This window comes from Eleginops maclovinus, chromosome 8 (assembly GCF_036324505.1).
Source record: "Eleginops maclovinus isolate JMC-PN-2008 ecotype Puerto Natales chromosome 8, JC_Emac_rtc_rv5, whole genome shotgun sequence".
Classification (NCBI taxonomy): Eukaryota; Metazoa; Chordata; class Actinopteri; order Perciformes; family Eleginopidae; genus Eleginops; species Eleginops maclovinus.
Window position 1 is genome coordinate 7,134,703 of NC_086356.1, and position 144,179 is coordinate 7,278,881.

The 144,179-nt window shown below is 39.9% G+C and overlaps 6 protein-coding genes across 10 annotated transcripts; 2 read left to right on the top strand and 4 right to left on the bottom strand.

Annotated features, from left to right (window-relative positions):
• Positions 1-37,160: 37,160 nt before the first annotated feature.
• On the bottom strand, positions 37,161-58,049 carry galt (galactose-1-phosphate uridylyltransferase). Of its 4 annotated transcripts, none has more exons than XM_063888882.1 (11): positions 57,886-58,049; positions 56,441-56,610; positions 56,270-56,345; positions 55,847-55,895; positions 53,226-53,355; positions 51,942-51,998; positions 46,790-46,912; positions 43,088-43,220; positions 42,208-42,291; positions 38,260-38,414; positions 37,161-37,792 (listed from the first exon to the last, which is right to left on the bottom strand). In XM_063888882.1, the coding sequence occupies exons 1-11, from the start codon at positions 57,920-57,922 to the stop codon at positions 37,691-37,693; spliced, it is 1,116 nt and encodes a 371-aa protein (XP_063744952.1). In that variant the 5' UTR covers positions 57,923-58,049; the 3' UTR covers positions 37,161-37,690. The 4 variants fall into 4 exon arrangements, with proteins under 4 accessions (XP_063744952.1, XP_063744950.1, XP_063744951.1 ...); XM_063888880.1 differs by having other exon boundaries at positions 43,025-43,220; XM_063888881.1 differs by having other exon boundaries at positions 56,264-56,345.
• Positions 58,050-58,336: 287 nt separating this feature from the next.
• On the top strand, positions 58,337-61,598 carry sigmar1 (sigma non-opioid intracellular receptor 1). The gene is made up of 5 exons (XM_063889995.1): positions 58,337-58,617; positions 58,774-58,825; positions 59,143-59,291; positions 59,584-59,676; positions 59,829-61,598. The coding sequence occupies exons 1-5, from the start codon at positions 58,473-58,475 to the stop codon at positions 60,056-60,058; spliced, it is 669 nt and encodes a 222-aa protein (XP_063746065.1). The 5' UTR covers positions 58,337-58,472; the 3' UTR covers positions 60,059-61,598.
• Positions 61,599-62,747: 1,149 nt separating this feature from the next.
• katnal2 (katanin p60 subunit A-like 2) lies at positions 62,748-69,589 on the top strand. Its single transcript, XM_063888795.1, is given in 17 exon segments — positions 62,748-62,894; positions 63,617-63,687; positions 64,381-64,547; positions 64,652-64,688; positions 64,840-64,942; positions 65,027-65,095; positions 65,097-65,126; positions 65,571-65,624; positions 65,752-65,829; positions 66,382-66,480; positions 67,227-67,290; positions 67,369-67,487; positions 67,598-67,689; positions 68,392-68,502; positions 68,653-68,815; positions 68,939-69,041; positions 69,145-69,589. Coding segments are annotated over 17 exon segments (1,554 nt in total). The 5' UTR covers positions 62,748-62,840; the 3' UTR covers positions 69,285-69,589.
• Positions 69,590-69,709: 120 nt separating this feature from the next.
• On the bottom strand, positions 69,710-76,013 carry hdhd2 (haloacid dehalogenase-like hydrolase domain containing 2). 2 transcript variants are annotated; one of them, XR_010166221.1, is made up of 10 exons: positions 75,939-76,013; positions 72,899-73,008; positions 72,585-72,687; positions 72,156-72,261; positions 71,458-71,542; positions 71,068-71,233; positions 70,896-70,946; positions 70,571-70,634; positions 69,963-70,142; positions 69,710-69,854 (listed from the first exon to the last, which is right to left on the bottom strand). XR_010166221.1 is itself a non-coding variant. In XM_063888796.1 (9 exons), the coding sequence occupies exons 2-9, from the start codon at positions 72,997-72,999 to the stop codon at positions 70,039-70,041; spliced, it is 780 nt and encodes a 259-aa protein (XP_063744866.1). In that variant the 5' UTR covers positions 73,000-73,008; positions 75,939-76,013; the 3' UTR covers positions 69,710-70,038. The 2 variants fall into 2 exon arrangements, 1 of the variants encoding a protein (XP_063744866.1); XM_063888796.1 differs by having other exon boundaries at positions 69,710-70,142.
• A 1,654-nt stretch (positions 76,014-77,667) lies between these two features.
• Positions 77,668-79,727, bottom strand: ier3ip1 (immediate early response 3 interacting protein 1). Its single transcript, XM_063888951.1, has 3 exons — positions 79,568-79,727; positions 78,744-78,845; positions 77,668-78,418 (listed from the first exon to the last, which is right to left on the bottom strand). Exons 1-3 carry the CDS (start codon positions 79,656-79,658, stop codon positions 78,363-78,365), a joined length of 249 nt encoding a protein of 82 aa, XP_063745021.1. The 5' UTR covers positions 79,659-79,727; the 3' UTR covers positions 77,668-78,362.
• A 514-nt stretch (positions 79,728-80,241) lies between these two features.
• On the bottom strand, positions 80,242-92,462 carry skor2 (SKI family transcriptional corepressor 2). Its single transcript, XM_063889820.1, has 9 exons — positions 92,300-92,462; positions 88,485-90,481; positions 87,780-87,843; positions 87,032-87,109; positions 84,761-84,826; positions 84,029-84,127; positions 83,765-83,832; positions 82,144-82,207; positions 80,242-81,773 (listed from the first exon to the last, which is right to left on the bottom strand). The coding sequence occupies exons 2-8, from the start codon at positions 90,450-90,452 to the stop codon at positions 82,151-82,153; spliced, it is 2,400 nt and encodes a 799-aa protein (XP_063745890.1). The 5' UTR covers positions 90,453-90,481; positions 92,300-92,462; the 3' UTR covers positions 80,242-81,773; positions 82,144-82,150.
• Between the last annotated feature and the right edge of the window lie 51,717 nt (positions 92,463-144,179).

Consider the following 144,179-nt stretch of genomic DNA (forward strand, 5'->3'; position numbering starts at 1 on the left):
TTCGTACTTTACTTTAGCTTACTTAGAAGCAGCCAGCTCTTACGTAGGGCTTGGCTTATTAGTGGCGATGGAGATAGAAGTGGCTGGGTGGTAGCATGAATTCATTTGTAAGGACCGGCACGTCTGGAGTCACCTGGGAAATCATGGATTAGATAGAGTTATCTGCCTATTCCTTCTGGAGGGAAGTAACACATTACAGTGTATTAAGAGACAGTATTAACTGGCAGTATGAAGGACTAGGGCACAGAGTGAGTCAGATAGAAATGTAGGGACACAGACAGAGTTAGCATTTTGAAAAGACAATATCAAAGCATGAATGAAGCTACAAGGTAATGCTAGGATGAAAATACTCATGATGGGCTGCTCCAGATTAAAAGTGAGGCTGGGAAACAGACAGTTGAATCATAGGCTAGATGAAGCACATTTTGTCGTAGCCCAAGTTTTTTCTTTTAGCATACATTTAGGTCAGAAGGGTTAGTTTCTCCACGAAAAGAAGATTAACTAGAAATGTTTGTAAAACTAACTAGCTACCTGAATAGAAAACGAGACGCAACCGATGATAGCCTCTGACATGTCTGACATGACATGCACACATTTTAACTACCTTTGTGGTTTCTCCTGTACAAAAAGCTTGGCAAACCTTGCAGCAATTGTTGAGTGACAACTATATGACTGGATGGCACGAATGGTAAAGACTAAGAGAAAATCTCAAGAGTCTTTTTTGGTACACTTACATTTTGGAGCTTGAGAAGAGTTGTTTGTCTTTGCCCCTCAGCTTTGACAGTTCCAGGCTTGGCAAAAGGTTGCCTCTTTTCTACTGAGGTCTGCAGATGGATGGGATGGAGTTGGATTTTCACAGCCAGGTGTGGCAATGATGAAAGGATTAGACTCCAGATGGCAAACATCACCCAGAGATCCTTCAGAGTCTGACAGCATGGTGGGAGCAAGCAGGGGATAATGGGGATGAGACTGACAGCTCAATCAGGAAGCGGTGGTAAAGTCTGCAAAGACATGATTTGTAAGGAAATGGCTAAAAACAAGACTTGGACAAGAACTCAAATGTAGGTTAGGAGTTCGTCCTTCTTTAACCAAGGATGAGCATTATTGGGAAGAGGGTTTGAGGTATTGCCATGGATGGTAATAGAACATGGGGAACCATTTGTACTGCTTGTACTATTTTAAGGATGCATCAATGCCACTGATGGGCAATATGTCAAAAAGATTTATGTTTCTTCAAGCACTTCCATCACACTGGTTGGTGCCAGGTTAATGTAGTCTTTATTAAGCTACGATCCGCAGTAGGATTATAATGCCCTGTGTAAAGAGAGGTCGATGATATTGGGTTTTCTGATGGGCACTTTGTCTGTGTGTAATTAGCTAAACCCAGCCTGCTACAATTGCACTTAAAATCTGTTTCTGCTTCTCTACTTATTGTTCAGTTATTCATCTCTATATTTACAGAAAGAAGACAGTTTGTTCGATTGCATGTCATCGTTATCCTCCAAGACCTAATTCATAATAGTGGTTGTGTATTTCTAAAGTTAAAATGTGGGATTTGAGTTTAGAGCACTTTTCAAAGTGTGCAAGCTGGGCCTTGTTTTACATGAGTTTAGATTGAATTGGTCAATTATAAAGGAGATTTTTCTAGATGGTATATTGTGGCTACATATGCATGTGTTGACCAAACAACTGTGTGTGGCCGAGTACCTCAGAACAGAGTCCAAACAGTTCTTACAGACACCTTCTTCATAGTATAAATTAAAGTGAGACGCATCCGTTTTCTGGCTGTACGTCTTTGCTGTGGCAGGATGAGCCAGGCATTAAACAACCAACCAACCCTACCTTCAGTAGGATTAAGAGCCAACCCCTGCTTCAATGTGCCACAGATATCCAAACAATCCTACAAAAACTTTTGGTGAGAGTGGGAGCGCTGAGGGAACAATGTGACACTGACATAGTGTTGGAAAGTCATGTTGAAACTCTGAGTGTGGAGCCTACTGACAAGGTAAATAAACAAACATTGGAGAAAGGAATAAAGCTACAGAAGCAGTTAAGAAATGTTGAACCTTTTTTTATATTTTGTTTTGGCTGTGAATCATAGCTACATCTGGTGTCACCGATCAAACAAGGGGCCAATAAGTATTCAACACTAAACAGCAGATGGAACTGAGCAGTTAAACAAATTGAGTTTAACCTGAGTAGTGATGGATAAAATAAGGATTTCATTGTCCCTTTTTGGCTCCAATTCACATTCAGTCAGAGTTTTCGTATTCTTACATAAAAGGGGCCCTTTTATGCTTTTTGGGGGTTTCCCCTTTCATGTAGTATTTTAGATTGTGTGCATGTAAATGGTCTGTAACATCCCAAAGTTCCCTCGAGAGGTAGTTAACCCCCCCACCCACACACACACACCTGAAACACCTCCATTGTTGTCCATTGTTTACTTCCGTGACATAGTGGCATCACTGCGTTACGCTTGCGCTTCTATTGGCTAGCGCACCTACTTATTTTACGTGATAGCCTAGTGGGCAGGACATCTCTAAGCTGTTTTATTAAATCACAACAGAGCCGAACAGCCAACCAATCAAAGCAGACTGGGCTCTGGTTTCAGACAGACGGTGAAAATAGGTGCTGCAGCACAGACAGTATGTCCAGCAGTGGCTCAGTAAGTAGGGGCTTGGACTGGGAATCGTAGGGTCGCCGGTTCAAGTCCCCGAACAAATATGGAACTTGAAAAAATATGGAAAATGGACTGCTACTTGGAGAGGTCCCAGTTCACCTCCTATGCCCTGCTGTGGTGCCCCTTGAGCAAGGCACCGGACACCTCCAATCCCCCCTCCCCCTCCCCGGGCGCTGCACAATAGCTGCCCACTGCTCCTAGTACTAGGATGGGTTAAATTTGACTGTGTGTACTCTGCTGTGTGCATGTATGTGATTAATAATCACATCCTCCGATTCTATCTAGTATGACAAAAATGAAGCACTTTTTGAACATTAAAGCATGGAAACATGTCACACTTGTAGCACAAATGTCAAATATTAAACTGGAATTTAGCATATTAGGGCCCCTTTGCTTTCCTGAGGCTGAAGATCACCATTTTATGGAAATACATTTCATTTTCTACAGAAAGGGTTTAAAGTACATCGTGTATAAGGGGGTGAAAATGAATGGCAAACTCATACCATTCATGTTCTTTGTTTAAAATTGGACATTATTTGCCTATTAGGTTTACTAGACTCCTAATATTCTCACTTTGCCAAATGGGTTCCGTGCAAAATGGTTTCATTCCTTAAATTAGTATACTCAGTGCCCGATTGTGACTCATCCCTTCCTTGAATTAGGCAAGAGCTGAACTAGTCTGCATACCTGCACATACAGAATAGATGTTCACTAAAACACACACACACAAACAAACACACACACACACACACACACACACACACACACACACACACAGCGACAACAATTCAATACAGGTCCTTTGATTAATTAAGACCTGATGCTTTGTGACTGCTCATCACTCAGAGAGGATAAGGGCTGGGAGGAGAGGCAAAGGGAGAGAGAGGGAGGAGCAAAAGACACAATAATTGATTCTGGAGTGGAGGGGGGATAAGGAAAAAGATAACAAAGTGAATATGTTTTTTTATCTTGAACCAAACAATCTAATCAGACGACGTTTTGTTTTATGGAATTCTGATCTTGTGAACAACAGAAAATATGTTGTCCCCTTCTCTTGTTTTTAAGTAAATTGCTATGAAAAGAACTTTGGACAAATTAAAATTAACACATACTGTAGACAAAGACACACAAATTATAACATGTAATTGTAGAGACTTCGGTGTCACCGACATCAATCAAATTAGTCACATCAATGGGCCTCCCATAATTATAGCAAAGAGCAGCCTGGTGTACATTATTGCTATTATGGGACATTGTTCTCTCACATTGCTCCATCTCTTCTTTCCTTCTCTCTTTATGTACTGTCCTCAATTTACCCCTCTCAGTGGAATAAATGATAATTACAGATAATTACATCTGTTTTCAACAGTCAGCACTTGGGCTGGATGCTGTACATAAAGGAGAAAGCCATCATTTTTCGCTCTCAGTCTCAAGCCTCGTTATCATTAGTCTTTTACTTGGTCCTCTCCTGATTTACCCTTTTGGTAAATAATCTCTGAAGCTGCACTAATCAATATTGTCATCCTGAAATCAAATCAAATGATTACATTTAATGTGAAAGGTTGTTACTAGTGACATACAGTGGGGCAAAAAAGTATTTAGTCAGCCACCAATTGTGCAAGTTCTCCCATTTAAAAAGATGAGAGGTCTGTAATTTTCATCATAGGTACACTTCAACTATGAGAGACAGAATGGGCGAAACAATCCAGAAAATCACATTGTCTGGTTTTTAATGAATTAATTGGTAAATTCCTCGGTAAAATAAGTATTTGGTCACCTGCAAACAAGCAAGATTTCTGGCTCTCACAGACCCGTAACTTCTTCTTTAAGAGGCTCCTCTGTCCTCCACTCGTTACCTGTATTAATGGCACCTTTTTGAACTCGTTATCAGTATAAAAGACACCTGTCCACAACCTCAAACATTCATACTCCAAACTCCACTATGGCCAAGACCAAAGAGCTGTCAAAGGAGACCAGAGACAAAATTGTAGACCTGCACCAGGCTGGGAAAACTGAATCTGCAATAGGTAAGCAGCTTGGTGTGAAGAAATCAACTGTGGGAGCAATTATTAGAAAATGGAAGACATACAAGACCACTGCTAATCTCCCTCGATCTGGGGCTCCACGCAAGATCTCACCCCGTGGGGTCAAAATGATCAACGGTGAGCAAAAATCCCAGAACCACGCGGGGGGACCTAGTGAATGACCTGCAGAGAGCTGGGACCAAAGTAACAGAGGCTACCATCAGTAACACACTACGCCGCCAGGGACTTAAATCCTGCAGTTCCAGACGTGTCCCCCTGCTTAAGCCAGTACATGTCCAGGCCCGTCTGAAGTTTGCTAGAGGGCATTTGGATGATCCAGAAGAGGATTGGGAGAATGTCATATGGTCAGATGAAACCAAAATAGAACTTTTTGGTAAAAACTCAACTCGTCGTGTTTGGAGGAGAAAGAATGCAGAGTTGCATCCAAAGAACACCATACCTACTGTGAAGCATGGGGGTGGAAACATCATGCTTTGGGGCTGTTTTTCTGCAAAGGGACCAGGACGACTGATCCGTGTAAAGGAAAGAATGAATGGGGCCATGTATCGTGAGATTTTGAGTGAAAACCTCCTTCCACCAGCAAGGGCACTGAAGATGAAGCGTGGCTGGGTCTTTCAGTATGACAATGATCCCAAACACACCGCCAGGGCAACGAAGGAGTGGCTTCGTAAGAAGCATTTCAAGGTCCTGGAGTGGCCTAGCCAGTCTCCAGATCTCAACCCCATAGAAAATCTTTGGAGGGAGTTGAAAGTCCGTGTTGCCCAGCGACAGCCCCAAAACATCACTGCTTTAGAGGAGATCTGCATGGAGGAATGGGCCAAAATACCAGCAACAGTGTGTGGAAACCTTGTGAAGACTTACAGAAAACGTTTGACCTCTGTCATTGCCAACAAAGGGTATATAACAAAGTATTGAGATGAACTTTTGTTATTGACCAAATACTTATTTTCCACAATAATCTGAAAACAAATTCTTTAAAAATCCTACAATGTGATTTCCTGGATTTTTTTTTCTCATTCTGTCTCTCATAGTTGAGGTATACCTATGATAAAAAATTACAGGCCTCTCTCATCTTTTTAAATGGGAGAACTTGCACAATAGGTGGCTGACTAAATACTTTTTTGCCCCACTGTACCCATGGAGAATTATCACCCAACTTTTGGCTTTTATAAACCCACAATATGCTTATAGCTTGGAAACATGGTGGGTATCTCGCTACTATTGGTTTGAGGGGCTGGTTGTGACCAAAAATGAAATGCTATTTTAAAGTAGGCATGGGCATTAAGGTCATACCACAATTTGAAGTTGAGCAATGTAGATCATTTGCAATTATTCAATAATTTATTATCAGTACGGGTCAGGTTGTTGAGGATGGATTACATTTTACAGCAATTATAAAACGTGAAGTTTTGCTAACTTAAATAGACTAAAATTAATCAGTGTTGTGGGTCTTTTCTAAAATCCAAATAATATCGGCTGAATTTATCAAATCCTGACAGTGAAATAAGTATTTCTGGGTACTCTGGTAATTATTGAATGTTTCTTTTAGCAGCAACCGAAGCAATGGCATAGGCTACAGAGTACGATTAAGGCTCTGGCCTTGTAGAGTCCCCACAAGGAAACTCCAAGGTCAGCACAACTGGCGGTAAGTAGTTACAACAATCACTTCCATCACCTCTGCTCCCCCGCCCTCCTCTCCCTAAAATAATGAGTCATAGACAGTGGGGTTTTAGATGATGAATAAATTAATACAGCTTGTGAAGGTACGATGATGAGTGGTGAATGAAGGAACAAGCAAGGGGCACTTTGCCCCCAGCGTTAAGCCAACCTCCTAAAAAATTCAATCTTGAACATTGCCTGCATATTTGAAGATTTGTTCTCAAAATCGTTTCTTGTTAATAGTCATTATAATATGTGAAATATTTTGCTGAATATTCAGAGTACAGAAACAATAAGGAAAAGCAAAGAATCTAGAGGGATGGTGCAAAAGAGGAATAGAAGAAGAAAGGAAGAGAGAAACAGGAGGAGGAAAACACAGACAGACTTGCAGAGAAAAGGGAAAAGAGACAACGACAGGAGAGACTTTGCAGATCAAGCTGAAGCCTTGAATATGTAATGAGTTTATGATGGATGGCTGGCCTACAACCACATCAACTCTGTGTTACTTATGCATGTCATTAACTCCCTCCATGGAGAGGAGTCAAACTGTGGCGCAAAGCATAAACACTTATGATGAATGATAGATGGACAGCCTGGCAGGTAAATAGGCAGGCAGGGAGATAACACATAAATGCTGACACACAGAAAAGCTTCACATATTGAGGCGTATAAGGGATTTCATTTAGACTAATGGTATTTGTCAGAGCCGCACAGATCACCAATTTACAGTGTTTAGGCAGACAAAAGAAAAGCTAGATTAAAAATAGTACCCTCATACAGGGGATAACTGGGCTATTATATCAATTGCAAATGCATATTGCAGTAAGTCTCTTTAAACAGTATGTGTTAAAGCAGTCAAATGCCTATCTCTCCATTGCTTTGAGACCTGCACTTTATCCCCTCATTGGTTGTGCTTTTAAGTCCTGTTTTTTTTTTCTATCTCTTTTGGACCCTCGTTTGTCGTTCATTTGCAAAGTTCTGTTCTGTTTTGCTTTGCCTGGATTTGAACCTTGAATAAAATATTTTTTTTGTGTAGAGTATGTCTTTGGGTTCACCCAGCTCCACTTTAATAACAAAGAATCAAACATGTATTTCAATCAATCAATCAGTAGACTGTTTATATGTATCATATAAGACATGATTCCTTTACTACTAAAACCAAGAAAAAGGATTAATGAAAAGACAAGTATATACCCTAGGCCTACAGTACATGAGGTGAGTCAGATAAATATCGAAGGTTCTTGATATCATAGTTTTACGGTGGTGTATTGCTATCACACTAAAAAAAAAAATAAGGCTCAGTATCAAGTAATTACGTGAAAGTTTCTTGTTATAACAAGATCTTTTTCACGTTTAAACAAGATAAGTATCACGTTATTACATGAAATTATCACGTTATTTCATGATAATTATATTTTCACGTTATAACGTGATAATTATATTTTCACGTTATAACGTGAAAATATCACGTTATTTCAAGATATGATATTTTCACGTTTTTACAACATATGCAACTATCACGTTATTCTGAGATAAGAAATCCACCAAGTCTGACTGGGCTTTCCTCCTGAACAACCCCAAGAACTTCAGTCGCCTCCTTAGCGTTGGCATGCTTATTATAATTCCGTCCATCCTAAGAAATGCCAATATCTCCCAGTGTCTCAGGCCAAGTAGGAAATAAAAGCATATATTATCAGAAACATCCATCTCGGGCAATTCGGTTGCGCGTCGGGCCGTTTTACTTCCTTTATAGGCTATTTCTTTGAAGCCAACGCTGTTTCGTCCATGTCATTATCTTGAAATAACATGATATTTTCACGTTATAACGTGAAATTATCACGTTATAACGTGAAAATATAATTATCACGTTATAACGTGATATTTTCACGTTATAACGTGAAAATATAATTATCATGAAATAACGTGATAATTTCATGTAATAACGTGATACTTATCTTGTTTAAACGTGAAAAAGATCTTGTTATAACAAGAAACTTTCACGTAATTACTTGATACTGAGCCTTATTTTTTTTTTTAGTGTGATAGCAATACACCACCGTATAGTTTGGCACAGTATCATAGTTTAACATGCTACTGTTCAGCAGATACTGTTTCCCATTTTAGTTTCATATGTCAGCATGCTTACATTCGCTAATTAGCACACAAAGTACAACTGAGGCTGATGGGATTGAACACAAGTGAATAAATCAAAGACAATTGATATAACATATGTTAAGTCTTGAAAAAGGTCTTTTGTGCCTACAGTTTATAGGGAAAGATTTGTACATGTTCATTCATATAAACATACTAGATGCAGAGAGAGTAGCTAGTGCAGGGAAGCTCACAGAAAGAAATACAGGCAAACAAGATTACGAGAAATAATGAAGGCCGGTTTAAGAAATAAAAAGGAACTGACGGGTATAACCCTAGTTATCCTCTGCAGAACCACACACCGAGAATAAGAAAAAGACAGCACAGTCACCACTAAGCTGACAGCTTTTTCAGGGTCTTGTGTCACTGTGTGGCTGTGTGTGAGTCAGGGTTTCAGGTCTAGGTTGACATGCTTCATGGGACAAGGCCTGTTTTCACTATGCAGCCTGGCATCTTCCTCACTGAACAGAATCTAGGTCTGTGACCCTTTTCACTTCCAAGCTTTCATCATACCATCATCTGGAGTCTAATGTGGGGTACAAACTCAGGGACCAGACGTTGTTTCAAGGTTGAAAAGCGAAAACTTTTTTTGAAGCTTTGGGAAAGTCTTCACAAAATGTGTGTCACTCTCAAGCATTATCTTTTAATGACAGCGCTGTAGTTGTGAGACATGACTTACAAACTAATTGGTTTATTTCTAATTGGTGTTTTGTTTTAACCCATTTTCTATATTGTTTTCATTTTACTATTAAAACCCTGTTTTTCACTTCCTGTAAATCAGTTAAATCAGATATATTGGAAATTATCATTCGGTTGCCACAAACAATACGATTTGTTATCACATGCATCTTTTTCACAACCAAGCAACTAGCCTTTTTTAACCTAACCAAGTGGTTTTGTTGCCTGCTTTTGTTTCACCTGCTGATACGACAACTGTGGCTGAGAGATTTCTTTTAGATGCTTCCATAGCTTTATTTTACCAGTGGCCAGCGCAGGCCGCTTTAGCATGCTAAGAAAACCTGCCATGAATAGATTCAGTAACTTAGCTATGATTGGACAATCACTGTTTTGAATAAAGCTTACCAAGGGCCATTCAACAGTGTGAAAGAAGTGAGAGTAGGAGAAGCACAAACTGCATAAGTGACATTCTATCGTCTCCCAAATGAATGTTATTGATCTGCTTATTGGCAACCTCCGCACGAGTGTATTGATCAGTCTAATCTATAGAGCCAACTGATTGACACATGGTGATAAGGTGCTAAAACATGCAACAACAAAACAGTGATTGGCCCTAGCAGCCCTAGCTTATCACCGTAGGATACTACTGAATATGGCATGAGTCCTTAACCTTTTCTGCATTGTGGTAGAAGCAAACTTATCGAGTAACCAGCTACATTTTAAGATTGGCGACACAACTTGGGATCAATTTAAATGCAGAAAACGATTCTAACATATCATTGTTCTTCTATTGTTGTGAGATGTCAGACAACTACTTTATTCATGAGGGCCTGGTAGATGAATTTGCACCAAGGTTACTGGTGCTCTCTACCCTGATTTTGAGTGGCATTCCACTGCCTTTTTTCTAGGAGGGTAAAGTTATCTGGAATGCAGCATAAGGGGGATAAAGGATCCAAGGCTTGTTATCTCTGATGACTGTCCCAAAGGTCAGCTGTTTTGTTTAGAACTTCATTAAGAACTGAGGCTTTCATTTTGCACAGTGACCCAATGATGTAGCAGCTATTCATTACCAGTGGAGTGCATTGACATAAAAAGTTAATGAGGGTTTTTGCAAAGCCTAAACAGTGGAGACTTTTAATAAGGTGAAACCGATGGATACGGATGGAGAGATGCAGTAGATGAGTAATTGTGTTGAGGGAGCAGAAGATCACTCAGTCATCCATTTGATTAAAAAATACCTTCCTTTCGGTCCTGCATTTCTTCTCTTTCCATCATGCTTTTTCCTTCCTATACAGCTATGATCAGAGCTGTTTTAGAAGGCATTCAAAGGATAAAATATGGATTTATGCAGAAGCAGCAAGTCTCCAGTGACTGCAAAAGTTATAAACATAATGAATATTTGGATATGTGTCATGAGTGCTGATTAGAGACAGCTGCTTCTTCACTAAATATTATTTTGGTAATGCTTACACACCCTTTTTCTTACACTGAATTATCCCAGTCTGTCTTCATGCAAAGCACTCTGTAGTGATGGACAGTGATTTGCCTCCATCTATGTCTATGCCCCCCAGCAACTGGAGCTCCTCTTTCAACCAGCAGCAAATGTCTTCTGGATAACAAGCGCAATGCCAGAAAGCCTCCTCCTGATCTCACAACAGGTGAGATGTGTGTGTGTGTGTGTGTGTGTGGAGCCAACATTCTTCTGTGGCACCATATTGAGGTGAATCCCGCCCACTTCTTTAGCCATCCAATCTCATGCAGATGATTTCATTTAAATCTCTTTTGAATTGTATGTCATCTTAGCTTGTTTATGACACTCTTTTTAACTGCACACCACTCAAATAGTCAATTGAACTCAGAAGATGTTCTTATGAAGCTAAAGCACAAGGGAAAAAGGATAAGAGGCACTGGGCTAGTACCGAGCCAGGTTGATATATAACAGGATTTTCCTTTCTAATGTTAACACTTGTTCTTGTCAGAAAGAGACTAAATGCTCTCCTTCCCTGAAGCCTCAAACAAATGTGACTTGAAAGATTCACACCTAAGCAGTTTGTCAATGGTCCTAGCTTCTGATTTTCAAACAGACACTACATAAAGCCTGCTAGGGGAACATTTCGGTAACAATCACTTGTTGCTAGATGCAAGCTGGTGTTAGGTAATCGTGCACGGACCACCCCGATAGGCCTCTGCCCATTACTGTCGACACAAAAAGAGAAAAACTTGCAGAGGAAAGTTAACGAAAAGCATCTGTTTTAACTCATGGGTTGAAAACGTTACCTTAGGTAAACATTTTTCATCAAAAGTGGAGGGGAAAGTACTTTTAATTGTAAAACTTTACATTCTAACATTTCCATACAAGATCATGTAACAATACCAAATGCGTGACTTTGACCTCTTCTACAGATTCAAAAACCACACATTGCACATCCTATTTAAACACAAGGCCATTTCCTCTATAACTTTTATAAAAACAGAAATGTTATCAAAGGCTGATAGCAGGGGATCAACACATCCCCTGAAGACAAACACATTGTGCTGTATTGGAGTAGAGAGGAGAGGCATACAAAGAGTTTTGTAGATGACAAGACCTCCCGTTTAGGTATGGAAGGGAGGGTGCCGTGGGAGAGTGGGTGGCGTATAGGGCGACAAACACAGGCACAACTTCACAGAACAACTTGACCTCCTTAGGGAAAGAGGGGCGAGCAGAGAGGGGAGATGGAAATAGAAAAAGAGGCGACAAAAAAGAGAGATTGGAGGAGGACAAACACACACAGCTTTCGGAGTTGACAAGACCTCCTGCTGAGGCCCGCGGGGAGAGGAGATGTTAGGGGAATAGAGGAGAACAAAGAAAGAAGCGGAAACAAATGCACCAAAGCTTGGAGAGAGAACAGAGAACCCAGATGAAAGAGAAAGTGAAAAAGGAGGTCTAGGTCCATGTGTACAACTTTTAACAAACTATTTAGTGGTCTATTCCTGTCCGTTTTGTAATGTCAATCAATTATCAGCCAAAGTTAATGCAACTATCAGGGTCAATAAATATAGAATAATCCATCACCAAATTGGAGTGTGACCCATTTCTCCACAGCTATTTTCACCTCAAAGTTTGCTTTCGACTCCATTTGATGCACAATGTAGTTCACCATCACGTCATATCATAAACCATAAACCTTTGCATGGGTAATCTGCCAAGTGCCAAACTTCTTGTAGCCTTTGAAATCCCCCAAAACAGTAAAGAAATAATAACATGAATACAAATTTGGAACAAAATTAAAGTCAGACCACTTAGAAATGTCTATTGATGGTAGTAAGACCTATTTTCCCATTATATCACAAGTTTTTACTGATGTTATTCAAATGAATAGACTGATATATTATTGATATTAGCAGGCCTGTGTGGACAGAGAGTGTGTATGTGTTTATATTTCTTGAACATAACATTTTAAACCAAGAAACGTCTTCAATACTTCCACATTAAAGCTGTAATTAAAAATTGACCAGCCCTTGTTTCAATGCCAAAGTTGTAAGGTAAAAAGGGAGATTACAGTCTATGTTGATGACAATATTTACTTCACACTGCTGCGAATAAACAAGTGCTTATCTGTCCCATGTCAGACATTATACTACACAGTGTTGGACACATCGTCACTTTGTGGAATCATCTTCAGTGACGCTCCAATGACGTTACACAGTGCCAACATTTCGCATAGTTTCATTCCATCCAAACACTACAGCAGCTGATTACACTGATTAGCACCTTCAGCCAGAGAGGGGATGCAATCACTGAAATCTCCTGCTGCTGTGTTTGGTTGGATGGAATTCAATTCAGCCTGCTCGAGGACTTCCCTGGCATTTGGCTAGAAGCCACTGGGTTTACAGCTCTAGGCACACTTTTTGGAACTTTTTCCTGTGTAACACTGTGGTTGAAACTTCTGAAGCAATGGAGACGAAACTCAGAGAGACACTGGAGAGCACAAACTTGATGGCAAAACACTGTTGGGTTTATTCGGAGTTACGGCTGGAGAATTGACGAGACATGTATTGTAGACACGAGTTGCCACAGCGGTTGCCAAACCAATTCTGAAGATCTCGACAATAGGAAGAGGTTTTAATTAGTTCCAAATGGATAATCAACATTCTTCAAACGCCAGACTAAACAAGCTCAGACAATACGTTTGACTTAAACTGTCATCTAGGTCACAAATAAGGTGTTTACCAGAGCATCTGTCTCCAGATAAACTGGCACTAGCTGTCCCTAAGCAATAAAGCCAATCTTAGGTCAGCATGAGCTTGTACCCACTGTGGGAACAACAAGGCTTCGAAAGCCCAGGCTGCCCCTCCTTAATGAAGATAACAGCACCTGCAAGGCCATAGAGCCAGGTCAGAGGAGGACAGAGAGAAGAGATGCAATTGAGCTCAAGATTTACAAGCTTACACAAAATATTCCCTAACAAACACTACTGTGCCTGGATTCTGGTATTCAGAGTTGTTTCAAGTCCACTTAGAAAACTTAAAACATTCAACTTTTACTAATAAAACGAAACGTTGTGTAGTATTTACAATTAATTTATCGACCTGAATCATTGGGCAAATCAAATGACTCGATCCAATGAGCCAAGTAGATGACTCGATCCTAAAAGATCAATCAAATGGGCCAATAAGATGGCTCGGATCATTGGGCCATTCAAATGACTCGATCCAATAGGCGTATCTATGTTCCAAGGGTCCTATGTGTTTCAGTTAGATTTGCTGTTAAATTACATTAACCCTTTTATAGCGTTTTGTCAGATGGTTTGATGGTTCAATTGTTCAACTTTTATTGTCAAGGTCTCTATAACTCTATAATCTTTTTCAGATTCCAGTTATCAGCTATGTTTAAAGAGGTGTGGAACATAGTAACCCTCGGAATGGGTGTGCTTCACATGGCCAGTGTGGGCCAGATTAAGGGCAGCATAATGGATCTATTGAGCCTGGAGGACTATGTGTGAACCAAGTACCCTCCCCAGGTAGTTGATGCGGCTAACACTAAATGAAATTCTTCAGATATTGTTGTGAGTTACCCTAGACTGATAGATGAGGCCGTGGCTTCCACCAGACGGCTTAAGCCAGGACAACAGCACACTGTGAAGCTGAAAGTCCTATTATTCTCTCTCTGTGAATAATTTCAAAGACAAATGACTGAGCTACATGTTCAGTTTCCCCTATTCCATGGTGGTCCCAATTTGATTCATTATTGTGAATTCCATCCCGTTAATTGAACTTCAGTCCATGCGGCGAGGTGGATCTAATTGTTGGTTTGTCTCAGACGGTGCCACAGCAGGTTCTCAGCAGGAGGAGATTGGCCAAAAGCTGCCCGAAGAGATCCGGCTGGTATCGTCACCGGAGACAAAGCTGCAATTAGCAACAATTAGCAATTAGTCTCTGCCACTAAAGTGAAATTAACAGCTCTTGCAACTTGGCTGCAGGGATAAAGTCCATTGTGTGGATTCCGAGGCGAAGAGCTATATCGATTTAGACTCGTTGCCGGAAGACAAAGCTCACATCATTACATTTTGTGATTCTGGAATTTAACAAATGGGCACAGTTTCACTGAAAACCAATTTTCTTGCTTTCACAACTTGTAAGTTCTGTAATACATCTGTGCACAAAGGGATGTGCGTTTTGTACTAATTTGTTAAAACCTTCCTTAAACCTAGAAATAAACAGTGCCTGTCCAAATCGGTGTTCAGAGCATGCAGTACAAAAATCCCTCATCATTTCCTGTTATTAAAAAGACTCGGCTCTTTTTTTTGATTTCCTTTTGACCTTTGTTACTTGCTCTTGAATATATGTTTTCACTTTTTCTTTGGCATGCTAACGCTTTCACATTGTCCTTACTGACTTAATAACTGTCATGCAGTTTCATATTTTTCTTCTACAACCTTTGCGGATAGTCTATTATTGCACATGCAGCCTCTTTGTAAAAGGATAATGAGAGCTTATTTTTTAAGCACATAAAACAAAAGAAAGTCTTTGTTGCTATCCACTGACACATTTGAATGCCTCCGAGAACTGAGGCCGGAGAAGTAATCACTCCACCCCAGTTGCAATTTTTTCCAACAGTCCAAAACAGGGACTGCAGGATGCAGAAAGTCCGTAATCTGTAAGAAAAACATCCCGTTTAGGTGTAAGTCATGCCAAGTGCCCCGTGTGTGATTGTGGATAAGAAATGCAATGATGCACCTCATGTTTGGGGATATGTACTGGCAGGAAACAAGTGAGAATTCCCAGCCAGAAAAACACCAATGGACACTGCCGAAAAGAATTGGCATAACTTGCAAACAAACCACCATACTAAGACATCTGTGTCATTGTCTATGTTAAGCAGCACTGTTTATCTAATGTGATAGTATATATAAGTCTTTGAGTGGCATATACATTTAGTCAAGGTTGTGCCTATTCTTGGGTTTTCAAAAGGTCTTAATGTAGGCCTCAGAGCCTCTGCCCATATCGATGCCTTCAGCTTACCTGCCATAGTGGAGAACAAGCAGAATATGGATCGCCATATTAAGATGATCAATACATTTTTGAGGATTGTACCAAGTATTGCCCTCATCCTTGATGCTTGTTTGTCCACCCTCCTTACCTCCTTTCATTTATGTGTGCTTCCTTCTTTACTTTCTACTTTTCCTATCTGCTGTACGCTGCCAACCTTTCTCCTCCTCCCTCTGTTGGTCCCACACACCTCCTCCTCCGTATTATTTTCTGTGGTTGACAACTCCTCAGATCAGTTATAACTGGATAGAGGAAGACGTGCACTACATGAGTCCCTAAAATCCTTGGGCTCCAAGTCACTAAAATTAGCAATAATTTCAGTTAAAAAGTCCTTTTCCCTATGTAGTGTTTTACTTTGTTCTTCATCATCATTATTTCTGTTATTCACTACTTCTAATTAAGCCACTGCCGACACGTTTGTGTTTTTGGTGAGAGTGTTTGTATTGTATTCATAAGCTTGTCCATTCTCTGTATGAATGTGCAATTACGCTTCGCCAACGTTGTGGGTGTTTAGTTAAAGGGAGCGCAGACTTTGGTGTCGACAAGCCAGCTAATTAGCTGCTCAGCTAACAAATGCGTCGCTAACAAGGCTGTAGGCATACTTGTGATGGCGCCAGGTTTTGAGCAGCACAACTTTGTACAATTAGAGATGAAAAGAAGCTTGACCATGCTAGAAATGCAAAAGCAAATTAAAGTTGAGTAGATGTAATGAGCTGACCAAAGGTGCAGCCAGGCTCTGTTTTGATCATAAATCCGTCTGTCTAACAATAGAAAGGTTGTGTGTTTCCAGTTCAAGGCATGTAGTAGACCACAGTTCATCATTGCTCACATTTAATCTCTACTGATGTGCACACATGCCAAATTATACACATGACTGCAAAATGCATAGGGTAGAGGTGCAGGTATAAGGCTCTGGTTTGGACTAGGTAGCATAGGCTAGCATGAAGGTGTTGCACGGAGTAACATTGTGCATAAAAAGGAAAAAATGACAACTGCCAGGTGAGAGCAATGCAAGTCTAAATAACACACATTTTAAGAAAAGCTCATTTTAAGAACAAAAACTTACTTTTTGAGAAGAAAATGCTTTCAAATATGGCTTTCCAACTGTGCCACAATTTATTTTACTGGAGACCCAAACATTCGTTAAATGGGTTGGTCTTCAGCCACTATCAGTGCAAGGACACGGCATGCTGAGCAGCTGGGTGAACCTAGAGTTGTCTTGGACTGATAAGTAGCCGTGACACACACGCAGCTAAAGACTCACATACACACACAGGTTGCGGACAACACCTCTTCGTCTTCATAAGAGCTGTCCTGTTTTGGCTGGAGCTCATTCACCTCAGCCTGAGGCTATCAACACCACCACCAGTTCCACAACCCCCCACACAGCGCTCCTCATAAGCTCTCGGTTCACACTTCTTCTCTTTTTCTCATCCAGCCTCTCTCCGTCTGTCTGTCTTTTCCCCTCTGCCCCCCCCTCCGTCCCTCATTCAAACACACTTTTCTGTCCAGCACAAGAGACATCTTGCCATGCTCTTCAGCAGTAATTAAATACATTTTTCTTCCCCAAATCCAATCAGAGAATGCTTTTTTGCCAAAATGGATTATGAATACATTACTTTATTACCAAGTGAGGATGAGGAGAGTAATAGACAGCCATGAAAGCCTTTCTCTCTAACACTTTTGTGTGTCATTGCATTGTTTAGCACACTCACTTAATAGTACAATTTAGTGTGCACCTGACATCCAAAGCACTCAGATGTGATTATAATCTTTCCAATTAATCTGCTAGGCAATTTTTTTCAGTTGTTTTCTCCCAAACATGGCACACACTTTCTGATTTTCTTCTTAAAGCATTAGCTTGAATTCAATGCTGCACCTTTTGCCCTTAATGTTTTCCAGGATGAACACCATGCACAAAATACAATAGCAAAAGTGATTGTCTGTACGATGGAATGTGGACACAACCTTGGTCTAAGAGAACCTAAAGCAGCTACCTTCAGTTTGGGGTTTTTGAAATAAAATAGGGCCAGCAATGATACAGCATTAAAACAGAAACTTTTTCTCTTTGCACATGCCTTCAATTCCTCAGCATGCCAGTGTTTAGCTTTCAGCTCAACTTCTCTTTTTGCTTGCAGGAATTCTGATTGCAGGTCATGCACCCCGCGTAAAACACCACTTCACCTTGGTGCACCATTTACATCATCCTCCATCTTTCACTTCCAAGATTTGCTGCAGAAATGACTCCATTCCCCCTCTGGCATGCCTGGCTGTCAGGGATCAATAAAGTAAATAAGATGTTTCCCTATGTTATCTTGCTTTGGATCGCAGCCCCGTTAGGACATCCTGAAGGTTTGCCATATTGGGGCAGAAAAATATTACAAACTTTGGCAAAAAACATGACTGAGTCTTAAGTCTTGCTGTGGCAACATTTCTTAATAAACCTCAAAATATATCAAGACAACTCTTCGTACTACAGAATGTAGCACGGTAGAAAATAGAGATTGGGGCCAAGATTAAGCCTAAAATAATTTAGTTTCTGTGATGTATGGTCTGCATTTCTAAATCTAACCTGTCTTTACCTAGTTCTACAACACTACAAAGCTCCTCTGCTCTCATTTACCATTGTGTAAAGGGTTCCAGCATATTTCAATGGTATAGCTTAGTTGAAGCAAATATAAAGTACCTGCATGATTCTTGTGGTTTGTATGTGTGTGGTTTACTGTGCTTTGTTGTAGTCACTATGGATAAAAGCATCAGCCAAATAAATGTAATGTCTTACTGGTACTTTGACAGATAGCAGCAGCTTCTCCTGAGAAAAGTAAAAACAGTGAGTTTATTTATATTTGATATTTAATACAAATTGTTTAAGAATTATTGTGTCATTAAGAGGTGGTAAATAAGCCAGCAAGAAACCTTTCTTTATCAGGTCAGTATGACTTACAGATCATTTTAATTAATTCCGTGGCCAATCTTTTGTAAAGGCCAACGGCTCAAAGAAAGAGAGGATGCTCGTGTTTTGACCAGTATAATCACCATCTTTTTCACAATTACCATTTTGACCTTGTTTCTTTTCTGGCTGATCCTTGCCATCACAGCAATAAGTCAAAGAGGCTAATTAACATCCCAAACGCCCGACCACACATCTGCACGCATGAGTCATCCGCTCAGCATGATTGCTGTCTTTTGGGTGCTCATTTTGGGCTGAGCTTCTCTCGGGGTCAGCCAAAGCCTTTGCCTTGCTGTCTTGGTGCAGAGTCAAGCGAGCTAATCTCGCACCTCCAGCCTCCCAAGCAAAGTCAACACTGGCTGCCTCATTCATTTACCTTGTTAGCTAACTGACAGGGGGCTGTCTTGCCTGCAGCTTAAAGACCTTAATGAGCAGGAGGGCCTTGTTAGAGCTGTGTGGATGGCGAGAGACAAATGAGCTTGTTAAGTCCAGGCTATGCATATTCTTAATTAGCCTTTTGTAGTGTGTTTGATCATTCTGAGTGTGAGAGAGTGGATGGGAAAGTGTGTGTGTGCAACAATGAAAGGGCACAAATTATATTCCGCAAGTTGGGGTGCTTTTGTTTACCGTAGGCGTTCCTTTGGGCTAGAAAAATATTTGGAGTGACTGTTTGGGGGTGTGTGTGTGTGTGTGTGTGTGTGTGTGTACAAACTGAATGGTGTTAGGGTTGCATCAGGCGTAGTGGTCACTTAGGTCCAAAAATGCTTTTTCCAATTACTTACATTTGGAATGGAAGTACTCAGTATGGACATATTTTCAACCCTTATTTTAAAACTGTTGGGGTGTTAAAGTTGTAAAATGCGCTTAAAGCGGAATCTAGAGTGCTTTGAGTAAACACTGTGCATGTTTCATTAAGGAGGCAAATGTTTTCTTAAGGCTTAACATTGTAATGTTGTACAGAAAGCAAACATTTACCTGTTTAATGTTATTTTCCCAGATATTTTCAGGTATTGTGAAGTGATTAGAATGAACAGATTTCTTATCAAGTGTTTGTTTGTCCAAAGACTCTAGTGGTTTTAGAGTAGTTGTACTTGCATGTGACCAGGTTGTTAAACAGTAGTTGATTTGAGACAGAAGGGACTATGTGCAGTCATATCAATCTGCAGAAAGAAATGAAATAAAACATAAACTATGAAAAAGTGTCAGGGTTTGGGAAACAGGACCCAAGTGCAGTAAATCAAGGGGAATCAGGTAAGGGTCCAAACAAAAAGCGAGCTTTATTCAAAAGCTGTTGATGACAACAAGAATCAAGGGGAACACAGGACATGAAAAACACTTAGCTTCAGGCATGAAGGGCGACAGGAACAGGCAGGTATCATGGACAAGATCAGTGAAGAAATGACGACGACCGAACAACAGACAAAATGGAAACAGGGACTAAATACACAAGGGTAATCACAAGACGAGAGACAGCTGGAAGGGGGAGGAGAAACACAGGAGCCACAGGTGAACACAATGACGCAATCAGGCACAGGAGGGAACCGCAGACAGGAAGTGAAGCTTAACATGACACAAGAGGGGAAAACATTTCAAAATAAAACACACAACACAAAGAGATGACAGACACGAAACAAGGATCCTGACAAAAAGAAGCTGAACTGAAACCTGTTTACAGTAATGTGCTTGAAAAATAAGAGCCATGTGAACTATTTTAAAAAACAACCTAATGATAAGGGATAAGATCAGTATGATATATCATAGTTTTTTATTGAAAAGTATCGGCCTATGTATTTAGCAATATCTTATATTGGTCTGCATGAAAACTGAACAATATATATATATAACGCTACAACATTAGTCTTAATTTTAGCCTGGGAAAAACTGGCTTGTCCATATTTACACATATTTAAAAAGGTCCCTATGTTTTTCCCACTGTCCCAACAGAAGTGTGTCATTGTTTTTTCTGATGTTTTAATGCTTAATATAGCATTAAAGGGATATCAACAATTTAAAGTTCTGAAGTCTTCACACTGGCTTCCTGTTGGTCAAAGAATTGATTTTAAGATACTGCTGCTGGTTTTTAAAGCATCACATGGGTTAGGCCAAACATTAACGATCTGCAAATATCAACCATCCAGGAGTCTCAGGTCTTCTGGGATGGGTCTGATTTCTATCCCAAGAAGGAAAACTAAAAAAGGAGAAGCAGCGTTTAGCTTTTTTGCACCCACTATCTGGAATAAACTCACAGAATCCTGCAGGTTGGCTAAAACTCTTGCTATTTTTAAAACCAGACCGAAGACGTATCTTTTTACCGCTGCTTTTGATTGAGCTGTTCATATGTCACGCTTAAGTGGGGTTTTTATTCATGTTTTTGAAACCTGTTGTGTTCATCCTACTATCTTTGCTTCTTAATGGCTGCCTTTATATGCCATTTTTATAATGTGTTTCTGCTGCATTTGCTTTACAATGTTGTCTATTTTGTTTTCTAAAGCACTTTGAATTGCCGTGTGCTGAAAGGTGCTATATAAATAAACTTGCTTTGCCTAAAGAACCTACTGAAAGTCCTGAGTTTTAATAGAAATCTCTATAATATTATTTTCAGTCTCCCCCGTTAACTAAGAGTGGATTTTTACTGTGTTGGAGGGTCTTTACTATCACCGATGTTGCAAGGCTAATGGTCTTTATTGGAGCCACACTGGTTTGGGACAGCTGGAGCATAAAAGTTGAGTGTATCCTATATTCATAAAGTGAGCCTGATAAAGCTGTTGTAGACTGTTTCTGCCATGGTTGACGAACACTGGGAACATTTACCAACATGATAACCTCTGAAAGATGCCAAACAAACAATCCACCTGCTGTGTATGTATAAAGCACATTTTATAAAGCATAACACAGATCAAAGTACAGTGGGGAAAAGTGCAAAGCCAAAGGTGCGAGAAAACATTATAAACTTTGTCAGTAAGAACAATAAATATTTGTGTTTAAGGGGAAGTTGGGTTTAACTCCCTTGAGTACATTTCCTGACTTTTGGTCGATGTTCAGAAGTGGATTTTATTTCAGTACGTGACACTGGTGTACGGTCGCGTGTTACATTTATTTTCGTTGTTTATCTAAATTCCTTCACTTTGCATCGTAGCATCCACAGTGTCTAGTCCAGTATTTGCGCTGAGTCATTGTCACATATTTGGTTCAACGATGTCTTTGATTCTAATAAGCTGCATTTACAGTAATGCTGTTTTGGGGGAGGAGATGCACAAAAGCCAACAAACACACACACACACACACACACACACACACACACACACACACACACACACACACACACACACACACACACACACACACACACACACACACACACACTGCTAAATGTGCAGCCCACCTGACCTGCGAACCTGAAAACTGCATCTTATAGATGCATGCAGAGATGTGAAATCATTTTGTGGTACCTTGAGTCCCAAAGCAACACATCTTCTATATCATGTCAGCCGTAAAAAAGGCTAAACACGCACACACCATAAGGTTTTTAACATGTGCTGATCCATTACAATACAACCACCTTGTAAAGATGCATAAAAATGACTGGTATGAGGTCATAACAATTGAACCTGATGTACTGACTGTGAGTCAGAAGACAGACCCACTCCATCAGTCTTTAACAAGCCTGAACAACCCAGCAGCTGTCATTTACTGTCATCTACCAAACAGCCGCTCGAACACACATAGTACACAACGAGCACTTAAACTCAAAAAAACACACACCATTTAACTTTACGAAACACAAGTCACTGCACATTGTGAACACACACACTCGGCACACACACTCTTTTTTTATTTTTGCCTCACACACACACACACACACAGTGAATACACACGCGGTTGGTTGATGGGCTCATCAATTTTTTAATCTGCATTGTTCTTACGACAGCAATTACAATCTTTCCCTCTTGTCACATAGCCTAATAAAAATTGGTCACACAGGGTGAATAGCTTGTTATTGCAGTAATTACATACAGCGGTTATTATCCTCTTCCCACCACTCTTATGCTCACTGTCAGTTTTTCTTTTCCCCTGCCCTACATTCCTATCTATCATATTGTTTTTCTGCAACCCTAATGTATTCCCTATATGGGCTTCTTTTCCAGGGAGCCTTTGTAAGTGGCTGCTTTTTAGAGGGGTTGCTTTCTCTGGGTTTGGGGTTGATTGTTTATAACTGCTTCTTAGCCTTTAAAGAGAATCACCACAGATTTAATATCAAATCAAAGTCTTTGTCTCTTAGGGGGTGTATGCATCTGCCTTTTTTCCAGAGCAGAAATATTTTTATTATTTTACAAGCAGCATTTATAGCATAGCCATCCTTCCAGCCAGGTTTCTTAATTTGAAATAGAAACAAAAAGTCGCAAATTTGAGGGAAATTCGGCCCCTTAGAAAGCCCTTTTACATAAAACACCAATCTTCTCTCTTCCAATTCAGAATCAGAAACAGGTTAACTGCCAAATAGATTAACACCTATGAGGAATGTGTCTTGGTGTACATGGTGCATACACTAACACAGTTAGAGAACCTAAAAAGTAAGAAAAAACGATACCTGTACGTTGAGATGTAGAACATTATTTACATTAAATCTGGATACACCAAAAAACGATGTGCAGTATACTATTGCAAAGTACTTATATGTGCAGTATTGTCATGATAAAAGTTGGAAGTTCTATGTTTCCCATTGTCCCCTAAAGCCCCTCACATGTGTTTTGTTTTTCAGAGCTCCTGTCCAAAAATACTAAAAAGCATGCATTACAATGAAATCGTGTTGATCATGCCTTTTATTGAATTTATAAAATGTACTCTTCAGGCAACTGTAGGTTAACGTCACTCTAAAGTGGATTAGAGTTTATAAATGCCATGATCTAATCTGGTTCCCTCTACAAATTCAGTTTAACCTATTTCATTACCTGCCCGTTGCTTGAAGGATTTGGTGAAGGTCCGATTTCAGACAGTTGTTAATGACGATACTCTCTCTCTGTAAGGACATTAATGGAGAAGAGTAAATGGACTGTCTGCATTTGCAGCTTCCTCTGTGCGTCAGTGCCTGGCTGCACCTAATGCCCCTTTCAGCATTCTGGCAGGGATTGCGTTTTACAGCAGTTATTGGTTGATTAACCTGGACGGCAAGGTGGTAGCATTTCATCTGCAAGCAGCGTTAACAGCTGCTGCGGAGAGTTAGTGGTTTGTGGCTGCCAAATTAATGTCCGGAAACCACACCAGAGATAGGGCGAGGGGATAAACTCAACTTCTCTCAGGTGGAGAAAAAAAACTGAAATAATGGAGAAGTAGATTGTGTTCATGGATGAACAAAGAGAACTTGATACAGCATTGAGGCGGGGCACCTTCCATTCTTATGAAAGTTGCTCAGTGGCACATGAACGAGGATCATCTGGGGCCTTTTGGTTATAGAAAATGTGCACTTGAGTTTTCCTTAAGCCCCGTCTCCAATCTCTCACTCTCGGCTCAGCCAAATGAATGAAGAGGGAAAATAACTATGGATTTGACTTTTAGCACACTTTACAACGTTACGCCCCTACAGTTTTAGAGCTATAAAGGTGTTGGTACTGGGTCGTTTATTAAGCTAATAATTTCCCAATGCAGGTCAATAGATTGGCCACTATGGCCATGCTTCAATGGCTGGCACACTTCCTGGGGGCTTGATAGTGTTGTGTCTAGAGTGTAGCCTACGTGAAGAGCATTTTGTTTTTTCATCATACGTAGTTCCCATTGAAGATAGTGTCTTTAGCCCCCCTGAGGCAGTAAGTCACGAGGAGGGGCATCACATAACAACACGTGCAGTTGTTAGTTATAATAGTGCTGGGATCTTTAATGGCAGTTTTAATGCTGACCTCCAACTGTTGTTATTCACAAGACCCCTACCCATGAAACTACGGTTTGCAATTATTTCATAAAGCCTTTACAGAGTGATTTTCTCTTGTTCCATTTAACGACATCTTTCTTTTCAAGTTAATCTTTTCTCCTATTATGGCTGAAATATGCAATCTTGCTACAGATGTGAAATACAATTCAAACATTGTTAAAATGGCCCACTTTTTCAGAGAGGTCCACATGGCTGTTGTATGATTGCATTGCATTGTCAAGAGATGCAGAAAGATTGAGAGAGCAGCTTCAGTGCTGTGAAAAGGTTTTATTTTCCCATCTTACTTACTTTTTGTCAAGTATGAATATTACGCTGTGAAAGAAAATTGGCAACAAGATTGTAGAGATAGTCTCTCATCTGTAGACATCTTCCATTCTGAACAACTGTCTTGTTATTGTACATTCACAATAAAACATCAGCATGGAACTGGAGGTTAGAGCACTCTCAGCCACAAACGTGTGAAACGATACAGCTACCACTGTTGTTGTTCAGCTGTCAGAAACAATCAAAGACAGCTGGCTGGCTAGGAGGTTGAAGTAAGATTTGTCTAAGCCTTGATTTTGGGGCGTTGGCCTTAGCTATTTCTCTTTTTAGGAACAAGAGGTATTTTCAGAGGAAGGCTACCTCTGAATTACTGTAAGCAAAGCTAAAGTGTTTGGTTTTATATGTAATTCAGGCTTACTGTGACTTTAGCTGGAGTGCTACTTTTGGCCATCAAAAGAAAAACATGAGGGGTAATTTTGTCAAAGACTTTAAAACAGATTTATTTTTACTATGTTGACTTCCGTTTTAGAAATGGAAGAAAAATATGGGGCAACTACATCATTATGTGTCTCCTCAGTCTTCATGAAAGGATAATTCATAAAGCACTTTCAGGATATTTTGGGAAAAATTAAAGGTTGTAAAACATAAAACTTCAACCTGCTGAGGGAATGCATCAAGCCCATTTTCTGTTTCCTTGATTACTTATTGGTTATGCACACTGAAAAAAACCCAATGTGGCACAAGATGATCTATGATTTTAACGGTCAGTATGTTTGTTGCATTATTTGATTATCAAAATGAGCATTTCCATCCAAAACATACTCATTATCCGTAGCAGCTAGTAACATCAGTGTCACAAGATGTCAAAAATGTCATATTTCCCAACAGGTGGCAGTCAATCTGACTATTTCTGAATAGATATCACATCTCTCTATCTAATCCCGGATAAACATACTGAGACTCAAATCACATCAAGGTTGAAATGACTCCCCATTCTTCAACTCAGTCTTCGTCAACACGTCCTTGTGAACCTTCTGTGCTTTGGCTGGCACACCGTAGGCTTCCTGATTAGACAGATTAGATGCCCGATGGCGCCTGGCTGGTTCAGTGACTTTCGGGTGCTAAACTGGCTTTTGGCGAGCGTTTTAATATTTAACAGCTGCCGGATGCGTGGCCGGTTAGCTGTAGTTTGCAGGCTGTGGGATGGGAGGCTGGCTGCTGGTCCAATAAATGTCTTGTTCTCACCTTGACGGACGTAATAGCTAGGTGTAATGAAGTCAGAGTTTCTGATGCTCAAAAAACTACCATAAAAGGTAATTGCTACAAGTGTAAGGCATGCTGTGACAAACCTCTTTTAGCAGAAGACCCCTTATTATCACAAATACATTTTTCCTCGAGATTCACAGAAGTCCAAGTTAAGAGGTGGCTAGTGTGGACAGATGGTTCAAACCACTTATCTGAGACCCTCCTCCGAACTCCCGCTCTTGGCTCATCAATGAACCGAGAGGGAAATAACTCATCTCTTAGCGCATATTACAACTATGAGACCCTAGTGATTTTCTCTCTCTTTCTAATTCAATGGGAAACATCTTTTTGGGACCAATGACGTCACTGACTGCCGCCACTTGTCCTCTATGAACATTTGCATCAACTTCGTGTTTATTTTAAGCTTAACCTTGATTTTTTTTAACAACCTTTTGTTGCGTTTTGTTTGCTTTCAAATTACATATCTAACCAATTATTTTTCACTCAGAACGTAATGAAAATGCAGTTTAGTTGTATGGAAACGTCTATTTTTAGCAGATGGTGTGTCTCATGTTAAAGGGTCGTGCGACTGTAAAAATTGTCCATTAAATAACAGAAATCTGGGGACGTGTTGCCTTTTGTTAAAAAGTAATAACTACAAGTTATCACAGGTGTCGCCGTTTCAACTAGAATTCTTTAAGATTGTATCTGCACGTTGAGTGGAATTTTTTCACTCTGTGTTGTGTTTAGTACAGTAAATGTTTAGTCAAGTAATCTCTGTCAATACGTCCTTGTGTGGTTCTGTCCTCTGAGCTCACATTGATTCAGTAAAGACTGAGTGACCATCACTTATAAAAACACATACTATGCACAAATTGACCTGTGCCTGTTATTGGACCAGTGGGAGAATAAATGAAAACAGAGGCCTGTGCATTCAACCACAAATGGCAGCTTAGATTAGCCTAATTGTAAATCGAATCAACAACAGATGAGGATATCATTTATAAAATAAATTAAATGTTCATGTCAGAAGGTATGTTGGCATAGCTATGGACTGAAGGGATATATATTCTGCAGTAACACAACACCCCTGCCAACATCAGCATTATTTTCTTTGACAAAGATTTCTCCCATGAATTTGAAAAAAAGGTTTGTTTCTCGACTTTATATTAAAAAGCGAAATGCCACTACAAAAATACTTTGCCATGACAGCATTGGTTTATTTAAGTTTTTACCTGTATATTTGTCAGATGAAAAATGGTCAGTCTAGAAAAAAGCAGGTTTTATTGATGCAGAAATATGTCCTGCTGTCAAAATCAAAGGCAGCTTCACTGGAGACGTAATGTCACACAGTTGATTTGCTTTTCATCCCTCGGGATATGAAAATACCACAAATAGACAACTGTGTAAAATAATGTTCAAGGGGTTATAAGGTTATTCCTAACTCATCATTTTATCTAGGTATTGATGAAGGAACGAGGTGGCTGTGTGAATGACGCAAGAAAGAGAAAAGTCAAACTGTGTGTTTGGCACAAAGAGCATGGCTTCCAGACCTGTGCCAAGCATAGAAAGATAAAGCGTTTCCAAAGACTGGCTTTCTATTTATAACTGCAAAGAATGGATAAACACGTTGCCTCTTATTTTACCTCTGCAAACGTATCACTTTGTTATCACAAGACACATCGGGAATTCATTCATCAAAGGGATTTCATACAGGTTTACAACTCATTTTTAAACATTTGATTTGCTGTTTAGGCAGCACAATTTGGCTGCATTAATGTGATTAGTTGCACATCTCTCTGACTGCATATTAAGTCAAATTAAAGCAGATTTTACTTTCACATGATTGGAATAATCCACCAACAGTTCTACCTGTGTTTTGTAGCTTGATTGTTTATATATCGCTACAGGGGGACAGATAAAAAAGGAAGGTTCAACACATTCAAAGACAGACAAAAAACTCAGAGAACTAATTAGTGCTTCCTGATTTTATTATGAACACACAATGAAAAGTGTTGATACACATCATTGTTGATAAAGAATTTTGGAACCAGCTCACAGCCATTTATTCAAGACAAAGCTCAGAGCCTATTTCATCACCAGATAAAGGCAAAAGAATACATTTTGTAAATTAAAATGTTATCAGATTGTCCCCATGGGGTAAAACTGGTTTCCATTTGCCGGCTAAAGAGAACAGCTATGATAAAACAAATCAAACAACGTTCTAAATGTCACGGTAAACAACACGGAGTGGGCAGCGAGATAACATCCACATAACAGCGGTTGACGGTGCAGGTTAAGAAGTGTTTGTTAAAAGACGCTACGGGACACCGGATAAAAGACTGTTGGTGTTTGTTTTTTTTTCTTGTAGCCTTGAGACCTGGAGGCCAAAGTCCTTCGCCGTTCAATTTCTATTTTATTTTTTTACTATCTTGATTTGACCTGCATTGAGGTTATCACTTGCAGCCTCTCAGTGTGTGTGTTTCATCTATCTAGTAAAGTAACATTAATGTTGTTCAAATATCTGATGTTGAAAGAAGACTTATCGCCTTCTTTCCAGCTCTAACCATTTTTCTCTTCCCTCTCTAGTGAGCAGATTTTTGGATAATGCTGCATGTTTATCCTGTTTATCTTGCAGACATTAATAAATACTATAAACCAACAGCCGTCTCCATGGTTTAATGAATTGGAGTTGAGGGAGTTGGGGGGTTGGGCTGAGCTACGGCTGCTAACACTCTGCGTCTGAAATCCATCTGCTTGCTAATTCTCCCGGTAGCTATGAAACTCCTACTTGGCCCTGTGGGGTTATCGATTGTATCTGTTTCTCTTATCAATGTATGGAAAAAAAAACATGATAACAACAGCAGCTGCTTAGTCAGCACTTTTGCTGATAAATTATCCTGACTGTGGAGGAGAGGACAACAGAGAGAATAAGGAAGGGGAGATAAAAAAAAGGGAGATGCTGGGGAATAAATGGATGGGGTGTAAAGAAGAGATGGCGATAAAGGGATGGAGATAAGAGAAAGGATTAAACTGGATAATAAATGGAGAAATGAAGAGGGAGGGAGAAGTGGTACAAATGTGCGAATGAGCAGGTGAAGGAAGAGATATATACACATAGAGTTATTGTATGAAATACGGGTTTGAAAATCTAGGGAAAATATGTCACATTTAGAACAGTGTTTCCAAAAAAATACTCCAGTTTTTATATTTCACTCTTGGGGAATTTGTGAGAAATAGGTAAAAAAGGTTTATCAATACCCTTAAATTGATCTCTAATTAACCCCACTGCTAACCTCTATCTAGGCTAGATAAGTATGCAGAAAATGCACTTTTTAACATATACCATGTACTGTACATCAATTCCTTCACAATTGGACCTTCCCTTTGAAAAACAACACATTCTAAATGTGTAAAGACGTTAACCCAAAATGAACCCAACGCTCCAGATGGTTCTGCCTAGCAAACCGCCATTGGAAGCAGTTTGGGAAGGGGCAAGCAAATCAAATAAATACTTGCCAGGGGATTGGATGGACCATCTGTCAATCAAACTCTTGCCAAGGCCAGTCAGGAGAAGAGCAAAAACAGCCCATTTCCATTTCCATTACATTTTGAACAGATTTTATTTCCTCAAATTTGAATACCTATTGCCCAACAAAATACTTTCCATGGAGGACAGAACTTGTTGAATTTAAATGAATAAATAAATGACTCAATAAATAACTGATATCAATAAAGGGGAAGGCATTCATTTATTGTTAATATGTGAAAAATTGCTACTTCTGTTTTAATCTTTCACGTAGAACTGATCATAGGTATACAGATCATGTATTTGTTTGACCTGTAATCTGTTTTATGTGTCACAGATGCTATTAAAAAGTCGCCCACACCATGTCTCTTTCCATGACTTTTGTACAGTTCAAACAATAACACCGCCTCTCGGGTGTGTCTTGTTTTCCAAGTGTGTTTTTTCTTTTTCTTGTCTCTCCATGCCATTAAAACCGATGTTCTTTGTTCATTTTCATAACCCTAGCCGTGCATGACTCAAAGATACTACTGTGAAAGTTTTCAGCCTCGTTTGAAGTCTGCTCCCGGTCTGATCTGAAATGGAGCTGCAAGGCAGGATTAAGTCAAAACTTTAACGGAAAAGAAGGACGCATGCAAGAAAGTCTGATTCTGTTAATTTAGATGTATAGATAGCAGGCAGGCTGGGGTTCCTGTCACTTTTTAAGACAGTTCAAGTGATACTGCAGAGTTGTGATTGCATTTTAATCCACATTTTTTTTTTTTTTTCTGACTTGAGATCCACCCCCGTGTTGAGAGAGAACAATCCTCTGTTTACCTCCATAACATACCAGTGCTGCTGGGTTGCAGGACCCCACTGTGAACGTTTTCAGCTTCATTTGAACTCTGCTGCAGATCTGATCCGAAATGTTGCTCCGAGGCAGAGATAACTCGTGGTGGGTCTGAGGATTAAAGAAGGCCCACAAATGATGCACTCAAGGGAACGTTTGGTTTCAAGTTCTTAACTGTTAGATAGAAAGATACATCTCCTGTACCCTCTCTCTAAACTTCTTCTCAGGAGTGCAGTACAATAAGTGGATTGTTCTGGATGTATGTAAAGCTAACCCTAAGTTGACTTGGTTCTGAATATTCTTCTTTTAGCTTTAGGTAGGGGTTAGGGTTAGTGTTAGTGCTATCCTAAAATGCAGGATAACATATGACCTTGGGGAATGTTGACGTTAGAGTGTCTTTTGACCACAGTAAGGCCGATTAACAATGTATTTGATTGATTTCTGTCTCTTTCTCATTTTGGATTGGTTCTGAATCGTCTTCATTTTGCCCAAGGACGAAGATAGTACCAACGTTTGTCGTTAATCTTGCAAGCATTGTCGATTTAATCCGTCATTATGCGAGACATTTCTTTTAATAGAATCTATAAGCAGGGTCAGTCAGCTCTAGCTATCCATATTGGTATTGCAGCAATGGATCCTATTTATTGAGACTTTGCATCTACAGTACATCTTTAGCCTGTTGACCAAATTATTTTGCTAAATATTCCAAATAGACCAAGTTATCCACTAACTGGTAACAGAGCATCTAACAATATAAAGGCAAATACACACATAATGTCTTTCATGGGTTGTGTGAGAAAACCCCAGATCTAAAAGGAAAGAGACACAGATTTACATCTAGAAATGAATGCTAATGTTGCTCCTTGTTCCCTGGATGTAAAGGCAACTGTTTGCTATCACAATAGCTTCAGCCTCTTTGAGGTGATAATATGTCAGAGCTGTGGGTTAAGTTGAATTGGAAGAGAGATCCAGTCAGGGTGCACAAATGGAGTAGGAGGATGCTGTGTCAGAGCCTCATAAAAAAAGGCACTGAGGCGATAAACTGGAACAAATTGGAGGAACATCCTACGATGTAATGCAAACTGAGATGAACAACTTTATATAACATAAAATCGTTACTGAGATTGGACATGATGTGACTTTCCTAAGGCTGTAGCTTGTGAAGGCTCATTTTCAAAATGAAAATGAAGCCACTCTGTTGTCCTCGCAAACCGTCTTCGCACCTTCTTTCCTTTTCCGTTCCTGCCCAATGTCTCTTGCCTCCCTCTCTGGCTCTCTATTCCCTCTTTATAATTTTATGATCCGGTGAGGTGACAGATTAGGAGAAGAAGCTCACGCCTCCTTCTAGTTGAGAAAAAAATTAATGAAATGTAATGAGTCTGGTAGCTCTGTCTCGCTCTGTCTTACTCCCTGTAATCAGCCTGGAGAGAAGAAAAGATCCGCTTCAAAATTCTTCAATAAATCCTTTTTCAAACACCAGCTCGGCTGACACAACATTAGAAAACAGAAAAGGTCAGCATATCGTTTGTGCTAATTGGACATACTGAAATCAAAATTAGGTCTAATTTGTCAACTTTTAAAATTAAACTGAGATAATTTTCCAAAGCCAATCAATCAAGTAGTCATTTGAAGGTCTGGGTGCTATAGGGGGAGGGTTTTTGAGTATTACACCTGTGACAAATTTGTCATTCATTGGTTCAATGTATTTAAAGGTAAAACATATTTACCGATTCATATTCCCATACTTCTTTAGCGCCAACAGCAAGCTGACATTTTTGATATTCAACCCACTCAATTTAATCTACAAAAGGTTGCATAAATACTTAAATCCTATGTACCATCCAATACAGCATCACCACAAACCACTGCCACAGCAGCAATGCTACGTAACATCATACGCTTGATAGTGTTTTGGAGTCACCATAAGGCATTTTCTGTAACTTTTTTTTTCAATTCCACAACGTGTTGGTTGAAAAGAACATGCACGTTTAACAAACCACATTTTATAAAGCACATTTGGCGTCGTTAGGTGCATTGGGAGAACAATTCTCTACCAGAACAGTGCTGGAAAAAGGCAAGCAAGAAGAATTTGGCAAAGAAGCACAACCATCTTCCTTCCTCTGCCAGGGAGAAGATACACAGGCACAAACACAAATAGTCCTTGCGATTGGTGTGGAGATAGAAATATATATCCTGAGTACACACACACACACACACACACACACACACACACACACACACACACACACACGCTTACACAGAGTCTCAAAGGAGTGATGAAATAGATGAGAAGAGGATCCACGGTGAGCCTGGAGGACTGGATAAATATTGACCTGAATGAATGAGGTCCGTCACAGTACATAAAAAGGGATGTACACACACACACACACACACACACACACACACACACACACACACACACACACACACACACACACACACACACACACACACACACACACACACACACACACACACACACACACACACACACACACACACACACACACACTCACTCACACTCACACACAGACACACACATGCTCTCGAAGAACCTTTCCCTCTGTAAACTATACTGACAATTTTTTGCTGTTCGGTTGTATATTTTAGCAAAACCGGGAATCAATATTAATATGTATGAAGAAACTGAGATTGCTTTACTGGAAGAACTATAAATAATGAAAGTGGCGAGTGTGTGCTGATGATGCGTGACCTTGCCCATGTGCTCTGCAGGTGCTCTTCTATTCACCTAGAAACAAAAATCTTGGGCAACAGTTTTTATGTTTGGCACAGGAGAAAAAGCTGATCAGATATTTTTTTATCAAACAACGACATTGGTAGATGTGTCTCTGTTGTTTACCGTAAATACAACAATGATCAAGCTCATACACCTTTAATACTGTGAAAATAAATGAGCCAGGACAGGGGACGTAGGAAAAAGTTAACCGATATATAGCCTAAAGGACAAAAAAGAACAGCTGTCAAAATGGTGTGTCGAAAACAATATACATTTACACAAGAGCTCATGGTTCTCTAAGTAACAGCTGACATTTCTTGAGATCTACATAAACAGTTGGTCATATTTGAGAAGCTACAATGGCCAGTAGCGTAATTTAGCAAGTGTGGCATTAAACCAATCATTTTAAATCACGTCTCAGCCTTGTATTGTTGCATAATAACAATATACTGTAAAAAGCAGAGAGGATTAAGTCAGGGTTGGCACAATTTAATGTGTATGTGAAATCCACCTTTATTAAATATATATTGAAAGTGGCCAGAGTGGAGTCAAAGGCTCCTCTTGATCAGACATTCCCCATAGCAGAATGTTAAAAAAAAATGTGAATGTGATGAAATTGTTAGAAACAACGAGTCAGTACAATTTTAGTTTGATAATCTGTAATTAAAACAATTCAACAGCAAATAGCAGAAAGACAACTTCATGACTGATCTTGTCTGGCCTGTAGATACAGTTTAAAGCTTTCTATTCCTATTTCAATAATTTATTCCAGTCACTATTTCAGTTAATTAGTAGGGTTGAAACAAGTCATCTTTTCAGAAAGGTATGTTCCTCTGATTTTAATAATTGTCAAAATAAATTAAAAAAACACTTGAGTTTGAAACTTAAAAGTAAGGTATAGATGAGGTCTGATAAGCATACAAAAGTAAAATAAACAGTCATACTTATGGTATTGAGTTGGAATGGAGTTGGATCAAAAGGTGTAACCCATTTGTTTCATTGTATAGAAAGAGGGTCAGTTGTTAATACAGTAGAAGTGAACACAGGTGCGCATCATTAGGCCTATTTGACTGAGCACGATCAAGTGGGAAAGGAAGGGGGAAATTGTCCTGCAGTAAATTACACTCTACCTAAATTGGTGTACCTGAATGTGTGTGTGTGTCTACAGGTTAACGTTGATGAAAGTAGTAACTGGAAAATCTAAAATCCATCCTCTCTTGGTTATTGTGTCATTCTTGAAGGCTTTGTAGAATCGGAGACCCCCCTGTGCTTACTTAAACAGATGGTACATTCCAGTTTAAGTAGTTGCAGCTGATGGCGCAGTGGAGAGAAATCCACTGGCTGAATGTTACTTGTGGCTCAACAAAACCTGATGGTTTGAGGACATAGTTTAATTTATAATATTTAAATGAAACAGGCTCTTTCAGGGAACTGTAGATGAACTCTATCCTTTTGGTGTTTAAAAGTGCAGTTTAATTTCACGCTTCTACTGGAGAATATTTCCTTTCAGATCATTTGCGATTTTGGATATAAAACGCATTTACTTACATTGAAATAATTTTGCCCATAGGCTTATAAAAAATAATGTCTTTTTAGTGGAACAGACACCAATATCTACATACAGATACAAATTGTTCTTCTCTCCGGTTGCCATTAAGGACAGAACCATATTAAAACACATTTGTGTTGTGTGATCACGTCAGTTGATAAGAAAAAGACAAAACCGACATGAAAAAGTTATTTCGAGACAAAAGTACGACGAGCTATTTACCTGACTCACTGATTCTTGGCAACGAGATTGCAGCACTGCTGGGTTCCGCTCGCTTTGCCAAAGCCTTTGCAAGTTGATTTTCATATCATGCTGGAAGGAACTAAAACCAATGGCATCCTGGAAAGTGGAAAACGAAGCTTGGTGTACTTTCAAAAAAAAATGTCCATATGGTCCTTACCAATCCTTACCATCTGTTTAATTTGACAGGCAGTTTGGGCTCAAATGAGTATAATTAAAACACCAGCTAGGCACACGCACACAGGATTCTCATGTTTTATTTGTGGAGCCCCTCTTTGGATTGGAGTTTAAACATAGCCACTATTATCATGACTGCTACCCTAACAGCAAACCTTATCCGAAACTCAAACCACTTCCAACTCTGGTGGTGTCACCATACAGTATGTTAAATTGTCATGCCCTTTTTTGACATTTTGAAAACAACAATGGGTTGTGGAGAAAGCCCTCGTTAGCATCTAATAAATGCTATTGATCTTGCAGAAATCTCCAGAGAGAGCGCCAATGTGCATGCTAAGGAACCGATAAGCAGAACCAAATTTTGTTTTTTCTCTTTGGTTTCTCTGTACCGAATAGGCTATTTGTTATTAGTTCTTACTCAGAACCAAGATTCGGTTACAATTTTTAATGCTACCCTTTAACTGCTATGCATTCCACAATCAAGCATGGCATCTCTGAAATCTTCAAATACATAAAAAATAATATTTTACAATTCTGCATCATGATGGGATCAGACTGATCTTGACATTTGGAAAGGAAAGTTTTTCAGGTCTTAATTTAATTGGTTATCAATTTGGGTTTTATCTTTTTTGCACTGCAACATCAACTTTTAACTCTATAAAAGTAAAGAGGACTAAGCCATGTTTTTGACCCCGTAGCCGTGTGTTGAATAATTGAAGATCTCCTCTGAGAATTATTGGGTGCAGCAGAGTGGTTCTTATTGACATGAAGCCCCTCTGTACGCTCCAGGACACACACACACACAGTCTCTGAATTATCCTTGGGAATAAAATACTGTTTTTCTCAACCTTACCCCGAAGCTGAAAAGCTGTAAGCTTAGATACTTTAATTCAAACTGATTATATAAAAAAAAACAGGAGCTTGCATTTTCAAATTGTGACTTTTTAAGCAACACTACCATCTGCTGTTGTCATGGTGAGAACACTCCACATTGCATTAGCATTTTTATTTGCATGGGTTAAAATCACCTGATCTTGTCTTTCACTTAAATGTTGTCAAAGGCAAGTACCTTAATCCACATGAATCCCACTGCTCCTACCCTCCCCTTCATTAGGGTCCTCAAAGTATTGGTTTTCCCTGCATACATCTTTCTTAAGCATGCTGATGTACAGATTCTAATATTAGTAGTAGATACTCATGTTCAAGGATTATTCTAGCATGTAAACGCCAACGTGAAACTAGTGTAAATTCCACAAAAATCGATATCTTTGTAAATCTAATAAGCATTAGCCAATAAGCACTCAGCATGATCATGCTTGCACTAAGATCTGATATTGCTGGTCGAAAAGTGATTCATGTTAGAAGTTGAGAAGACATGATGAAAAAAAACGATGCACTCAGCAACGGGGCTAACCTGTGTGTGTTGTGTATCCTGGGGGTGTTTGTGTGTGCGCAGGTTCAGGTTAGTTTCAGTCAGATTTAAGGCATTGATTTTCATTTGGTTTATAGTCATGCCCTCATTCATTATTAAGCTATTCCTTTCCCATTTCATACCCATCTTACTAGGTGGAGTATCATCAGTATAAGATAATGGACAGCGATTGGGTCGTTTTTGTAAAATAAACCCCTTTAGGGTAATTTATCACAAACTAGCTGTACATGATCCTGCTTAATACAGAACTAGTTACCAAATAAATTAGTAATTTGACCCAAAATATCTTTATTGATTTCAAAATAAATGTATTGTGTCCTCTTAATAAATAAAAAATTAGACCGCTGGGACCAGAGCTGCGTCAATAACAACGCTGTGCTACTCAAATGTGCCTTAACGAAACAACAGAACATAGCATGCAATGGACCAATCCGATGAAATTCACATTCACAATTATTTCACACATTTCAAACTATCATCCAAAAACCGAAGAGAACTCAAAATTAATTAAGAATTAGAAAAGAATACTCTGTCTCCGTTGAAGTAGACATGTGACATGGCGTTGGTAGCTTTATTCGTATTCTGTATAAAATCGAGCAGTACGCTTTCATAACTACTTCAAAGATTATTTCACATGTAAACACACTCACGAGAAATTGAATTAAAAAATAACTCATTGTGTCGTTGGACGAAACAAGCTTTGTGTTTGAAAGGCTTCAAACACAACACAACAACAAACAAAGTTTAATTTCCTCAGAAGGGACAGATGGGGAGAAAATAATTGTGCGCTCTAATTATCTCCGAAAAACATGGACGTGGAGTTCCAGAGCAAATTCTGTTTGAAGTCCATTTCGTAATTTAAAAAAAAGATGCCCAGAACCAGCTTTGTGTTAGCAGAAATGTATTGAATTGATATTTGGCAAGTAAATCAAAAACCTTTAAGCCCTGTGTTCGATAAGGCACTTTCACATATTCCATTTGAATGTTATTTCTTACAAAACAAGTATCAGACCTAAACATTTCACTGTAGCTTGAATAAAGCTGTGATTCCTCCTCTTTACCATCACCTGTCTTTTACATTTTTATCGTCCGCTTCTTGTCTTTCCCTCCTCCTTTTTCAAGGTTTTCTCTTCTTTTAAAGTGCTCTTCTGGCAGGTTCCTCAGCTTCTCAGCAGCCTAAGAGGAATACAAAAACAAAATGCCACGTTTTTATACAGTTTTGTAAAGAAATGCAGGGACAGCCTTCAGTTATGGTTTTCAATTTGAATAAGTATGCTATAAAATGGTCAGTTTTTCATAGCCTGGGGTGAAAACAAATCTGCTTAAAGCTTTAAATCAATGGGAATTAACCACTAAATAACACAAAAATTCATGAGACCTCCTCATACTGATGTAGAGGCTTCACATCGAAACGTTTAAGTTATTACCGAGAATGTCGAACAGTTCTGAAATATAGTATTGGAAAAAAGAACTGTGAAAAAAGACCTCAAGATCCTAGCGATGACGATTGATGGAAAACATTAGAGACATTTAGCACAACAAATGACTAAAACAGTAACATATGACAACTGACGTATGATGTTCATCCGTTCTTTTACTCTTTTTCTGATTTGTGGATTGTTATTCACAAATATAGTGTTCACCTGTTCAGGGGTGAGGTCCCGTTGCTCCTGGGCGAGCATTTCGTACCCCACCATGAACTTTTTTACTGTGGCCGAACGCAGCAGGGGAGGGTAGTAGTGCGCATGTAGCTGCCAATGACAGTTGTCTTCCTTTAAATGGGGGCCGGTGGGGGCTCCTGAAAGAACAGAAGGGGACATTAGACGAGGGACACATTGTAAAAGCAATCTTTGCAGATGAGAGGATCAATAGTTGTAAGAGGATTTATTCATTTTCAGGTTCATATTTGTATGTTATGCCTCTACTGTGACATGTTTCCATGCTTTGATTGGATATAACTGGATGTCAATTGAACACACAAACACACAACTAAACTCTAGAAGCAAATTTAGGATATACATAGCCAGAACACAACATGCTCATTCATCCCTCTTCTGTCCACACCACATGAACCTCATTAACGTCTTTAAGCTGCAGACCAGACAGCCCCCTATCAGGAAGCTAACAAGGTAAATTATAAAAGCAGCCAGTGTTGACTCTGCGGGCAACAGAGCAGTTAGCTTCCCAGTGTTATAAAGAATAAAGGTTCTACAGTGATGAAGAGCTTTTTTTGTGAGGAGGAACGCAGCCCCAGCAGGGATACATATGCTAAAGTCTTCCAGGGATGGTTCAAATCTGGTGAAGGCTATGGCATATCATTCACATAATTGTCATCGTCAACATCAAGAAACCCATGTTTTGTTAATGGAAGCATCTGCATTCATCATGTTTATTTTGTATTATTCTGATGTTCCTCTTATTAATCACCATCTCTATGTCTCACTTGCAGATTAAAGCATTGGTTACCAGAGAGGTCATTACCATCTCCATCTGTATTTAACATTTAAATGCTGCCTATGTTGCTTTCCAATCATAGTGGGGGGGTAATGAGTAGATCAGAAATGGGCGTAGAAACATGTCTTTTTGTTTTTTTATTTAAAAAAAAGAGACTGAAAGAAAGCTCATTGTATTCACAGTAAGAGCTTTGCTTAAGTGTCAGATTCCTGCCGATGGGGGCTGATCAGACACAGAGAGAGACAACAGAAGATCCACATAAAGGAAGCTTATGGATGGTTAAGAATACAAGGAAATACTTAGGGGGCCAGATAAGGAATGAACAGAGACAGATGCTGCTATTAGAAGACAATTAACATCTTTTCGATAACAAATCCATCATTACACTGTACATCAACATATACAGGACCTACAATGCTGCTGCATCCCTTCGTGTTTCAATCCAGTCAATACGGCCTGAAATGTTTTCTGGGTTTCCCTCCTGAACGAAAAAGCAGGTAGCTCTATCTAATTCATGATTTCCCAGTTGACTCAAACACCACCCAGCCCCTTCTGCCACTAATAAGCCAAGCCACAAAATGAAAAGCTGGCCGCTTCCAAATGAACACAAATAGAGCACAAACAGAAAGGAGGATAAGGCAACTCATTATGAAAGTTTACAAATTAGATGGTCAGTGTGTGCATGTGTGAAAGACACACTGTGTTAGCACGCTTCAGCACATCAATTAAAATCAAAGTAATCTCTTTTCCATTAATACCCCTTGAGGTTTGGAGTTAAAATTGTCCTGCCAATTTGGACAAAAAGTTATTTTTGCAGGTTAATTTACCTCTTTATTTGCAGCGGATTGTACAAAACAAAACAAATACAGTTTGTTTGCCACAGAAAATGAGGTGAACGTACAAATGACCCATCGGTTATCACATTCCTGTATTGTGGCTTATAAGTTTTAGTTTATACATAAGAAATCAAAAACCACACAAGATTAAAGCCGAAAATGTACCCGAGATCTGTAGAAGACTTCTCCACGGGCAACTTTAGACTGAGATCTTACTTCAAAGATTGAATGTGTGATCAAATGAAAAAGTTAGTCTTCTCATGCCTTCTGTCCTTTCCCCCACACTAAAGTATGAGTCTATAATCTTTCCATATGTTTTCATGTGGGCTGCCTTGCAAAAGAAACAAAAACAGACTGCGAGCTAGTGATAAATACTCCCAATAACAATAACATCTAAACAAGTTGTCTCTATTCACTAACTTAAATTTGGATTTGTCTTTTACCCGACGATAAAACTATTTGTAGGGTTGCCTCTAAGTGTTTGTCTATGTTGAAATGATGTGAATGGACACGATTAACCCTACAAATATAATTGATTTGATTGCTAACGGTTTATTTCAATTATAGGCAAACTGAGGCAATAACATTCTACCTCTGAACTAAACTAAGACTGTAAAGCGTTTAAAATGGCTCTGTTAGGCTGTATACTGTATAGGGACAGTTGTGTTTTGTGCTAACTCAAGTGTGCTAGCTATAGCTGTCATAGCTAGCCATAGCTGTAAAAAGATATGGATGGGTTCCAGCTAGTGGACTGTCGGTGGAGCAGAAGCAAACCAGGCTAACAGCTATTTGTGCAGCGCCTTCGTTTAGCTTAATGAAGACTCAGGAGTTACAGCTAATAGCTTTGTTTTTCAGCTCAGAGAGTGCTGCTTGGTGCTAACATGCTCAAAATGACAGCGCTAACTTGATGTTAAACAGGCATACAGTTTTATTAGCATCTTGGTTAAGCATGTTAGCTTGCTAAAAATTGCCAATTGTTTGACTAACATTGACAATAAGCGCTTGATCTCGCTCGCTTTTTACTGAGCATCTCATGGAGACACAACTCCTGAAGGAATTGAATCTTCAACCTTGATCTTACACAAGGTAAACTCTGACCGCTCAGCCATGATGACACTGCTTCGCTTTCTGTCACTCATCACTCTTTGCATCACTGCACTTTGCTAACCTGTGTTTCAACTTGAACCTGCTGCAAGGTGTCTGTCAATGCTCACAGTTGGTATTTCCCTCTCTGTCTCAGTAGTGTTACCAGCCAATGTCAGCACTTATCTTGAGAATGCTAAGGTTTCCTCATTCTGTATAATGCTTGTGGCGTTGTTGAAAGAGGCTTCTTTGAAAATAAGTGTATTTTAGATTGCATTTGGATCTTTTTCACTCTGCATGTTCTGTCAAAGTAATACATATTTTGGCCTCATCAGGTAATATCTCCAATCATTAGTATCCTATTCAATTGCTCCCTTTGTTTATTCTTCTGGTTCTTTCCTTCCTCTGACTGTGGTGTTTTGTTTTGATTTATAATTATACTATCAAGTTAAATGTTCTTGGAAATGTTTAAAGATTGTCATAAATCCCAAATCGAAGTTATTAAGAATTGCTTAAAAATGTCAATATCTGATGCATTAGTTATCTCTACAATCCAGTACCAGGGTTGCTTGCAGGCCAAGCAAAACTAAGTTGACATTTTCGCATTTGTTCTAAAATTATTATTCCATTCTTCACAGTCAATATAAATATGCGAGTCATCTCCTCAAGAAAATACAAACAAGAGCTAGGTGAACGAGTAGGAGGAGATAAATACATCAAACAGGATTTGTCCTAAACAGGGTAGAAAATGATATTTGTTTGTAGCACAATACTCGACATGATTCCATATCTTGGTGACTCCTGAAAGCAATTATAAATATTTAACTAAATGAAATACGTCTGGTTTTCTGTGACGATCTTTTTGTCTCTCTGCACCAAATAAACCCTCCTAAAAGACTGGTCTATGAGAAATATCATTAAATATGCAAAGTCTGCAATACTTCATTGGAGTTGTACAAGATTGGTGAAGTAAAGAATGAGTTTCTCATTTGTCAATGTATTACAGTTTATTCCATAATGTAAAATGATACTTAAGAGGAAAAACAATTTGTACAACACTAGAAATCTGTCAAATCCTGACTGTGAAGAAACATATTATGACTGTCTGAGATTTACACACTGGCTTGTTAACATATCAAACTGACTAGCTGACTACTGAGTACTATTTGTGTCCCAATCCACCCTAAATCTACTTTTTTTTGTTTTGAACACTCTTACCGTGCCAGCCCATGGAGTAAGGGAAGGAGATTTCAAACAGGTTGTCGTACTTGGTTAGCAATCGCTTCATAATGTCAGCCAGACCTGATAAACAAAGAGGAGCCGGGGTGAGAAAACATTGCATTGAGCATAATTAATAATGAATGACACGAGGAAGGGGAGCTGAAGCAAGGGCATGTAAGGCTAAAAACTACCAAATAATAATGTAATATCAAGAGAGGAAGGTGAATCACTAGAACAACAAGAAAAGCTGTAAATTGAAAACAAGATACAACTTTTATGATTCTTAAGAGGAGCATAAAATATAAAACAAAATGCCTGAAGACATGAGGAAAGTCAGAAAGGCCAGAGACCGGTGTATATAAACTGTACGTTAAATAAACTAACACATTCATTTCTGACTGAAACATCAGGAAGTCAACCGAATATGTGCCATTCACAGATAAACCGGACATTTTGAATTGGGTAACGCATAGTTTTTTTGTATTATGTATCCAAAAACATTGAATAAATACATGAATTCAATTATAAATAAAATAGAAAAAAATCAAGCAAATAAAATACTATTTTGATTAAACCAAACTGAATACGTTTCTATTATTTTCAAATGGTCACACACATACACACACACACACACACACACACACACACACACACACACACACACACACACACACACACACACACACACACACACACACACACACACACACACACACACACACACACACACACACACACACACACACACACACAGAGAAAGCCCCCTTAGACAGGAACTAAAGACCGCAGGTTCCCCAGTGAGACGCTGACTCACCTTGAACTACTCTTAATGGCCTTATTACTCTCTCAGACAGTGTGATAGTAGCGTCACACTCACCCCCCCTTTCCTCTGTTGTCAGGTCATTGATCCTGAGGACATGTCGCCGCGGCAACAACAGCGTCTGGTAGGGCCATGTCGCCCAGTATGGAACCACCGCCAGCCAATCCGAACTCTCTACCACCACACGCTCCTGGAGCAGAGACAACATTTAAATGATTTGTATTTGGAGAGAAGCTTTACTATGGGCTTTAACAGATTAAACAAATCACATGAATTGCACCAAATGCAACCTTGAAACTACATTTGTATGTCTATTTTACTCTAAATTAAATCATTTAAAACATTTCTTTAATCATTCTGTACTTAAAGAAGACATGAAACTAGTGAATGAGAGAATTAAAGCATCAGGAAAATGTTAACTTAGGAAATACATAAAGTAAAAGGAAGGTACATTTTTTCATAGACTTCTATTAAATCAGATTACACTTCCCTCTAAACTTTTTTAGAATTGCTGAAATCATTCTGGTCCTGTGTACCTGACTTAGAAATGAGTGTATAAAGTCTTAAAATGTCAATCTAAGTTCATAAAATAGTTTCAGAGTCAGCATTCATTTTATCCACTGAACATTTTGTATTCCACATTAAAAGACCGTTTCGGCATATTGAGTCCTCTCATGAAATTTATTTGGACCAAAACAACATTATTCAAATACTACATTTTAAGGACCTGCAGTTTGGAGCAAGAAGCTTTATTATCATAAACTGTTCAAATGCACAATGTGTCAGAAAGAGATTTAACAAGCTGATGAGTCGGCACAAACACGACCTGACCTTGTTTTAACATTCATCAGAAATAGATTAGCTCAGTGTGTGTGTGTGCGTGTGTGTGTGTGTGTGTGTGTGTGTGCGTGTGCGTGTGCGTGTGCGTGTGTGTGTGCGTGCGTGTGTGTGTGAAACTGGTGTTCATCAGCATCATACTAATCCCTTAAAACCCGAAAGACAATCTCTCAATCTTTCTCTTTGATGTTTTTCTAATTTGAACTTTTTATGAAGTTTTCTTCATGTTATTACATTCCCATTTTTATCCTGCATCATACAGTGTGTCAGTCTGATTTAATAACATATGCTTGTGCTGTTCTGTGCGAATAGAATGAAAACAACTACAACTGGTTGGCAGAAACCAGAGATTCTAAAGCATAGGGTGTTAGGGCATCCTAAGCCATACATCTCCCAGAGGTTTGAACAAATGTGTGCAGGCATTAGTGCATAATTAAAGCCCTTTAAAAGGATTGCTGTGGTGTTTAATAACTGTGAAGGAAAACCCAGAGTAATCTAACTGACTCCCAAAGTCCTAATGAAATGCATTTGCAGTATAGGAGTCTACTTGGAGCCTGGTGCAATAACCATTTGACTGAAGCATCCATTTCTCCAAGCGTTTTGAAAGGAAGAAATAAAGGCAAGGAGGGAACATTGGATTAATGTTATGTATTGAGTGAAACAATTATGAACAATTTTGTCAAAATCATTGGTTTAAGGATATTAAACTTCCTCCTAACTATTTTATTTTGGGTCAGGATTTCAACCTTTTTCGCTCTTTTTTTTCCTAGCGTGTTCGTCCTCTGCTGCCTTTAACAGGATTATAAAGAAGCAGAATGAAGATAGAAAAAAACAATTGTGTACAAGGATGGAGAAGCCAGACTGAGAGAGGAAGAGTGAAGAGAAAGAGAGTGGAGGATGTCCTAAATCCGACACCTCGGCAAACTACAAATCCCAAAGAGTTTGATTCAATTAGCTAGGAAAGTTTTTGTTTCAAAGTCAAGAGTGTCACCAAGGAGCCGAAGCCCAATTCTAAACTCCTCCAAACACTGCAGTGTGCCAATTTACGGTCCTAACCTCAGGTCAGAGAGACAGGAGCGAAAAGAGACACACGTACACACACAAGACCAAACAAGAACAGGTCATTTAAGGCATCCTTGCAAACACACACATATACACATACTTGTGTCTCCACTCTGGTTTTCTAAAGGTCAGTCCCCATGAGCAGCTTAGAGATTCAAGTGTCTACTCTGCTCTTCTGAAAACCTTAATGCGATCCTCTTTTTCTCTCTCTCTCTCTCTCTCTCACACACACACACACACACACACACACACACACACACACACACACACACACACAGTCCCAGTAGAGAGTTGGCATCAGCTCATTCCCTGAATGAATCAGTGGCAGTAGGATTTCTCTTTTCATTCTAACCTCCACGTCTCTCCAGGTGACTTTGTGTCTCTGTTTCTGTCCTTACTTGTCTCTTTCCAGTCTTGCTTCCTTCTTTTTACTCTCTGTTTACTTCTGTCTTTGGCAAAACTCCATCGGATAATTATATATTATATCAAGACCATTCTCCCTCTCCAACCCTCTGAACCTGAAGCAGATTTCAGATTGGTGTGGTTAAGCTGCAAGAAATAAGGACTGTGATTTGTTGAAGGATTATTGAACAATTCAGTAAACGAAAAACAGGAAAAGATTTGCCCAAACATTGCTTTGGCGTTAAAATGAATTGTAGTCTTAAAGTTTTTAAATGATCTATCTTGTGTGAAATGAAGTTTGAGCAAATATCTGATGAGATATTTTCTGGAGGCTCCACTGGCCAAAAGATGTCAAGCACACAAGTAATACCCAAAAAAAGGTGTTACTTCAGACACAGCCATGTACACGACTTCCCCGTTTCCAAACTTTTTAAATTAAGACATCTGCTGCTGGCTTCAGGCAAGTTTCAATATATTAAACATTTTAATATAGAATGGAAATATTTTAATTTAAAATATTAAAGTGACATTAAATCTGTTCATTATTACTTAAAGTTAAAGGACTAATTAAAGGTGGAACGCTAAGGCGATACATTTCTGCAAGTTCATTTCATTAGACAAGATAAAACAAGTGAAGCCGGCATTAAAACAGGGTTTTAGCTGTGAAAATAACCTGAAAGATTAAGTGTGTTCAATCATAATAAAGCATAAGTAAACCGTCTCTCTACATCTCCAGGTGGCAGACAAGTCATGGCCCTGTCAAATGTAATTCTCCTGTAGAGAATGTGTTAGCGGTTTCTACCAAATGTCTGCTCACTAATTAGACTTTGCCAACGTGCTTAATGCGCTAAGGGTTCTGTCGGACCGCGCCTCCAATGGTTGCTGCTATCCACACACACACGAGACTGAAAAATCCCTCAAACACACACACACACACACACAGTTTGTTTTCCTAATCCTCTTGCCGGTTTAAGAAGGATGCTGCAGCATTATGCTAACGAGCAACTCTGCTGTCCAATGACATGCTTCACTGGCTGACAGACAGGGAGTATGCTGATGTGGAAAAAGGAAAGGATGAAGTAAGAGAAAGAGAGAAGCATGATGGGGAACAAGGTGGGAGCAGATACACGAAGGAAGAGGAAAAGTTGTGTTGACAAAAGTATGAGAAAAGTAGCAACCCTAAGCCTAAGCATGATCATACTTACAATGTGTGATATCAATTATATTCTTGCACAAAATAAAGACATTCAAGTACTTCAAAGTCCCTTATTTTTACCCTTAAATGCACAAACTTTCAACGTTTTAAAGGACCTGTGTGAAAGTTATTCTGGAACAACCCTACCAACCCAACTAAAGTGGAACTAGGTTAAACTAAGAAGTAATAAACTACATATTTCCTGGGGGAAAATGAAGCTTTTAACATGTTTCCACCTTGTGTTCATATTTGCATAGCAGTACCTTTTTCTCAGCTTCTTGTTTGGCGTATTGTAGCAGCAGCGGTTCTCCGTGTTTCTGATAGTAGGCTCTCTGGCAGCTGTCTGACAGAGCCGGCTCATTAGGCAGGAAGTTGCTGGCCCACACCTACAATGTCACAGGAAGCAGTAGGAAGATGATGAAGGTGAGACATAAAAGACAACCTTAGGGTCTGTACTACTCTCTGTGCAGAAATGGAAAGGGCTAACAGGTATCTGACGACTTTTCCCTCTGCCCTGGTTCCAAATAACGTCATTAGAGACGTGATTTGGTGGGGTTATTCATCAAGACTATTCCACCAATAAGTGTTTCACAGGTGCAAATAGTTCTGGGTTTCATTTTTCCATTTTAGGCTTTTTAGATTGATAAATGAGTTTTACCTTGCCGACCCTAGCTTTCATTTATTTCAATTCGGTGAGAATCAGCGTGCAGACACTAACACGTAATTGAGATAGGTACTTCATCACAGCGAACAGCACAGCTTCGTCAGGGAACATCATTCTCTTCATCAGCTTTTTACTGAAAGCATAAGGGTCCTATTTCTTCCAAAATAGTTTGGGCTGTGGCTATTTCACATGACAAATGTTGTGTATTTTTTGTTTCTCATTGTGTCGTTGGTCTAAAAGTGGGTGGGGTGCAATGCACCAATCGTGATTTGTGAGACCTGTTTATGTTACCAGGCCACTGTCAGTCAAATCTGACCAAAACCACACCCTCAGACACAATAGTACATGTTATTGAATGTTGTTGAGAAGATAATTATGCTTAGTTGTCAAATCTTATATAAATTACAATTTGTCAGAAAGGAATGTCTCTATTTTCATTGCAAATTGTAAAATGAAATTTGCCTTTTTTTTATGTCTTGCGGTTTTATGAATCTGCCAGTTTACAGTTTACATCCATATCATTGTTTAATCCTATTAGACATGAAGGTGTTATTATTGGCATAACGTAACTTGAGTTATTGCACAAAACTTTTTTCTTTTTTTTTGAGTTCAGTTCAACGAGGGCTCTGGGGTAAAAGCAGTATTTTGCGCCTGTGACCGCTGCTCTTTAACGCCCTGTAGCGCCTTCCAGATGGCAGTATAGCAGACAGGAGATGGTGATGGAGGGTGAGATGCATCCTTCAGAAGGCTGATGGCTCTACGGAGGCATAGCGATCTGAAGATGTCTTCCAGTGAGGGCAAGCGAAGTCCAATTATTTTCTGGGCTATGTTTATGACTCTCTGGAGAGCTCTTTTCCATCTGTTGCTGAACAGTTGGCATACCATACCCTAATACAGTATGTTAGTACATTCTGGATAGAGGAGTGCTAGCAGGGCACCGGCAGCTTCACTGACAAGTGTCATTAGGAAGTAATGGCACGTGGAGCCTTTTTTGTTATGAAGCACTGGAGCTGATTGTACATCAGAGGTCCTCTGTGATCTGGTTTCAAAAGAACTCAAGCATGATCCCCTCTCCAATTCAACTCCTGTGATGCAGAAAGGACAGGGATCCTTGTTCTCTGTTTTAACCCTCAGATATTTCTTTTTCAACAGCGTGGGACCGTATTTTTCCTAAATTTGGGGCATTTTGAGCAAACATTTTGAAACCCGAAAAGTTCTAACCCAGATGAACCTTTTATAATTTTTAAATGGAGAAAATAATAAAGATCTTAACCAACTAGACAAAACATGCACAGCGTTTACCGAAAGTGCTGCATCAGCCACCGTAGAAGCCCACTCACTGACCAAATTGGCTTCTTGATTGTAAACAAAACAATCTCTAAAAAGAATTTGCATAAAAGCAGGTGTTTTGATACCTTACTAACACATTGTTGAAAGGCTCCTCTCATCAGCCACCATCTGTCATTCTGCTTAAGAAATATATCCACTCTTAAAGGAAACAGTAAACTACAGAAAACTGAGATGTTGACGCTCTAAAACAGATAAGATGTCATTTAATTCACGAAACATCCATCTCCATCTCTAATGTTCGTTTTCAAACCAGCTTTGGATAAGGAAAACCCTTTTAGGCTGCAGAATTAGCCTCATAATGTACTTTTACAAGCTCTTTATGGATAGCGGGGAACATCACGACAGACATTCAGGTGTATTTGCGTTTGCACTTTATGGTATTTCTAATGGCTGTAAAAGCAGGGAAGGAGTGCTAAATGGATCACTGATGCATAATAAATCAGCACTGGAGATAACAGGTTGTATTTACATATTCTCTGATGAGTGACACCCCAGAATAGTGATGAGTTATTTCTGCACCGAGGAGCAGTGTGTGTGCGTTGATGATCGAGAACAGTCTTTTCTATTTGCCTCTCGTTGTGTATTTTGTCCAGGCTTTGCATTCTGCTACCATGGAATATTTTTTAGACCTTTAAGGCAAATTAAACACATATTTGTTTCACCAGGTTTTCCAATTATAATAGTCCATTGCATGAACAGAGTTATAAACTGTGCTGCTTTAAGGAGCACTGCTTCAGGCTGCATGGCAAATAGTGTTCTGATTAAAACACTCCTACACTTTAACACCCAGAATGCAATGCATGAACCACACCGTCTCCTATAAAGCATATAAGATAACATAAAAAAGCTGTCAACTTGTGAAGAAAATTGTAAGAAAAAAGTGTTCTTGATGATCAAGAAGCACCCTGCTGGCCTTGCCTTTAGGGTACATGTCATATAACTGTACCATGCTGGGTTTGGATTCATGATTAATAATTCATATGTAATAAAGCAAATGCAATAAAGATGAAACAATTAAAAAGATGGGAATCACTAATGTTCGTCTGCGTTTCTTGCCCTTGGTAAGGTTCTAACTGCAATGGGAGCAGAAACTGGGAGCAGTTGAGCATGGTTTTAATATTAATGACTTCTAAATATTAGCTAAAGGCTGCACTGTTTTTATGATCATGATCTTACAAAGACAGAAAGTAACAAGGAAGGTTAGTGTGTGAACTGTATGTGTAAATACTGTACATCTGCGTGCCTCCAGGCAGAATTCTGAGTGTGTGGGTATATTTGCACGCCTGCCAACATCTGTATCCGACTGTAGCTCTTTTTATACACCTGTGTTTTCGTAAACACGGATAAAAGCAAACATAATAACACAAGAGCAAAGTATAAGCTCTATTCCCACCAGAGAAATGCATACTTAGGGAGTAAATACCAACTCAATATCCGTCTGTTCCTCAGAGGCTAATGTTTTCAAGCTAATTCTGGCGCACTTCACAGAATCTGATTACTTACGTGACAAAGAGTATTACTATTCTAGAGGCATTTAAAGTTTTTCCTTCCTCCACGTACGCGAAGATACATGCAGCTCTGCTCCTGTGAGACTGGATTCATCAAAAGCAACAGCGCCTGCAGACTGTGATTAACATTTTCTGATCGTTATTCTTCAAAGTTTTAGACCTATGCTTCTTTTTCGTTTCTTGCCTGCAGGGGAAGTCTAGCTGTACACATTTACTCTACGTTTCATGGACTTTGATGTCTTAAGCAAGGGAAATCTGGAATGCAGGAATCAGACAAAAAGTTGCTAGAACTTTAAAAAAAGTTCCATCACAGAGTAGATGGAGGTTTGTCTCTGAAATGATTTCAAAGTGTATGTGACGACAAAGAATACATTGTTTTTTGTAACAAAAACAAACTTTGATGGCAACTGAATAGAAATATATTCTAAACTTTCTATCAGAGAGTTTTTCTGTTTTCAGTGGTTGTATCTCAAACCCCTTTTCATAGCATCTTTCTGAAGTACCTAATGATTTTTTTGCTAAAACCCTGTCATTGTGAGGTCATATGCTGCCCTCTGCTGTTCATTTAGATTTAACAGCCTTAGAAAAACAAAGCTCAGATCTATGCACAGTAGGCCTTTCACTGTGGCATTGCACTGGAGTAATGTCGTCAGATTTCTCTAGTTGAAATTGGAATTGTAGTGGCTGTTTGAACACAAAATTCAGTGTTTCACTCTAATGTTATTTTACAATTACACACATAGGCCGGAAATACACACGCACACACACACACATACACACACAACACACACACACACACACACACACACACAAACAGGACCTATAGAAATGCACCAATGAAGAAGAGGCAGAGCGAAATGGCTGCCTGTGTTCTGGCACCTTGGAGCGTTCGGTGCTTTGCTCTAGGACATCTCGGCAGCACCGCGACGCAAACTGGCACCTCTCCAGCTACAAGTCCTCATTCTGTATTTCCTACAGACTGGGCCACTGCCGCGCCATAATAGATCATTAATTACCTGATTAATCAACCATTTCAGATGGACGTAAACCGACAGGAAATAATGTATGTATAATAACAAATATGAGTGACTTACACACCTCATGTTGGTAGGTTTTTCCTTGGTTAGCTTGTTTATTTATAATAACTACAGTTCTTTTCCCTTAAAACACAGTGTCCTTTCTCATTTAAGTCACGGCCAGGTTATGACAATTTCAAGCAACTTGTGTATTGCTCTCAGGCTGGAAAGATTGATTAGCATTTTTGATGGGCTCACATTATTTTGACCAAACTGTTGCTGTTTAAATTCAACCAACCCCTCTGTCCACACAAACAACTCGTCTGTTTTTGGCGTTCTCCCTCCTGATTGTGCTTGTTCTCAACAAGCAAGTGAAAGTTTGAAAGGAAATATATCCTTCTTTCTCTGAGGTGATAGTTCTGCCTGAATTGTATTATTTTATAAGCAAACATGAAAAGACGAGAAAAAAAACGAACATCTATGTGAATAAAACACATTTTAAAAAAGGACAACACCCGCTTATTGGGAGTCAATTAACAGCTTCTATGTCGAGACTTGTCTGGCTAAAAACTTTTTACGCAATTTCATTTTAACACACTCAACTCCATTTGGCAGCGTATGTAAAAAATCAGCATCTTAGACGCGCAAATTGGACCAATGACACAAATCCTGTGTGATAAAAAGCTTTTGTTAGCTCATGTTAGCGCTGCACTTCCAGAGTTGACGTCTTGAAAGAAGTGGCTGCTGAGAGTGTGTTAAAGTACGTACAGTATGTGTTCCTAAGATATTTCTCACCTCGGGTACATTCAATTTATTTGTGTGTTTTTTTATATTTGCAAGTCAAATGATGTGTTCATGCATGTGTGCATTTACCAACCTGACAGTGAGGGTGTGGATTTGAACAGCCCATCATAGCTCCTTTATTCTCAAAGATCTACAAAAAATAAAAAATAAGACGAATTCAGAGTTTAGTTTACCCTTCTCTCTACAAAAAGTAAGCAAAGCAAATCAAAACGACTAAGATATAAGAGAAGAAGGTAATAAAGACATTTTAAGAAAATAATGTAGAACATGTAATATAAATCGACCAATAGGAAATGTATCAGACACATAATCAGTTTAATTTGAAGTTCTTTCATAATACTGATGCAGTATATTGTAAAAAGATCCGAAATGTGGTAGGCAGAAAGAAGAATATGTTAGCATATTGAAAAGCCCCACAGGACTTTAGAACGGAGCAAATCCTCTGCAACCAGCAGTAGAGACAGGGAGCATGGTGCTGTCCTTGGTGCTGAACTTTAGTAGCTAACGCCGTTTCAATTTCCCTGTGGCTAAGCATGCATTTATCTGCAAAAGAACACTTTTAGGGGATCTAAAGATTCATGCCTTCCCCTAAAAACATTCAAGACACCAGCTGTACTTGTGTACAGACTTTTCAAATGTAATATATCGGGAGGTCAGGGTTCAGGAGGAAAAACAACACGCGTATTTATACTTTTATACTTATAAATTATACTAACCCTGGCCATATACCTTAATGCATGTTGAAATAAACACCAAAAATACCTCCCAGTCTTATTTTCCCTACGTAAATTGGATAACACATTTAAAAACGAGACTGTAAACAAAATAAATTGGACATAAGTCGTTAGGAGCTGAAGTTGGAAATGACTACTGGCTGTGCTACAGAGTTAAAGGATATTTAAAGTAATATTCTAAATCATTTTAGTTTGGGATTTATTTCAGAAACCATATTTCTTCATGCCTTAACAACTCTATAGTGCGTCTTGTACACAGCTATGGCTTATTGGAGCAATGTGTCCAGCGGTATTTGATGCAATTGGACACAATGAACAAAATACCCCTGGAATTTCCAATGTCTCATAACCAGTGAAGAAACATCAGCTTCTGACCACTACATCATATTTTATCCACATCTTTTTTCTTCCTGCTGCTGAAAGAATGTGTAAGTTTACCCAGAGGCATCATTAAAGTTTGATCCAATCCAACACACGACACATTAAAATGAAAAATGAAATGATCAGGGGCGCTGGAGCGCGGGGTGAAAAGTTTATAGGGATCAATAGTGTGTGTGCGTGTGTGTGTGTGTGCGTGCGTGCGTGCGTGCGTGCGTGCTTGCTTGCGTGTGTTCACATCATACCTGAACCCAGGGGTATGTGGCACCTAGTTCCTCAACGAGCTCTGCCCACTTGTCAATCACCTTGACAACCTCTTGCTTTTTCATGAGAGGGAGGGTGACATCCGACCAGGGGTGGAAACACATGACCTTACTGAAGAAAGACGTGAAGGAGAAGGAAGAAAGAGAGGGGGGCAGAAGAGATGTTACAAAGGGGAAAGGTAATAACGCCCAGCATCCCAAAAAACATGATGTGTCACATTCAAAACCAGGGCATCAGGTTTATATGGAAAAAGTGAGACAGACTTACTTGAGGTAACATAGCTTCAGGGTGTAATTATGTCTCACTTTGTTCAGAGTTTAGAGGTGTTTGTATTTGATTCACGTCAGCGTGTGTGCGTTTGCTCTTAGCCTTACTTCAGTACCCAGAGGGAACCAGCTCTACTGTCAGAGTCAGATAAATGAGATTTCTATCAACAGAGCCTGGTACGTGATCAATAATTGAACACGACTTTGGATTTTATCCTCAGAGCAAAACTGAATGGACGTATTCGAGAATTGTTCATGAGTATCACAGGAGCTGCAAGCACTCTAATATAAAGTGAGTTTGTTTGTGTGTAGGTGTTAGGACTACCAACAATTAATTAAAGTGCATAAAATAATGTTGCACTGGCAGTGGATTAATTTGATGTTAATATATGGATTCAAACATCATTCGTAGACACTAGGCTAAACATGACCTGTTTTATATATTTTTGTTGGTAGGAGAATATTGAGGAAATTCAGCGATTGTGTGGGAGAGAAAACTCCCTCTGGAGGGACATGAGATTTTAGCCTTTGCAGCCCATTTACATGGACAAAAAACACCTATAAAACCCAATAAGGTCTAATAATAGGGCCACTTTAAATTGTATTAACTGTAAAAACTGTCAAGACACCCAATTAAACGTTCAGCTGGGGAGAATGCTTGAAAATATGTATAATCATTTGAACAACGGACTAACATTGCCCCTATTATTTGTATATTTTGTATAGTCCTTAAAAATGAATATTTATCTTTGGCCCCCATATTTAGCATCATTATGCCGAGACTCACAGCATGACTGAGAAGGAGTGATACGATAAATCATCAGGAATATTTCTCACCTCTTCCTTTACCTCATCTCTCTTTTGTCTCCCATGACTCAAATCCCCCAAATCCCATTTGCCCTAATTGGCTGTCTGGATGTAGATGCGGGGCAAAGAGCTGTAGTCAAGATTCCTCTTTTTTATGATATGGCCATGAGACCATGTGGACCACGAGCAACAACAACTGTACTGAACAAGCGAACAACCACTACCTACATCACGAGGAGAAAAAGACACAAACTCAAACAGAAGGAATCCGCGAGGAAGAAAAACACCCTGAGATGTACCAATCAATAAAAAGTTGGGCAACAAGTCGATCAGTGCTGCTTCTCTGATTCTTAACTCTATCAGTGCATGTGGGAAGAAATGACTGACAGCCGCTTCATCTGCCAACATTTAAACACGTTTTAGATATTGAGTGGCGACTAAGGGGGCATTATTATTCGATCGACAGAAAATGTTTCATGCAAAAATGGCACAAAATCCTGTTTTAGCCTCCTAACCCTTACATGATTTTTGTATCCTGCGGGAAACAGTCATTTGACAGGCTTTGTCCATGTCAAAATGGGTTTAATACACTAGTAATATTGTAATTAAAGTGTAATAACAGCACAGTTTTACAACATGTTGAACTGAATACCATTGGGTTTTAGACTGACAATACTTGTAAAAGTCCCCTGCTATTTCTGCAATGATTTATTACATGTATTCTGTGTGATTGGTATGAAGGAATATGGGTAATCATGACATTTCTCCACTATTTTCGGATATTATAGACCCTGTTTAATCCTGGAAAATGTTTTAAGATCTAGGCATTATGACAACGACATGTCTTTGATATGATTTAAATACTGAAAAATGGATGAATTTGAATCAAATCTAGTCTACTTCTAATAAAACATCCCCATCTGCTGGCGTACCGGAGGAACACACACTAATGAATATGTTAATTGATACTGTGTGTGTATGTGGATGGTGAGGATTTGTCATTGTGTTTCGCGTAGTTCAAAATGTCACCAATACAAGTGGCATGCAGTGTGTTGATCACCAAAATCCTCTTCTCTTAATAGCTGGTTATGCAGATTCACAGCAGCGAATGGAAGTTGCCCCAGCATGACCGCTCTGATTGCACTTCTCAGTTCCGATTTAATTAGTCATAAATTTGAATGTATCATCATTTTTTAGAAGGAACGTTGATTAAGATGCATCCTTGAGTTGATTCTAACCACATGCTAATTTAAATGACTTATTGTTTAATATTCATCTCATCACACTTGTTTGTTTGTTTGTTGGTAAGGTACAATATAAAACATACATTTTGCCATTTTGTTTAATACAATTAGTTTAGACTTAGATTGTTAATTCAGTCCTTTTATTTGCCTCACTTAATAAAAAACAGGGTGCATCATACCAAATAATAACATTTAATAGCCATTTTAAACTATTCAAAAAGCCTCACAGTGTGACGGCAGACATTGATTAATCCTGCAATGTGTGACAGGGAGCTTTGTTCTTACCAGACGCCCCTGGCAGCTTTAGATTGGAAAAGTGGATGTTGATCTGAACCTGAAAAACAAATGAATGTTGTTTCAAAATGTGACAAAGTATTACTCTTTTAACAATGACTTTGCCTTGCAGTTTTAGACATAAGTGTATTCATCCACCTGGACATATTCAACCTGATTGGACAGTCTATTGTGCCATGAAATGATCTCAAACATGTAAATGTGTTGTGCTTAAGATGTAGGTGAAGTAACTCAACTGCTGACGTTCAAGTCCTGTTTCTGATGGGTTTGAAAATGTTTGTACAATTATGTTTTTTTTTAATCCAACATTGCAGCATTGATTGTTCCCAGACAGATATGGTGGAGACTCTACTGAGTGCACTTTTTGAGTCTATGAGATAATGAAATTATAACGGCATCAGAAATTGCATTTACCAGGATCAGGAGCATCTGGTTGTAGAGCAGGGAAGTCATTTTCAAAAAGAAAAGTGCTGTCATAGTCAGGATTTACCTGGAGAGAAACAGAAAGACTTAGGGGTATTGTAAAAAAAGGAGTCAATATTATGATCAATAATGATTGATATTAAAGTAACAAATTGGTCTTACCTCTCCATTTGCACGTGTGTTTCCGGGACAGAGTGGGTTGCTGGGGTCATGTCTTGGTATGTGTTCCTCAGGAGGTTTTTCTACCTGACCTGCCCAGGGTCTCTTCATGCGGTGGGCCGACACCAGGACCCAGGTGTCCCTCAGAGGATTATAACGCAGGTGCTGGTGCTCTTCGGTGGGATAAAACAAGGGTATGTAATCACACAGAGGGCTAGTTTGATGGCACAAAGGTGACCGAGAACAAATTCCAATCATGTGCATGTGAAGTCAACCTGATCTAGTCTCTCAATTCCTGATGTGTGGCCCAGCATGTAAACAGCTGATCACTATTTTCTTTCTCAATATTTTTGCGCTTTCTTGAAGAATAAGTCATTAAGACTAAACATGTGGAAAAAAAGATAGATATAACACATGAATGAAACAATCCAAAAACACATCTAAAAGCCTTCAAACATAGTTGATTAAGGTATAGCTGTGGATTGTAGGGAGCACTGTTTGCAGTTGCTACAGCCTACAGCAGGGGTGTCCACATTTTTTTCACCGAGGGCCACATACAGAAAAATACACGGAGAGCTGGGCCACTTATAGAGGTGAATATTGCCTCATAAGTTAAGTTACAAGTTAGCAAAACAAATCAAATGTAGGCGAATAATGCGCGATCATTTCAAATGGTTTAAGGAAAAAACAGCCTACATCCCGTCTCTCTTAAGGGTTTCATTAATTTTGTTGGCAGCTCATTCCTTAAAACAGAAGCCTCAGATTTTTTATAATAAGAGTAAATATGAAGGTTAATTTCAAGCTTGTTATGGAAATAAGTTTTGGGCTTTTTTTTTTTATCAACTAAGATTTGTTAGAAAATGTTTTACATTCTAAATGACTGAACTTATTTGAAATTGGGCTCATTAATATATGTTAACATATATATTTGAGAAGTACAATATAAGACAAGCAAAAGTTTAATTTGTGGGCCATATTCCATTATACTTTCAGAATTTGCTCAGGGACGATTCCAAATGGCCCGCGGGCCGCATTTGGCCCCCGGGCCGTAGTTTGGACACCCCTGGCCTACAGGAACTCAAGTCACGAGACTACACAGCTGGCTCTATGCACACTGTATAGTCATAACCATTCTGTCAATACTGGAAAACAGGCCTGACAGCCATATTGATGTTATAGACACTATACGTTACTTTACCATGGAAATTCCATTTAACTGAACTCCAATGAAAATGTATTAATTTAATGCTTCATGTAGCAAAAACAGAGTCAGGGTTCGAAGTATCTTAGGACAGTTTATGAATGACAAGGACGTAATAGTCATTTTGGCTTGAACACAATTCACATTTAGTTGGAGTAGATATTGTAATAACACGACGTAAACAATATGTAGCTACCATACCCTGAATGAATAAAATCAACCCTTCACTCTTTTGAAAGTGCCGTACCTTTAGGATCAAAACTGACTTCTTTATTGCCACTCATGTCTGTCGGTGCAGTTTGACCACTGTTATCACTCCGAAGTTGAGTCACTGAACCATAAACTCCTTCTTAACTTTGTTGAACAGCTAGCTACTTGTCCATAACGCTATTATGACTGCTTCCTGTTTTTTCACATGAGAAAAAAGCTGGCTGTTTGGGATATATTTACGTTTGAAGACAACCATTTAAAACGTAAAAATAACGGCGAAAATGACAAGATAATAGAAAAATAAAACTGAAGATTTGATCCAAGGAAAATTTAAACATATATTGTAGTTGGTCACTTTGTTTTAGTACACAAGCGAAATAAATATAAAGTACTTAAAGGGGGGTTTTCATTTTGCTGGCAACCCTGAAGTTGCCGTCTCCCAAGTGACTAACTCGTCCTCTGATTGGCTGAACAACCACTTCCCTCCCCACCTGACCGGGAAGAAGCTGTCAGTTGGTCTCCACTCCTCCTCGCCTGATGGCGTGTGTGACACAACCTGTCTGCCTCTGTGTACACGTGTAGTCACCGCTTTTGCTGTGTGTCTGTTTTCTTTTTGTTTCAACCATGCCTTTAATTAAAATGGGTTTTAAACTGTTCCTGTTCGCCGCAGTCACCGTCCTGACCGTGCTGCTGCTGCGGCACTGGATGGCTACCAAGCAGTACGTTTTCAACAAAGACGACGTAGCCAAATTAGCCAAACAATACGCAGGTGAGTTTGGTAATGAGGAATGTTATGGCTACACCAATTCAAAACCAACCTACTCTTCAGTCAAATGCAGTCAAAAGTAAAAATACACGAATTTAAATAGCCCAAATAACCCTCCTCCCTGCCTTCCTAATGTACAGTATATGTGTGTATTCTCAGGACAGGACCATGAGCAGGCCTTCTCAAAAGTGGTGGTGGAACTCAGGAAGAGGTGAACACACATTGTTTTCTTTTTTAATCATAAATGTATAATATACTTAATGTTATATAACATTTATAGCTCCAACTGATACAAATCCCCTCCCATTGAAGCACTGACAAACGGGACATTTCTGTCTTATATAAAGTGATGATTGACCCATATTCAGTCAGTTGTAATATTAACTTGTTGTTTACCCTGCTTTATAGACAGAGCTCCATCTGTTTTTTTATAATAACTTTCTGATGTGAATAGGAGTTATAGAGATTTATTTTTAATGATTGTGTAGTATTTTATTTAAATAGTCTAATAAAGTGTAACTGAACCAGGTACCCTGGCCACATCCTGCCAGATGAAGACCTGCAGTGGATCTTTGTGAATGCTGGTGGTTGGATGGGCTCCATGTGTCTCCTCCATGCCTCGCTCACGGAATACCTGCTGCTGTTTGGTACTGCAGTCGACACAGGAGGACACTCGGGTGAGGAATGAAGGGGGTTGAACGTCTACAATTTGGAAACTTGAATAATGCTGAGGAGGAACATGTGTTATATTATTACCTGCAGCCTTACCTTATGCACATAGCAAACAGAAAGGATTTATTTAGAAAAACAAAACTCAAGATGCAGCATATATAACCTAGATCTTGATTACATAAAGACTGAACTTGGGGAGTGTTTTTCCTGGTGATGTGTACACTCTATATTATTTTTGTGAGATCAATCTGTGTCAATAACCAATAGAAATGTCACTCTGCTCTCTTCTGCTGTCAGGTCGTTACTGGGCTGAGATTTCTGACACTATCATATCCGGCACCTTCAGACAGTGGAAAGAGGGGACAACCAAGAGTGACATATACTACCCTGGTAATACCATGACATATTTGAATAAGCAATTTTATGTTTTAGTGTTTGTTTTCCTTATTGACCTAAATGAATGGTGTTGCATCTAAAATGAGGAAAGTATTGTTTTAGTTTTCATTTCCTCGTCCCTTACTTCCACATCTTCTTTTCCACAGGTGACACCATCGTTCACAGTATAGGAGAGGCAACATCCGTCCAGTGGAGCGCCGGGACGTGGATGGTGGAGTACGGACAGGGTTTCATCCCGTCCACGCTGGGATTCGCTCTGGCAGATACCCTGTTCAGCACCCAGGACTTCCTCACGATGTTCTACACCGTACGCGTCTATGCCAAGTGTCTGCTGCTTGAGGCCGGGACACTACTCACAGAGGCGGGGGTTTTCTGAGGCACGGTTGTTAATTGGACTGTAACATCGAAAGGTTTGCCTTGTCATCACATCCTTTTTCCCCATCAACCACTATCAGTCTAGCATCGGGGAAACTCCATGCTAGATTACTCACGTTTAAATATTTTTACCTGGAATAGTAGCATCTGAATTTGCAGAAGGACCGGACTGAATTCCTATTCTTGCCCCTTGTTAAGGCTATCCAAATAAAGTGTTTGATTCACCCTGTGACAGCAACAACAATGGATCATGTATGAATCAAACATTAATCCTATTAAATAAGGTCTTCAGTGTTTTTTTTTAATCTGGCTTAAAGAATGGACAACTAGAGACATTTTTTTACAAGTACGTTGCCAAATGATGGTTCTGGGAATATTCAGATAATACTTGTGACCCGCAATCAAGTGCATCAACTCAGTAGCAACCAATCACTTAAAAAAAAACAAAGCTGTGATAAATACTGGTTTGGGGACCAAGGAATCACTTTAAAAACAAATATGCAATGCTTAATTTGGCTTAACTTAAATACATAATGCAAAGCCAAAGCATACTATTTTCTTACTAAATACCATTTCATATTTATAAGCATTTCAATTGTCTAAAAAGCTTGAATTTCTTAACTGATCACAAAAATGTCAAGAAGCACGTATGCTCCAAAGACTAAACCTCTCTTGACAGTTGGCTCTAATTCCCTCATAGACAATCAATTCTCTGTTAATACTTAATTTATTTTTAAAATGTGCTGAAGTAAACTGACAGGTTGATGTTTGTGTGAAATGTCCTATTTTTTGGCTCAGTATGAGTCATAGTCGGGTTCATTCCAGCTCAGCAGTGCTTTAAAGATTATACATACTCTGTCATGGTGCGTGATCTACTACTTCAGAGCTACTGTGCAGCAACCCAGTGCAATTTCCCCATTTTTCTTTTCAGAACCCCACCTTTTACTTGGCTTTTCTTTCACCTTGGTAGAGCTATTTGTTAAATCCAAGATAGATCTTGTGGAAGCCATTTCAAACATTTCTGCAATTCTCTTTCGGCTTAGAAAACAGAAAAAAAAAAAGGCTAATGGAACCCTTTTTGGGGTTTTCCCTTTCCTTTAGTGTGATGTATAGGTTTTTGCAGTCTCTCCCACTGACTCGTGTATTTACATGGTAACATAACTATACATGACTTGGCTTCAGCCTCTCTCGATTGTGTGGACTTTGCACTAGCCCTATTGGGCCTAAAACTTAACCCTATCCACAGACACTTGGAAATGTACTTTACAAGCAAATAATATCGACCATCTCCCATCTACCTTTTCAGCCATAATTTTAACAACATATAAGGTTTCTTGGAAGCAAACTGTCAGCTATCCAACCTGTGGTTGTTTGGTTTGCATACAGCAGCATCAGTAGCAGCGCGGTCTCATGGATGGATGGCAAAAGATTATCACTGTACCTCAAATGTTGATGACTCAATGTGCAATTTACTGTAAAGGTAAACATGGAAACTGACAGTGCCAGAAGAAATAAATGTTTTTGGAAGTTAAATAACACAAGCCTTGTTTATTGCTTATTATACTAAAACATACACATCTATTAAACAGAATTCTTGGAAAATGGAATCCATCGAAATTCCTGCAAAACCAATAAACATCATGGATATTTTTGGGTGGTAAACACAAGCTGAGTGAAATCACAAAACTGACCTTATATACTCCAGAGTGTTAATAGAAATGTGGTTGAGGTGAAGGATGCTGCGTGAACAGAGGGTGGTATTCAATAACAGAGGCCAGCAGAACAGAGCATAGACACATCCGTCCTCATCTCCATCTGTAAATGCCAAGAGGATGCAGACAACCTGATTTGTTGTCATCATATCCTTGAGAGAGGGCCAGGTGATGATACAAGTGTGGGTGTGTGTGTTGATATTATACAATGGTGTGTCCAATCTGCGATGTTCCTCCTCTGAAATACATATCCATCTGTGTGTTGCCATGTTATCCCAGATATCGATTTAATGTCAGCTTAACAAACTAGCCTGACCAGCTGCCCTCCTTCTCTTTGAGCCCTTTAAAGGAGATGTATTCAGAATCGAAGACGGGCGACCGCAGCTGAAATACCAGCGTGCCCGGGCAGCGGTCGCACCTTAACGGGATAGAAGACAACTTCTTCGACTAATCGCTTGTTGCCTTCCAGGCTCATAATGTCCTCGCACAGCATGTCAGGGCATTGCGAATAGATGTCTTTTAGAAGGTGAACACTCACATAAAGATACAGAGATAGAGGGATGTAAGCAGAAAAAATAAAAACTCTGAATAAACACTACAAATGATATTTAAAAAATGTACGGTGTCACAAACCCTCCATTAGGCTGGCATAAATATGTGTGCTAAAATAAAACATCACATGAAACAAACAGAAGGCCTTCCTTATTACACAGCTCCAATGTACTCAATGGAAAGCTCTCTCCTGCCCTCTAGTGGACATATTCAGTATCAAACCATTTGATATTTTTGGATCGAAATATCTCAGTTAGGACCTCCCCGGACCTTTAAATAAGGCTCAAGTTATTATTTCAATAATTGTGAATGAATTATTATAGGAATAACTTGATTAGTCATTGTATCCATAGTGATAGAGTTGTAATTTCCTGTCGCTTAAGAGTACGGTAGCCCCTAGGGTCAAAACGCAAACCCCCCCCCACACACACACACAAACACTGAACAGACTTCAGAAACTAGACAGGGAGAACAAGAGCTTACTTAACATAACCGCTTTCTCACAAACCTTCCAGAAACATGATGGAGCTTTCATATCAATCTATGAAAGTCGCTCACCAAGCCCGGGAAGCGGTGAGCAAATAAGGGGTTTTGTTATCTGTGTTTTCTAGCAGGGTTGACGAACTGTTGGTAAGCTAAACACTTTAAGCTAACTGTTCACTAGTAACTGAGACACTTTTGAGAGGAGTGTTTAACTTTCCCCTATGATAAGCAACGTCATACTATTCAAAACATGGTCAGGGCTTAGTTTAACTGTGATAGTTAGCTTAAAAAGCTAATCAGGATAGCTAGTTTTGCACGCATCCAGATCTACCATTAATCAGCGTCTACAGGTTGCCTAGATACCCAGTCAGGTGTTTGTCATTTGTGGCGCTTTGTCGCCCTCTACTGGTATTGGTTGTTTCCGCATCCGAGTATACCCCCGTTATAATGCTCTACACATAAGTAGCAGGGAGTAAAAGTGTCCTGAAATAAAGGGCTGCGGGTGACATTTTAAAACCAATTCATACAGCTCAATATCATACATTGAAAATGTGTCTTAGGGACTCAGAAGACTGTGCAGCATACCAGAAAAACTCCCCAAAACAGAACTCACAGTTATGGGGTAACATCTAAAATTGTCTGCGTTAAAGATGACCTACTATAGGACAAGAGTACTGTTATTATTAGTTTCCCACGTCTAAACAAAACAGAGAAAGGAGCACACTTTGAACCAAGCTTTTTATTATTTTGTTGACATGAATGCAGCAGCTGTGTGTCTGGAGCTGAGTGTGTTCTGTGTTGCTGTGCAACAGGACGAGCTAAGGACTGAGACGAGGAGGAAGAACCTTCTCATCCTCATTTACCACCACCTGCTGGGGCAAGGGTCAGTATAAAGTGCTGCTGATAACACATATATGATGATGATATAGGTGATCTGCAGTCGCATGGCAAACCATTTTAACATTCAGTTCAGGGTTTTCTCACCTAGAGTTTTCTTAAAGGGGCCCTATTATTATTTGTATGGCTTTTTCCTGTAGTGTGTTATATCATTATTTGTGCATGTACTGTAAATGGTCTGCAAAAGCTAAAATCCCAAAGTTTAAAGCACCTTTTCCTTACAACATGTCACAAACAAGGCACAAAATACATATATTAATCTGAAAATGAGAATTAAAGGACCCCTTTAAAACAGGTATTAGATAAAGGCACATACTGGCTTTTTCCTCCCATGAATGACATGAGTTGTTGCAAAGGCTTGAAAATATGAAAGGGAAAAGTGTATAAAGTGCTTGTGTGTGTGTGTGTGTGTGTGTGTGTGTGTGTGTGTGTGTGTGTGTGTGTGTGTGTGTGTGTGTGTGTGTGTGTGTGTGTGTGTGTGTGTGTGTGTGTGTGTGTGTGTGTGTGTATAAACTGAACATTTCTGACAGCAATAAATGCATTTCATCAAATAAATGCACTTTAAACTAAATCATGCGAGTCTTCCCAGGCTCACAGCACAAGACAGCAGACAGACTTGACCTCGATTGTGTTACTTTTTGATCGGTCTAAGGTCCTCCTGTTTGTGTCCCTTCCCCAGCTACGTGTCTGCAGCGATGGCCTTGGACCAGGAGACTAATGGAAGTGTGAGGAGGTTCGAGGTCTGCGACAACATCGATCTGGAGATGGTGCTGATGGAGTACGAGAGTTATCACTATGTCAAGTTCCAGAAATATCCCAAACTTATGAGAAGAACAGCAGAACTAGGTATACGACCTCCACTACAACAACTGGAATCATAAATCACGCCCAAATCTGTGTTGAATCTTAATTTTATTTAATGAATATTTTCTGGCTTTTCTTATTTCAAGGTGAAAACAGAAATATAAGAAGTGGTGGAGTAAAGAAGTGAGTTCCCCCATCTTACAGACCTTTCTTTTAGTAATCATTAAGGACTTATAAACAACATAAAAAACATTGCAATTATGATCAAATCTGCCAGTTATTGTATAATTCTTCCTCTGAAACGTGATTTGTTCTGTGTGTCTTTGTCGATCAGGAGTCCCTGTTCAGCTGTGAAGCCTCTCCCCAAAATCAACCCTTCCCAGAGCCTGCAGACTGGAAACGGAGCCAAGAAGCCAGCTGTTGGTTCTCATACAAATGTAAAACATCAAAAATAGAACAATCCTGATCTGAATATCCATGTGAAATGTGATTATCTGACCTCCTGATGGCTGTGATTCCAGGAGAACGGCTCTTCTGTTCCTCCAGAGTCCTCAGAGTTCGGTCTCAATGTCTCCTCGATCAGAAACGGACCAGGCTGGGGAGGCGGCCGCTCACAGGAAGGTACTAGACAGTGTGTTTTGTTATATATAGATGAAGCAGATTCTAATATTTAAGGACACATTGTGTGTGTTTACATGTCAGGCATTACTCACCCTTCATTCAGCAATGTCATGGGCTATGATTTACAGCAAAGATTGAATTTGTTTTCTTTAGTTTTCTCTGTCCTTGTAGAGTGGAATGTTTGACAGAATAACCTTTTGTACGTATAGTTTTATTGATGAGTCCCTTAGGTCCGCCATACAAAAAAAACTAGCTAAGAAGGACCTCTTGTGTTTTTAGGGTTGACAGGAATTGCAAACAATGGCAATTCCCTCATGTAAACAAATCATACATATCAACTAATACATATCTACACACCGTCTCATAGAAATGTGAAAGTTAATCAACATTTTTTATTATTACTTTGTACTTTCTAATAAGTTTAACATTTTTCCTGAGGGCCAGATGACTGAAGGCAAAGTTTCAATCCAAGGAACGGGCAGTGATTTAGACCACATGGTAATTATAGTCTGTAAAAAGCCATTTCAGCGTGTTCTTTAAGACATTTGAATGGCACACGAGAATATAGGAAAGCTGCTTTTAGGACTAAACTACCACCTTTATATTGACACCATGCTGTGTGCAGGAGCGGCTGCTGAAGCCCCTCAGTGGCTTGTCTGGAATGAGCGGTGAGAGGAGAGAACTCGCTGCCATCATCAGCAGGGTAATAAATACACACAACACACACACACACACACACACACACACACACACACACACACACAATTTCTATATTGAAAGCACTAACAACCGACCTGCCCCTGCCTGCCAACTTGGGACGCTAAGCAAAATTTTTACAATTGTTTTGTATTACAAGTCTCATGAAATGTTTAAATGTACATTGCATCTATATTTCCAGTGTATTTTTGACGCCATCTCCCCTCCTGTACCAGCGTCCGCCTTTGATTTTCAATCATTGCAGAAATGTGTTATCTTCGAACACATAAAGAAGCTTCTTTTGTCTTATTATCTTGTGGCTCCTACTTGTGAAAATATCTACTTTAGAGGTTACCAAAGATGTCCACCAGAGGACAGTGAAGTGTTTTGTTGGGAATAAATTGATCTGCTGTATTAATGAAGGCCCAGGTTCTATCTATTTCCCTTATCACTCCAAAGGACACCAATTTACGCCTAATCTCACCAGGATGTGTGTGTTGGTTGTCTTCCATATGCATCCCTCATCCTGTGTCTCTGTGTGTGTGTTCACCCCCTAAAGGACATCTATTTGCACAGCCCCAACGTGCGGTGGGAGGACATCATCGGCCTGGAGGACGCAAAGCGATTAGTCAAAGAGGCCGTCGTCTATCCCATTAAGGTGCAACCGCGGCCCGGGCACGCTGGTATTTCGGCTGCGGCCGCCCGTCTTCGATTCTGAATACATCTCCTTTAGAGGGCTTAAAGAGAAGGAGGGCAGCGGGTCAGGCTAGTTTGTTAAGCTGACATTAAATCTATACCTGGGATAATGTAGTAACACACACATACACAGATGGATGGATGGATGGATAGGGAGGCATGTAGAATTCATACACACAATTTTGCCGCTGCCTACAGACATTGCACATACAAATAAAACATGGCACACACGCAGAAAACACACACACACACACTTCAATCATCATCACCTGGCCCTCTCTCATGGATATGATGACAACAAATCAGGTTGTCTGCATCCTCTTGGCATTTACAGACGGAGATGAGGACGGATGTGTCCGTGCTCTGTTCTGCTGGCCTCTGTTATTGAATAATACCGCACGTTCCCACAATCCCCCATTTCTGTCTCCATTATTATTCATCCTCTGGGGTATAAGGTCAGTTTTGTGATTTGCCTCTGTTTGCCACCTCACATTCAGACTAATGTGTGGTTGTGTGATATTTGCAGCACTGCCTCAACCATACATCAAGCAAATCAGTGTTTCCTCTTTGCACACAGCTAAGCTTCTGATTGGTCTGCGAGAAGATAATGTTTGCAGCTAAAACATATTTTAATTTTGAAATTACAGTGATTTTTCTAAACTGTTTGTCTGTGCTGTAGTTTTATATTTCACTCCTCTATCTCTCCAGTACCCCCAGCTGTTTACAGGTATCCTGTCTCCGTGGAAGGGCTTGCTGCTCTACGGCCCCCCAGGTAAGATTTCTTCTGCTGTCACGTTTGCTTTGAAATAACGTCTTCCTAACTTTGTGATCATGTGACTCACATTCACAGGTACAGGTAAGACCCTGCTGGCAAAGGCGGTGGCTACAGAGTGCAAGACGACCTTCTTCAACATCTCCGCCTCCAGCATCGTCAGCAAGTGGAGAGGAGACTCAGAGAAACTGGTCAGGGTAGGAGACTGTTCGACACATACAGCAGCTTAAATATATTAAACAACATGACAACATGTTTATGTGTCACGTAAATTGGAGGTTTGGTAAATGTATGTTTCTGTCGCCAGGTTCTGTTTGAGCTGGCACGGTACCACGCCCCGTCCACCATCTTCCTGGATGAGCTGGAGTCTGTGATGAGTCAGAGAGGAGCCAGCATGGGGTGAGCTGAGCCACTAAGGGAGGAAAATATCAAACATTTAGGGATTAGGGATTCACTCCCTGCTCTCGATAATCTACCAATGGTGTGTCTATACAATTTTAGTAAAACATTTAATTTACTGTGAATTTGTGAATCCACAAAGTGTCTTCTTACAACTATTTACTCCAGACATTTGCAGAATATAAATAATTAAATTATTATAGTTCATTTGTATTAACTTTGTATAACAGTTCAGCCAAAATAAAGATCTGAATGCACATTCCTTTTTTATTAATATATATACATATATATATATCCTTTATTTAAGCAGTTTTCTCTCCTTTTAAAATGGTCTTCAATTCCCCCATAGTGATCAAATCTGACAGTTTCAGCTCCTTTTGTACATTATTTCAGGCAGAAGGGCTGCATTAATGAGCAATTTATATAAATAACCACCAATTTAGAGCTAAAACTGCAGTAAAATAGTTTTCAATTATCATTTATAGTGTCATTATCCAAGCAAGAGCACTGGAATGATCATTTTAACCCTAGTTTTGACACTTATTATGAATCAAAGAATAACAGTTGACAGATTTAGGATCACTAAGTGGTTTACCTATAGTTAGCTAACCTCCCCACAAAGAGCACAGACGGACTGAGAAGGTGGGGAGTATAATGATGTTCTACTGTTTGATGTGACGTCATACGGATGTGTGTTTCCAGAGGGGAGCATGAGGGGAGTCGTAGGATGAAGACGGAGCTGCTGGTTCAGATGGACGGCCTGGCCAGATCAGACGACCTGGTGTTTGTCCTGGCTGCTTCCAACCTGCCCTGGTAACACTCCGACATGAACCACCCCACACACTGTACGCTCAAACCAATTCTTGTTGTGTTGAGGGGAAATCTTATTTATATTGAGCTCAAATTCCTTAATATTATTTATTAACTGTGTACAGTTTCTAACTCTCCCCGCTCTGCTCTCAGGGAGCTGGACCACGCCATGCTGCGGAGGTTAGACAAGAGGATTCTGGTTGGTCTGCCCTCCTTGCCGGCACGCCAAGCCATGATCTCTCATTGGCTGCCGCCTCTCAGCTCCACAGGAGGGGTGGAGCTACGGACTGAGCTGGACTATGAGACTCTGGCCAAGGTGTGTTACAGCAGGACTAATGTCACAAGCTGTTATCATTTATGGTTTGACTTTCTTTTGATATTATTGGCAGACATTTAAATATGTTTTTCAAACTGGTTCATGTGACTGTGTGTGATTCAGGGGATGGAGGGTTACTCTGGCTCTGATGTGAAGCTGGTGTGTAAGGAGGCCGCCATGAGACCAGTGCGCAAGATCTTTGACGCTCTGGAGTCACATCAGGACGGTAGGAGAACACACACACACACACACACACAGAGGCTCTACCCTCACAACAGCATGTTTTCTATCCCTGATTTACACTCACTCACTAGGATTCTCCCTTACAGGAGAGAGTAACATGCCAGCCATCAAGCTGGAAACCGTGACAACAGCTGACTTCCTGGAAGTCATCACACACACCAAACCTTCAGCCCGAAACCTGGTGGACAGATACACCGCCTGGGAGAGAGAGTACAAGTCTGTCTGACACACAGGCACGTTTTAACAGGAGGAAGACTCTGATACTAACACTGCAGCGTTTCTGACAGATTGTGGACTGTTTACAAACTGACCCGTTGTTGTAAGGCTTAGTGGGAGCCCTGGCATCATAGTGCTTTGTATTCGAAATAATTTAGTCACACACACTTTGCACATCCTTATACTAACAGTAAATTAACCAGAACATCAGTATCACGTCAGTTTAACAAGATTTTACAAACTCCATGTGTTCCTAAGCTGTCACTTCTATTGCTGTATCTTACAGTCAATAAAGAAATACTCCAACAACTCAAATTTCCTAGCTGTCGTGTTTATGTCGTCGTATTACATTTCCTCTGACATGTTGGACATCGTAAAGCACTTCCATACAAAGAACATGAACACAACGAAATAAAGAGAAATACCAGGTGGATATATTTTTCATTCAAACTTCAACGCATATTTTATGACAAGCATCAGTTCATGTGGCAACAGATGGTGAGTATTTAGTAAGTGCATACTTTACTTTCAAGGATTATTCATCAGGCAGTAGTCTACAACACTGAAATAGACCTTCAAGGTGTTCAAGATGTGCATGCTCTTTTATATTTACAGGAGTAAAGCATTGCTGTTTACCTGAAGGCTGAGGGAATGAGTGAAGTAATTCCAATAAACATTTTTCCATTCTGTGTTTAAACACCAACAGTCTATAACCTCCATAATGGGCAGCTATAGTGTTCCAATGTACAAACGGTCCTGCCGTCTCATAGCAGGTTCTTCAGGATGTGTGCAACAGCTTCTGGGAAACTGTCACATGTCAGGTGGGGGGGAGGGTTGATTTTATTCTCATCTCCTTCTCTGTATTTACCTGCCAAGACAGAAGTTGGAATCCTATTAATGACAAACAACAACAATGAAAGCAATACAATGTGTTCACAAGTAGTCATAACTTAACCGTCTGAGTACAGCATGCCCTAAAACACAACAGTCATTGTATAGTGCGTAGGAAAAAGGAACCAAAACAGCAGTAGAGTATACATATATATATATATATATATATATATATGAAGAAAAACAGTCATAGTATAGTATGTATTAAATATATATATGTATAAGACAAAACAGCATATTATAGATTGTACAAAATATTCGAAAATCAACATGGTACAGTCATAGGACGTCATAGAACAGTATCATCGTAAAGTAAATTGTAAACATGTGCATATAAAAAGTATAGAAAGTCATAGTATAGTTTTCCATAAAAAAGAAGGAAAAATAACCCAGGAAGTTTCTCACCAGTTTGGACCAGAATTCCCAACATTCCTGCATTCTGTGCTCCGCCCACATCATCCCTGGCATCCTGAGGGAAAGCAGCAAAAACCAACAGAATTGAATTGGTTTACAGATGTTCCTACAGGCTGATGTTCAAACGGTTAGAAGTTGTTTCCAACAGATCGACAAGCTGAGATTCCTATCAAATTGTGAAAGGTTTCTTGTTGTGAAAAATAACATTTTTTAAAATATGTTTTCTATTTGGAGTGCGACTGGTCTGTCCACTTAACGTTGAAAACGACCATAAACTGACTTGCTGTTAATGATCCACAAAGGACAATATACTTACATCTCCTATCATCACAGCTTCAGTGGGGCTACATCCTAAATCAGACAGGGCCTATTTGAAGGAAATAAACACAAGAAAATGAGGCCTTGTTAAGAGGCAAAAACAAAACAAAATAATTACATACATCTGATTTGTAAAAACTTGGAAACACGTCATAATAGGAACTCCTAACCTGTGTGAAAAAAGACTTCTCCGGCTTGCCCACCACCGTAGCTTTGCAGTCTGCAGCATACTCAAGTCCCGTCACAAAGGGCCCGGGGCCAAGGGCCAAACCATCCTTACGTTTGTAGTAGCGAGCCTTATGGATGGCGATGAGAGGAGCTCCTTCCAGAATCATTCTGGACCAAAATTCACACGATTATACACACTTTACTATCCGCAATAACCAGGGAATTTACTGCATGCTTTAGATGGTATTTTCACAAGCTGCTGCATTTGGGAGGAGGTACGTTCTCCCAAATACTCTTTTTTTCTTTTACGAGCAACAAAAGCTGGACTGTACCTGTTATATATCTCAATAATCGGAATGCACATGTTGGTGATCCACTGATGAGTGTGTCACCTGAAAGCCTGGTTGAGTGTCTGGTAGTTGAAGTGATCAGGAGAGAGTCCGATGACAACGGCGTTTGGCTCTGACGTGTCAATACCTGGAAATGGATATTAAAAAGGTCAATACGTTCTACTTTTTATATGATCATTTACGTAATTTGGTCATTGAAACATTAGACGTAATGACTTAAAGACTGGCAGAAAAGGGAACAATCTATGTAGCTGTGATGACCGTCATTTCCTCATAATATTCATCCTAGGAAGTTTCTTCTTCAATCCATCAAAGGTCAAGATCAGACAACAGCAGCAGTCAACTTGTGTTTTTGTTACAACAGATTTATCTAAGAAAAAAAGGAAGATGAACAACGCATAACGGCATCAATGAGCGTTTTGGAAACGATTCAACAACTTATAATAGAAAATTCAGTGGACCAAACGTAGCTGGTAGAGGTGTGTATATACGATTTGGCTTTGGACCCCTTAAATTAAACTGATGGCTGCAGGTTGGATATTGGCACACACACTCACACACACACACACACACACACACACACACACACACTTACAGCCAATCAGCTCTGACTTATGAGACAACGTTTCAGTGGGGCTGCGAGCGCTTTGCTCCGCTTGTGATTTATGTTTTGCCGCACACATTGAAATGACGAAAATTCCAACACACACACACACACACACACACACACAGCTCCGTACCCATGAAGTCTTCCAGGGCGCTGTCCTCCAGCAGCAGCAGCGGCCTGTGGTGTTTCTGCTCTACCAAACTCCTGGCTGCACTGAGCGAAGTGAAGATCTCTTTTTCCTGCACAGTTAGATTCATTTTCAGAATCAGGGGGAAAAGTGCCACTCCAGAGTTGATCCCTCCATGAATTACCTCACATTAAAGCATCAGCACTTAACTTTTTCAAAGTAACTTGTCAAACTTCTTTTTGTATATTTACATCTCATATCGTTTTTTTTAAATGTTGTAACAGTTTCTTAAATTAAATATTTTTTTGCTTATTTTCTTACAGCGTAATTCCCCTTACTGTGTTTATGTTTGCACCATTTCACACCACAGCAAGTTCTCTGTATGAGTAAGGTGACTGATTTTGAATAAATGAAACATGTCTTTGGAAGTTTTACCTGGACGTCGAAGTTGAGACGTTGCAGTCTCTCCAGTAAATTCCTCTTGCTCTCCTTCGTCGTGTTGGTCACAAATTTCACCGCTACAGAGGCCTGCCGTAACCTGACGCCACCAAAACACACACTCATTTCAACAATTCATAAGAAGCCATAATAACCGTTGATAACGTAGCAGCAACATTATACAGTTACATTTCATTTCTATTATAAGAAATGATATACCAACAATAGTTGATGTTTCTCTTTATGAAATTCCACAGAAGACAGCTTTACATGACCAACATCTATGACAATGAGCACTGTTAATTTCCTACCTGTTTAGGGCGTCCTGTGCCCCGGGCACCGCTGTGTCCTCTATATGTAAAGTTCCACTCAGGTCGATGAGAACTGCCTTCAGAGCCCGTCTGCCCGCCATGATGGAGACCTGCAGAGGAGGACATGGACGTGTAGCTGGGTGCTGGGAAAAGCAGCTCAGGGCCTGACTCCTCCCCGAACCACTCCCCCTAATTAGAGAGAGTATAAATGGCACCTGCTGCAATCATCCTTCCCCATGGCCCTGTCCTCATGGTTGGTGGTGCAGTTGTCTGCTGACTTCCTATGGTGGTTTACCTGCTGCTGATTTGTTCATTGCTGTTTTGTTCATTGTTGTTAGTTAGTTTGTATAGTTACTTTGGTTTTGTTTAGTTTAGTTCCTTTTGCCAGCTGGGATTTTCTTGTTTGTTTAGGTTTAGTTTTTAGTCTTAGTTTGCTATTCAAGCTGAGTGCCAGTATATGGGGAGGGCTAGTCCGTATCACTGTTTGCTGTGGTGGAGATCACCGGGGAGCACGAATGAGTGACCTACTTGCTGTGACTGGTTTGCTGTGACTGCACCTGTGAGTATTTGGTTGCACCCGAGTGTCACAAAGTAGTATGCGACCCCATTAACTGGCCTCATCTCACCGAGGTTTAGTTTATTTTTCTGTTTTGATTTAAATGTCAGCTTTTAGATAAAGATTTTAAAACCTTTTGTTAGTAATAAAGATATTAAACTGTACTATTGTTTACAACGTGATGACTTTGTATCTTCTCTTTTTAGCATCCTCTTCCTCAGCTTCTTTTGTTGTTTTATTCATAATTAATAAAAGTTTCTTTTCTGTACAAAACACGTCTCTGCCCCTCAGTACGAACTTGCGCCCAGGTGGCGTTGTCGGTCCCCCTTTTATTAAACTTTAATACTCTAGATTTTCACCTCACCCCCCCGCCACAGACGTAAAACAATTCTAGAGATGCATAGAGAGGAATGTAGCTCTGGTGACACAGCTTTAACACTTTTCCTTTTTTTTCTCTGTTTTTGTTCTCGTAAAAAAACTACTTTTGGGATTATTTTTATTTCATTTTATTATGTTTATAATTTGTTCCACCTTTAAAGATTTAAATATTTCAATGCCTGAACACACTGCTGCTACTGTAACTAAATAATTTCCCAATTTGTGATCAATAGGGTACCTAGCTATCTTAAAGAAAAGTACTCAATTATTTTATTTAAGTAAAAGTAGCAATACCAAATTGTCCTTCATACAAAATATTTCTTAAGTGCAGGTAAGTATTAGGATCCAAGTATACTTAACGTTTCAAAAGTAAAAGGACATATATAACATTATTGGATTATCACTATAATACAAAAACAACATCTAGAATATTTATCCTCTTTTGTATTGGCTAATAATCAGAAAAAGTAAAGTGACTAGTAATTCATTCTTGTCAAATAAATGAAGCGGAGTAAAAGTGTAAAAACAATAATGTAGTGGAGTTAAAGTCTATAAAGTAAGAACAAACAAAAAATACTTCAAATAAGGTTAAGTACAAGTACCTTAAAATTGTAATTAAGTACAGTACTTGAGTAAATGTACTCACTGGAATAAAAGCATACGATAAGCCCTGTTTCTTATTTGTTCTTTAATTTATACTGCCTGTAAATAAAAAAGACAAACCGAGACAACAAACATTTTTCTATAGCTTTATTGCTATACTTTTGATCTAATTTCTCTCACATAATGGTAATAATAATCGTTGCTGTCATTTTACTGTCACTAAACAGCCAAATTATCAATAGTGTTTCCAATCTGTTATCAGTTTTACTCTGTTAGATAAGAGCTGCTCCGATTAGGATTTTCCAAACTGCTAAGTATGACCAAGGTCCGCTGTAAATGGAGCTTTACTCTGTTTAAAAAAGCTTATTCTTTCATAATAATGTTTTATTTGAGAGATTATAGCTCCATAAACATAATTCACATAGGTAGTGGCAGAATTGATCAGATTACTGCGTTGTTCAAACCTCCATCAGGACCGACTGAGAGGATTATTGACCGGTTCATGACATCATGCCTAAAATACAGATTTTAGGATTGTATTCTATGTGATCCCCTATTATTTAGACATGGTCGGATTTCTGTCGTGTAGTTATCAATGTGAGGGTACAATTAATGATCTTAATACACTCACAAAAAAATAAAAACAGCCTGTAGGTCATATAGCTATCTATTATGTGTATTTAGCTCCACTAATACCAGAAAAGCGTGCTGGGAGGGAAGTGCCAAGTAGAGAGAAAGCTTGATGTGTGTGTGTGTGTGTGTGTGTGTGTGTGTGTGTGTGTGTGTGTGTGTGTGTGTGTGTGTGTGTGTGTGTGTGTGTGTGTGTGTGTGTTTGAGTGTGCAGGGGAAAAGACTAAACTTAACAAGCTTCACAATTATCCAACAATGACCTCTGAGTTTGAACATCTTTATTGTACTATCTTTAAATTATGTTTGTATTTAGTAATATTCACTGTTTCAATAAGGGTCTTCAGGTTGTTTAGATGAGTTGTAATAGAAGAAGAACATTTAAAAAAACGATTTTAAAATGGGTTCATTTATTGTAATACTCCACATTTAATATCCTGGCCGTCAGGTTGAGAAAGCAGCCCTGACATTGTATTCTAAAATGTTAGCAGTGTAGTTTACAGCGATAGTACAACAGGAACACTGAAATAAACACTGTGTTCACGATGTTTAATGCTGCTGTTCTTATTTATTTATGGAACTGTGATTTATTATACTTTATGTGAGTTTATTATTATTTAATCGTTCTTTCAATTGAGGTTGTATCGCTCTAACATTAACAACCAACAACAACTATCAAGTGAAATAACTAGCTAATAATACTATCAGATGCTAGCTGGACATGCTCCCCAGAATCAATGATAAAAGGCAAACAGTGGATTTCATTCAACCGCTAAATGTGACTTTTAATGTTCATTCAAAACGCTGCAGTTTTAACTTAAAAACGTCTGAATAACTGAGTAAATGTGAACAAAGTTAGCAAACTACAAAGCTAACCTTTAGCAATAGCTCTCCCGACTTCCTGTTTCCTTCTTCGTTGGTGCAGTTTTGTCTCCATGAGCTCAGTGCTGCCCCCTCGGTTAGACACCACAATGGCCTATTCACTCTTTAATTTCCTATATCTTTTAAGAATGATGTTTTTCTGTTTTTGTCTCTTATTTTGGAAAAACATTTTTTAATAGCACTTTCTCTTTTTTACATCTCTCTGTCTCTTATCTCTATTATGGTTATTTCCCCCCAATTTATAATGTATGTTATGATCAGATAAGAGGGTTATCCTTAACCACTTAATCACTCATTAGAATAATAATAATAAAAAACATATGTATCCCGTCCCACTAACAACCAGCAGATGTTTTGCATTAGTGGGTCTTTAAGGGCATTCAGATTTAATATGGGGGGAGGTATTATCAAAACGGACAAAAACCTTCTCTCCGCTGTATGCCAGACAACACTGATCAAATCCTCTTTTCATACATCCCTTGAATAACTGTTTCCCAATGTTGTTTTTGAGTTTTCCTCCACAAATATTGTGCAGCTCATCAAATGTGAAAACATGAAAACTAATCTGACACCATGAATGTTTTTGTTCAGACAAAATATCTAAATGATTAACATATTTTAAATCCCTTCTTGTAAAAATAATGCTTAATGTTCTGTATTTGTGTTTTTAACATTTTCTTTTTTGGTTTCCCTCTTTTGATACTTTTGTTGCTCTTTGATACTGTTGGGAATAAACCTGTCTGTTACCAACAGGCCCATGTCTTTGTCTCTGTTCCTCAATAGTGTGTAAATAAAATGTGTATGGACTCAACATTTTAGTTTCTTATTTGTATTCATATTTATTCTTAATTGAACAAGCAACTTTTTGTATTGCTCTGGTGGACAGACAAGGGGGTTAAATCTAAAACCATTATGCTTAATTTTCAAAGTAAAAGTGAACTTAATTATCAATATCTCGTGTTGTGTTACAAACAGGGCGATTTAAATTCCGACAGTTGCACCGTCTAAAAAATGAAAACTAAGATGTTAGGTTTGTAAGTTGTAATTTTATAGATTTATTTCAGAATTTCTTCCATTTTTATTATTTTATATGAAAACTAGTCCCCTTTTTTGAAATGATTGTTGAACAGGTCTTTCTAGAATTAAACTCATCATATTTTTAAGTCTCATATCTGACCCATGAACGTTTCATGCATGTCATCTCCTCTTTCTCCCCCTTTCCAGTTTGTTCCACCCAACATCTAACATCTTTAAAATCACAAAAGTAACAAGTTGCAAACGCCTCTAAAAAATGTACATTGTATTTATCAGTGAAAATCCCAAAACATCCTGACCTGTAAAGTGCAGATCCATATTCATGCACGATCGCTTACAGATTTCACCGTGAACCCACGGCTAAACTCCGACTAATCACCGATCAAAGTGGCTTTACTGCGCAAATCTCTCTGATAAACATATGCCACTAATTCCAGCAGATCCCCTTTCGCCCTCCCAAGTATTTAGAATCTACAGTAGTGTTAATAAAAATATTTGTGGAGCTTAGTGGCAGAGGAAATGGTGATAATTCAGAACATATGTGGAGTATTAATAAAGTGGAGCAGGGATGGATAGAGAAATGTGTGGATATTGGTATGGAGCAGAAGTGGAGTCTTAGAGAGGGGTCATTTAAAAAGTACTCTGGTTACTTAAGTGACTTTTTTTTCATGTGATAAAAAAAAGAACATTTAAAGAATTGCATAATGCATTTATTTCAAGACAAAAAAACCATCTGATTACTATTACAAAGTGTGTGCAATGAGAGGAAAATGATGTGTAAACAATACAAATGTGGTTTGTTTTGAGCTGCGTTTGGCAGTGTTGCTCAGACTCTGGATTACAAACATTTAACCACATTTTGCAGACGGATAAATTACAAAAAGAGATAAACTGCCTCCTAACTTTTTACATATTGTCGAGCCTTACTGCTGTAAACACGTTTCACATATTCTTTGTAACAAGATACTAAAACATACAACACATATCATTAAACCATTGTATCTGGGAGTGTTGAAATGTGGACAGACGCAATCTGTGAAACACGAAACCCTGGATGTTAAAGGACGCATCATCAAGTGTGGCGATAAAATTGACTCAATTGCGTCCTTTTTGTGTCCCACAGACCAGCGGGTAAGGTCAGAGTTAGTCCTGGTTTTAAGGCCAAACTAGCCCTCTTGTGACTTGCGTTTGGTTGTTTCATCTTGTCCTTTAGTGTAAAATGTTTTAGTTTTTCTAATTCCATGCCATTGTTCATCTTGCTGATGACTGGCAAAGGAAGAAGTTTTCTAAATGTTGGACATTTCTCGGTTTGTGTTTGAATATGTGGTTGTTCCTTGGCACGTCTGGTCCTCTGGCTTCACTCTGGTGCTCAGTGTACCGCAGTCAACCAAATAGTAACAAGAGGACAATGCAGACCGTATTTACTATTATCAAAGGCACTGTGGAAAAAAAGAGAAGCACAAACATTAGCAGAATGCGACATTTTTTTTACCCCAACAACAATTTGTTATATTTATGTATTCTGTAATTTGATATTTCCTGACTTTAAACGAAAATATTTAGCTGATTAAATACTTTTATTGATTAATGTTCTTGTTTTTTTTTACAACTTGGGGTCCAATAAAATGTCCCATAAGTCAGGCATTCATTCAGTCTGATCTTTCCAAAGGATACACATCACTACTTTATATGGCATTCACTCAACATTTCCTTTATTTTAGTAGATGGAATCTATTTTTTCCTACGGTAAATTAGCTTGTTTACCTCTCATGACAGTGCGAACGGAGCGGATGAGAGTTAGAATCTGAGCTTTTACTCCTGGATCATCCCCAAAACCTCCAACTCCCTGGTCAACACCCCAGCCGACTAAAGACAGAGAGAGGATCAAAATGGAAGAGAAGGGGGTAAAACATATACAAAGGAGAGAGCAAACAGGAGGAAGCAATTGGTTAGAAAAGGTCAAACATGACAACACAATGCATTTGTTTTCAAAGAGGCCCTTTAATGCTTTTTGGGTTGTTTTTTTCCCCTTTGCTGTAGTGTGTTATAGAGGTTTTTCGTGCAAGTAAATGGTCTGTAAAGACAAGACGTCGCTAAACTGCTGACCAATCACAACCGAGACGGCCAGCTAACCAATCAGAGCAGACTGGGCTCTGGTTTCAGATAGAGGGTGAAAAGAGTTGCTGCTGCACAGGCAGTATGAGAAAAATAAAGACCACCTTTCTGAACATTAAAGCATGGAAACATGTCAAAGTATAGTCACAAAATACAATTATGAACCTGGAAATCAGCATAAAAGGGCCCCTTTAACATTGAGTTTCCCCCTAAATGTTGCCTAGATCCAAGAATGGCCGAATGATATTATTCAACACTGAACATTTCTCTCCAATGAACACACCACACACTTCTGCCTTAAAGTGTCAACATAATCCGACTCAATGTTAGAACAACATGCTGTGTTTATACTACAAAGGCAGCTGATAATGTAGTAACGTTACACACCTAGCTAGCTGTTTTTACCACCGCGAACCCCTTATTTTAAATCAAATGCATGATGTACGTGGTATAAAACATAGCATCATACTCACACTTGCTGAGAAACCTTTCTTCGTGCAACACAGCAACTGCATTAGTGCACAAAATAGCGGTCTGGATGAGAGAGTAGAGTGTAAACGCCATGCTGGCAACTTCTACTCCTCCTACTTCTCCTACGTCCACCACTCCCAAAAATGTATATGCCGTAAAGAAGCAGCGGACGTCGTGAAACAGTAGTAAATGGCAGAGCGCTAATAATAAGCTCTTTGTTCTTTAATAACTTTTATTTCAAAGTAGTTGGTTAAAAACATGTATTATTAAAAATAAGATAATTAAAAGGCACATATTTATTTCAAATTATGAAATATTTTCCCTCTTTTCTTCTGGTGAACATTGACCAATAAAGTCATAAAAACATAATCGAAGAAAAAGTATGTTTCATATGATCATTTTCAAATGATGTGTGCTGCTGTTGTGATATCTCATATTTCCCTTCATTTAATATGTGTGTCCCATATTCTGAAAGTGTCTCCTTTTTTACAAATCCATCTGTTTTATATTATATTTGTATTCTTAATTTAGGAGATGGTTCAGCCTGTATTACTATGACGCGTTAGCATGAAGTATGAAACCTGAACATTATTTAATTTCCATGAACCTCAAATCATGAAGCCACTTTGTGGTTATTGTATAGACTTTTAATTTACACATAAATAGTAGAGAAACTACAAGAACATATTTTAATACATCTGCATCAACAGTTTATAATGATTACATTTCTCTCAGTAAATGACAACTTTATCCATTCATTCATTGCATTCTATAAACAAGGTGGGGGAGTTCTCATTTGTTGTCCCAGTGACACACACTTGATCATCATCAACACGTTTCTGTCTTTTTGACATTATAATAAATAATATGTTCACAATCAGGGTCTTATGCCCGGTACTCAAATAAATAAACAAACAAACACATATAGATAGGCTGACTGTGAGGTTCAGTATTCTCACTTTGACGTTTTATACAGTCAGGTAAAATCATTTACAGGTAGATGTACAACACTGACAAACGTCAGCCTTTTGCTCCTCAGGATACTAATTTGGAGAGCAAACAAGAAAACAGGAATTGGCCTTTAAATGTCGTTTTAACCATCTGACAACACCCCATAATTCAGCTGATGGTGGCAATGTTACCTTGCCTGTGGACTGATGTTTTAAACATTTGGTTGGAGGGGGTAAAGTACCTTCAGGGTTCATTTTGAGCTATGGATTCTTTAGTTATTAAAAAAAACATTTAAAGGCTGCTTTTTTTTAAATTTGAGCTGTGGATGTGACACAGGATGTTGTTTTGAGCTAACTTCCTGTCTACATAAAAGGTCAAACATGTCAGCATTGAAAATTCAGAAATCCCTCCCAAATACCCTTTCAAGCGTTATGTGATACTGCCCTTTATTAATACTGCTCTCTCTTTAGGTTTGAAACCCCAAAACACTTGTTTCATTTTCTCCCTTTATTTTGTTCTTCATCTGGCATATTAAAGTTAGTCATATCTAACAGAGTAAAGGTGGGTGCATTAAATCACCACCAACATCTGACCTCTTCAGGGACATGCTGATAATTCGGGGAATTGTAAGACGTATGTTTAGGTCAATAAACACAACTGGATATGACGAGGAGAATCCCTTTGGGACCAAATGTTGCAAATGACTTGTGTTTTCCTCTCAATCGACCCAATTTGATCACATCACTCTCAGTGAGAAGTCCGTCCTTGTCCACCGTCTCTTGTATGTACAGTTATGGACACACAGTCTTACTGTTGCTATGACTCCTCGTCGTCTTTCAGAGCTTGGAAAAGTTCACAGTTCTTTTTTTTCACAGCTCTAAAACTCACAAAAGAGGAGATGGGTTGTGGTTGCTTTGGTCCGGGTTGGGTAAAGCTTGGATTTTCCCTTTTTCCGTCAGTTTGTGCCCATTTTAGTTCAGTCAGTATGGGAAATAAACTGGAGCCAGGGAAAAGGAGACAGGGGATGAAGCTTTTACCAGCCTGCTACTTCTAATGTGTTTTTACTGAACGGAGTTTAAGTGCAGGGCTAATAACAAAGGCAGGAAAAAGAAACTGTCCAGTAGAACTTGAAATGTATTTATATACTATACTGAGTCATATTCTGTTTGGGTCTCTCCCGTATATTTCTCTGTTTTCTTTCTTCTTGGGACATTCACAGAGATCCAGGCAGTGTCTTCCTCTCATAGATGATTCTGCCTGTGAAGAAAGTAAATACAACATCAGTGTCATGTCCTGGTTTAGTGTTTTTTAAAGACTAATGTGACTTGTGTTTGGACCAGGATAAGTTATTGTCAATCAAATGAAGCACCCACAAATATTTGAGTTTCACAAATTTGCCATTTAATCATCACTTTAAGGCAAAAGAACCCAGTTTAATTTGCTGATTACAGCCGAGTGGTCTAGTTTCCAAACACTATCAGAACTATACAAAGGCAATTAAACTTTCTGAACTTCCTCTCGCTGCTTTTTGTTATAAATAATGAAATGTTCATTTGACATCTACTGTGCTGCTATTTTTTATTTGATTAATAATCAGCATTCTTAAATGAATTAAAATAACCATCACCTTTTAGCTATTTGTTGAGATGGGAGCTGATCTTTTCTTTTCTGATGATGTTTGCGTAGGGAATCTGAAGGGAAGACAAATTCAGAGAGAACATTTTAGATTGATCCAGGCTGAGCAACATTTGGACACACATGTATAAATACTTCAGTTAAATCTGTTTTTATAAACATAATAGTACAGTATGGTCTCGATATAGTCTTCAAAATACACGTCCCGAATATATGTTCACCGATGGAAAAGCAACAGCTTTGCATTTGACAGGTTGCTGGTGTTTAAAAGTAGCCGTAACTCCAAACTCCAAACACATTTTCCTTTTTGTGAAAGAGACAAGTTACTTTAAATAATATAAGTATTTAATTACAGTACGTCTTAAAGAGGTCCTACAATGCTTTTGGGTGTTTTCACTTTCCTGTAAACCTTTTAGATTTTCAGGTTTGTTGTGCATGTAAATGGTCTGCAGAGGCTAAAATCCCAAAGTTCCCTCTCTCACACACTTCCTGAAATGCCTTGATCGTAGTCCATTGTTAACTTCTGCACTAATAGAACACTTGCGCTTCTATTGGCTAGCGCTCCAACACATTGTACAGGATTGGCTAAGGGGCAGGACGTCTCTAATAAGTGGTTGACCCTAAAAATAGGTGCTGCAGCACACGCACAATGAGAAAAATGATGCACTTTTTGAACATTAAAGCATGTAAACCTGTCACAGTAGAGGTACAACATACTAATATTAACCTGAATTTGAGCATAATTGGGCCCCTTTAAAGGGAAATATGAAATTCTGTGCCAGACGGCTAAAGTTAAGGTGTCAAATTCGATCAAAATTATAACACAGTAACATAAATCAAAAATGGTGCTAGAGTTCATTTGAATGTCTGTGTGAAATTAATGTGTCATTACTCTCAGACAGATCCATCTGCTGCTTCTAGACACATTAGTCCGTTTTGAACGCTCTTTGTGTGTGTATGTGCATGCTTATAAATGAGCTACTATGCTTCCCGTCTGCCTGCGTGGTTACATGAACGCAGCCCGCTCTGGTTGTGTGTTTTCGGTGCGAGGTCTGCGATCATGTGCATACGAGCGTGTGCAGTTGTGGCAAGTGTCAGAAAGCAAAGACAAACAGCGTCTGTCAGCCTGTCTGCCAGCTGCTCCGCTGATTGATGTGGACGGAAACAGGGGAACTTATCACCCGTGAAAGACAAACTACATGATTGGTTCTGTCTTCTGACGGACAAATAAGCCATAGAAGTGTTCACTTGAACCAGTTTGACGGCTTTATTTATTCTTTGGTTAATTCAGTTTTAAGGTTTGGATTTTGTATCCATGTCTACAGTGTAGTAGTGTTAATTGGGCTGTTATTGTCACATTTCCTTGTTTGTTTTTGATATCTTCTTCGCTGTTCAAACTGTGTAACTATATTTTACTGGAAAGTGCTTCATAATTAGCCTTAATTATATTCCTTTTGAAAAAGCATTAGCAAGATTGTTTTTCCAAGCAAACAGCGAGGCTTTTTAAACTCCATCTATCCATAAATGGGGTTTTTATTTGTCGTTTAAAGGAGCAGCAATGGTATTTCTTTTTCATCAGTGCTCAGCGCTGATTGGATCATTAGGAGTCTTACCATCTGTAACTGTTGGACCATCTCTTCTCTGTAGGCGAGCTCTCTCTTCATCTGGTCTTGGAAATTATCTGAAATTACAGTTGGAATCTATGATTAGCCTGAGCAGTATTATGAAGTATAGTTATTATAAAACAGCCGATGGAGGATAAAAGAGGGTTTAGAAAAACAGAGGAAAGACAAAAGGTAAGAGAAGGGGGGAAAAAAGGAACCTCAGAAAGACAGAGAAGGAGAAGTTGACCTTGTATGATGAAAAAATAGACTTACGGAAGACAGGAAATGGTGAGGTGCCCTTCAGAGCGTGAAACTCTTGCTCCAGTCTCCTCCTGAAGTCGATCTGCTCCAGCAGAACCTTCTGGAGCTCCTCTGCAGGAGCAAGAAGAGGAAGAGAAGAGGTAAAGAGATTTATGAGTACAATATGTACAAAAGCTACAGCGCAGTTTCTGCAATCAAAATCCGCATCTCCAACAATTCAACACAAAATTAACTTAGAGATCAAAATAAAGAGAATCGTGCGAGCAAAATGCAGAAATAGGTAAACTATATATTAGATTAAAGTGAGACAAATAAAAACAGAAGGGAAAATTGAATGTTATACAGTGGAATAAAACACTGCACATTATAGTGATATATTAACACATCGGTATTTAGAAGATAAAAAGATGTATGTGTTAAATACAAAGTGTGTTCCAATGCATCTTTTTTTAATCTTAAATCTCATTTAGAACATAATGTATGTACCTGGGAGGTAGACCAGTCTCTAAACTATCATACTGTACACATTTGTTATCCTGTTTTCTATTTTGTATTCCTAGTTTAGTTTGTATAATGGTGATATTGTATTTCTTATTTCCTATATTTATGTTCTTGACCTTGCACTGAACTTGTTTTTCTTTCTTTACTGTATGCGCCAACACCAAAGTCTTTTCAGTGAAAACCTACATTGCATTGAACATTGTTCTGATTCTGGAGGTTTTACTTGAAAACAACAGTCTGTACCTTTCTCCATGTTCTCCACGTCCTTCTTCAGCACCACAGGAGAGGCAGCACCTCGGCTTCGGTCACCTAAAACACGGAAGGACTTAATGTTAGATGTTTGACATAGGACCGTCATATAGCATATCCAATGTTTTCCCATCCTATTAAACCACAGCATGAGACACTCTATTTCAAATGCAACACATTTTGTCACATTTTAATATATTGCAATCTAGATATATCTTTATTCATGCTGTACTGAGTATTAACCCTGCATCACAGCCCTGTAGTTCGCTCTGTGTCCTCTAGATGTCAGTGTAAGCTTGTGCTACGATGTTGACGGCGCTGTAGAAGGAGACCTTTACCGCACTGTTCAATCTCTTATTGCTGTCAGATAATATTGCTTTCTATTAAGACAATTCTGGAATTAGAGTAAATGATGTTGTAGCTTGTGAAACTGAGGCAAAGGTTTGTGCTGAAAAGATAGTTTAAATGGCCTCTCCACCAAATTGGCAAGAAATAAAAAAATAAAAGATGAATAGCTTGGAGCTTACTGTGCTCTAAAACTGTTGCATGTGATGCCAAAATGTTTATCTTTACTAATGCTAGTGGCTATGAAAACTGCATTAGTATAATAAAACTGTCAATGTATGTAAAACAGCATTATAATATGCCGTGTTTCTTTAGGTGCATATTATGTCTGTTTATTTTTTGAAGCTTGCTATTGCTGGAGGCCTCTACTTGTTGCGGTAAAACTTCACCATTTTTCATCTGCCTTTTTAATAAACATCTTTATCTCACACTGTTTTCCTTTGCAGCAAGTTTCTATATTGTTCTTCTGCTTGTATGCATGTGTGTTGGGCTTCACGTCTGAATTGTGACAATGAGGCATTGTGCGCCTTAAATGAAGCGATCCAGCACACTCGATATGTTTATTCTCTCCTCCAGTCATTTCATATCCTGGCTGCTTAAGCCCATGCTTCTCTCTATCTCTCCCATTTAGAGCAGAGAGAGCTCTCCTCTCTCCTCCTCTCCTTCCCTCTCCTCTCTCTGTCTCATTTGACAAGCAAATTTGCAGACAGTGCCCGAGGATAACAACCTCGTTTGACAGTCAATTAACCGTGAATAGTCAAAGCCAAGGCGGTTTGCATTACATAAATGGAAAATTAGATTATTTTTTCTCCCTAGAAACAGAGGGAGAGTTTAAAGACAGTGGAGGGAGGGGGGGGGTGGGGGGACTCGGAGGAATCAGGCCTTCTAATCACGTAGAGCTTCCCACCGCCCAGGGAGACGTTTGGCAATCAGGGGAAAGGTGGTCTCATTTAATTTGTTTCGTGTAATTTTTCGAAATACATTATACATTATGCGCAGGGATCATTATGGTGTGTGTGTGTGTGTGTAGGGGTTGAGGGAGTGTGTGGGGGGGGGTAGATATAAATGTTGGCACAGATGTCATAAAGCACTTTTAATGTTTTCCTGACAGATATAAAAAGGCAATAAGCTGTGATCTTTTTCAAACGGGAAAGGTTTTTTTTGCGCTGAGGAGGGGGAAAAAAAAGGCAATTATGTCGGCGGCGATATGGGTCTAGGATGGAGATTGCCACCGCGGCTGCTTATCTCCGAGCTGATGTTTTCCTGTTGAACTATAACGGCCCCCCTAAGAGTAACAGCCGTGGCGACAGTGCCGCTAAAGAGAGCAGCCGTGGCAGAGCGGCGGCAGAAGAAGCTTTGCTTTTTCTGTGTATTTATATGAATCCCTTAACTCCCGCGTTAGAGGAGGGGGAGGAGGAGGAGGAGGGTGAGGTGGACGAAGCTGAAGAACGGAGGAGCTTTCTCTCCCCGCTTTAAGTAATCTGAGTCCCATTTGGGTCACAGGAAGAAACACCATTGGAACTTATGTAAAATCAGGTTCTTTTTAATCAGCCTACATTTTTTTATGTATGGAAATTTTACACAAATGTGTCATTATCAAAAACACATTTTCTAAAACAATGTCCTAATTTTGTCTCTACACTTGCACATAAATTAAATCCCTGCTCTGTAGATAAGTAAGGACATATATATATATAGGTCTAATTTACTTCAGTCCCAAGCTGTTTAGATGTTCGTTTTATTTCCTTATGAGAATGTTTGATCATGCTTCCATCTAAGGATCAATACAGATCTTAGATTTTCTCTGCAATGCGAGATTGCAATGATAATGGTACTTTCAGGAGCGTGTTGTTTTCAGAAATGGTTGTTGTTTTAACCCTGCATTGGATCTGCAACCAAAAACAAATAAAAAAATCATACCTGAACTTTCCCTCCAGTAGTCGGGCGCAGCTGTCTCGCTCTCTGGTACAAAGAAACTATTCTGCTCTTTGTTTTCATCTGAGAGAAAATGAGACGGAGAGACAGGGGAGAGCGTGTCAGTAAGGCCCATTGGTTGAGCTGGTTATCCAGACACATGGAGATAACTAAGTGTGGGCATGGTGTGTGTCCTGTGTGTGTGTGTGTGTGTGGGCCACAAAACACACACACACACACACACACATACACACACACACACGACATTCTCCTCCGCGAAAGGGTCAGAGTGTGAGATGAGAGGAGCAAATGAAACGTCACAGGAATATGAGCCTCGGGCACGGAGGAACAATAAAACCACTCAGTCAGACACTAAATGAAACAAAGACGCTATAATACAACAGAGAGCGTGTAACAGTCTGCTGAAAGAGACTGGCCGCTGCTATTTGATGAAACCAAGACATTGTAAAACAACTGTAGGGTGAAAGAAGTAGTGTCAAGCATCCCATGCAAACAGTGCTGCAGTGTTTTTCTAGATAATTTAGGAAAGAGAAAGTGTTTTTTGCTTTAATGTATTTGAACTTTTGAGAGAGATTTAAAGGGTGATTGCACGAAACAGCTGGAAAAACTGTATCATGTAAAAGAAGAAATATTTAATATTGTATCTGATTTATATTGAATTCCATTATGGACTTGTTTTGAAGTGTACTTTTAAAAATAAAAGTTTTAAAAAGATGGAAATGTTTAAGCTCACCGGAGATGCTGGAGTTGTCTTTGGTTGCGTACACAGGGAGTCCTTCATCTCTATTTTTGTGAACCTGAAAAAAAACACAGAAATTCTGAATTGTTTATACACGTTATGCAACAAATATTTCAATTACAACAAAGCAGGGTATATTTCCTATAAAGTAAAATCATTTCTTTGTGATGAAAATTGTTGATAAAAAAATTGGGTTTCCTTTTTTTATTCTAAACACTTACATTTTTTATTAATATGGATTATATTTGTGCAACAATTGAAATAATGTCTTGACAAATGTTATCTCCAGCCTATGGGCTGCATCTATTTGAAATGATCTAATTTGGACTGATGGTTTTTCCCTTTCCATTGATGTATTTGTTACACAATGAATAATTTGCCTGTCTGGTTTAAAATGCTCTTCAAAACTCTACCCTCCTCCCCTTTCTCTCTCCCCCAGAGGCCCGGTTAATGTGGGAGTCGGCAGGTTAAAGATTAGAGTTGCCCTAACAGGCTGGGGTGACAGAGGGAGAACAAACATACTGTGGCCATTAAACAATCCACACCTGGGCCTATTAGCCCGGATCAGAGTTGGGGTGACTGTTTCAATTTCTACAGGGAGAAACCAGCCTCTCAATCTGCTTATGCAGATCACACCGCTGCCTGACGGCGGCACCATTTAAATAATAATTAGCTAAAGTGGCCTGCGGGGATATTTACGTTTTTGTAAGCAGGGTCGTCTCGGTGAGGTGGGGTGGAACCGGAGAGAGGCAGGCTGGCTGAAGGGGAGGCAGGCAGGCTGGGGGACCCCTGCCGAATGGGGTCCGAGGAGGAGGGAGGGGAGGTGCTGGTGTACACAGCCCCGCTCCCTCTCTCCTTCCCCCTTTCCTCTCCGTGGCTGTCGCTTAACGCAGAGTGGTACAGGTTGGTTTGAGTCTGTGGCAGCCTGTTTGTGAAGCCCCCTTCCTCCTCCTCGTCTTCCTGCTTTGACGACTCCACATCCACTTCCCCCTCCTCCTCACTCTCCGCTCCCTCCGCCTCTACATCGCCTCCACTTTCACTTCCGTAACTACAGCTGCTGCTGGGCGAGAGCCGCTGGTGGCGGTCAGACCTGGTCACTACCACCCCAAAGTCCTCATCTGTCGCCCCGTTGCTGTGGAGCTTAGCGATGCTCTCTGCGTCCTTAATGACGGGCCTGAAGGCTGAGCCGTAGCTGGGCTTCCTGCTTTGGAGGGCTGGGGTGTCCAGGAGTTTGAGCCAGCCCTCTGATGTCACAGGGCGGAGGTCAGGGGTTACTGTTGAGCACTCTGGGTCAAACAGCCCGGGTCTGGCTGTGGTAGTCCCGCTGCCAGGAGCCATGGTTGAGCTCACACTATTTCCGTTTCCAGCTACTGCTCCAGGCTCGCTGGGGTCTGAGAGATCCAAAAAGGCCTGCCTGAGAGAGGGGTTGTCTGCCAGGGAGGAAAGGGCACTGGGCTGAGGCTGGAGGTAGGTAGGGACAGGAATTCCTCCCGCCGCTCTTGGTGGCCAGAACATGCAGAAAGGAGGATAAAAAGTGTCTTTGCGGCCGGGCCACAGCAGACCCGACAATCCTGCTCCTTTCTGCCCCCCTGAAACATCACTGTCATCTTTCTTCTGCTGGCAGAGGCCGAATGCTGGGAAGGGGTAAGGCGAGGGGAAGAGCGACGTGGGAGGGAACTTCTGCAGCATGCCGAAGCCTTTGCTCGGGACGGGGATGACAGGGTAGCTACGTGTCGTCTTACGGGGAGACAGATTGTCTCCTTCCAGATCATCATCGTCGTCAAAGCGGGATCTCTTCTGAGCGCCCAGGTCAGACCCCATCATGTGAACGGAACCCGGGTGACTCTTCATGGGACCCATGGAGGAACAATGGGACGAAGACGGCAGCGCTCTCTTCCGGCTCCCTCCGTTGAACATAGCTTTGACGTCTTCCCATGCGAAGACTAACTCATCGGCCGGGATTTTGTCAGAGAGTTTGAGGTGTCGACGCCAGGAGTTGAAGTTGGCGGCGTCCGGCTGGGTGTACTTGGCGTCCGGCGTGCGGTGGGAATGGAAAATGAACTTATTTGGGGAGAAGTACATGTTGCAAAGTGAGCACTTGATGCATTTTGCCCTGGAGCTGTTGTAGCGTGCCGGGATGAAGTTACCTCGGCAACCCCAGGCGCACTCGTGTGTCACATCGAAGGCGAAGTTGTCGGGCAGTTTCGGCGGTGCGTTCTCTCCCAGGAAGGACTTGCAGAGGCGCTCGGCTTCGCGCTTGGTGATCATACCACAACGGCGCGATGAGATGGGCATGGCACCGGCCCGACGGAGGATCTCCAGCTGAACCGGAGTGCACTGGACGCAGGTGATGCCCAGCGCCACGCGGCGATTGTGAATCTCATTATAACTGTAGTTCTTCAGGAGTGTGTTGGAAATCTGAGCCAGGCAAAGTCTCTCGTTGTGATCAATGACCAGCGATACGATGGGAACGCCGTACAGGATGACCTGGCCAACTTGGTTTGGCTTCATGGGTGGAGAGGAAGAGGACGGCGAGGGAGAGGATAAGGAGGAAGACGAGGAGTGGAGATGGGCGGATCTGGGTGGTGTCAGGGGTTCTTGCTGATAGGGGCCTGTGGAGCTTGTCATTATGATGTCATTAGTGCTCGAAAGATGGGTCTTGTCCATACTGGGTGGAAAATGGTATGTAGAACAACCTGCATTAAAAAAGAAAGGAAGAAATAAAGAATGTGTTAATTATTTTATACCATAAAAATCCTCTTGAAATGTCTCACAATTGTTATTATAACCTACACTAATTTTACAGCGAAGTTGTGTCCAGAAATAAGCTGATGATATGTGAAAAAGTGCATATTAAAATAATCGATATTATTTCAAATGAAATGCAGTTAAATCAAAAGTATCTGTTACCCAATCCGATAGAAAAACAGCAAACGTTGTTTGTCTCTCAATCTTTACAGAACTGGACACACTTTTGAAATACTTTAAATAAGTCATTACAAAATATAATAATAATAATAATAATGGATTTGTTTTCTTAAATACCACAAAATATTATAGAGCGCGCAGAAAAAATGAACTGGATAAAGATACTGAATTGAAAAATGTGAAAATAAGTGGAGTGTTACCTAAACAGCAAATACAACAGTTGGCAAGAATCAAATAATGCAAATCTATTAATTTATTTAGCTAAAAAATAAATGATCTTCAGCATTTATATACTTAAAAGTAATGAGTGTTGCCTGTGTTTGTTTTAAACACTAGGCTAGTTGGCCAATACACTAACTATGAAAACATTCTTGCAACATAAAAGCTGCAGTTAAAATACAGTATTATCCATATTCCTACCTAGAAAAATAGGCATCATTTCATTTAAATAATACATTACATTTCAATTAATTTAAATGTGGGTTTTTACATTTTAAAACATCCTTTATCTAGAAGGTGGCATAACCTAAATAGTTTATCCTTACACAGCCCACAGAAATTATTTTAAGGTTATTTTTTGGGGGGCAACAATCACCCTATAGTTTTGTTATCAACTTAATTTTAAGAAGGTTGGCATTGGCACTTCCTTCCTGGTCCAAAAACTGTATTCCTTCACTTTCTTTAACCGCATATAATTTATCTAAATATATTTTAAAAGCAGTATCTTGAAAATGGCAGGTGATATATTGTGAAACAAATATTTTACTGGAAATGTCCAGTGACATCAAAAACACTTCCCACCCCTCCTCGTTAAATGACCTAAAACACGTCGATATGTGCATGACATGTGTTATGATTTAAAAATAAAAAACACAAATACTCCAGAAATAAAAACATGTAAATTACTTTCGTTTAAAGGATTCAGGAAATGTTTGCTTGGACAAATATACCTAAGATGTTGCTGAGTTTTTGTGCAAATAACATTAAGGAAAACTACAATTCCAAGTAATACAAAACGAACTGAAATGCAGTTGTATTAAACAGACAGGTTTCGTTTTGAATTGCATATTTTTTTTTTAAAGAACACTATTACACGTTTTGCTACTAACGAATAATCGCAAGAGCCTGTTAAACTATTTAGAAACTAACAATATAGCTTAAGAGTCCAGCTTCAAATAATTCAGTAGCATTAAACTATTTACATGTGTGTAATTTAAGTGAAGTACAAGTTTCAACGTTCGCAAAGTAACAGTAGGCCTTTATCAAACCAGCCCACATACCGGTAAATCAGGCATTATGTTATTCCATGGAACAAAATTAACGGTAAAGGTTTGTTTTACAACTAAAATGTAATAATAATAATTGAAATAATACAAATAATAACATAACAATACTGGACAATGCAACGGGTCTAAAATACGGTTAATGCAACGGCATTTGAAAAATCCACACTCATCTTCATAAACATTTTCTGTAATACATCATTTTTTTAGCATGTTTTCTGTCCCACACAGGTAATGTATAGGCACATTTTTAACAACCATTTCAGCCAACTTTACAGACAGAAATCGATTAGCAGTCCTTACCTCTGACTCCCGAGAATAAGCCCCAAAACTGTCAGAGCGTATCCAAAAAAACTCTCGTCGTCACAAGGGAAATCGATTTATCCTACGCAGCTTTAAAAAACTCATTTTTATCAAGCAAATTTCACTGATTTATATCCGGAATGCGGTGCCGGTTTCTGTCTCTTACTGTAGAGTGCAGAAGAGCTCGTGAGATGTGAGTAAACTGCGACGATCGCGCCGGCTTTATTCGCTTCTCAGAGACTCCACGCGCTATACTAATCCCTCTCTCTCTCTCTCGCTCTCGTAGTCTCTCCTCTCTCTCTCTCGCTCTACCACGCACCTGCCTCGTGTTTGATTGGCGTGTAGCGCGAGCTCAGCCCACCATCCTGGGACCAGGACACACTCGTAGGCACTTCCACACACTTTGTTCCTCCTGTCCTATACGAGAGGTTCAGTTGCACAGCTAAAACATATATTGCTCTCTGTTACTCAAGTCTAAGTAGCAATATAGACAGACTACGAGATGCACGAGCATGTCGAAGTGTCCTCGGGCACCTATAGCCCCAAACTGCTCCGTTAGCCATTTCTACGGTAACGAAGTGTAAAAAAACTTACACCAAAAAATAAATGTAATGTAGCCTTTTATACACATCTGATTGTGCAGGAAATGAAGAAAATGTTCTCGTCTTTATACAGTATATAGTCCACTGTAAACAGACCCAATACAACATTTACGATTAACATAATCTTAGCTAAAGTTGCTTTATTAGTCACTTAATGAACAGTACAAGCTTTGCCATTCAATTTAATGGTGGTGCCAGTAGACTGCACACTTTAGGGGGGGATCTTTGACATTTCTGGAAAACAACTGACTTTTGACATAACTTGTGAGACACAAAGTGTTCATCAAGAAACTGCTGAAAGAGGAGTTTGGCATAGGAAATGATGTGTTTTTTGATGCAGTGCCAAAGAGAGCAGAAATAATGGACAACTCTACACTTCACATGCAACACATGTGACGGTGGGGCCAAAAATGGGGATCCAAGCACAGTACTCCATCAGAGGGCCCAGGAATTCTTACGCCTGCTTCAAGCTTTTAAACCAGGCATGGTTGCTCAATTACTCCTTCCACTAAAAATATGCAGGAAAATTACAGATATGAAGTGCAGACCTAAATATCAAGTCCATAACCCAGATAAGAGCTGCCTCATAGTCCTTAGCAAACGTCTGCATTGCAAGACAGGATCTCATTTAACATTGCATGGGGATGAAGGGAAATGTTGTCCTAAATACTGATTGCCCTCTTTAATTAAAACAACTTAATAAAGTTGTTTTTAGGACTTATTCTTCTTTGGCCCATGATTCATGAATGGGATGTAGAAAACTAATACTAACTAAACTTTTTTTCCCCTTTCTTGCTAATGGCTGATAAAACAGGATGCAAGATTCACAAATGCATGCATGTTGTACACACACACACACACACACACACACACACACACACACACACACACACACACACACACACACACACACACACACACACACACACACACACACACACACACACACACGACCTGTGAGGGCTCAGTGTTTTTTAACAGTGAAGGTGGTTTGAATAACTCTTATGGGCATGCATGCACTGAGATTTAAGTTACAAAATATAATACAAATGGTGCAGAAAACCATATGAAGCAACTGGTAGTGGCTATATGGTTAGTGTATATACTTTACTTCAGTCTGAGCTCTAAATTAAATATTTTTTACACAAAACTACAGTCAAAGCTGCATTTCTAACAAAATAATTTTAGTTAGTCAAACTTTTAATAATTTATTTGGCCTCATTTGTGTCAGAACAGTCCTTTTTCAGTCCATTTGTGTTTTCTAAATTATTTATAAAGGCAATGAAATGCAAAGGAAAAACAACTTTTTGATTCAACTTGTTTCTGGAATTATTAGTATTATTTTTTAAGTATATTTATATAATCATTTCTCAGTCTCGTTAAAAGACTGTTGGATATTGAGACTGGCTGTAATTTATTCTCGCCCAATCTTTTCTCTATAGCATCTTGATAAACATGACATAAATCTGTGCGTGTGTGTGTGTGTGTGTGTGTGTGTTCGTCAAAGCGACACAGTAGAGAGCACGAGCCCCATCTGCTCCTTTTCAAACCAATTTAGCTTGTCACTGCGCGTGCTTTTGTCTCGCGGACGGACGCCACGGGACCACCTAGCTGAGAAGGGACAAGAAAGGGGGGGGCTCTTCGGGCGCGAGCCACGCACGGGCCGCAGCGATTTAAGGCAGTGACGTCACAATAGAGAGGACAGGAAATGCTAATACGTAACAAAAAGCAGGTAGAGTACAGATTTAAAAGCTTGGCCGATTTAAAATAAAAACTTTTAAATTCTAATGTCGGAATTTAGCGCAGGGTTTTATGTGTGTTTTTCTATAAATGGATAGAAGTGTTGTATTGCTGGGAAGTTTAAAACTCCGAGCAACGTGGATTTGTATTATAATATAAACCTAACGAACTAAGGTTAAGGCTAAATTAAAGTCTCTTATACAAATTCTAAATGGCACATTTGCTGTGATTCAAGCAATAATGAAAGGTTTTTTAGGAAGAGACGTAATTATCCACAACTTTCTCCAAGCTGAGAGAGATGTCGCTGACATGTTATCAAAAGCGGAGCATGTCTAAACCATGCGAATCAGAAAAAGGCTTATTGGAATACAATAGCGCTATTAGCCCCTTTGGAATACATTTCACTTTCTTCATAATGCATTAGCCCGTCGCCCTACTGAGAAATTAATCATGCGTTTAAAAAAAGAATTGCTTGTGTGACCTCGAAGGGTCAAAGCAGGGAGAACGAGAGGAGAGAGAGCTCAAAACATAATAAATTAAGAGCTACAACACTAAGTGAGCTTGAGACATTTAACATGAAATCTGTCAATAAATGAAACATGCCCCGGGTGAGTGATTACCATATTGAAATGCATCATCTCCTTTTCTCAAAACGCACTGGAGCCAGTCTGAATCAACACAAAAAGCCCAGATTTCGTTTTTTTTCGTTTTTAGTATTTCAATTATTATCGGCATTATTTAACTATTTACCATTTTAATAAATATTAAGATTATTTTTTTAAGACAATAATGATAATAAAAATTAAAAAAAATAACATGTGTCAAGCTTCGTATTCCAGCCCAGCAGTGCTTTTATTAATTCATTGTGGATTTAAAAGGCAGATGTAGGCTACAATATGGTGCACAGTCGCCCTGCATGCCCCAGTTTTAATCCTTACTTAATGCCGCGCGTCTTTTACTGAATGGGAGTCTTCTGTTCGTCTGCAGTGAAGATTTACTGTGCATTAAAATTAACACACATATTTAATAAATTGGAAAATAATAATAATGACTATTATTGAGGTCGTCTTTAAGTCTAACCATTCCTCTTGATGAGAAAAAGAGATTGTGGATTAGAAAAGGGGATTTTGGCATGCATCACTTTCCCCCTTTACATCTTCTTTATTGCAATCATTATGGTGTTTTTTATTATAAATACACATAATGGCATATAACTGAATATTTTGGGGCTAAAGTGAAGTACCTGTGTTTTATAGTGTAAAGTAATTGGCCACACTGTTAGATCAAGACAAGCTGTTTTCTTTCTGAATTATTACGTTTCTGTACGTTTTTAATTTATTATGTTGAATGTAACTAGCACACACATCATGTGTTTTATCCATATCACCAGAAAGGGAGGAGCCAGCCGTTCTAATTAAGCTTTTATTTGTCATGTTTCTATTTTTACAGTGTTCCCATACCAGGAGAGAGCCAGCCCTGTGAACGATGCTCAGTTTGTTATATGTGAGCTCAGCCTGAGGCAGTTGTACCAATTAGCATGGCAGACCAACCACTAAAGATTCCCATATTTCATAGAAGATCTGGAACATTAGCCAGAGTGAATTATTTAAAAAATATATAATAAAAGAAAAAAAACATGGTGCAAATCTCACTCATGTCTTCATCAAACATAACTGCATTATAGGCCTTAATTGAAAACAGGCCTCATAGGATTTGATGCCTTTATGTTTGTTTATTATAATTGCGTTTTGGGAATATGTTTATACAAATAAAGTAGCTGAATAATAATTAATTTCACAAAAATAAAATGCATTGAAGTGAGGTCAAAGATAACCCCGAGGACCTTTTTTGTTTGTAATCCCTGTAATGACTTTAAAATCAGTACCAGATTAAGTAAAAATCGTGTGACAACCACAAAATAATAATAATGGACATCATAATAATAGAAGGGCAGTAAAACTTACAGAAATATGAAACAAATACAACATATAATGGAAAACGTACCCCTATAGGAATATTACCAAAATCCTATCATCATGTTGAATCATTGGCACAGACACAACTGACTAACTGTAAATTAAAGTGAGGTAGGTTAACAGCACTGTAGGATTTACCTGCTTTAAATCTGAGTATAGAAGCTTATCTATAACAGATAGACAAATCTTCCTTGCAGCATCTGGTATCCCTGCACAAGTGTGAATAGAGGGAACATAACATGATAACATGTTTTGAAGCATACTCTGAAATGAACATTCTCTTGTTCATATATGCAGAGATTTTAATCCCTGTAAAATTATTGTCTTTGTCACAATATTTAGCATTTCCCATTAAGATGAAAACAGAGGCGTCAAAGGTCAAAAGCAACATGTAAACAATAAACCAGATACATCGATTTAGTTATTCAACAAGTTGTATTGTGTATGTCTATTAGTTTATTTGCAATTTGTAGTACATTGTGGTTTCATGTCCTGTTCTAATCCTTTAAATATTCTTTAATACGCACTCAATATTATGTTGTTTCAATAAGTGTAAAGTGTCGCTTTACATTTCCCATGATCACTTTGATTTTGCTGCCACATTTGGACCACCTCCCCTATCCAACATGGGATCGTTGTGGATGTATTTCATAATTTTTCTACAAGACTAGCGTACATTCAGAACTGCTGTGAGATGCAACTTTACTTACTGAACGATCCACTTTTGTAATTAAAGGCTTGCTTGACTTTTAATGACCCCTGAACACAAGCAAACTTGTGGAAGTTATTCTAAGTGGAATGAGTAATGAGACGTTAACAGTGAACACGGAGCTGAAGCCAATTAGCTGCAGTGTAGACAGACTGCTGGGCGCTACTGAGCGCTTTAAAGCAAGCAGAGTGCCTACAAGGTCAGAGGGGCAATAGTGTGTGTGTGTGTGTGTGTGTGTGTGTGTGTGTGTGTGTGTGTTGTGGAAAGCGAAGAGCATCCCTGAAATCTTTTTCGCCGATGCAAAAATTCAACATAATAATTGCCAATGTAGATCTGTTGTTTAATATAAGAATCATATTAAGCAATCATGAGCACTTTTTTCACATCAGCAGCAGAGCAGGAGGTGTTATACTGCATTTATGTGCTTCACTTTGATGCCTTACATAACTCAAATCATGTTTTTCAGATTTGTCATAGCGTGATACACAGGCGGAACCACGCATGAGTTTTACAGCATTGACAACTCAACTACAAAAGCATTAAATTTAACAGCTTTGATAAAGTCAAATTTGGCCTTTTTCGTGGTCAAAGTTTCATTATCATCGCATCATAATGGCCTTGAGAGCTTTTCAACACTTCCCTGTTTCTATATGTTCAAGTGGTTGTGGGAAAAAAACCCTCTTGTTTCAATCTAAGCTATTAAAACCTTCACACTAGATCAACTGCTCTATGGAAAACTCTACCACTCATATATACAATACTGTTAGCATCAACCGTTTTATGCCTAATTATGCTTAACAGCATTATACAACACTATATTACAACTTATTTTTTGGATCAGGTTTGGTAAAGTGAGGAAAAGAGACACACGGTACAACACTATTATCTCTCGTCCATGAGAATCATTCAGTTCTCCGCGGGGTGTCGAAGCGACACATCTCGGCGGGGAGAAGACTAACCGAGATGATCTCGCAGTATCACGGCTTAATTTTCTTTACTGGGGAATATTCAGCGTTAATGTAACTTAAATAGGCCATTGTGGAGCAAACTGCATCATTTTATATGGGACATAAAATCATGAAAACTCACCAAAAAGGAAGATTGGCACTTAGGCCTGCACAATGCGTTACAATGGATTCTGAATGAATTACCACAAATGGCGTCCCATAAGGCCTGTACTCAGGATTTTCTCCCTTTCTGTTTGTGTGCGTGGGCGTTTGTGAGAAAGCTTGTTTCAACGGTTCCTTGTACACATATGTGAGGTTAATTCCTAAATGATATGAGAACATTTGATAAAAAAAGGCGTGTTTATTGGCATTTAAGTAATTGTCTTTTTCTTTGTGTGTTGTACATTTTACTGAAGCTTGCATGCATCCACCAGTAAGGGTTTGATTGTACTGCACAAAGGAACATAAGCAGGATAAATTCTGGCTGTTGCTGGGATTAAACTCGCAACCATTTGGTTACAAGATGGCATTGACTGGCTTGAATCAGACCAAATGTGCATCACAGTATATGGCTGATGTATGTAGAGACCTCTGTTTACATACTTTTAGGAGCCTATGGCTTAGTGAAGATAGAAGTATTTGAACTTGAGTAAAAGTACTAATACCACAATGTGATAATACTCCACTACAAGTAAAAGTCCTGCATTCAAAACCTCACAAAAGTGAAGTATCAACAAACTTTATTTAAGGCATGGAAATCCAAATATTCCCTTTCAGCGTTTCATTTATTTATATCATGCTTGGGATCAACACGTTTTTTTTTAAACAGCCCTTTTTTTTTTTGCTTTGCGACATTGCATTTTCCAGCTCATCCAAGAAAAAAGTTGGAGATTTCCCCACATTTTAAGAAACACCTCCTCCCAAAAACTCTTAATGAACACACCTGGAGTGTGAGCAGCACAGGAGGGGGATACACAAATCTATAATCTGAAATCCTTACAGAAACTTGAGTAAATAGTCATATATTTCCCTCTATGTAGGGTATTTGAAGTACAGCGTTGCATAAAAATACAAGTATCTGGAATTTGTAATTAGTTCAAACTAGGAAAAATCTTTCCTTTCCTATCTCTAAGGCAACAGTTTGGAGAATGTCCATTACTGTTTCAACGCTACAGTGTACAAAGCAAGATCCACAACTCACATGAGCTTGGTGTGTAAGAATTTGACTTGCAAGCACAAAGCAATACCAATCGGCTCACGTGTCCACATGCTTCCTTGCACGTGTGTCTATCCGCTTTTCAATATGTCTCACTTGTCTGTCCATCTGACTGAGTAAACAAGAGCTATGTTAATGTGAACGTTAAGGGCTCTATTAGTGCTGCAGACAGGAAGCGGAACAACCGGGGCTTTTTCTATTCGTCTATTATTGATGAGTCCTGGAGGTTAATCTACGGCTTAATCACCAGGCAACATAGAGAGTGATGCGAAGACATAAAAAGGAGAGTTGATTTTTTTTCACCGAAATCAAACAGAGGAAGGGAAAGGGAGAGAGATAGAGGGAGAAAGAGAGAGAAGAAGAGGCATCGACCTAATCAACTGTGATGTGGATGTGTAGAAACCTCTTTAATTGTCCCTGTGGCGATTAATTAAAACATGACATCATGCAATTAGTGCACTGTTGCTATCCCGTTAAAACTTCCTGGGTTTGCAGTTACTGACATGTTATAAAATGAAACCCAGATTTTAACATCATGTTTTGTCCGCCTCGTCACAAGAGGTAAAGTTCTTCAACCGACGAAAACACACGTTTAAATCAGCTAATGCTTCATTTATTTTGAGTGCCATTATGTTGGTTATTCTGTTGTTCTTTCTTTACACATTGGTAAATCTCAGCCAGGCATAAACTTGGGGTTGGGATCATGTGGTTTGTATATTTATGTCCATGTGTATATCTTATGGTTTCTCACCTGTTCAACTGTTTTTTGGGCACATTGAAAAAAAAAAGCTATTTCAAGTGTATTTATCCAAGTGTTGGCTGCTGACTTCACTCCTCTCAACTGCTCAGTAAAGGCAGATATGTTCTCTCCGTCTTGACAGTAAGTGATCAATTGGTTGAGATTCAACTGGTTTGTTTGGGAAGGGAGAGGCAGACACACCTGTGGAGATCTCTACTCTACTGAGGGCACTTTGATACTAAGGAATGGAAATCTAAGCCAAAGATTTTCTTTGGCTGTGACGCATGTCTGTTCACACTGTGTGCCAATGTTGTGTTATTTTTTGGTTGAAAACTCACCAGACTACCAGAGATTAGAATATGTACACATATAGTTAAGTATACTACTGCCCTTAAAGGTTGCAGAGGTAAATATTGATCATTTTTCTAAAATACAAGATTATTCAATGTGTCTGTAATTAAGTATTACTGTATCAGCATGTTTTTTCCCCTCTGTCGAATAAATGCTCCAAACCCTGTATGTGTTTGTGTGTGTGTGTGTGTGTGTGTGTGTGTGTACCTGGTGCTGTTGTCGTCACAGTGTCACGTCAGTGTGGCCTCCGGAACCCCAGGGCAGCTTTAATTGTGTAATCCTGTGATCTGGCTTGTAATCCCTTCAAACATACAGTACAATACCAGAGATCTGTGCCAGATTACAAAGTTGATCTCCATTTATTGTTTGTATGTTGGTAAAAAACAGACAGAGACAATCAACAACAATTTACCAACACAATATAACATCTCCTAGTGGGATACCATGCAGCGTATTACTAAAAATGTTGATATTTGGTAATAATTTTTGACGAATAATCATCTGTAGTTGTAACATACTTTAGTTTGAGGTAGAAAACATGAATTGTAATAACAAAATACGGAATAAATAGGAAATCCGACACCAAACCTGAACAAAAGCAGTCCTCCTCTGGGAAGAACCAGCTCACACGTTTCCCCTGGCAATCAATGCTCAAACATAAAAAGGCCACACTTTTATTTTTCAATTATTTGATTTTTAATTATTTGATATTTGTGTTAAATGCAGTTCTGCTCAAGGGCTCGCCATTATAGATAGAGGCTGGCTTTTAAAGAGGGGGCCACCGGGCAAAATGGTAAACAACAGAATAAATGGTTATAATTATTGTTCCTGAAAATAATTATTGTTCAGCTGTCTATCTGCTCTGGTGTTTAAATAACAACACATATTAGCTGTCTCAGTGCGACAACAGTGTGTGTGTGTGTGTGTGTGTGTGTGTGTGAGAGGATGAAGTGGCTTAAGTTGTATGACATATGCATGACACGAACAGGGGAACAAAAATTACACGCACACAAAGCATGTTTTGCCACGAAATGTTTTACATACACAGCGTGTTATTTTATACAATCTGTATTTTTCTTATTTCATAACCAAAATTATAACATTAACTCAATTTAGTATTTTGATTAATTTTAGTCGGGATAACTTGACAAAGTTTGGGGAGATCTTTTCTTACTTTCTAACATTATTTGTCTGCTTAAATTATCCCCAAAAGTATACATAAAAAACATACTTGGTTATTTCACAACTTTTGCTCTTCCAAACAGGATCATACGCAGCACATATGGGTGGATTTGACTATTGTTTTTTGACGTGCTAATCCCCCACATTAAAACTTGGCATCAAAACAGCTTTTATCATTATTATTGTTATTATTATGCTGCTTGATCTCTCTCTGAATTACTGCTGATCCTCCATGCATAAATACCCATCGACAACAGTGTGTGAAGTGAAGGATTAATAGCACGGCTGATAGAGACGTGCGGGATATGTGACACTGATCTGACCGCGCTAATGATGAGAGATATGTGAGCCTTTATTGTTTTTGATGGGGATATCCAAACAAGCTTGAGTCACAATCACAAATCTATAAACACAGACAGCGCATGCTCCCTGACATAAGTACATGCACAAACACACTCTGTTTTTTTTAAATACATACACAAATATTTGGCTAAACAATATTTTAAGTATATTTTTGGTGGATTAAAATGTCCATGTAATCTATTTTTTCACAACAAAACACAGATGTTATGAATAAAGCAGCGTATAAGAAGAGTTGTAATAGCAACATTGGACACCTACTGAGTTCATTGATATAAACTACATTATCCTCATATAATTACATGAATTTCTGAGTTTGATTACATTTTAATGTGATAATCAGGACAGTTGATTAATGTTATGTTTTACCTTTAATGAGAATGGATTTTGCTGTGGGAAATTGGTGTAGCATTTGAGTTTGAGTAAACACATAGGATGACAATATACTGACGCTGAATTTATCTTTAAAGCCCAAATAATGATTTTAATCATATAGCGGCATAGCTGTGTTGGCAATGTCAATCTGTCGGCAAATTGGTCAACTTGTTTGGATTAAAATAACCCAACAAAAAAAAAGACGAAACTTTGCAAAAACATTTTTGGTCCCCAGAGGATATATCGTAATAATTTTGGTCCTCATTTTCCTCTGGTGCCACCAGCAGGTTGAAGTTCTACTCATTTAATGAAAGCTTAATATCTACCGTATAAAATGGCACACATTGGGCAGGTGTACTTTGTGTAGCTAAACTGAAATAGTGAACCTGGTACTGTAAATGTAATATGCTAAATACTAGCATTTAACCCTTTTAACTGTAACCATGTTAGCCTTCAGCTCAAAGTACAGCCTACAAACATGCATTGCTGTAGACTCAGTGTTTACCCCAAAGCCTACCAGAGAGATTGTAAAGTTCCAGTCAACAGTGAAACAAGTTTTGCTGCTTGTTTACCTTATTCTCTAACCTATAAAGGAAAAACTAAAGAAACACATCCCTAAACAAGTGGTTGGGAAATACAGAATCACTCTGTTTTGAAGGTTGAAGTTCAGCCAGATTGGCATCTGCATAGATCTATTCACAACTGGAATCAAACACATCTTATTCTCGTCTTCTGAATTGGAAAATTCTGTCGAACAGACCACAGAGATATGTAAAACATTTACATTTTAGTTTCAGTTGTCCTGAACTAGCCCTGCATTTCACTCTAAAAACATGGATTAAAAACAATCATAGCTGAGAGCATAAATATGTTTGTGTCTTTGGAGTGTATTTGGTTTTTATCAAATCCCCACAGCATATTACACTTACAGGGGCTCTATGTGCTAAGTAAGAACCACAGAGTGTAACATTGACAGATGGGGCTATTTGGTTTTCCCTAAGTGCTCAGGGACACTCAACACTTTGGGTGGGTCTCTTGTCATCAGTAAGATTTACTTATTTTAAAAGAGAGTATTATCCACCCCCCACCCTCCACTCTTGCCACCGTAGCTCACCCTCTCTTCCTCAGTGTGATGAAATTAAGAGCAACATGTTGACTTCAAAATCTAAACATTAAAAACATATGCGGTGCATTAGCATAGCTCCCAGATGTTGCGGCAGTAATCCCGGGCCTTCTGCTGTTCTGATTGGCCCAGAAGTTTAATCATGAGAATGTTAATGCAGCGCATTAGAAACAAAGAAAGTGCTCTGTGTGGTGGGAACAGGATGTAAGACACGCAATCACACAAACAAAACAGATTAACATGAATCAAATGTAACAGGTTGACACAGGATACTGTTTATACTATATGGCCAAAAGTATGTGGGCAGAAGCCGGTTTTCTATTGGTCCTTATTTGCAATCTATGATCAACAACCTGGTGAACTCAAGATGTTCAACCACTTCATTTTTTCTGGATGCAGGCCTATATCCAAGCTTAATAGCTAAACTATTAAAATCTAGTATCTTAAATAGCTACATTTGTAATGCATGAATGTGACTTTCTCTCTCTAATGAACGTTTTTTCAGTTGATGGTGTGTGAACTGCGCTTCCTCATCGAATTCTCTTTTGTGGTGTTCTCCAAGGCTCTGTCCTGGGTCCTGTTTGGTTTTCCTTGAACATGTTTCCCTTTTAGTAGATTATAAGTCTGTTTAAAAGAGTGCTCTATCACTGTTATGTAGTTAGTCTTCACCTTGTTTGAGTTTGAGAATGAGATGTTTAACGGTCACATATCGTACGTGTACATGCTGCAGGAGAGAAATGCAAGGTCATGTGGAGCAAAGAACCTAAAGGCGATTTAAAACGGTTATCTGTCAGACAGTTTTAAAATGATCCTCTGAGTGTCTGATCTCTAAATGAACACTAACGTTTAAATCCCCCTCTCTATTTTTTCAACCTCACTCTCTCTGATCCCAACCTCCTGGAAAACCTCTGAGTTGTATTTGAAACACAGAGGTCCCAAACAAGATATTTAAGCGAAAGCAGATCTTTAACTGTTCAGTCTTCTGGACTGCTTAGCCATATACTTATGCATGCCAACCGATTAAAAGCTTTAGAGAGTAGCGGCAGACAATTCAATTGAATTTTAATACCCTTTTTATTTTTCTAATGTTTACGTTCTTATGCAAGAGATTTCTCGTGTAAGCACTACAGTACTTTAACAGCACGTTATTTCGACAAATCGATGCATCAATAAAAAGGGATTTCTACAGGAACTGAGGATGCTATACGCTTGAAATCCAAGATTAAGCTAAATCTCGACCTTACATTTGAGGAACGGCGAAAGCATGCTAGATCTCTGTGTTGTATTTGAAACACAAAGGTATACACTTAGTATAAGAGCCTTTAAAAGGATGATGATAGATTATTTCATCGTGTTGTTCTGAGTAAGGGAGCGTAGACAAATATGTGGTCTGGTTTAGCAGAAGTAAAAAGGTCTATTTACAGCCTACAAAAAATAATTATTGCACTCACAGGTAACAGAAAGGCAAACACAATGGCTGGTTGGATTTACCACTTTCAGAAAAGTAACAACAATCTGCTGAACAGCAGAGATACAGCAGGGCACTCTCTAGCTCGTAACAACTGAAGATTACATTGTGTACATTGTACAAGTAAGTAAAAGCGGTCATCCTATAATGAGTATAAAGACTTAGGTGCTGCAGTCAGATTGCCGGACTGGAAATAATATGTTTCAGAGATGTGGGATTACATATGCTGAAGTCCCCCTAGCTGATGCAGATCACAGATTTTTAAGTCTCTGAGATGTATTTGAAACATTAAGTTCATCCTCGGCCAAAGGTCACAAATATTACAGAAATGGCAGACCTTTATTTGACATTTGCACAGGTAGTGCATTTGCATTACAGTATAGTGTGTTAGTATTGAGACTCACACATGGTTGAAGTCTTAAATGACTTTAATGTGTTGTTCGCTTCATTAATCAAAACCTTATTAATTAAATGACAAAGATTTCATTCCTGATTATTTATTGGTTGATTAATATTTCTTAGAGGGAAATATTGCCTCATTAATTCCCATGTCTGTGTTTCCCTCAATGCTTTGCCCCCAATTACAAATCCCAGTTCATAAACTTATGCACACATCCGCCCAGCATAACAAGCCATTAGCTGATCCAATTCTATTAGCAGAGAAAATTGGTATGCCATCGTATTGATTTTTAAATAGGCATTGTTGGGCAGTAACATTGTTAAGATATGATTTTAGTCATGGGATAATCTTTTCCAGCAGTGAGCAGTGTTAGGGATGTTTTTCTGTGTCATTTTAAAGTTGTATTAATCACATGTTGTTGGTTCTTAGATAGCATGCTAATGTTAGCCACTTCCCTACATTCAGGAGCCTTTAAGCAATGTTTAGAAAGAGAAGGTGTGTGAGGCACAGCTGAGGTCAAGCCAGCCAACTAACCAACCAACAACTCTCCACACAAACACACACTTGAATGGCTACAAACATATGGATGTTGTCATCATTAAACAGCTTATTAGTGACTGAGAAAAGTGTGCTATAATGGTCCTAATGGATGATGCAGTAAATAAATGTTAATGTGGAAAGGTTTTCAACATGAGATTAGAGGTAGGCTGTGAAATATGGCGTTCTACAGAAATCCCGTCCATATAGGTCAGATAGGCATCGAGTCATTCAGATGCTACAGGGCGATCTGTGATCCCTGAGTATTTACCGCAGATATTAAATCACTCTATTTCTGTTTCAGTACATTAAGATGTGCTGGTATTTACAGCAGCTTTAACATATAGCGTGACATCTCTATATTGACGCATAATAAGATCAGAGGTTTGGCCAGCGGCGGAGTTTAGTGCAAAGGGTCAGCGTTAATATTAAGTATTTCTTGACCCTCTGAGATGTAAATAATCTCTGCAGAAGAGATTGTCTGTTCTTTTAATCGCAGGCATATTATATTGTACTTTTGGATGAGTGAATTCATTCCTAAGTGTTTTTCTACTAGAACAAAGTCAATGAAGTCAAATAAGTGATTGCAGAACAGGGTCATTCGGACGGTCAGTAATGGATTTCTTCCCATTTATACACAAATGTATACATTAATATGAATGGACAGCTTAGAACTGTAAGATAACTCCGCAACTGTAAGTAGATGGGAATTATTGGCCCCAGATGTTTCCATTATGGTCTTATTGTTGTGTGACATAGGCTTTTAAGGATTAAGATTAAAAACATATGAAGCTCAAGTCTTATCACTGTAGATTTCCACACATTGGACCAGAACTAACAATGAATCATGTTTTCTGTCTAGTTTGACATCATATTTAATTTGATGGTAATCTTAGTGTTCAAAGTAGAGTAGCAGTGTCAAAGCCATGAACACACAAACTGGTAATGAATTGTTCTGGCAATTATTAGATTTTTGTATTTCAGCACCATGGACAGAGTCCCACTAAGGTTTAAGTTTTGGAGAGGCCTTAAAAGTTGCCACAAAACGTTGGTTTATTGGCAGTCTGGACTAACCTTTTTCTCATGATCTGTCCTCAGTAGCACTGCTTCTCGTAAGACAAGACTACATTAACAGTACAAATCTATCAGCTATGATTTTCCTTGGCGGTCATAAACAGAAATGTTGACAAGGGACAACCTTTGCATGACCCAACGCCCAACAACGTCAAACTGGACTGATTAATAAGCTCCTACTCCATCTTTCAATCCAACTACAACTAGTAACTAGAACTGCTTCATCTCACCAGCTCTATCTCTTTGCCATGTAGGTTTGATTCTGAATTGAACCAAACGTTTTTAAAGAAGGGGATCAGCACTTCAAGTCCCCCTTGATGCCAGTCATTTAGCCATGTACCAGTGCATAGTAGTTTGTGGGCCTGTTTGGGGGACTATAACTTGGACCAGTTTGCCAAGAGAGACCGCAACAAGAGCTGTTGCCACTAACAGTTTCCAAGTGCTTTGGAACCACTGGCCATTATGTTAAATGTGCCTGTAGATGAATAAAGCGAGAGGAGGAAGGAACTTTTAAGGGGGTGAATCCAACCTCTCCACATGGGATGTAATTTCACAACTAGTTATGTCATCGATGGGGAGGGGATGGAGGTGGTGGCAGAAAAAGGCCCATGACCCAGTTAACATCTAGTTGTAAAAAAGTCAAAAAAATACAGCATTTTTTCTGGTCTTGGGAATTCTGTTAATTCCTGCCAAAATCTTACAAGTTTTTACTTCAACCTTTAAGAAGATGTAAAAGAACTTAGACGTCTTTTTGTTTCCAGTCTTCTCCTTGTTCCATGTGTGTCACTGGGCGTTCCTCCTGAACCCTTGGAGAGGACATGACTGATGTGTGACATCGCTCTCTCTCTCCCCCCCTTGTTCCTACTCCTCTTCCCCCTCCCCCTTAGTCCTTCTTCCGTCACGTCACACAGCGCGTCCTGCGGGATCCGGGAAATGATTAAGGAAGACAGTTTCAAATACCTTTCAAGTCTCTCCCTGATGGCAGCGCAAAGTAGGTGGGCATGGAGAAGGTGGGAGTTGGCAAGAGGAGCATGCCACACATCCTGGTAAAGACAGGAAAGAAGGTAAATAGTTGTGTGTGTGTGTGTATAAAGTTGCCTGTCTATGTGGGAAGTAGAGGGAGTGTGTGTCATTGGTGTGTGAGTTTGTATGTTAAATGTGCATGTAAGTGGGAGATATGAATGCTGGCATAGTGTTATTTTGTGTGGATATATGTGTCACCTGTGAGTGTGTGAAGTTAAGAATTAAAAAAAGAGTCAGAAAAACAAGTTTGGCCTTTTGAGCTCCCATAGAAAACCACCACCTCCTTCATATCTGTAATATACTTCACATTGGAGTGACTTGTTCACGCTGACATACTTAAAAGGGTCACTCATTGTGGCATGATGGGATGTGTGCATGTGTGAATACATATGTGTGTGTGGATGTAAAGTATGTGCCCATGTACGTGTGTGCATGGCTCTGTCTGAGGGAGAGATAATGAGATCTTGCTCAGCTGAGGCCTGGTCTTGATCCCCAGAAGCCCTGGACTCATTTCAGAGAGAAACCTCTGAACAGAGATGAGACTGAACACCTCTGGCAGAAACACAAACCTGGTCTCACGTAGGGGGGATCTAAGCGGACTGTGATCCAGTTATGCACTGTAAGCCTATAAAAGAATACGATGATGGGCTTTGTTCTTTTTAAGGCAGAAGTCTTTATATTCCCCTAGTTTGATCTGCTATAAGAATAGAAATAACAGCTTTTTCTACAGATTCCTACGCTACACTGCCTTCGCTGAGCTGCTCTTTTTCACCTTAGCATGGAAAAGAGAATGAATTAGCCTCAAGACTTTTTCTATGGCGATGAATTAATAGTCATGAGGGGGGATTGTTACTCTATCTGAGATGATGCTGAGTTGACCCTAATCTACAATACTGCAACGGTAAAATATTTCAGATTCTGAATTCTCTTTTTTAGTCCAAGCTGTTTTGACCAATCATGAGCCGGTTTTGAGTGCAGAGTGTAGAGGAAAAGAGATGGAATTGATTTGCTTAAATGTAATCCGGTAACACATCAGCTATCAATTCAACTGTTTTTCGGTTCAAATTAGCTGGCAACTTGTGAAACAATACGGAGGTAGAATTTGTCTCTGAACTCCAACTCCATTTGCGCTTCTAAAGTTGGTAATCAGACAATGACTGGCGAAAGTCTTTGACCAAGAGGCTAAATGGCCGATAGCCAATGGCTTCTGAGATTGACTTGACCCTAACTCAATCGACAAACAACCCATCACTTGAAAGCTCAAAAGCATCATTGTTCCGTGTAAACCACATTAAGATCCCTAGGCCACTGCAACAGAACGAGCCTATTTTGAACAAAGCTACCATGTTTGTGTCTTTTTAAAATTGGTTCACCATCAATCATACTTTTTAATAGTAAAAAGCAGAGTCCATGATTATAACTGTAATCAAAAAGGTTAAAGAACAATTACTTTGGGTAAAAATTGCTTTGTCAGCCCCAAAGCTCTCAAAGCGAGAAACACTAAATGATTGTTAATATAAAAAAAGAGGTCAACCTAATCCGCACGCGCACCAATAACAACATTTTTACTCCTTAAATTATGTTGTTTGGAGTTTGGATAGTGCTTTTTGTAATACCAGACAGCACTGTACATGCAGGGGGACTGTGTTCAGAGCAGAATAAGCCCTGAAAATGAACAGAACGCTCCTTCAGGGATGGTGATGCAGAGGGCTACACAATAAAACACAGCGTCATTCAGCAACAAAAAGTTAACCCTATGTGGTATTTGACCGATCAATAAATGGTATTGTACATTTCTGACATAGTTGTTCATTCATGTCAGTTAATATACAGGGTATTAAAAATATCTTTCTTCCTCCCTTCACCCTCCCTCCCCACACCATGCCTGTCAGCTCCCTCTGCCATGTGACTTAGCCAGAGCTATCACTGTTCCCTTTTCTTTTTGGCATTGTTCAAACTAAATGGAAACAAGGTAATTAGCTTGTTACAATTAAAGCGAGACGAGCGGATGAATTGTAATCACCCGCAATGGAGTTCCTGCTTTCTCCCCTGCAGCCTCCAACAGGCCAGCTGAGCTATCCTCATTTGCATAATTAAAATATACAAATGATAATGGATTTTGTAGTCAATGTCCAGGGGCTGCAAAGGCAGGGATGAGAAGAAAATATGAAATCACAATAACAAACCGCGCTGGCTTCGCCTAGAGGGGAGGGGAGGAACGGGGGAGGCAGTAAGGAAGGAGATGGGAAGAGAAGGAGAACACTGGAAGAGATGGAAAGGAGGATGTGAAGATAATGGAGGAGAAGAGAAGAGACAGCCGGAACATCAGGGGGAGCAGAATAAAGGTGGACCAATTACATTTGCAAATAGCACACGTCTGGCCCTGGCCTGCATTGGCCTCCCTCTAGGGAAGTATTTTGCCTGATTACATGAAATTGGGATAGAATTAAACATCTAAGAGTTGTCCTAAGACAAACCGAAATGAAATTAGAACCCGGCTTCTTTTTTACCTTGGAGCGCCACAGAGCCGCACGACAGGGAGGGAAGGGGAGACGGAGGGATTTTTGCAATTAAGCGAGGGACAATGTCGGTGAAATTAGGCCTCAGAGCTGAGTTCTTTCTCCCTCGGCTTCTCCTTCTCTTTTTTTTCCCTCCTCTCCTGGCTTTCTCTATAGTTTTCTCTCTTCCTGTCAGAAAGTTTGGAGGCGAAACAGCTGTGATCTCTCGGTGCTGATGTGGTAATAGGTTTCAGAGACGCACACACATACAACACGCCAAAATGCATTTACAAACACACTTGTGCCCCGGTGATTTGGCCCGTATGGCAGCTCAGTGCACAGAGAGTGGCGTTAAGAGTGTTTGCCGCCAGCGATGGGCAGGGCCCCAAAACAACAACTGAACGGCTCTCCAGTCGACCAACAAACTTGTGTGCACGCTACAGTAAAGCTTTAAGGGGAAGGGGTTCTTATGTAGTGAGGGGCCTACTTAAAAACATGAGAGTTACTTCCTGTGTCAAAAAAAGAAAACTGTGTTCGCTTTGGGGTTGACTGGGATCCTCTCTGCTAATTTAAAGGCTCATTTTCAGGTATCATAATTGTATTTTGTGCCTCTGATGTGCCGTGCCACATGTTTTAATGTTCAAAAATCTATTTATTTTTCTCATACTGCCTGTGGTGACCCTCTGTCTGAAACCAGACAGAGGGTCTGATCTGATTGGTTAGGTGGCCGACTCTGTTTTGATTGGTCAACTGCTTAGAGATGTCCTGCACCAGCCAATCACTTGCAATGTGTTGGAGCAATAGCCAATAGAAGCATGAATGTCACTTAGTGATGTAATACTGGAGGAAACTTTGGGATTTGGGCCTTTGCAGATTGTTTACAGGCACAAAAACCTATAGAAGAAATGACAGGAAAGGGAAATGATACCACTTTAGTTCAGCAATTTCTTTAGTTTTGCATTTTCTGCGCACCTCATATGAATGTAAAATAAAAGAGTAGAAATTGTTCAATTAAAATCTCAAATCAGAAAGAAATCAAATTAAAGAAAGATGTGTTGCTAGGAGGACGATCATACAGGTAAATACACATTGTGCGTCGATTCATCAAAACAGTGTACATACCTTTGACTTTTAATCGGATCAATTATTCCTGATATGGGATACAAATATCTTCAGTTTATTATTGCCAACAACCCCGAAAAATGTAGCATTGCAAAATGTCACTCGTCGTTGCCTTTTTGCATTTTTTGTTTGCCCAATCTATCAGCAGAGATGAAGATCATCAGATAAGGTAGACAACTCACAAAGCCTACTTTTAGAAACAAAAGTCCTGTCAAATCGTCTTATTTTCAGTAGGTTTAGATCTAGTTATCTTTTTTTCCCCCTGGGTCGGACAACGTTTCTCTAATTTTCCCTTTACATTGCCTTTGTCTTGTCTTTATTCCTTTCCCTAAATCTATCAGCAATTATTTCTTCTGCATCTGTCTGTCTGTACTCCTTCTCCACATTTTGCCATCCATTTATATTTGCTTCCTTCTATGGTACACACTTTTGTTCCTTCCTTTTCCTCTGAGTCTTCGTTTGAAACTGTATTAGAAGCATGTATGCAATGGAATGAAATGTGCATGGTGGTGTGTTCTGTTCTCTTTTTATTCCCATTGACTCAAACATATACTCTTCTTTCTCTTTCCTACCCCTCTTCCTCCATTTCCTGTATCCATAATCATTTTTGCTTTTCTCACAAATCTATTTTCTCTTACTGTGAGCTCCACGCTCAAATGTGTCGTTTCGCTGTTTCGTTTTTATTACTTACACTTTGTGCCATGTAAAGTAACTCATCCTCAGGCGGAATATATGTTTGTATATAACTATACGTGTGTTTGCATCGGCCCGCTCTTCTCTTCTTCCCCATGTGTGTGTGTGAGTGTTTGTTTTTGTGTGAGTGGAAGCAATAACAGTGGCAGAGCTGTAAGTAAATAATGAGGAGTAATCAAAGTTAATGGAACCCAATGGGAGTCACAGCTTCTGTGTGTGGCAATAATCTCATTTAGAGAGAGAGGCAGATTTAGTGGATAATTGGGGCCTAAGTACTCGCTGATTCCCCTGCTAACTAACTAACTAACTGAGCTGCCGACGCTCGTTTTGTTTGCAATCACGCCGACGCAGATGGAGCACAAACAAAGGAGAGACGCTCGATGCACTCCCTCGTCTTGGCTCGCCTTCCTCTGGTTCTGCTTTTCTTCATCACTTTTTTCTATTTGCTTTTCTTCTCCTTCTCCACTTTTACTTTTCTGTTGTTTCCACCTTGCATTTTACTTCCTCTTGTCTTTATCCCTCTCCTATGATCTTGGCTAATCTCCTTTTGTTCTTCCTCTACTCCTCCTTTCTTTTCTCCTTTCCTTTCCTGTTCTCTCTCATCTCCACTCCTTTCTTTTACTTTGTTCCTTGCCTCTCTTCGCCTTTCATTTCACATTTTCTGAGTTTTCATCTCTTCTTCTTTCTTATTATCTCCTTTCCTTTCATCACCTCTTTATCTTGTCTCCGTCCTTCTTTTCTCCTCTCGCTTTCTTTTTTCAGTAATCATTTTCCCTTTTCCTTGTCTCCTCTCCTTCTCCACACAATCCCATTCTAGCTTTGATTGTGTCACATGTCCCTTTTCCCTCAACTTCTCTTTCCTTTCTTCTCACTTTTAGTTTGTTTTATAATTTTTTTACAACTTTTCACTTTTGCTACCGTTTTATTTACATGTATTCTCCTCTCCTGGCCTTTCTGTCTTTCTTTTTCCCCTTCTTATCTCACTTCTTCTCCTTTTTCACCCCCACTCTTCTTTTATTTATATGTTTTCTTTAACTTCTAATTTGTATCTGTCTTATCTCATGTCCCTTTCTCCTTTCTCTTCTTGTCTCCTATTTCTTTCCTCTCCACTCTGCTTGTGTATGTGTGTGTTTGTGTGTGAGATGGAGCTAATGGAGGATACTCTCGGAGTCGCACAGCGGGGTTCTTCTCGCTCTTGGGGAAGACTAGCTTGCCTTTCTGCAGGTGCGTGTGTTTTTTTTTTTAAATGTGTGTCTGCCCCTGACTCCAAGGTGTCCAAATGTCTTGACAGAAGATTGTGTGTGTGTGTGTGTGTACTGCTTTTCTTTGTGGTCAGATCATGCTGTAGCGTTGAGTCTTTAACCCTCAGTTTGATAAGAGTCAAATCATTTACTCAGCATGATTGCTGGATTACTGCCAATATCTTCCTCTCCCTGTTTCTCCCTCAGCTGATTCCTCTCCTCCACTTGTCTCCTCTACCTCTCTCTAATCATCCATCTTTCTTTTTCCTTCTTATTCTTGCTCATTTATGCCTCTTCCTCCATTCCCCCATATTCAGTTTTTATTGGCACGAATCTCAGATGCACAGTATTAACGAAGCATCTAAATACAAAAGGAAATTAACTGTAGAAATAATTAACAAACGGATAAAACACCAGCCACCTGATTTCCCCTCAGTCTCCTTTGTCTGTTTACCCATTTCTATAGTCTTTTATTTGCTTTCCAACCTTCTATTTTCCCTCTTTTGTATGTTAGATCTTCGGAAACAGGTAACATCATTAACAACAGAACGGATTGATGGATCAACCCGATGCATTATCCCATCGAGTCTAACTCCTGGTCCCGTGGCAATTAAATCCAGCGTGAGTGCCTTGTTTCTGGTTTAACCTACACTGATAATAACAAGAACAGGTGGATATGCTGTACCTTGTTGGAATGCATATTCATTAAGCAAAGTATTTTTTCCACGGTGCCAAAAAGCCTCGCAGGTCAGGCCACTAGTGCAATTTCCAAAATCATTTAATACTTTTAAGTATGGTTATGCCCCTGTGATTATAAGTGTTCAGTGTGTGGACAGCGTGTATCTGTGTGTGTGTGTGTGTGTGTGTGTGTGTTGGGGGGTCAACTTGGTGCAGAAAAACAAGGCAACGCTAGGCATGTGGAAGATGTATTTAATCTGAAGATATTAGGTTATTTTTACTTACCATCGCTTGGTATTAAAAAGCACAGTTACAGCTGTTGTGCGATCAGGACTCTTATTGCTGGGGACCTTGGGAAAGCGGCTGAGATTAAAGGGGCTGTTTAATCAAGGAGTGCGCACACACACACACACACACACACACACACACACACACACACACACACACACACACACACACACACACACACACACACACACACACACACACACACACACACACACACACACACACAAAACCCATATTCAAAAGTGAATTGCATGAAAAACCCATAGAATAATCAAACTTTAAGATACCTAGACCTGCTTTTTAAATATGTCAACCTTGAGTAATCACACGTAAACACACACACACACACACACACACACACACACACACACACACAGAAGCACTCCAGCAAATACATCTAAGGCTTCTGAGCTTAAATACACAGTGTTTCAGTAAAGTCCCCCATTACATAAATGAGCAGGATAAGATGCTTAGACGTTATTTACACACGGGCCTAGAGGGAATTAAGATCGACCCCCGTCAGTCCCTCTTGTTTTTGTTTCGGTTTACCTCTGCTTGTTTAGTTCTGCTTTAAACTCTTTCATATTTCACACGGCTTCCTTCCCTTTCTTATTTTGTTTGTCTCTAAACCCTAATAAAAAAAGCAGCAGGAATCTTGTTGAAGTTTTACAGATGTGATTGTGTTTTTTTTGTTATATGTTGTACTGATCAAACAGCATTTATAATAAGAGATTGGAATAGAAATAGAGCAGAATAGAATGTATATGCACAAGCCTCCAAACAGTACTAACAGTCTCACTCAGTGAGTCGGAGAGTAAATCGACCTCTGCGTCTGAGAGCTAACTGGAGCGACTAGTCATCCTGTCAGAAGTCGTGATTGGCTCATTTAAATACCGCTCAGGTGTAATTGGCTGGCAAATTAAACTGTCATTATTGGACAGGCGAAGAGGGGTACAAAAAAAAAAGCACAGAGGAGTGACAGCACAAAATGGCCTGACTTTTTCCCGTGGGAAAACTCTGGGGAAATAGTGGACGACAGACATATGCACACATGGAAACACACACTTAAGAGACCTCATTCTGAAGTACAGATGATGTTTGAATCACCCAGACGTGCATAGATACATGCAGGAGTTCCTGCAGAGACACAAAGTTTACATAAGACGAGCATTTATACATTTAACTATTTCTTATGTATAGCATTTTCTTATACTTTTAAGGTCTTCTGTGTATTTTCTTGTTGTTTTTTTCCGATACATCATTCACTCTCAGTCTTGCATCTCTCGAGCACTCTCTGTTTTGACATGGCTCTATAATAAAACTGATGGATGGACGGTGACCAGAGCTTTTCCAGGTGAACCCTGACCTCCCTGAGTGTGTGCACGTGTGTTCATCTGAGTATGTGTGTGTGTTGGACTATGGCCCATCTGTGTGGGCCGTTGAGAGCCTCCCTCTCTTTGCCCTCTCACTCTGACCCACATCCTCAACGGTCAACACTGAGAGCACTCTGGCCCTGGGGAGTGTGTCTCTCTTTCTATGTGTGTGTGTGTTTATGAGTGTCGGTATAGGCAGGGGTGAGTCTGAAGAGGGCAAACACACAAGAGAAATATACACACACCCAGTTTTTCATGATCTCATCAATGGATTGTGAATACAGTATTAACGATGGCTGGGCGGCCCCTGGCCACTACTTACTGAATCAGATATGTGACATCGGATCTGGCTTCAATTTGAAATCCATTTGTAATGTAATATAGCAGCGGGCTCCATGTGAAGGTCAGGACCCAAAGTTGGGTTATTGAAAGATCATAATTATTTTAAAGGACACAAAATGGGCTTTAAGGTCGAGTCAGTGGAAGATCATGGAGGAGGATTTTTGTTATTTTTGTATTTCAATTTCTTTGAAAATCTAAATTGTGTGCAGGCCTTGAATGACACAGAAAGCGGTTTTGCAATAAATGTATCGACTTTATGTTAATCATACACATCTGACATTGGGTAAATAATCCACCCTCTCTTAAATATTTTAATATTTCTCTTGTTTTTTTTTTTACTGTTTTGTGGATGGCGTATTTTGAGCATAATCCATTTGCCAAAAGAGACATATATCCCAGTAAAAAACAGATAGACTGATACAATTATTGTACTTTTTTGTTTTTGCAAATTACTTACAGTGTCAACATTTAAATATATGTGTGTATGTGTATCTATGAATATAAATTCTAAATATTGGTTAAACCATTGTTTTTGTGAGGAAAACACTGTCGTCAGTGCTGATAGTGGAATTCATACAAACCCTCTAAGATTTGTTGATTTTTTTATATTGGAGATTAATTAAATTCATCACAGAGAGTATGCAAAGACCTATGGCATGTCCTAACTGCATAGAAGCATATTTTCTCCTGTCTTTGAGTTAAGATTGGAAGGTTGGAACACAAGTGGTTCTCATTGGTCAGGGAGACCTAATGTTCAGAAAATGAGCAGAATTTATTTTTAAGGTTTCCCTAAAGACATGATCCTGGCGACAGTTTGGGTAGCTACATTGTTATCGCTTTATGCAAAGAAAATAACTTTAAAACATGGTATTTAATATTACTTTATAATGGCCAAGTATTCTACTAATGACACGGTCCAGTGAACCATCTGTCTGGGGAAGGAGAGGACAGCAGATCGGCTGTCAGAGGTGATACACACACATAAAACCTCACACAAGCACACAGGGTGCCATTAAGTGCTGTTTAGGATTGGAAAGCCTTTTTTCTCTGTGTGTGTGTTTGAGTGTGTGCGCACAAAGCTCAAACAAATGGATTCAATCCCCGTGCCCCTGTTGTGACATCATCTCTGAATGTCATAATTGAAGGGTCAGTAAATTGCCGCTCCCCCCCCCCCTCCGCTCAGCGTCGCCCCATGTGTCAATACCGGGGTTCAAGGTGACGGAGCGGATCGATACGCAGAGACAGGAGCCATCCGCTGAATTTACAGCCCAGTAACAAAAGAGCGAAAGAAACGGCGCCTGCTGTAGCCTTCAGCCGGGTGCTGGATCTCGCCGCAGCGCTGCCGGCGAGCATTCGTCAAACTCGCACACCAGTAATCCTCCGAGGAGTGTTGTGCTCCTGTGGCTCTGGGGGACGGTGTTGGTGTGCATGCCGTGTTTTGCTTGAACATCGTCACCATTGACTAATAATATTAACAATCCTTCTGTTCCAATTTTTGATTTGGCAGTGAGGTACCCATGGCTTTGGTCAGAGCAATGAAACATTAGCAGTATCACTCCACCGAACGGGAACTACAGTATGTATTTTGTCCCCTATTTCTTACATTTTAGTCACACATGTGATTGCTTCAGTGTAACAGTTCTGTAAGGTTTGGAATCCTTTAACTTACTTGAGAAAAGGATGTCATTACTTATTCTACCAGTGCTGTGCATTTCCTGCTATGGAAAAAAGGCCTGTTGTGGGAAAAGCTGTGTGCATTATAGTTTTATTTGGGCTTGGAGGGATTCCTGGGCTGACAAGGCAAAACTCAGGGAAGTTTTGTTGTAATTTCTTGATTGGAGAACTAATAACATTGTGGGCCTCCTGCAACATTACGGTTATGCGGCATGTGCTGAAACCACTCGGCTACAAAAGGCTCTACTTGAACCGTTTCTAACCAACTGAAAACTCACTAAGTACAGTATACAGTGAGACTACAGCAAACCAATATATAAATGTGTTAATGCTTTTAAAACTGCATTTTTGATAGCTTGTACACAACCATTTCTTTTGATGGTTTTGTGCTTCATTTGGGATCTGCAGAGAAGAGGAAGCTCTGGGAAAAGATTTGTTCAAGCTTTCTGAACAAATCACAAATCAACAGCAGAAAAGAAGACAAAAGCAAGAATAAGAGCGTACTGTATTTGAAGACAAAAAAACAAAAAAGGCCTTTCGCATTTCTTTGGTCTTGTATAGGGTGCTTGTGCATGAATTCAGACATGTGTGGGGGTGTACGGTCACATGTGTGCATGTGTGTGCATTTATGAATTCATCACAGCTGCTACAGTGTCCAGCAGGCATGGATGCCACAATGATAGTAGGTGAGCTGTGAAGGTGACGATGCCTGCTGAGTGTGTGTGTGTGTGTGTGTGTGTGTGTGTGTGTGTGTGTGTGTGTGTGTGTGTGTGTGTGTGTGTGTGTGTGTGTTCAAGGTGATGGATTAGCTTCATTTCTTGTGTAAGCCGTCTGTTGTGAGTGAGAGTCCGTATGCTTGAACCTTAGTGGCGGGAGGGAGTTGTGAAAGTGATATGTGTGTCTGCTGGACCATGTGTGTGTGAGCATTTTGTGTCTATTTATTCGTGTTTTTACCTGCAAGTTTGTGTGTGTGTGTGTGTGTGTGTGTGTGTGTGTGTGTGTGTGTGTGTGTGTGTGTGTGTGTGTGTGTGTGTGTGTGTGAGACAGTGGCTGAGTGATGGCTCCAGTATAGCGTGTAGTATGGCGGACAGACGCTGAGTTTCTATTGCCTGGGGCAATGGCGAGGTGTGTGTACAATCAAACGTGTGTTGACAGGCGCGATGGACATCACACGGTTATGATGACCTCAACCTGCTGCAGGTGACACCCCCCCCCCCTACAAACACACACATATAACTGAATTACTGTTATTGTTTGACTTACTTCATAACTTGCTGTAGAAAAAGGCATTTGAAGTAACATTCCTCCCAGTATGTGCCTGTAAATTTTATATGGAAAATCCTAGTTTCTGATTGGCTGGTGAATGCCTGCTAACATTTCTTACACTCACAATGTCTTTAATATACTGTATAACTCCACAATATGAACATAGTTGTTCTGAATATTTGAAATCCTCTGAACAACAACATTTAGGGAGTGATTCAGTGATTATTAAAAAGAAAATTCCGGTTCATTACAACCCAGAATTGGCAAAAGTTGTCCGAAAATCAGCCAGGTTGAAAAGAAACTAAATTGCTTAGTTTGAAAAACTTTCCGATCAGACACTTTTAAATGATTCACTGTGTAATCAGGCATCAACCATCGAAACCTGACGGATTGTCTTGTGTCTGAAACTCTGAAAACTCTGCCAAGGTCGTTTAACATTTCATCCACCTCTCCGTTATTTGGATTTACTTCAAAACTAAATTGGTGCTTCCTTGTGTCATACTCTACTCTTCCACCAAGCGTTAAGAAAAACAAGCTTTTGGTTTTTCTGTAATCCGTCAGACGAACAGACCGGAAACAAAACGTTGTAATTAATTGGAAAATGATTTGATTAAAGACGGATAGTAAAAAAGGGACATCTGGAGAAAGTAAAATACAGTAAGAGCGTATTTTGGAAGTGTGGTGAGAGACTAGATTCGGGCACGTTCCCTTTCTGTTTATGTCTTATCTAGTGTGAAGACAACTGAATTACACTTTTAATTAAAAAAGGAGAACTTTACGTTAAGCTTAAGTTTGCCTGCATGTCTGCTTGTGTGAGCTCCATCTGAGCTTTCTGTGTGTTTGTCCTTTCAGCCCAAAACAAGGTAAACGTATAATAATAACATCTTCAGAATGTATCTCCCCATCTTTCTCCCTTGAGCAAAACAACCCACAACACACACACCTCCTCCCCCCCAGCGGTGCGGGGAGCGGCGGGGTGTGAAATGTAAAAGGGAGAATGCTGTCGTTCAAACTGTCCCAACCACCAGTGTCCCCCCTCTCTCTTTCCCTCCCTCCTGCTCCCGGTGTCTCACAGCAGCCCTTCCTCATGTCTGTTTCTTACTCTCTTTCTCTGTCACCTTCCTCCTTCCATTCCTCCCCCCCCCCCCCCCCCTCCCTCTCAGGTGGACTGGATGCTGCGGGTTGCAGGTGCGCAGGACCCCTCAGCCAATGAAAAATGAGTGCCGTCGCGCGCCGTGACTTTGATGAACCTCACCGCACGTCGGCCTATCACTCTTCTCCATTTGGCTTCCCCCGGAAAAATCGCCCGGCGATGCAAGCACGCGCGCACACACACACACAGACACACACACACAGAAGTGGCAAACGCTGTGGACCAAATATTTATCTTGTTGAAGGAAGAGGCTGCGCTCGGGTAAATACGCGGTCAAGAACCACTTTTTCGTCCGTGTGTGTGTGTGTGTGTGTACTCATAATACACAAGATGTGGAGTGTTTCTAAGATGTATTTTTAGGCACAGCTGTTCGAGGGATTCGACTTTGAAGTTAGTGCACTGAAAAGTTGACTGAAGGTAAACAAAGCGATCATCGAAATGGAGACGATGAAAAGCTTTAGGTGGAAAATACAACGAGGTATAAGAATAATATTATATGTGTATGATATTGTTTTTAATTATTCAAAGATCTCATATTTTAACAACTCATTTCCACTGGAATTTATTTCTGATGTTTAACTACATCGACCTTTCTACTTCCAGTTGAGTAATTCCTTAAATGTCCAATCTCTGTCGTTTTGTCTCTTCCCCCCCCCCCACATATATATATAGTCCCTTTTTTGTGTAACACTTGTTGGAGATGACACAGGAAGACAAAACACTACCCAGAGGTCACTGTGTGTTTGTTTGAGTGTGTGTGTGTGTGTGGGGGGGGGTTATCAGTGATGTGAGCAGCTATGAGTTGGGGGCTAATCCCTCCCAGTTGGTTCCCTAATCCTGTTCTAATCCCTTTAAAACTCTCCATCAGCCTCTCAGGACCTCAGCGGGGTTAAATCTTGTCATGTCACTCACCAGAAAACACACACACACACACACACACACACACACACACACACACACAGGGATAAGTGTTAACAAGTCACCGTCATCCATGGTAAGTAAAAGGAGCTTCTCTGCCCTGGTTAAATGAGATTATGTCAATATTTTCTGAAGGCGTGTTGTAGGTGACCGGGTCTATTCACACACTCAAACTCCCTCTTACTTCCATTCGTTCTTTTGTTTCTCTACCATCCAAAATGACACAGAGAAAAATGCATATTTGCTGATGTTGTCTTTCTCCACAGTGACGCAAAACAACAAGGTGGTGTAACGTGACATTTGATCTTCTTTTATGATTGTTTGAAAATAATTAGGGCACATATTTGTTTGGGATTCTAGGTTTGAAAGTTAAAACAAATGTTGTGAAAAAGGCAAGAATCTGGTGTTTTTATGTATACGCAATTATTATTTAACAGTCCATTAAAACACTGATTTCTTACAACAACAACAAATGTTCAGTTCAGACGGACATCGTGTGTTTGAAATTGATCATTACCGAGTTAACGTGATGTAAAGCATCAGCATTTTTGCTTTGTTCAATTCAGTTTATGATAAGAATGTTTGAGATGTCCAGGTCCACAATTTGAATATCATACCAGCCAATCAAAACCATCACAGCCTTCTGGCCCTGACAGGCTTTAATGTGCCATTAAAACAAACCACACATTTGTACAGTAAGAAGCAGAAGTACCCACTCTCATTATACAAACACACGCACACACATATTCCATGTAATCCTCTTGCCCCCCCTCCCCTCCACTTCCCAAACAGACAAACGCATTACACAAATGAAAAACAAGTGAGAGGCTTGAGGGAGGGGGGAGGAAGCGGGAGGGAGGGAAGGGAGTGAGATTTTATTTAAGTGTTCTAGTAAGCCATCTAAGATATTAATGTTGCAGAGCTACTTATCAATATTTAAGAACATAAGAGGAGTGTGAGGGCGAGGGGTGGAGCGCTATGTGGAGGGGAGGGCAAACCAGGAGGGACCTGCACTCTCGAGGTGTGTGTGATTGTGTGTGTGTGTTTGCCAGAACCACAGAACAACAATCAGAGACGAGATGAGGTCTCTCTGACAGTTAGGGAAGAGGGATGGCTCGATCTCTGTCCTGCTAAAAGCTTTAACACGCCCGCAAACACACACACTCACACGGAAAGTGAGCGCTGTTAAGTGATGGTCAGGATGGTAAATACAACTGCTAATGCCCCGTAACCACAATATGCTTATTTGATGTTGTGGTTAAAACGCACTGATTTATGCTTATTAATGCATTAATGTATGTCCACATGTATGTGCGCTGTCAGGGTCAATGCTTAGTATGTTTGAGTACACGCTCTGACTGTGTGTATTCCCATCTGTGTAAGTACTGACGCCTTTATCTCGTTGTAGCACTAACTGATGTCCGTATACCTTTATCAAATGTTGGTTTGCCCCAGGATATTTTAAAGTCCGTCCATCCAGCTTACAAACTTCCTTTTTTAGGTTTCACTAAATATTTGTTTCACTCAATAATTGATATTTAAAGAGATAACATTTCACAAAATTTAAATCACACTCATGGTTATCACAAACATGAACACGGTCAAAAAAACAGCAATGATCAACCACCTGTGAACATGCTTCCTGCTCCATCCTTAACCTTTAAAATGAAGGCAAATCAAAAGTAACATTTGTAATTTGTGTGTGTTTATGAGTTTATCTCGCCAACGCTTGAACTGGAATGCTTTCAGTTTGGCGTGTGTGTTGCCGAGGGCCCGGAGGAAGTTGTTGGAAGTTGTTTGGATTAGCTGTTCTGTAGGAAACAGTGACAACCTGGTCTGCTTGGTTCGACTTTGGTTCTAGAATTGACACAACGCATTGTTTTCTACAGTTAATGTGGGTTTTTCTTCCTGATTTTAACAGCCTTTCCCTCAGGTACTTATCACAGAACTGTATCTACCAGGAGCCCGGGGTTATGAGTACAGGGAAGAATACAGTATGTTCTGTATTTCAAGAGCATATCAAAAGAGCAGGTGGTAGAGTTGTTCAACAGAAATGGAAAGTGATGGAGGAAAGAGGACAGGTATTTAATTACACTTCCTCACCTGTGTTCGTCTTTGCTGCGCTCCCCCCATCCTCTTCGCTTCAGTTCCTCCCTCAACATCAGGAATCATCAGGGAGGATGGACGAGAGGGCTGCTCACAGGAAGTGACTAAAGTACTGCAAACTCTCTGGAGGGAAAGAGATAGAGTTACACAACACCGCAACAATCCTCTTCAGTTCTCCTCTCATCAAATGAATAAAAAAATACACCAACAAAAAGATACTTTGCCTAAAAAAATGTGAATCAAGCATTTAGCATGTGTGTGTGTGTGTGTGTGTGTGTGTGTGTGTGTGTGTGTGTGTGTGTGTGTGTAAGTACACAGGGGACAAAGACATTAGAGGGGGAGCAGCATGAGCAGCACTCCGCAGGTGTTTGTCACCTCTGTAGCTCGAATACATTACAGCCACACACACACGAACACACACACACACACACACACAAACACACACACCTCTGGACAGTGTTCTGTCTTCCTGCGTCTTCCCATGTCATCTCTAGTGTTACACATCCAAAACACTTTCTGAACACAAACCACTAAATGATGGCTGCAGGGTGGAAGACGCGTGTGTACGTGCTTGTGTGTGTGTGTATGTGTGTTATGGGTAAAAGAGGGACACACAGAAAACAGGAAAGAAAAGGACACATTGTGTGGGTGCTTGTGTGTGCATGATGACCCTAGGCAGGGCTAGATGGATGGGTGTTCTGACCTCCCTACGGGGGTGCAGGCACGCTTATTTACACAAAGCACCCTTAGGTGTGTAGGAGTATGTGTGTGTGTGTGTGGTACGAGCATAGAAACGTAAGTCTCCGACAGAGAAACACCCATAAATACAAAAACATCAAAGATGTTGTTTGAAAATCCTCACAAAAAGGTAAAAAAATATGAAAGACCAAAACATTTGATCTCAATTATCGGAAGAAATTGAAGGATTTAGGATGATCATATACCTGCATAGAGTGCTGCAAGAATAAGTCCTTTACCCGGGAATGAGTTAGCGTTTTGGCATTTCAGGGTGCCCTCATCAATAGGTTTATGAAGGAGTTTTTTGTTACATGACTGAAATACAGCCAGTAGTTGTAATACCTCAACCTGAGTTCTACGACACAACATGAGGTAGTTAATACGCGTGAATTACGGCTCCAAAACGTCCTAACGGCAGACAGAAGTCCGTCTTTAACTAAATAGTGGTGACGCAAACACCGTGCTGTAGTATTGCTTAAAGGGCGAGCCATAACCCTTGCAGTTGTATTAATGCCTTGCTCAACACAGCGCTGCACAAACGCCGTACAGGTAAAGGGAGGACTTTCGGTGAACTGGACAAAACTTCCTGTAAGACCCTTGCCTGTTTCAACATGCCAATACCCCTGTGCAAAGCAAAGAACATCCAACACATTTGGAGTTCATGTGAAGTCCGACTATGACGAGGGCCTTTTACTTGCATCATACCCCCATAATGCTTTGTGGCTATTGATTGGATTCATGTTTAATATTCATCTCTGAGGGATTGAAATAAATAACGGTGTTGTATACAGTACTACATCCCTTTTCATGTTCATGTTATGTTAATCTGATGTCATGAAGCAAATATTTCTACTTAAACTTCTTATGTTTAAATGACTGTTTTTGGTTTCATTTTTCAATTCTAAAAAACTATCCAAAAACCCAATTTCCCCCAAGATAAATTAAGCATGCTGATTCGTAAATAGTTTGAGCATCTCCGTTGGTTCTCAGTTGTATCGTTGGAAGAATATACGTCCGTTTTTAAAAGACTAAATCATTATTTACATCAGCATTTAAAGCACTGTTTCTCCTCTTTAGTGAGTCTCAGTGTGCTCTTGTTATTTTTAAGTAATCAAGACTTACATTTAGTTCAGAGTACTCAAAACGTGGTCATTAATTAGCTCTTTCTGGCTGTGTAAATTAATCTGGACCTCTTATCATTCACAAACAGAGGGCAGCTTTCCTCCAGCTTTAATGTATGCTTGAATAACAACGCCTGTCTGTTGTTATACTGTACGAGGGAGAAATGTGCTCTACATCCAGGGTATTGCATTGATTCGCCTCTAAAAGGTGAATAAATTGTGTATGTGTTTTATGGAAACAGAAAAATCCATGCCGCTGTTTACAATGCTTGCTGTTCCTGTAAATCAGGAGGTGATCAATGTGCATATTGACTCATCCATTGCCTGGGTGTGAATATATAGTTTGCGTATATATGTGTGTGTGTGTGTGGCCAACACGAGGGAGACGGACCTCTAACTGCTGACTGATTGTAGAATTGATCAAAATTACTCATTCATGAATCAGACGGGCATTTCTTCAGCGCTGAGGCACAATCAGTCGGGAAGTAATGCGGTGGTCGGTGGTTGTCGTAGTTATTTTGTGCGTTATCTGTTTCATGTTTCAATTTCTCAAAGTTATATTTTTCCTTCCTCTTCCTTTCTCCAAGTTTGTCTCCCTCCCCTTTTCTCCCCCTAACCACCTCCCCCCCTTATATTAATCTGCATAGGAACAATCAGCAGCTCATGTTTACTGATTCGCCCAATCAGGTATCAGTTTTCCCTTGAGGTTCAAGGTCCCCATTGACAATAAGTGTGTGTGTGTGTGTGTGTGTGTGTGTGTGTGTGTGTGTGTGTGTGTGTGTGTGTGTGTGTGTGTGTGTGTGGTGGACAAAGGAGGAAAATCCCAGGGAGAGTCTAGCAGAACGAGTTGATCGATCCCCAGCAATTACCAGCCAATCGAAATGTGATTTATTTCCCAAGGAATCATTTCAATATCAAGAGAGCTGGTGAGCGGATGGGAGTGTGTGTGTGTGTGTGTGTGTGTGTGTGTGTGTGTGTGTGTGTGTGTGTGTGTGTGTGTGTGTGTGGAGGGAGATCCTTGTCAATAAACTACCACTTACTCCTCCATTCTTCTTCCTGTATCCCTCCATCTATCCCTTTTTCAACCGATCCATCTCGATATGTTCTGCCTACTCTTTCTTCCTCTGCTTTTTTTCACTCTCCACTCTCACTCATTTTCTCCATCCTCTCTTCCCCCTTAACCCTTCCTGTCTTCCTGTCACCCTTCCTGTCTTATCCATGTCTTTTGTGATTTTCCCATATTTTCCTCCCATTCCCTCCCCCCCTCCTCCCTCCCTTCCCTGGCTGCTCCCCTGTGAGGCTATCATTCTGAGGCCTTGTCAATAGGAGCGGTCAACCAAACAAAAAGACCAACTGACCAATTGAGATATTTTGACTCCTAATCTCCCCCCTTTCACCCCTCCTCCCTCCCTCCCTCCTTTTCAACACCGGATCCTCCCCTCCTCTCTCTCCTCGTTCCGTTTTCTCTGCACTTAATTAAGTCGCCAAGTGGCTGTCAGGAATAATTTTTTGGCTGCGGCGCGAGGCCGAGGGCCGCGGTGGACTTGACATTTGATAATATTGCGTCTCCACGTTGATTGAAATTGATTTTAGTGGGGGGGGTGCTCTGCCCGCCGTGATCGTTTGACAACTCTCAGCCAATCAGCCCCAAGGACAGCCCGTGGACCCCCAAACCCCCCCCCCCCTTCTTGTCTGTGGCGTTGCAACTCATATTCCTACGAGTGATAGCTGGGCGCTGGATCGTGTATGTGTGTGTGAGAGTGTGTGTCGGGATACCAAGAGTCGGACACGGAGCACCGTCGCAGGGTCATGGAACTGCCAGTCACATTTCCTATAAATCAGCGGGGCAGTGCAGAGGCTTCCTGAGCGTATTCTGTGTGTGCAGCTACGTTTGAGTGCGTACACACACTTACAAATTTAGTTTTGTGTCTCTACTCTGCCACCTCTGCCCCCCCCCCCCCAGCTACGTTTTCCCTCGCTAGCTAATAGAGGGGATAATGTTAGATGCAAATGACTGTTTTAATTGTTGCCTTATTAGCGGGGAGTGGGGTATTAACTAAAGAACATCATGATGAAACGCCACTCACAGCGGGCTGCAGTCGGAACCAATCAGGGTAATTCATTACAAACAGCAACACGGTCATCAGTGTTCCCATAATGTTTACCATCACACTCGCTCCACTCAGCTGCTTCCTGTACGGGTCGCCACTATATTTACTGCTATCTTCCCATAAGCTCTTGTCCCAGGGCAAAACTTAATTGTTATTTTTGTTGTTTTAAAAGATAAAGTTTGTTTTGGAGCACCCTGCCTAAGGAGCATATAGAGTGCCAGAGATATAATTAGTTTTGAATGATTTATAGAAGATATTCTTTTAATTATAATTAAATCTGCCTGGTTTTTTTTTACCGCTTATCTCACTGAAACTAGCGTGCTTTGTTACTATTTTGACAATGACATTACAGAGAAGCAGGACAGCCCGATCGAGTCACAAACGTGATTGTTTATTGAACCAAAAACTTTGAAAAGTGGAACATATCTATTGCAATTGAAATGTGCCGCAGGTATTGTGCCAAACGTAACCTGTCATTGGTTATTTTATTAACAATTTTATATATTTTTTAAAAGTAGTAAGTATTTTTGAAAGAAGTTTATTCACCATTTTTTTATTGTATTTTTTTTAATTTGGTTTCCCTGTGCACCGGACAGTTGTGGTTTCTCCATCACAACATTTGTGTATTTTTGCCTAATTCCCCCATATTAACAGCTCAGACGAAGTACATATGAAATGCAAACATGTAACAATTAATATGTTTTGATATCCTAATGTACTTTTAAAATATCTTGCTTTTAGATCTACTTTTTACCGTAAGCCATGTACACATGAGTGGAGAAACATGACAAATGTAGAGGCCTCGATATGGGACACTAAGGTTACGATTTGATGAGACCACAGGATGTTTATGTTGGTTTCAAATAGTCACACATCCAAACATGTTATGGTCTTTGAGAATCGGACCAAACTAAACACATTTCCATTACAGAAATATCCACAAACTGTCAGAAAGTAACATTTGAGGATAGTTTTTCAGCGGACACGTCTAAGCACTGCAGTTGTAATGTCTCTAGCCAGTGCCCTTTCAGTCTTTTGCATTCTCCGTGCCCCTGTTTTAATTGGGTTACGGGTGTCACTTGGTGTGTCTGCGAGAGCCGTTCCATATTCCTGATGAGGTTCTGTCTCTAACCCCTTTTTTCAGCTCTAATCGCCTCTCAGTGCTGCAGGCATCAGACACACTGTACCAGACGAACACGGAGGGGAAATTGCTTTTATTTTGGAGGGGGGTTGTCTAAATTAATTGTGATTTTTTTTTATATTCAACAGCGATTAACTACAATGTATTCTCTGATAGCATGGCCTATATGAAGATATGAGGATGAACAGTGGTGACACAGCTATGGTCAACTTTTCTCCAAAGAACAGAAGTGAAGTCCCCATCTGTTTTTACTTTTACCTTAAATTCACAGCATTGTTCAGCACGATATGTTCCATAGTTGACTCAGTGTTTAAAATTCTAAAGCGATTAAAATAGATGTCCTAATGAAAACATTGAGTGGCTGGTAGAAAAGTTTAGGGAGCCAGAATGGAGGGTGAGGAAAAGAGTAACTTATAGACCCTGCGCAGGACTTCTCGGGTCTCGGATCCCTACTTCGGGTTTGAGAGTAGATTTGACAGCTTTGTATCCAATGTGATTGAGAAGAGACTTTTTTTTAAGGTAATGTTTGTTTAAAGGATCCGTGACAAAGGACTGATGGTGGTTTATTCCTCCAAGAGCCTTTTTGCTCTTCATCTCCGATGCAAGCTTGAGAATCTTTCTCAGCGATCATCTTACCTTCCTCCTCATTCTTTCCATCAACACCCACATCCGTCTTTCTCATCCCCTTCTTTCCTCTCTCTAACCCCTTCCATCCTGTCATCCACCTCCTACTCTGCTTCTTCTTCCTCTCGTGCTCATCTGCCCACCCCCTCCTTTCTACGCCCCCCACTCAGCCTTCTTGTCCGACAACTCAGCTATTAACCTCTGCCCCCATGTCTCTCCTCCCATCACCGCTGCAGTAATTAGGAGGTCAATCCAACCCTCCTCTATCATTTACCCTGACACACGCGCACGCGCACGCGCACACACACACACACACACACACACACACACACACACACACACACACACACACACACACACAAAGTGATGGAATAATTGTGTTGCCAGCAGACACACACTTAAAACAGATGTCGATTCAATTTTGAGAAACTGGACATGACGAATAGACAGCAGGCACGGAGACGAGGCTGATTATTGGTCAGCTTGAATGATAGGATTCATCCTGATAGATCATTATTCAATATTATCAGAAAGAGTCACTCCACACAATCATGTCAGACTTTAGCAACATGCTGATACATGTATAAATATTGACATTTCTTTGTCTCATTTATCAAGACTAATTGATTATGAAGGATAATAGTTTGACCAGAGATGGCATGAGATGAGAATTTCTAAAGAAGAAAGCATAGAAATGTAAAGTAGTGCATGGGTTACTTCAATGTAAATGCTATCAAGACTGACGTAGTGCCAAATTAGGGAATATGCTTCCTTATCCTGGTGATTCAAGGGTTCCTCCACAACTTGTACACACATGGTGTCCAACACATTTCAAATGTTGTGCTTAAAGAGCAGATTTGACCGACCCATTAACATCACATTGTAATGTTTTATCACATTGCCAAACCTTATCCTTCTTCTGCTCCACTTGGTAGATTTGACATTTTTTAAATCTCAGAATTGAAACTTTATTGGCCTTCAAAATATAACTGTATTGAAAATCAAAAACGCTTGGGAAAGAAGAAAGTAAACAAAGAGGTCTCTGGACACTTTTAGAACAAATTGGAAACCCCTTCTGGATTATGTAAACCATCCGACACTCGGAATGGTTTAAAATGGTAAATGACTATTTGTTGCAACTAAGTTTGAGGATAAGACTAATTATTCTTCACGTTCCACCCTGTTTGCATTGTTATTTTAGTGTTCATTTACTATGTTACTTTGCATAATTGAGTAAATAAAAGCTATTGATGAGATAAGGCTTTGCAATTTCTGTCATTTAAGTAATATTTCACCAACTTGTATGAATTGGTGAAATATAAACACATTCAATATGGTAATTTGATTTTCACACACACACACACACACACACACACACACACACACACACACACACACACACACACACACACACACACACACACACACACACACACACACACACACACACACACACACACACACACACACACACACACACACACACACACACACACACACACACACACACACGGCAATGAGCTGTCAGAACAGTCTCTCTGCCTCACACAGGTCATTGGCTGATCGCTGTCTGTCTCTTTCTCCGCTCGTCCCGTGTCTCTCTCTCACCCCTCCTCCCCCCCTCCCCTGCGTCTCATTAACACAACATACAATTAAAGTGTGTGTATCAGTGTCAGACCCCCGCTATTAGCACCTCAGCGTAAATGGCACTTGGCAGGGAGCTGAATCGCAGCTTCCTCCTCCCAGTCAAACAATTAAAGGCCTCAGGACACGTGATCAACGCAGAGCCCGTTAGCACCTAATTAGCTTCAGTACAGTGATGCTGTTTGTGGTGGGGGACCCTCAAGATCCAGCTCCTGTCACCTCTGCTTCCGTACAGTATGACCATTTAAACAGACGAACGCTCTCAAACGTTGACAAATTATTATAATAAAGCGTATTCTGCATCAAGAAGGTCCATGGGGTGTTGTGCCATGCTTATTGTTTAAATGAAAGTCAGCATATTTACATGAGTCACGGCAGACTACTGTCAGCACTATCTGAACTCATAAGCTGGTGTGTTTTCCATAAGAAGTAATATGCTGGTACAATCATACAACCAGCGTTCTTCAGCATTTCCGGTGGAGCCAGTCAGCGTGTCTCCTACAAATGGGAGAAAAGGACGATCCGATATAATGTGTTTGGGGAGGCCCATGTACCTGCGCCTGGTCCCCATGCGGTGGACCCGGGTCCCCTGTCGCTTAAATAAAGGCACTGGTTGCCCCAAAAAATATTGGGGAATAATATTTGCATGCATAATGCAGAAAACAACAAAGAAATTGCAAGCATATGCTGTAACCTTGAACACAAAACAGAATATAAAACCATTAGTAAAAAAAAACAAGTTGGTTGTGGCACCAATGAGGGGCTGGTACTGACATGTCTATTTGACCAATTATTGAAACACTCTAAATTGTTCTTAGCAGGATTTTTCACCGGACGTTATGGTCTGAGAGATTTGAATATCGTCTGACTGTTGTCGGACTACCCCTAACCTCCTATCCCCCAGTTAAACAGTCTCCAGCAGGGTTGACTCTCAAATGAAGGACAACAAAGTATTGGTGAATTTATCTGATGTGCCTTGCATTAATTAATTTAGGAAACTCAAACAGCAGTATGGACTGTAAACACAAGAGCCCAAGGGGAATCGATGTTAAACTAATCTCTTCAAAAGTCTCCAGACTGCAGCCATTCACACACACTCTATCCCTCTTTCTCACACACACACACAGCACGTCCTCTCCCACACTGCAGCAGTAAATATCTAAGATCTAAATCCTCTTCACAGCGTTGCCTAATTACTCCCAACAACATGGTAGCTGATTAACTTGTAATTGCTGCTCTGAACGCAGCCTGTCCCTCTCTCCTCGTTAGGGTTATTACTGACTATAATTACCGCTAATGTGCAGAGAAGAACACACTCACACACGCGTAACCTCGCGTTGACGCAAACATACATGCAGTTGGGAAGCATGTGCACCTGAACACACACAGTTTGGCTTCATAACACACACCTCTACCAGGAGGATACTTATTTTCCGGGAAACTGTGACTGGTGCACAAAGCAATAACAGTGAAATTTAGGCAACTAAATTCATTTTCAGTGTGTTGCCTCATTTAAGGAATGGCGTTCACAGCAGCCAGCATCATGTAATGGACTTCATAAACCTCATCGCATTCTCAAATTGGACATTTTCGTCCCTTGATCCTTTGAGCGAAGCCAAACACGTGGCTTTTCCTTTTATGTCCGATTGATTGTGATGACAAATACAAACAAAGCCTTTATTAGATTCTGTATCGGGTGATAACAAAGCAAATCTCTCTTCTCATGAATGATCACACGGAGCCAACCTTTCAACAGATGTGTGCGGCATCAAAAACAGGAACAACATTTCTAGTTTTGAAATAATCACCCAAAAACAATCCCCAGCAAACAAACGATTAGAAAAATCTGTTTTCCATGTTTGTTTTTTGTCAGTGGGGATGGGGGTGGGTGTTTTAAGTATATCCTGTCATCACAGAGATCATATCCCAAATTGTTTTGATATCCTGCAGGAAATCAGATAAGTAGCGACATATGTTTTGCATTACCATAAAAGCAACATTTGTAGAATTAACTATCTGCTGGTAAACCCCGAACAGGGAATTTAGAAATGCTCATCTGTTTACGAACTTCCTCTGGACCACAGAAAGAGTAAAATACATAAAGGAAAAGTGTTATATTTATAAACACATGTACTTTTCTTTGCTCAGTGTGAAGGGCAAAATGAAACAGTTACAAAATAGCCAAAAAAGGCAATCGCCAGGACATTTCTAAGCAAATTCCAGCACTCGATCGAGGTTGTATATTAAAAACTATTGATTTTTGAGGTCATATCCGTCTATTGTTTCCACGCTCACTCTGCGTATAAAGGAGCTTCTCCTCTCCCTTTCTGTAAAAAAGCCTTTGCGTGAATCCAAATCCGGCTTAATCGTAATTCTCCAACTAAACTTGCTGTGGAGAAAGCTACGAGCGCAAAGCTCCTTTTAAGTTCATAATCACTTTCTCCTTTAGCCGGGGATAATGGTACTACTTGTGGGAGATTTAGCCCACGTCTGACTTTCTCTCTCTTTCTCTCCAACCCTCCCTCTTTGTCTCTCTCTGCACCCCCCCCCCCCTCCCCCAAACGCTACCTCTCTTTCTTCGGACCATTAGTGATATTGCCGGGCCGCAGACCTCTGTGTTAAGTCACTTAATCAAAAGCAATGGGTTGAAAATCTTGTTTGGTCTCTTACGTCTGATTCATTCCTGCAGACGGGAGCGGCGGAGAGACAGAGAGAGGGCCGGGGGGAAATAAATGGAGAGCGAGACAGATAAGTAGAGGGAAGGGAGAGAGAGCAGAGCGAGCGAGTGTTGATAGTAAAGTGAGATGGCGAGAGGGGGGAGAAAGGTGTGAGGGAGACGAGAGGGAGGACATTAGGGTGGTGCTACTATGTGTTATCAGCTAAGCAGCAGAGAGGCCATCATGGGCTCCTTCTCCCTCTGGGGATGAAGAGGCCACTGTTCCTCTAACCACTTCTGACCACCTGTTTCACACACACACACACACACACACACACACACACACACACACACACACACACACACACACACACACACACACACACACACACACACACACACACACACACACACACACACACACACACACACACACACACACACACACACACACTTTTCGCCAGGTATTTCTTTCTTTCAAATCGGACTTTTTCAACTGTATAATTTGTGCATTTACGTACAAAACACTTTTCCTTTTCCTCTTATCCCACCCAACAGGGGCCTTACACATAAAATGTGCCTCAAGAGATTTTAAAGGGGCCCTGTTATGCTCCTTTCCAGGTTCATATTGTATGTTGTGCCTCTACTGTGACATGTTTTCATGCTTTAATGTTCAAAAAGGTCTTTATTTTTTCTCAGACTGCCTGTGCTGCAGCAGCCCAGTCTGCTCTGATTGGTTAGCCGGCTGTTACAATTGCTCACAGTTACATCAACGAGATGTATCACCCCTTAGGCTATTGGAGCGCTAGCCAATTAAAGCGTGAATGTTAAGTAGTGATGTCACTATGTTGCGGAAATAAACAAGGTGTCAAATAGAGGTGTTTCAGGCAGGGGGGGAAGTGCCAGTTAAACTTTTACATATGACTATAATCTAATACTACCATGGTTAAAGAGACATCAATCTAACAGAGGTATTTTTCTTCTCATCTGTAGTGCTCTTTAAATTGTTTTGGTGTGAAGATATCTGCCTTAGCAATGTAGTGCAGCATAAATGTTACATTATGTTCCCCCCGAACAAAAAACTAAAGACTGAATGGCAATGAACATGGAATAATTAAATACAGCAAAAAAAGAGTGGTGGGACAAACTGAATGTAGTTTAGGAGGAACCAAGGGCAAAACTACAAACAGAAAGACACTAACTTAATAAATAAAAACATGAAAAACTATTTACAAAATGTGCACCACAACAATGAAGGACCTCCAGAGAATAGAAGAACAAACAAGCATCCATTCTGTGTGTGTGTGTGTGTGTGTGTGTTTGTGTGTGTGTGTGTGTGTGGTGGGGGGGATGATGGGTGATGGAGGGCTCCATGCTCCATAGGGGGGCAAATGAAACATATGGAGCAGCAGACCTCTTCTGCTGTTACACACACACACACACACACACACACACACACACACACACACACACACACACACACACACACACACACACACACACACACACACACACACACACACACACACACACACACACACACACACACACACACACACACACACACACACACTTTTCATTTATTAATTCAAAAGGAAGAGAAAGAGAGTTAATTTCCCCTCCTCGGTGCAGCTGACAGGTTTAAATAATCGAGCGTTTGTCTTCTGGAGGATGTGAAACAGAAGAAGGAGGAAACTCAGAAGGAAATAGTTTCTTGCGTGCTTGTGTTCATCAGTAAACATCCGAAAAATGAATTCATATTCCAATAAAACCAGCTGTAAAATTGATAAATTGTCAAAAGTTGTATTTTCTTCTCGTGTCTTAGAGGCCCACTCTGTTTGATCCCCAGCAGGACAAACGTTATACTGTTAATGCTCTTTAGCTCTAAACATTAATACACTTTCCACTTGGTCGTACTTGCAGAAGTCAAATCAGGAAAAGCATTTCTCTCCAAAAGTAGCGCAAAGCTGAAGATCTACAAGATGGTTTAAAAGTGAATTGATTTTTTTCTAAATTATGATGAAAGTGAAAAAGTGGGGTCTTTTGTTCTGAATTACCCTACTGTATGATGCACTTCAGGGTCAGAGAGTAAGCTCTGCGCTCCAATCGTACTTTTCATTTCCTAATAGAGACGGAGATGGATTGAGGGATAGATGGACAGCAGAGATGCTGTAATTCTCTCATTCCTCTCTCTGTTTATAGCTTTTTATTTCATGCATCTCTCTACCCTCATTTCCCCCCCTTTAGCCCCGCATGTATGAGTGTTCAAAGTCTCCAGGATTTGGAACATTTCATTGTGGGACAGAACGGGTAGCAGCCCTACTTAGTGGAGTCAAGCCCCTTTTAAAAACACCCGTGGAAATCCCTCTCAGACTAAATCTTTTAAAGCCGTCCTTCTCTCCTTTCTTTTGAAAGTGTGCAGCAAAAGAAGAAATGGAACAAAATTAAATTTAAAAACTGAACTTGAATCTTTTTTGACTGAGATACATTCGAAAGAAGAAGTAAAAGAGTTAAGCCAAGTGAAACTAAATGTGCGATCAAACATATATTTACAGTGGGAAGTTGTTTATGTTTCAGTGTAAACTTTAAATGTAAAACAGGTCAAATACAGCTCCGGAAAAAATTGAGAGACCACTCCAAATGTTTCTTAAATCTTTATCTCTACATTCATGGCAGCCAGTCCGGTGTCTGTTGAATTCCCACACAGAGAAATGCTGTCAGTAGTTTATAGAATACAATAAAATAAAGTGCATTCATCTCAAAGACATACCGTTAAAAAGTAAACCCAGACAAACTGATAAAGCTGCGATGGTCTCTCAATTGTTTCCAGAGCTGTATAAAAAGGTAGTAAGCAAAAGTAGAAGAGAAACTCCCTGGAGGGGTTATATATGTCTGTCTCTGTCTCCTCTCTTTAGCATGTGTCGCTGAAAGTGTTGCTGATCAGTGTAAGGTGTGGATACTTCACATCAAACACACTCCAGCAGCTGTACACACACTGGTCTGTCTCCTCGCTGCCACAGGTGTGCTGCGAGAACACAAACCTCTCAGACCTTTAACAACACCCGGTTCAATTAACAGGCAAACACATGCACACGTTCAAACGCACTCAAACACACCCATCCACCTACGGACCAATCACCTAATCCACAAATTACAGCACCCACACACACACACAAACACACTCCAGGATGAGATTCAATCCCGATTGCACATGCTTCTCGATTCAATTAAAACACACCGAGATGCTTCTTTTGATGTCAGTATTGGATATCAGGCACACACACCTGATGCTAGCGGCACTAGTGGCCTCATTGTCCCGACACAATGCTGCGAAAAGCTAACATCATCTGGCTAGAGGTAACAACAGTTTCCAGGCTATAGGGATATTTTCAAAGGTACGACAGAAGGGCGTGCAGTGATTATTCGCCTCTGTACATGTGTACGTGCGTGGTGTGTAGTGCGTGTGTGTGTGTGTGTGCAAATGCTATTTCCGTTTGAAAATGAGTTTTCTCACTATTGCAGAATCAGGGCTAATATTGCAATAGAGTTCCTCAGCTATCATTGTTTTAGTGGAGTTCTGTTAATCAGTTGCGTGTTAAAGTTGTTCATCATATTTTACATTTGTTGCGTTGTTTTAAACCTCTGCTTGTTGTTTGCTAGAACACTATTCTAATACGCCATTGTATATTTTGTAATACACATGGTCTATATTCTATAGTACAAGGTGCACTCTTCAACTAAACTTCTTTAATTCATTTTATTGGATATTTTACTTGTATGTTAGATACATGTACGCTATACAATTTCACTTGATCTTTTAATTACGTCTTATTTGTTCATGTTTATATGACATTTTTGTTTGTAGTTTTTATTATTTTGTATTCTTAATTGGGGCACTGTCATGTAACCCAATGTCCCCCAGGATAAATAAAGTGTTTTAATTTAAATGTATTGTATTTAAATTCTCTATATAGACTTTGGTTGGGTGAAATGTTATACTTGCGGCCCAAGAAACCTCCTAATGTCTACATTTACTGATACAGATGGGATAATATGTAGGCTCACACACACTGATACATATCTCAGAGAAATACAAATTCTGATCCAGGTTTGCATTAGGGTGGAAATTAAAGTTCAGTATGCTTTGTGTATGGCTATATGTGTGTGTATATGTTGTTATTGTGCTCATGAATCTTCTGTGCTTATGAGCTCTCTTATATTTTCTGTAAATGCCATCTCCCTGCCAGGGACTGCAGATGAAGATCAGCCTCTATGGCTAATTTTGGCACATTTACATGATGGACTCAACAGCTCATGTTAATTAATGTGCATTGTCCCTTCTTTAATTAATAAATACACAATCGAAAGGTTACGCCGGTGACTGAATATAAGTCAATTTAAGTCCCCACAAAATAAAAAAAGTAGAGACTGTAGACATTAGTGAAAAATGTTTGGGTAGCGTCTCTTGATATGCAGATGATGTTTGTTTCCCATGATGCATCATTTTAAATGTTCCACCCTGCCCATTAAAATATTTCCAAGAATGAAACCTTACATTCAGATTTTTTTTTCTCCACTCTTTTTAAGATACCATTAATTGTATCTTTTTATTGTGGTGATGACAGTTTGCAGCGATACGAGTGAGAGCATTTTGTTGCCGGCAGATGAGAGTCCGGGGCTCCTCACTGGCGGTGAAATGACATTTTTGATTGTGGCGCCTGTTTTGTGTCTACATGAATACACAACGGCGGGTTTTGCATATGTAAGGTTAAAGTGGCGAAGCTCATCCCACTGTATTCAATCCTTAAAAAAAGACATTTCCTCTTTTCCCCGGAGGCTGTGTGTGCGGGGGGTAGGTCGAGGTAATAGATAGGGTATGGGGAGGGGGGGTGCAAAATGGCATATGTGCACAATCATTTGTGTGTGTGTGTGTGTGTGTGTGTGTGTGTGTGTGTGTGTGTGTGTGTGTCTGTTCATTTGAATGGGGATTCATTGGGCAGCTGTTTGGAAATTAAATGCTTTTGCTCAGGCAGATTGCTTTACGTCTCTGTCATGTTGCTGTGAATGGGATGCAGCTTTGATGGATATAAGGACTGACAGGAGAGCACCCCTAGACACACACACACACACACACACACACACACACACACACACACACACACACACACACACACACACACACACACACACACACACACACACACACACACACACACACACACACACACACACACACACACACACACACACACACACACACACACACACACACAATGTCCTTGAGATCGAAACCTTTACCTTATGCCGATGTCCAGCCTTCATTAATTGGATTATTTGAAAGTATTTCCCCATTCATAAGTCTGTTTACTTAATAGAAGACATTGAAGAAAACGCCACATGCTTTAAAGTAAACTTTGCTATAAACTTTTTCTTGTTGCATTCATACAATTAACATTTTTGTGTAAAACCCAAACGCATGACGGCCTGATGAATATTATCTTGCTTTTGTCCTGTCAGAGTGTGGCATCTGAATAAAACAGACAAACGTAAACTTGATTAACTTAATTTCTGATTAATATTGAATGTAATGAGCCAGGTAAGGGATCGTATTTTAAACAATTAATACAGTTTGAAGTGATTCCTACCAAGCACTTCAGCTTTTATATGCATAATAGCACTGCATATCATGTTCTCTTGTAAAAACGAGTGTTCCTATTTCCTGTATGTTTTTGTTTTGTTCATTAGTTAGTGGAGAAGTTTGTTCAAGACACACACAACCCCCCCCCCCAACACACACACACACACACACACACACAGCTGTCAGGAACTAACTGTACTAATAAGATATCTACAGATGGTCCTGAAGTATCCTACACACATTTCCTTTTCCAAAAACAACTTTTACAGAGTTGGTTTAAGAACAATTTGCAAAACTTCCTCACTTCCATAAGTGTTTGCTTCTGTGTGTGTGTGTGTGTGTGTGTGTGTGTGTGTGTGTGTGTGTGTGTGTGTGTGTGTGTGTGTGTGTGTGTGTGTGTGTGTGTCAGTCATAACTAAACACAATCAGTCCTGTTTGTGAATTTCCTGCTTCGTGACAGTCTGCATCTGCCTTCCTGGTACACGTCATCTGTCTGCCACACGCATGCAGGGCCCACACACTCTCACACCCACACAATCACACACAATCACACACATGCCTTTAACAACAAACAACAACAAAAAAACTGAGGGCAAACTAATCCTAGTTTTAGGATACAAACATATTCTCTAAATATGCATGCAGCTTCCAAGCGCTGCCACTTTGAAGACCAGAGCTCAACAAGCCTGAAAAAACTATTGTACTTTGTCCTGAAATGCTTCTGAATCCTTTTAGCACACTCTTTCTCTCTCCGTCTATGGCTGCACATCTCTCCGTATCTTTAGTTGTGCATGTGTGTGTGTCTCTGTGCGTCTCATTCGCCTCGGTTGCGATGACTTTTCAGTCGAAGAGCAGATGAAAGCCACTGAGAGGTAATGGAACCTCTGTGGAGACCAGCCAGGCCAATCTGCAGCTCGCCAAAATACATTTCACACATACACACACACACACACACACACACACACACACACACACACACACACACACACACACACACACACACACACACACACACACACACACACACACACACACACACACACACACACTAGATATAAAAGAAAACAGCATCTTAAAATTGCATAAACAAAAAAACATCCTTGGACAGATCCAGGCTAGCTGTATGTCTCCAGTCTTTATGCTAAGCTAAGCTAACTGCTGCCTCTAGCGGTATGTTAAACTATGGATCTTCCCATCCAAATCTTGGCATGAAAGTGAATAAGCATAATCCCGAAAATGTTTAACACTTCTCAAGTTTCTACAAAACTGTGAATCCATTTCAGTCAAGTCTTTATCATGTTAGGTAAACAAAAGCACTTAAAAACAAAAACAAATACAATCTGTTATGCCAGCATGCCTTCAGCTAAACTACCTTTATGCCCACATAGAACATGAACATAGACGTTTACATTCTGCTTCCAAGGCTATATATGCGTATTGACATACATTAGTCAGCTTACACACATTAAACTGCCATACAAGGCGCCACCTACTCAGGGAGACTTCACTTCACATGTTGACTACAGGAGCCTGGGCTTGAACCATCAACCTTGTCTCTCTTCTCATTAGCCAGACTACAACACTCATAAAAAAGAAAAGCAACAAAACTAGCAACAGCTTCATTCTATCAAATAATCACTGAAGTTATTCATTATTACAAAATGTCTTAATGAGGAGCTAACCAAAAAACACTTAATGGACAAGTGTGTGTGCTGCTGTGGACATGTTCCTGTCTTTAGTTTCCATGTTACTCCACATTAATGTCCCAGTACTCAGATTTGATTGGGGCAACCCGTAAAACCCAGACTGTGGACCAGATGGACAATGAGAGAGTGGTGAGAGACGTGGAGTGTTGCTCTAAACAACCTCAGCTGCGCCAACATCAACATGAATTTAAAACATAGTTAAAATGTCATCTGAAATATGAGACGTTTTAAAATCTCCGCTGTAAAGCTCATTCTGAATCAACATGATACTTAGCACTATAATTCTGTCACGCTGCTGTTTTCCAGAGAGAGCGTTATTACGATGATTTGTTTGCAGTGGAGCCCCCCTACAGTTGCGAGTATCGATGTAGTCTGGCCATAGAAACGTGTGTGTGTGTATTTGTGTGTGTGTGTGTGAGTACTATATACTATGTTTAATGTATGCAGTACTTGTAAGTCTGGCGTGTTTATACGTCCATGAATGTGCATACAAACAACACTGTGCGTGTATGTGTGTGTGTGCCTCTGTGTGAGACTGAGTGTGTGTGTCTTCATTCTGCACTATATAGATCATAAAGCACACCTCAAAGGCTGAGAGGGTCGATGGAAAGGGGGGACAGGCTTCTGGGTAAAACGTACAGCTCTCAGATAAACTAACAGAGAGAGAAGCGAGCGTCGGAGACAGCGCGCCGCCGTACATCACATGCAGATGCGTTCACCGTAACACCACTTTATCCCTCGTCGTAAAAGTTACTTATGGCTGTTTTTAATTCTTCCCGGTGTGAAGAGGCCCCGGCCGACAGTTAACTAACTAATGGGATAAAAGAGAAGGGCCAGAGATTAGTCTGATCCGATGGAGCGGTCTAGAGATGAGACCTCACGGCAGCATTGTAAAACAACGCCACTGGAGTGTAATATATGCTGCAAGAAAAGGAAGATTTGTGCCTTCACTTATTTATTTCTCTTTGAGGGTCAATGTAGGCCTGCAGGTCTGAGCAGCATTGCATGTGAGCACAATGTATTCAGTCTGAAACAACTTTATTACCTTATGCCTTTTGACGGAAGACATTTTGACAGCAGGATTATCACATGTCGTGGCTTCAGGTTCAGCGCCCTGATAATGTGGATGCTGCACAATTAAATAGAACCTAATCACCATGAAGGTTGTTAGTAAACGGTATTCCCTTGGTACGTTAGCTAGGATAAACAACATTATGATACATTCGATCACAACAAAGCAAACTTATCAGTCACTTTTGATCACATGCTCCTCAAATACTTTGGCGTGTTTGTGAGCTTTTTGTTGTCATGAGAGTACATGGTCGTTACAAATATTTTGTATAATAAGAGCTGGATACAGCGTTGGAGGCGGGGCCTCGTTCATTCCTATGAGAGCTGCTCATTGGCGCATGAAGACCAAATGGCCTGAGATTCTTGAGAGCAAAACGTCACAAATGATCCATCATGCCTGGATGTTGTGCTCGCATAGATGACGCGCAGTTGAGTTTCCCCTTAAGCCCCGCCCCCCGCTCCCAATCTCCCGCGTCGGCTCAGTGGAATGAATGGAGAGAGAATTCAGCTTTAAGTGAATTTAACAACTTTAAGGACATAATGTTTTTAATAGGGGCTATAAAAGGGTTCATAATGGCTAGTTTATTTGGTTTTTAAAAAATGATTCACTGATTTACAGATGTCTCTTTCCCAATGTAAGTCAATGGGAAAAAGTCTTTCTGGGCCGGGTGACGTCACCAACTGATACGGAAGTTGTAGTAGCCGCTGTTTGGCCAATACGAGTATTTTCTCAGAGTCCGGAGCACTTCCTGGGGGCTTGTTTGAGAACAGAAGGGTCGCTGGTTATAGTCCTGGTCGGTGAGGAATGCTTGATCAGTGCATGTCCTGTTAGTACATGCGTGTGTATTTTGCGGCTATGTGCACAATTGTAAAACAACACTAGAGTGAAAAACATAAAGTGCCTATTTAGAAACCAATTTCATATTCTGAGAGCCCATTAATGCTGAACAAGTACCCTGACACACGATGTTTACAACAGTGAACAATAACCTGTGTTTGGGCTCTGTGATTCTGATCCACTCTAAATGTGTCATGTTTCTACCATCTTGCTTCGAGTCTTTTCTGTCTGCGATGCTTACAGGAACATATAGACTATATAAAACTGTCCCACAAAGTGAGTTGTGTGTTTGCTTTCCTCTCTTTCTTTTGTTAAAAACCTGAGGAAAGAGCGCAGAAAAAAAGAAGAATGTAAAAGTAAGAAGGGAAAAACTGATTTAATAAAAGAAGAAAGAGTAGAATGCCAGCTTCCTATTTAGATGATTAAAATTCATAGGCTCCCCACCTCTACCATCCCTTTACCCCCTCCATCCTTCCCTCTATCCATCCATCCGCCCCTCCCCTTCCCTTCGATGTTGAAGCAATCTCGCAGCAGTCACAGCCTTCTCTCCCAGCAAAATTAATTTGACAGGTTTGCATTAAGGCACCTGATCAATACCCACTTAGAGCGGTGAGGGCTAAAGCCAAGAAAAATAACGCACCCTCCTCTCCCTCTGTTCCAGATGAGAAAAAATGAATCTTGGACACTTTTTTCCTCCCCTCCTTGATCGCTCGGCGGTCCTAAGCCCTGCTCTCTATCAGACAGACACACACACACACAAATAAAAACTCACACGGGCACATAAAAGCACAGATGAACACATATACAGACGCACACATGCCGCTCCGAGCTTCTCTATCACAGGGCTGACCTCCCGCCATTGATCGGCAGCCGTTAAGTTGACAGAGGGCCTGCGAGGTGTGTGTGTGTGTGTTTTGTGACTTTCACTGGGCACTTTACAAGAGAACGATCAACTATACAACCTTGGTAAAGTCAGGACTGTGTGTTTGTGATAGACGGCCCCCAAAAAAAAGAGAGTATAATGTGTGTGAAATGAAACTGAGTCTGAGTTTGACCCAACCTCACGGGCTGTGTTTTATAGGAAAAAGTAAGAGGAGAGATGAAAGAAAGAGGGCGAACTCAACAAATAAGATGAGAATATTTGACTATAAGAGGTACTTAGAGGCAAGTTCATTTGAGAATCCATTTGTAAGGCTTTGAATTTAGCCATATAGGATCGGCAAAGCATCCATTCTTACTCAACCACCTCGATGTTTTAAGTTAGATCCTTTCCACAAATCCTCTCCTCCCGAGGAGTTCCAGTAAGTTTCTACCCAAGGGCACCTCGTCAAGAGTTGTTAAATGAGTTGTTCCCTCGCAAATCCATCTTATTCGAAGAACTGCTATCAGTTTTGTCTCTGATGGAAAACAACAACAGA

Coding starts and splice junctions, on each gene's coding strand:
- hdhd2 (XM_063888796.1), bottom strand. CDS start 72,999: ATGGCGGGCAGACGGGCTCTGAAGGCAGTTCTCATCGACCTGAGTGGA. Junction 70,635..70,895: donor AAGCTGTGATGATAGGAGAT/GTAAGTATATTG, acceptor GCTTTCCCTCAG/GATGCCAGGGATGATGTGGG. Junction 70,143..70,570: donor GGGAATTCTGGTCCAAACTG/GTGAGAAACTTC, acceptor CTGTCTTGGCAG/GTAAATACAGAGAAGGAGAT.
- skor2 (XM_063889820.1), bottom strand. CDS start 90,452: ATGGACAAGACCCATCTTTCGAGCACTAATGACATCATAATGACAAGC. Junction 84,128..84,760: donor CGTGGAGAACATGGAGAAAG/GTACAGACTGTT, acceptor TTGCTCCTGCAG/AGGAGCTCCAGAAGGTTCTG. Junction 83,833..84,028: donor CTCACCATTTCCTGTCTTCC/GTAAGTCTATTT, acceptor CTGTAATTTCAG/ATAATTTCCAAGACCAGATG.
- sigmar1 (XM_063889995.1), top strand. CDS start 58,473: ATGCCTTTAATTAAAATGGGTTTTAAACTGTTCCTGTTCGCCGCAGTC. Junction 58,826..59,142: donor GTGGTGGAACTCAGGAAGAG/GTGAACACACAT, acceptor TAACTGAACCAG/GTACCCTGGCCACATCCTGC. Junction 59,292..59,583: donor CGACACAGGAGGACACTCGG/GTGAGGAATGAA, acceptor TTCTGCTGTCAG/GTCGTTACTGGGCTGAGATT.
- ier3ip1 (XM_063888951.1), bottom strand. CDS start 79,658: ATGGCGTTTACACTCTACTCTCTCATCCAGACCGCTATTTTGTGCACT. Junction 78,846..79,567: donor AGAAAGGTTTCTCAGCAAGT/GTGAGTATGATG, acceptor CTCTGTCTTTAG/TCGGCTGGGGTGTTGACCAG. Junction 78,419..78,743: donor CGTTCGCACTGTCATGAGAG/GTAAACAAGCTA, acceptor TTTTTTCCACAG/TGCCTTTGATAATAGTAAAT.
- galt (XM_063888879.1), bottom strand. CDS start 57,922: ATGAGTGGCAATAAAGAAGTCAGTTTTGATCCTAAAG. Junction 56,346..56,440: donor ACACACGTGCAAATGGAGAG/GTAAGACCAATT, acceptor GTTTCTCTCCAG/GTAAATCCTGACTATGACAG. Junction 43,221..46,789: donor AACAAGAAGCTGAGAAAAAG/GTACTGCTATGC, acceptor TCTCTGCTCCAG/GAGCGTGTGGTGGTAGAGAG.